Genomic DNA, 144179 nt, shown 5'->3' with positions numbered 1-144179 from the left:
ACCTGTGAAGTGGCTGGGGCTATACTTGGAATTTATAAATGTTAGTAATTCCTTATCTCTTCTCTTCTCCCCGGTCCTCCTTCTCATATGCCCTTAATTTACTCTAAGCATGTAAGGTCAGGTTTTTTCGGCATCTGCTGATAAATCCACTCTTTGTCCTGCTATGTACTACCTATCTGAGTTATTGCTCAGTGTCAGGTGTAACGCTGAATGAGGTACAGGTGTTTATCAGGCAGCTTTGAAGGGATGATTATCAAACAGTCCAGAGCACCAACCTAGCAATTTAGCCATAAATACACATGGGTTCACATGGGTCAGTTTCACCTCTTCGAACTCAATCAGAAGCTCCTTGAAGGCAGAAGCCAACTATTATCCTACATCTACAAAAATGCCTTGCACAATTATGAGCACATTTACCAATTCTTTGTTGGCCAACTGACTGGTCCAGGGGTAGCTGAGTCTCCTTAGGTGTGGACAAAGCAGCTTCCAAACTGGTTAACTGGGCTTGATAAGAAATAAAGCCCAAATCTGACTGTTGGAGCTTAATTACACTTTATAAGCAAACACATCTACACCTGCATCATTGCAAATTGGGGAAAATCTTCCATCTGTAGCTATTTTTCATTTTCTCATTGGCTTTGTAGCAGCTCATTAGTGTAATGGAGATGCCTTAAGGCAAGCTTCGATAGCCTTAGAACACAAGCAGACATTCCTGAGCTCAGGAAAGTACCTGGACAGGCCCTGAAAGCATGAGGGAAAGCTTTGGAAAAGGCAATTGAGAAACCTCCCGGCGAGACATTGTCTGCAGATCACTGGCCCGATATCACATAAAGGCCCCATCTGAGCCATTACAGCCTATTGTGTCAATGTGTTTTCTGGGAGGCTGTCATCCATAGATCACAGTCGGCAGTGAAGGTAATGCCTCCACGGGAACTGTTACTATTTCCCATCGGTGAATTCTATTAGAGGTCCGTGGGTTACTGCCACTGGAGTTCATATTAACTCGGTCAAAGGGATGGTGATTGATTCTGTGGAATTTTGTGAATACACACAAAATACATTTCATACTGTCATCTGGGTTTTGTATTGCACTTCCATGATCCTTGCTACATGGTAAATCCAATATCATCTACTCCAATTGCCACAGAGAAAAAAACAAATTTCCCATGCCATTTTAAAGCTAAAATACCTGCCCATTTCTTTTCTTCTCCAGTCAGAAAAGATTTAGACCTGGCTATAAACCACTGACTTCTCTTCTGACTTAACTACTTGATCTGATGGGAAGGGCATTTATAGAATGCCCACTGTGTACCAAGAAATAGCAGTGGTTACTACAGGATGATATCAGAAAAATGATACAGTAGGTTTGTGTCCCCAGGGAATGTACAATATAGTTAGACAGAAGGCACTTATAAAATGATTAAAGAATATAATTATGAAACAAATAACAGAAAGTACCAGATTAATACATACTGTATCACAAACATAGGGCAACAGCCATATTCTTGAAAAGATAAATTGTTACTGAATCTTGTGAAGCGCTGAAACAAAAAATAGCTATTTATAGGTGTCCTTTGTGGTAAACTGTGATTATGTTATAGCCTAATTTATTGATATTAAAATTTCTAAAGTTTGTGAAACTCCCTGTTCTTTGAAGTAGGTTATGTACTTTAGACTCCTGGGCCAGGAAAAACACCAAGTTTAGGAGTAACCTGAGAAAGTTTCCTAGATAAAGTGAATTTCAGTTGAGATGCTGAAAGTGAAGGACATGAACTGGTAGTGATTTGAGAGAGGATCCACCTTCTCATATGCTCAAAGCAGAAAAAAGCACGTCAGGTCTCCCTTTCCTTCCTGAATGGATGCTGCTCAACGTAGGAAAAGCTAGTGCTGAAATGCTCATGCTATGTGCAGTGGAGTTTTGTAACTGACGTATGAGTCCTTTTACGAGCCTTTCTGAACTGCGTTCTGACATATTCTATGTTCAGTGGCTTGACCACCTGAGACCTTACGTGTACCTCATGGATAGATAATTGGTGGTCCATTGACCCCATATCTGGACTCCTAAAGGAGAGGCAGTTACTCTCAGGGCATCCTGTGTTATTGTGGTCGGTGGCACACTGAATGGAAGGGCCCAAGGATCTCATTCATTACGGAAATTCTTTTGTTTGCATGATCCCTCTCTCTGAAGGTCTTCAAAAACAGCCGTACTGGTGGGAGCTTCATTAGATTGAGGTCTCCATTTGGAAAATGGAATGATGATCTGGGTGGATAAAGTTCCTTTTAATTCCTTCATAACAATTCCTACAATATCCCTTGAGTTTGTACCTCCTTTTAATTTTCAAACTCTTTGTTGTTTGGGCTTTCTTTGCCAGATAGATAGCCGATAGATAGCTGATAGATAGCTGATAGGTAGGTAAGTAGGTGATAAGACAAAGGTAGGTGAATAGATAGGTATATAGATAGATAGCAACAGCTCTTAGCTTATTCTAACATTCATCTCTCCTTTGTCCAACCCATTCTAAAGTCAGCTGAAATGCAACTGTCCTCAAGTTCAGAAACCACCATGTTACTCCACTGATCAAGAATTCCCTATTGCTTATATTGATGGGTCCAAGTTCTTCACTCAAACACCAAGGTCTCTCACAAACTCCCTCTCAGTGCAACTAAACCCCTCTCTCTATCCCTCTCTTTAATCACCATCATCTTTCCTTCCTTTGTACTCTCTGCTGTCTCCAAGTAAAGTTGGTTCCTTCCTCTTCTGTTGTTTTCTGGGAGGTATCCCACAGCTCAAAAGCCCCATTCACTTCTCCCTTCCAAGCCACATCCTTTGAAGCACAGGTTTGTTTTGTTTTGTTTTATTTTGTTTTGTTTTTTAATAAATTTAAAGAACTGCTTGGCAGGTAGCCTTATTTCCATGGCACCTTATTTCCATGGCACAATGGTTGTGCAGCCTGAAGAGACAGGATCATGGAGGACTGAGGAATGCTTCTGCAGCAGTCCCAGACTTGGGGAGCATGGGATCCAATCTCCAAACACCCGCTTTGAAGGGAGCCCGCATTGGCCAAATGCAGACATTAGTTCTGCAGAGCTAAGAAAGAATAGGGGATAGCTGCCTCAGGCAAGACCAAAAGCTGAGAGCAACGGACAGGGGAATGATTTAAGCTTGCAAATTACAGGAAAGCTGGGGTTCAAGCCCCAAACAAAATCCCAACAACCAGTTCTGCGGTCAGAGGGCAAGGTTCACACAGCTGAGAGTTCAGAGGCAAGAGGAAGTCAGCCACAGAGTCTGCAGGAGTTTATGGCATCTTTCAGTGGTAGTGGTGGGGCCAGGAGAACAAGGTGTTGGCAAGTGTGTGGTATGGGAGAACTCAACTTCTGTCTCCCAAGGGCAGTGGAAGCAAGGAACAGAGTAGTGGGAGGTTCCCTCTCTCTTGGCCTCTGGGGATTGGAGTGCTCCCCTGGCATAGACAACATTTGTTCAGGGCACGTAAGCATTCATCATAGGCATTATTACATCTACCTGCATATATCTAAGGGAGCTTAGCTCTATGAGAGTAAGGGCAGATCTGTTTTGTTCGCTATGTCTACATAGCTTAGCGGGCTGCCTGGAACCATTTCGAGGTAGGATATAGCTGCTGAATGGGTAAGTTTGTTGAGGAAATTAAATGAAGTAATATGTAGAAATTGGCTGAGTGTTTGTATTCCCTCAAAATTCATACACTGAAGCCCTAACCCCCAATGTGATGGTGTTTGGAGATGGGGCCTATAGGAGGTAGTTGGTTTGGATGACATCATGGAACCAGAGCTCTCACAAGAGGATTAGTACCCTTATAAAGGGAAGAAGACACTAGATCTCCCCTCCCCCCCACAATCTCTCTGTCGCTCTCTCTTCTCTCCCTCTCTCTCCCCTTCTCTTCCTCTGCCCTGTAAGGATACAGTAAGAAGGCAGCCGTCTATAAACCAGGAAGCAGTTTCTCACCAGATACCAGATCTGCTATTATTGTTATAGCAATGTGAATTGACTAAATCCAAAGGGCTTAGCCAAAAGTGAATCATATATTGCAAGGCTGATTTAATTATACTAATTAATTGGTGAAAAGATCTAACCTGAAATCCTGCATCCATATCATAATAAGGGGTAAAACACTTTTGCTGTAACATGATATGCATATGCCTGAAAAAACAACAAAAAAGCTTGTGTTCTGCAAAAGCCCACACTGAAAACAGCAGCATATTTGGTAAAAATAATATTGAGGCAGACCAACTAACACTGAGACAATATTGTAAACAGAGTACCAAAGAAACAACAATTTCAATTAAATTCTCATATTTTTAGGGGCTCCTGGGGGGCTCAGTTGGTTGAGTGTCTGACTTTGGCTCAGGTCATGATCTCACAGTTCATGAGTTCAAGCCCTGCGTCAGGCTCTGTGTTGAGAGCTCGGGGTCTGGAGCCTGCTTCGGATTCTGTGTCTCCTCTCTCTCTGTCCTTCCCCCATTTGCGCGTGTGCGCTCTCTCTCTCTCAAAAATAAATTAACATTAAAAACTGTTTTTAAAATTCTCATACTTTAAAAAATCAAATCACGTCAATTTCTTAATAAATACATACTATGGTATTATATATAAGACTTTAAAAATAAGGTGGCTTGATAAAAGGGATATTAAAGGAAACATTGAGTCTGCAGATGATGGAGACAAGGCCAAGCAAGATACAAAAAGATTGGGGGAAACTGTGTAAATGATCACTTCTAAGACAGAGAGGGGTGAACAGAACAATGTTGTATTCCTCTGTGATTTGCTGCACTGAGCTAGGCTGATGTGCTTTGTATCCAACTGCCATTGCTTTATGACACAAAGCATTCACGCACTGGCAGAAAACTCTGTGTGAACCAACGTGTCGTTTATGTTAACACAGTTCTTTTATTTTCCAATCATAGATTAGGTCTGTTACATTCTGGAAACATGTTTAGAAGTAAAACAGACAAGGTTTCACATTCTGAATAAAGATGATCTAGAGAATTATTCCTTTTGAATATCCTGAGTTCCTCCACTGAAGAAGGTTCATGACGATTATAGAAGTCTTCCGTGTGGCTTATGCAGTCTGTTTAAGAATTTTGAATTCGTGTGTTCAAATTCAAATATTCAGAGGTTTTTTTTTTAAATAAAAATGTGGTTTTATGCTTCTTATTCCCACATGGCAATAATTTGGTGGCCTGGCTAGTGGCTTTCTCCATTTAGAGACTGGTTGTATTCATTTATGTTACCTGCATGTTCCTATAGGTATTGGGGTTAGCAAGACTGGTTGCCGGGGCTCTGCTCTTATGTGTGTGTATTCATAAGTTGGATATTTGTAATTTAGGGAATGCCTGCATTTTATTTATATCCACAGTCCTTTTGTGGACTTCTCATTACCCTAAAATGCATCCTCTTCAATTTAAAAGTGACCTAGATCCATACTAAACAGGTCACAGGTAAGAGAGATAAATGAATCCCAGAAATAGAATAAGAAATAATGAGTTTTATGGGCAAATCAAACATTACCCTCCTAATTATCACAGTTAGCTGCTTAAGGAAGATCTGTTGATCACCTTTGAATAGTGAGTATTTTAGTACCTTCTTCTAAATTTAATTTGATTTGATTGCTGTGGTTCTTCTGGAAAGACAAGTATATATAATGTCAATGTAATTTTATTAGCTACCTCCCACATAATTGCTTTAAAATAAGATAATTTTTCATTGCTACACCTTGAGGTTCTATTATTATTATTATAAACATAAACAGAACATAAAACCTTTAATTTTTGTGTGAAACTCTCTATTAGTTTTACTATTGATCTTGTTATTGAGGTGAAATCAATACACATTTACATATTAGGTCTTTGTCTTTTCAAAGAAGATGATGAATATTTCTTTATATTGATCTAGAAAATAGGACTGGTACCAGGCTACTCCGCAATGTAATTTTTATGTTTAGAATGTTTTGCTTTGGAATTTGGCATTTCTTTACATCTGAGTCCCATGGTATGTAATCACTCCCCCACATACACTCTAATGAAGTGAATAATTAAGAGCTTTGTTCCTGTGTTTGACCATGGAAGGGTTTCTGTTATGCATAAGCTTCATTTAAAACAGTTCATATTCCTTGACATGGCGTTTAATGGATGTGTGCTCACTGCCTCAAATTCACCCTGTCCTGTTCCAACAATGATTGACAGCCTTGATTTAAGACCAGTGAGTTAAAGGCAGATTGTTCAAAGGACGGCTACCATTCCCTATCAGGATGTGAATGGTCTGCAGACAATACACAGTCTACAAACTTAGAGCTTTTCAAACAAAGAGCGGGAAATAGAAATGTATGAAACTATTAACGTAATAGGTTCTCTTCTCCTTATGATTTTACTTGGTTAAAAGATTATCGACACTAGGGGCACCTGGGTGGCTCAGTGGGTTAAGCGTCTGACTTCAGCTCAGGTCATGATCTCACAGGTTTGTGATTTCGAGCCAGGCATCAGGTTCTGTGCTAACAGCTCAGAGCCTGGAGACTGCTTCGGATTCTGTGTCTCCCTGTCTCTCTGCCCCTCCCTTACTCTTGCTCTGTCTCTCTGTTTCTCTCTCTCTCTCTCTCTGTCTCAAAAAAAAAAAAAAAAAGATTATTTACACCAATCATGAGCAGTCATCTAGCATGAGATAATTAAGTGAACTATAACTGAATTGTTAGAAGTCATCGTTAATTTCACACCCTACCAGACCTGGAAGCTCAACTTACTGTTCCTTTTGGTGTTATTGCTAATTAATTATGTTTTCACGGTCAGAAATATTCAGTGTATTTTTTCCTGTCCTTCTACTGCTCAAGTGTTACATAGATAAATATTTTTATGGGGTTTAGTTATTCATTCTCTAGTCAGTCAAAGACCTTGTGATGTTCTACCTCCCTGTCTCTCTGACAGAGTGGTGTATTTTCATGGAAAGCTATAGAAGATCAAGAAATAGAAGGTTCTTTTCACGTCCCAGAAAATGATCTCGCTTACCTCCTCTGCCTCACCTACTGTATCTACTGCTGTTGTTGTCTCAGACAATCTTTACGAATGTTTATTTTTTATTTTTTATTAAAAATTTTTCAATGTTTATTTACTTTTGACAGAGAGAGAGAGACAGAGCATGAGCGGGGGAGGGGCAGAGAGAGAAGGAGACACAGAATCTGAAGCAGGCTCCAGGCTCTGAACTGTCAGCACAGAGCCCAACGCGGGGCTCGAACCCATAGACCGCGAGATCATGACCTGAGCTGAAGTCGGATGCTCAACCGACTGAGCCACCCAGGCGCCCCCGAATGTTTCTTTTTTAGCTTTTATCTCTGAGTTCCTAAGTCAACACAAAACTACTTCACACAAATCCCCCTGCCCCCAAATAGGTGCTTATTTTTCATTCTCCAAAGCTTCAAATTATCATGGTACCTACCAAGGATTTCTACTCTCACCTTTGGTAATTTTTATTCATGATTATTAAATAAGTTACTGAATAGACACATGAATTGCCTCGGTTTTTACCTGCAGAAACATTTTAAAAATTCATTTTCAAGGAGTTTCCAGTTAGGAAGGAAGCCTGTAAGCGTGCACAGCATGCTGCCCCACTACTGCCAGTGTTCGTGGCCCTGGGGACCCGGCAGACGTTGTCAATGACCGTGAAGGAACAGTGAGCCTCAGGCTTCTGACATGCTACCTTCTTTGGAAGGAGCACTTGGATTGGGGGTTAGGAGAGCTGTCCCAACCTTTACAGTATAAATATTTAGCCCCCCACCTCTTACTACAAATGGTTTAAGACTACTTATAACAATATCGCAAGATTAGTGAAGCCATGAATGGAAGTAATAAGGCAGGATAAACGCGAAGAGAACCAGAAATATGCTAAGCCTACAGTCACGAGGGTTGCTGTTGAGCTTGCGGCCAGGGCAAGGTTACAGTCCAGGGTCTATCTCTAACATCCTGGTGACCTTGAGCAAGATGCTGCATCTCTCTGGAAAGTACAGGGATTACATTATAGGATGATTTCTGAAATATCCTCCATCTTTAAAATTCCAGATTTCTACAGTTTGGGGCTTTCACGAATCAGTCATCTGAATATAAAGAAAAAATGGTTTTAGGGCCGATGAAGGGTCTAGTAAGTCTAGCTAGTTATCTTGGAGATGGGGTTTCTCTTGCTGTTGGTGTAGACAGTGCAAGAAAATGCAGAAAACAACAGCCTGTCTCCACTGAGGGGTTGGAGGGTGAGCCTCAAAGCTGACCATGTTTTTATTTTCATAGGGATAGTCTATGCAGTTAACCCCCAAAGTACAGTATCTTCTACTGTCCTCTTCTCTGCAAAGTGTCCCTTCAGCTTTAGACACAACCAATTTTTCAGATTTATTCATTCATTCACTTATATATGAATCTGACATTTCTTTTAAAGGAAAATTACTTTATAGTTTTCATACAATATATCTTTTTACAGCACAAAGAGATTTTAAACAATCAGGAGAGTAAAAGCAGAAGGCTGAAACAGAGCCACACAGCAAAGAAAAACCATATTAAATCCTACAACCCAGAAATCATCATCACTGATTGTTCAAATGAAGCTACTTTGAGAGAATAGGTAAATAGAAATGTTTTTATAAAACTGGGTAATATTACACTTACTGTTTTAAACCCCTTGAATTGATTTTAGGGGCACCTGGGTAGCTCAGTCGGTTAAGTGTCTGACTTTTGATTTCAGCTCAGGTCATGATCTCATGGTCGTGAGATCGAGTCCCATGTCGGCTCTGCACTGGGCGTGAACCCTGCTTAACATTCTCCCTCTCCCTCTGCCCCTCCTCTGCTTGAGCATGTGTGCTCTCTCTCAAAAGAAAGTTGATTTTAATTTAATTTCAAATGCAATATAAATAAATGTAAACTGAAGTGAAACTAAAGGAATTACCTAGTTTAAAATAAACACTTGCTCCCCATCTGTTGTGGCAAGATGACTTTTATCGCATACATTTATCCCACACATTTATGTTCACTTACAAGGGGGTACGGAGACCAAAACATTTAATGCCGAGCTCATTCTCATAACTTTATCATTTTCTTCTACTGTGATAGTTAAGTGCAACATATGTCTCTACCTCAGAGTGTAATTCCAGTTAAACTTGAGTATTAGGACCAATGGTTCCATGGGGATAGGTACTGCTTAGCCAAAAGAAAAGAAAAAAGTCCACATGTTTGTGTTTAATGGCTAATCCGCAGGGAGTTTCTAGAGAGATGATGCTGTGGCCCTGAGTATAAGCAGTGCATGGCATGAGCTCCTTTGCACCCTCAGAAGTGCATACTTCTTAAAACTGGAGAGAGGCAGGATGACCATATAGATGTGTGGAAGGCAGCCCAAGGATCTGGCCCCCACTCCCGCACCGCCGTCAATCCAGTGGTTTCCAAAGCAGAGAGAACGCAGCCTAATCCATGAGAAGAGAACAAATTTTAAACTCGTCCTTTCCCAATGTCTATTTTTGGTGTATGCTTTACAATGTACCTCATGCATTACTGCAGTAGTACAAGTATATCACTTACAAAGAAATGAATACAAAGGTATACTTTGAGGGCACGTGCTTAAAATTTGCTTAGCGACAGGAGTGCCCAGTCACGACTTAGAGATCCTGCATTAAATGGAAGTCTCCATTCATAGGTTGCCGTTCCTCTCCCCTCTGTTCCTGCCACCTCCTTTTCAGAGAAGTTGGGAGGTCCAGAGAGAACTCTGTTGCCCTAAAGAGCAAAAATGCCATAAACATTCTGCATGCACTGGGGTAATTTAATTCAGATTTAAAAAATTGTTTTATAGGACTTATTTTAGATCGTATGTTAATGGTTTTCACTTCCTATGTTTAATTCATGCTTGTGGGCATTCTCCCAAACATATATTCTGAATTAAATTAAGAAGCCAAAAAAAGAAAAATGTCTGGAAGAAGCTTTTGACTATACCTGACAGATTCAAACTGAATCCCCGTGCCTTAATATACAACTGAGGGGTATAACGTAAGCGGACTCGGAATTTCTCCCATGTAGCTCATTTACGAGAGTACCTCGGCTGCTGAGAATCTGCCTCTTGTTGGCCATCAGAACACTTACTGGAATATTTATTAGTTATTAACACGGAAAGTGTGTTTGCATGTGTGTGTGCACATGCTGAAAGAAATGTCGCTCTCCAGTTGCTTATTGTTCGGGCTAGTTTAGATTATAATATGTTATATGTTGGGGGGGGGGTGGAAACAACAACTAGATCCAAGAGTGAATGGAGCTGAGACTCAGGAGGACAGGGTGATGGGCTGATGGGGGCAAAAGCAGAGCGACCCTCTCTGTATTTCTGGGATTCAGAGGCGCAGTCCCCTGTAAATCTAGCTGCAGAGCTCTCTCTGCCTAACACTGTGGCTGTACCAGTCTGCTTGGGCTACTTTGCAAAGCACCATGGGCTGGGTGGCTTCCATGTCAGAAATTTATTTTCTCACAGTTCTCTGGAGGCTGGAGGGCTGAGACCAAGCTGTCAGTAGGGTTTTTTTCTTCCGAAGCCTCTCTCCTAAACCTGTAGACGGCTACCTTCCTCCTATGTCTGTACATAGTCTTTACTCTGTGTGTACCTGTGTCCTAATCCCCTCTTCTTATGAGGGCATATATAAGGACATACCAGACATATGGAAGTAAGGTCCACCCTAGCGGTCTCATTTTATCTCTCCTTTCACCTGTTTAAAAGCCTCATCTCCAAATACAGTCATTATGAGATACTCAGAGTGAAGACTTCAACATACGAACTTCAGGGGTCACAATTCAACCCACAAATAGTGACATTCCCCAAGGCGATGGCCGGACAGTCATCCTAACATGCCAGGTAAGTTACAGCTAAATGCACACTGGACAGTAGCTTTCCCTGGCTTGGACTATCTTTACTTACTATTGTGAAATGCTTTATTGTGTAGCTGTTAAATAAAGTTTGTTGCTTTCCATGCCAGAAGTGGCTATATTCCAGATATGAATGAAATGTTTCCTGTGCTTTTTCTGTAATGAGAGATGGTGAGAAGAGAAAATTGGGGACATTAGTACTGTCAATTATTTCCATAAGTGTTCAGGAGTGCATGTTTTAATCTTATTTGTAGGTTTCATTTTCATGGAAACAATTTGATTTATAAATCAACATAAATTTGGTTTATTTTCCTCCTGATTCAATTCCGCTTGAAGAGACCTGAACTTGAATTCTTCAGAAGAGAGAAGAGGGTCAAAATGCAATTGGTTTGCTAAGCTGCCACACAAGATTCTCTTGTTAACATTGGCAGTATTTTCCTTGGCTGACCAAGCACTTTTCTCCCTGGAAAGTAAACAGCAAACAGCTATTTATGAAACAGGTCAGAGCAAATATATTTGGTCAGGTGCAGGATAAATAGATCATAGATTGACTAAAATAGTCCTAAACAAAACAGAACAAAACAAATCTCTAAGCCACACAGATCCAACCTGAAGCTTTCAAAGTTAAAATAGGCAAACAAAACATCTAATATATTCACGATCAGTTCATATTACTATTAAAGGTATGTTTCCTAAAGCTTTATTCTGTTAACTATAGATGACCAGAGTACCAATGAACCAACCAAAAACCATGAGCTTAACAGAATTTTTAGTCTATGGTATCTCATGATGTGGTAGACCAGAGAGGTGGTCTAAAGATTCTGGAACTTTCAAAATCATAGAGAATGGAATGATTGCTGCCTCAAAAGAGAGGAGAATATAAGAAGTTATAATGAAGCTGGATATTCCGGATAATGGTGAGTATTCCTTTAATCCCCAGGAGAGCCTATGAGGAGCTATATGGACAGAATTTATAGGGAAAAAAAATACTCAACTGGTAAAACAAAATAAACACAATCTATCACCTCCACCAAAAATAATTCAGACAATGAGACATTTAACTAATCTGTGAGATATTGACTTTCAAAGACTTTTGGATTTTTCCTGTTCTATGTCAATCACATCAGTCCCTTAGCAAAACCCAATATCATTACAACTGTCAATGGGAATCACAGAATTCTAGATTTCAGTGGGAAATTAGAGATATTCCTTCCTTAAAACTCCCTTGGTTTTGACAATATTGCTCTAACTTGGCTTTTCTTCCACATTTCTAGTTGATTTTTCTTAGTCTTCTGTGCAACCTCTTCATGCTCTGTCTATCCTCAGGTTTTGGTGGTTTAGTCCTTTGTGTTTTTCTCATTCCATCTGGGTGATCTTAATCACTCCCGTGTTTTCAGCTGCCATCTTTGTGCTGATGACCACAGGGCACATCTCTCTTCTGAATCACAGTTCACAAATCTAGCTCTCTGCTGTGCATCTCCACCCACCTTGACACTACATAAGTACTTTATGTTCAAACCTGAACACCCCAGATTGAAACCTTCACTGTCCCCAGTTGAGATAGCCAGCTGACAGAATGACCTCCCTATGATCCCTGCCTCTTGTTTTTTATGCCTTGTTGTATCCCTTCTCACATTAGATAGGGCTGACCTGTGTAACCAAGAGAAAATTGTGGAAATGATGAAGTGTGGATTTCAAGGCTTAGTCATAAAACTGTGGCTTCTTTATTGCTCTCTCTTGGATTGTATGCTCAAGGGAAAGCCTGCTGCTATGTCATGAGGACACTGAACAACCCTAGGAAGAAGACCATGTGGCATGGAAGATGCCTCCTACCAACGACCAGCACTAACTTGTTAAGCCTCTGAGTGAGCCAAACTAGGAGCAAATCTCCAGCCCCAGTCAAGCCTTCAGATGACTGCAGCCCCACCCAACATTTTGACAGACACTTCTTGAGAGACCCTGAAGCAGAACCATCTAGCTAAGTTACTCTCGAACACTGAACCATAGAAATGGTGTGAAAAAAATAAATGTTTACTGTCATTTTGGACCACTAAGTTTGGCGGTCATGCAGCAAATATATAACCAATATTCCAACCAAACCTAAAACTCCTCCCGTGTTTCCCTCTTCAGACATGTATGCCAGCGTATAATTTCAACACATCACGCAAGGAATAATGAGGACCTGGTTTAACGTAGTGATAATGGATATGGCAAGAAGTGAATGGACTATGTAGACATAAAGGAAGCATCGGTAACAGGAGGTGGGGGGTAAGAGAGTGATAGGCATTTATTCACTTGGTTTTATGTTTTGCTGAATTCAGTTCCAAAGGAATGAAAGAAGAATTAAGCCAAATAACCTTTAATGAGTTAAGTCTTCTTTCATAAATCAGTTTGCCCAATTTCTTCACAGGAATCAGATTTTAAATATCATGACTGAAAAGAGAAAATGGCAAGAGGAGGGTACCTTTATGGTCAGCCAACAATGATCTTCTAGGGGCACCTGGGTGGCTCAGTTGGTTAAGCATCTGACCTCGGCTCAGGTCATGATCTCACGGTCTGTGAGTTCGAGCCCCGTGTTGGGCTCTGTGTTGACAGCTCAGAGCCTGGAGCCTGTTTCCGATTCTGTGTCTCCCTCTCTCTCTCTGCCCCTTTCCTACTCATGCTCTGTCTCTCTCTCTCTCTCAAAAGTAAATAAACATTGAACAATGATCTTTTATGCTTTCATATTTCTGTTTATACTCTTGAAATTTCCTTTATATGCATTAGCTCATTTGCTGTTTACAACAATATTATGTATTAGCTCACTCAGTGTTTATGCAAATAGAAGCAGTGAGAAAAAAATGAGGTAATGTGCCAGTTAGTGCATTTTTTATTGAAATTATGGCACAAGACTCAACTCAAACTGGCTTAAGCTAAAAAGAGAGTTTATTACTAAATTTGTAGGAATAGATACAGCTTCAGATCAGTGTGAGTCATTCCTCAATGAGGCCACCAGCATCCGTTTCTTGGCTCTGCTTTATTTCTTCCTCTGGGATTGCTCCTTCTTAGGCTCTGTGTAGTGTGGCTCAGTGACATAGGCTCCCAACAGTCAGACTGATAGAGCTAGAACAAGTCTCTTCAGGTCACTTCTGGTAAAGTCCCAAGATTCACTTTGATTGGCTGTTTACCTCTGAATCATCCACATAATCCAAGGAAATATGAAATGCTGACGGGGCAGGCTTAATGCACATGCTTTACTCCTAGACCTGAGAAGGGATTTACTCCATCCTGAAGCTCAGAAGAAAACCAGAGTGGGGTTAGCAAAGCAAGCGACTCAGGATGCTGGAACAGAAACCAGTAACTGCCCAATAGTAATATTATATGGAAAAGCCGGGAACATGTACCCAATGCATAGTCATTATCAAGAAAAAAAGTTGTTAAGTCTAAATGTGGAAATTGAAGCGAAGGATGCACCTAAGTAAAACTAGAAACCGGAGAGCCTGAGTGTTAGATTGATTTGAGCTACTCGCACCCGGCCACTGCTGAGATGAGTGTTAGCTGTCGCCCAGGTTGCACATAGTGGATGGTTGCTCTCGTAATGCCAGCACCCCGCCTCCCACCTTCTCATTTCTTAGCTGGGCTGAGTTATCCCATATTCTTAATGCTGACAGTGGAGGTCACGGCCATGCCCATATATTGTCTGAGCCTCCTGTGACTGCAAAGATCCCTGAGACTCGCAGAACAGAACCAAAGCTGGGGCGGGGGGGGGGGGGGAGGGCGGAGGGTGGCACCAATGAATCAAGCAGCAAACTGCAGAGAAGGGACACCTCTACCCAAAGCAGGAAATCAGGCCAGATAGCAGAGCAATAGACATATTGCGCATCCTTCATTGGCGTGGAGACCACTTCCGGCTTGGAGTCTTGTGGGAGGGAAGCTTTCCCTCTAGCCCCACAGCGGGGACGCGGTGTCAAGTGGGGACACTGCAGCAGAGTTGCAGCAAAACCTCTCAAGTACTGTGGGCAAGTATGTTTCCAAGGAGGGGCCAAAGTGAGTCTTCATAAACAAAGTGCTGAGAAAATGTAAGAGGCAGATGAAGCAGTCAAGGCATGATCACTTAGTCATGGCATCATAAGAATTCTACTCAAGAGTCCTTAAAAGGTTGTCCACTAAATTCCCTGACTCAGGTAGGTCAGCTTTGAAATCATCCAAATAGCCGATCTTCTGTGTTATGTTTAAAGGCATTTGGAAAGGAAGATCCCTAGTTTGGAAACGTGTTCTTACACTGAAGCACCGTCTCAACCAAAAATTCCTCCTTACATATTACTATATTCCATTTCTGGTCTCTAAAGAGAGCTAAATAATTTGAATCTGGGAAGTGAGTTGAAGGACCAGTTTTTCACGACTATTTGACCTCACATTTTGTCCTCTTGCTTTCCATTGCCATAATTTTTACATCTCTAAATCAGAAATGATAAATAACCTCCTTTGTAGGAACATAATGAAGATGAGAAGATACAATATGAAAAGTATATTGAGCCAGAAATACAAAAAGCTCTATTTAAACAAGTGTATTATTCTAACCTGAATTACTACTAACAATGATAGTTGTAGTAATATGCCTCTGTGCAGAAAAAAGAGAATTGAGTAATTTCTAGTTTGGTAAACACGTGCCCTTGAATTAAGAAAAGAGGAGCAGTAATATTTAACTATCACTTGATTTTCCATTTGTTGTAAGAAAACAATTGAGAATTTCTCTGAGAGAGAGAGAGAGAGAGAGAGAGAACCATACAAAGAATAAGCAATATTTTGCATTGGAGGCCGAAATTGGAAATCAGTATGGCTTCAAGTTTTGTTCATTAATTTTCATACCTTTCTACAATAGCCCCCAGGTATGTTAAAACCAACCTTTTCCTTTCTAATCTGGGGGCATTTTTGGGTGCAGATGGTCATAAATCTCGAAAGGAGTCCTGCTCACTTCTTGTAAGAATTACTGGCGATTTCTAGGTGGGAGCACACAGTCATGTATCATGCCCATGAGCATTCAGATTTTCCCAGCAGAGATGCTCAGGAGAAGTCTGGCAGGTTTCGTAGCTCCCAGCAATTTCACAGTTACTGTCCGAAGCAGAAAGGGCACATCATCAAATTCTTCCTTCTAATGCAATCTTGTCTTCCTGGAATTTGTAATATTTTTCTAATATGAATAGGGAATATTTTTTTGAGAGTGCACAGTCATGTTAAAGTAAATACCCCGGAGAAATACTTTCAATTAAAATTCAGAAGGTTTAAGAATCCAGGCTAGAAAGGATTTCCCTGACCTACAAAACCTAATAAGATTTTTCCTTTCCATTTTCTCCCGCCCCGTCCCCTCTAAGTGTGTGGAGCCGTCCTGCTTTTTTACCTGGTGGCCCCATTTAGCTCTGCCCTCTAGACATTTAAGTCAGAATATGGCTTTAAAGAATGTTTTGAGAAAACTTGACATACTGATCTACTCTCAAACTCAATGAGTTTTTTTTTTTTTTTTTTGAAGCTGGAAAAGAGAAAGAAACCGCAAAAGCAAAGCAACAATAATATCTTTTAGTTAAGTAAGAAAAATCTGACCAGGAGACGAAGAGGTAGAATTTGTGGTGATTGAGGGAATTAAAGTAAGAGAAACAGAGAGGGGAGATTTTTTTAGGCCTGAAGGGAGGGCAGGATGCAGGCAGTGAACGTAGGAGTGGAACAAGGTGGGGGGCCAGGCGTCGGTCATTTCATCTGTCTTGGTCTCAGCTGCAGAGTGGGACCCGGATGGTGCCTGCGTTGCAGAATTTCTTAGTATTACAGATAGTACATGCACAATACCTATACAGTTTGAGTACATAGGTACTTGCTTGTTTGAGGTATCACTGTAAGAAATGAAATGCCTGGCTATGAGGGGGAGAAAATCTCGTTTTCTGTGAATGTGTTCTTATTAGGAGTATAGCTATTCAACTGAAAGTAATAACAGATCATAGTGTCCATTGAAGATCATTCTTAGCCAAAGGCAGGGCGAACACAGGAGAAATGCCCAGGGTGAAACTTACGAGGTGCTGGCCCTGTACTGCACCGCGCAGAGAGTGAGCGCCTCCTTCAGTTTCACTCCCGAGGAGACTCTCCTGCTTTCCCCGAGTCCCCGTCCTGTTCAGAGGACATCCTCCCTGGTTCATCGGCAACTGCCTTACTTTCCTCCCCGGCACTTTCCTTCCTACTTACAATATCTGGAGTCACAATAGCCACTTGTTGTCAGACTCCTTTGGCTCCCCAAAGAGCCCCAAAGAGATCATTACAAGGCACAGCACGTGAAAGGGAACCTAGGTGCATTTAAGACTATAAATTTTAACTGCAGAGAGGATCCCACGTTCAGTCGTCAAAGAAGTACATGGAGGGACTTACTAAAATTTCCACTGTTGAGGGCAACAAGTCATGACCTCATTCTCTCACGCCAGGACCTTGCTATAAATGCTAGGAATAGCAAGCAGGATCTTTTTTATTGGCTTGTCCAGAACAGCATTGGAGGGTGGGAGACGCCCGTCTCCTTCGAGAACTAGAGACAGAGGGGAGCTTGAAGGCCGTTGGTGGACAGCCTCCAACACACATATTCTTCTTAGACGTTGTTTGCAAAATATCTAAAAAGGCACGATAACTTCCACTATTCAATTCCTTCAACCTCCTTCTCCATGTAAATCATTTATAAGCATAGCCTGTAATAATTAGCTCTTTTACTCTGGCTTATTGTATAATTTGATAAAATCATGTAACGCCAGTTATTGGAGAGTGGTAAAGTATATTAAGAACGTGTTTGGCTATAAGCCAGGGAAAGCCCCACTACAAGGACTTTTAGCAAAAGGGTTAATTTTCCTCCTGTAACAGATATGAAGAGTCAGGCAACTGCTTAGTTCTCTTGGTCTTTCTCTCCTAATCCCAATAAGGCAGAGCAGCTCCAGCTATGGAGGCAGAATATAAAGCAGAAAGGCCACTGGAAAGAGAGCACCCCGTGGCTGTCCCCTTTTGTGAGAGAAGCCAAAGTGCCCCAAGAACACCATACTCCTCCCGTGTGCTGGGGTTGAATTGTGTTTTTCCTCCCAACCCCCCCCAAGAATATGTTGGAATATTAACCCCCTAGCACCTCAGAGTGTGATCTTATTTGGAGATAGGGGCTTTACAGAGGTAGTCAAGTGCAAACGGGGTCACTGGTGTGGGCCCTAGTCCAATATGACCGGTGTCTTTATAAGAAGGTGAAATTTGGATACAGAAACGTGCACACAGGGGGAATGCCATGTGAACGGGGCACAGCCATCGACAAGTCAAGGAGAGATGCGGGGAACAGACCTTTCCTTCGGGAAAGGAACTGACCTTGCATCCACCTTGATCTCAGACTTCAGCCACCAGAGCTGTGAGACAATACATGTCTGTTGTTTACAAGTTATCGCTTGTGGCACTTTGTTACCACAGCCCCAGCAAGCTCATACCTCCCACACACTTCCATTTACAGCTCACTGACCAGAATTGCCATGGGCCACCCCTAGCTACAAGGAGCAAGTATGTATAGAGCTGAACATATTCTAACGGAAACATGAGGTTTCTGGTAGCAAATTTAAAAAGGAGTTGGCTGGGCAACTAAGAGCATTTTCCACAGAGGAGCAAGTGTTTGTGCTTGGTAAATGGTGCTAGGATGGGTCGCTCTCCCTCCAGCACTGCTCAGAAATTTGGAGCAATACATTGGAGATAGAGTTGTGCGGTGGAAAGAAAGCCAAGGGTCTGGATGCTACCACGGATATTGCCACTAGTTACTATACGATTTCACCAAGGTTGCTTTAAGCTGTAAGCCTCAGCTCTCTCACCCGACAAATGGGAATAATAAGCTATGCTCTGATAGGAATACAAATTTATATAAATATAAGTGTAGGAAGCCATTTACAACAAGTTCAGAAACAGGTCACGAGCCCTTGGCCTATGACAATGCTTCTCAAGCTTTGTATGCACATAGATCCCATGGGCATTTTGTTAAAATGCATATTGGAGTTCAGCAGGTCTGGGGTGTGGTTCGCCAATGTGCAATTCTAACAAGCCTCAGCTATATCAAGATAGCTGGTCCAAGGAGCACACTTTTAATAGCAAGGTCTGTATCACTGAAAGAGAAACTGAACCCAAGAGTAGGAACCTTTCAGAACTGAAACTCTCACAATGCATTGGTGAATGACTCTACTGAGGAAAATATGTAAAGTATCTAAAAACTCTGCCCTGTTTGGGGGTATCTTCAATAAACTTAGCTTCTAGAAGAACGTATAAAAGTTGGAAGCAGAGACATAAGACCAGGGGCAATTACAAACAGTATAGACTTGTCTAGAAGGTATTAGAACAAAGTAAGCTATGTTATCTATAAATTACTTAAATTTATATATATATATATATTTTAATTTTTTTTTCAACGTTTATTTATTTTTGGGACAGAGAGAGACAGAGCATGAACGGGGGAGGGGCAGAGAGAGAGGGAGACACAGAATCGGAAACAGGCTCCAGGCTCCGAGCCATCAGCCCAGAGCCTGACGTGGGGCTCGAACTCCCGGACCGCGAGATCGTGACCTGGCTGAAGTCGGACGCCTAACCGACTGCGCCACCCAGGCGCCCCGAAATTACTTAAATTTATAAAGCAATGGGAGGGATGCCCAGGAGGTGGGCCTGTGGCTAAGAATCCTATTTTTCTTATAGTAACATCTTGTTATCCTTATAACAATCTATTTGGGGGCCCACCAAAATCCCCTCCTGGGTCAGGTTGTATTTTGATTCTTGACATCATTTCTTAGTCAAATCCCAGACTTAATTATTAAACTGATGACTTCCACGGTCCCCAAAAGGGAAGCCACCGTCCCCAGGATCCAGCATCCATGCCACAAGATGGAGTCAGGCCAAGCCAGACCAAACAATATCCCTGTTTGGGGGATGACCTGGCCGGAGGCAAAGGGCTCGTGGACATGGTTCATCTAAGCAAAGCAGCCAGCGAGAACTTTCATGGTATCCTCGTGGACAAGCTGACAAGATATAGAATGTGTAGAATGTGCGACAAGTAGTCCATTGACTTCATGGTCCCCTCCCCCCAATAAAGACTCAACTTGGAAGGTAGTCTTTAGAAGGGTTCGGCATTTTAGTCTCATCTATATAAATTGCCCTTAGAAATCTGAAAGGACAAAGCATGAAAGTTAAGCTGAAAGTTAAGCATGCAGGCTTTGTATTTGATTACTTGGCCCGTCACCTAGAAGCTGTGCAGCCCACAGCTTCACCTCTCTATGCCTCAGTTTTTAAGTATGTATAATGGGTATATGATTAGTCCCTCACTCAGAGGGTGGTCATGAGTATGAAATAATGCATGCAGACACTCAGAATGGGGCCCGGTATATAGGAAGGTTTACACACATAAGCGGTTATTATTAGGCCTATCCAATTTGTAGGTGACATGTAATTGAGAGGGAAGGAAGCGTGTTACACGGCAAAATCAGGAGCCTAAAAAGATTTTTGACACAAAGGAAATCTGAGCTGAAAGTAACAAAATTTTCCAGTGAATAACCGTATACTCACTGTCTGTATTCCACCATTAGCATTTTACTATGCTTGCTTACATATCTGTCTACATACCATGTTTAAGTAGTTCAAAATATATTCAATTTTTTCCTGTGATATTCTCTTTAACTTACAGGCTATGTAGTAGTATATTTCTTCATTTCTGAATGCATGGGAACTTTACACTTATCTTTTTGTTAGTGATTTCTGGCTTAATTCCCACGACAGTGAAATCATCTGTTTTGTCTAGTTTTCACTCTTTAGCATTTGCTGAGACTTGCGTATGGCACAATATATGATCCGTTTGGGTCAATTTTCTGCATGAAGTTGAAAATGCGTTTTCTATGAGCATTGTGTCAGGTTCTATATTTGATAATTAGGTAGACATCTTTGTGCTCAAATCTTTTATATCATTACTGATTTTTGTCTGTTTGTTCTGTCAGTTACAAAAAAAAGAGTTAAACTCTACCAGTATGATGGTAGATTTTTCTAGTTCTCTCCTACTTCTTCCAGCTTACTTCACCATTTTGAGTCTATATCAATAGATCTAGAAGTGCTGTATCTTTTCGTGTACTCTACTGTATTATAAAATACCTCACTATCTGTACTGCGTTTACTAACCCAAATCTCATTTGTTGAGCATTCTTAGAGCTAAGCCAACTTTGTTTTAGTTATATTTGCATAATTTATCTTTTTTCTTCCTTTCATTCTCTCTATGTTTAATAAGTATCTGTTCTAAATAGCATTCATTTCTGATAAAAGTACTTCAAGCTGCCAGTATTAGACCATTTCCAATCTATAAAAATGGGAACTTCATGATACTTGAGTTTTGTTTTTTATTTAGTTATACACTGTCTTTTAATTGGACATTTTAGTCCGTTTGCAAAACTGAAATAACTGAAAATTTTGGGTTTAAATATGCCATCTTACTATTTATTCTCTATTTTTACATCTTATTTCTTTTGCTATCCTTTCCTAGATTAATAATTTTATTTCTCCCCCTTTACTAGCTTGTTATTTAAGATTCTTAAATTATTTTCTTTAGGTTGCCTTAGAAATGACAACATTTTTCTGATTTGTTAAAGCCTAATACATATTACCACTTTTCCATGTCTTGGGACAATGCAAGGGTATTAGACTATTTTAGCTCTATTTCCCTATTTTTGTGTTATTTTATATTTCACATCATTTAAGACCTCATAGATCTTCTTATTATTGTATTATACAATCAAGATTTATATTCCTTTCTCCCACCCATCACCATACCTTCTTCTGGTACCATTATCTTTCTGGTGAACATCCGTGCTTAGTATTACTTTAGAGTAGATCTGCCCCCAACAATTTTTGGAGGATATTTTCACTGGGTATAGAAATCTAAATTGGCACTTATTTTCTTATGGCACTTTGAATATGTCATTCCATTGTCTTTTGCTTCCAATGTTTCTGATAAGAATGAAGCACTATGTCTTATCCAGGCTTGGTGAGTTTTTGTTGCATTGCTACTTCTCCAATACCCTCATCATGTAATTTTAATATTTTTTCTAGATTTCCTAGTTGTTCTGGGGATGGGGGGCACTCATCCAATACAGCTAGTCTACACTTGCTGGAAGCCATATCACTCGATGGTATTTTTTAAACTCTTTCTAATATACAGCCAGTGCTTGGAATATTGAGTTTAACAGTGCTCTGTGCCAGAAGTGATGTTGAATCTCACTGTCACTTAGATTTTAGCCCAATGATTCCTTATTATCTTGTCCGCTCATCAGTGCTTAGGTCCCAGAATTTTGGCCATTTTTTACAAGGAGGAAGTATGTCTCAATAATCTAGTATGCCATATTATCCATATTATTTTTTATTTGTATCTCTCCTCATTTAACATATCAGATGTAGAAGTGTAAGAATCATCTCATTAGCCTTATAGTCCCAGCCCCCAGCCTCCTGTTTGACAGAATAGGTGCTCAATAAATTTAAGTAAACGAAATTATGTGGCTTTAAATAAGACTACCTGGGCATCTTAGTGGAGCCACCAGAACTGAAAAATATGAAGCTCAGTGTTGCCAGTTCATAAACCAAATAACTCGTGCTCTGGGGGAATTGGTTCACACAAGGCAAGTTTACAAGGAAATAATATCTAAGTAACAACATAGCTGGATCAGTGTTGACTAGGAGACACAGCTGGAATGATAATGGATCCTTATTACATTTCTTCTTCCCTCACCCTTGAGCACTTGACTTCTGTCTTTCAGTTAATGCTAATAGTTTTCTGTATTGTCGTTCTCATATTTTATTGTCTTTATTCATACTTCCTCTCTGAACCTAGATGAAATAATAAAGGATGCAAATAAATAAAAAGAGACGCTACATGTTTACAAAAGGCAATATAAGTGAGTCCACTCAGAAGACCAAATTACAGGTGAGAAAGTTGCTATGGTAAAGGTAAGACAGAAAGAGGAAATTCAAGGTTACTGAACACTTACTTTCAAGTTGCTAACATAGATCTCTATTCTGTCTAAGTGATCTTTAAAGCCCTTTTAGCATCAGGACATCCTTTCGTCCAGGTCGGTGTGAAAGAAACTTAAATTTAACAAATTCTTGTTCTCCAGCTTTCCTTTTGCTAAAGTTGTTACTAGTTCCCAGAAAAGTCTGTTATTACACCACTCTGTGAAATATTACAATATTCAGGATTACAGTCTCTCTTACAATGTAACAAATGTAACAGCCTCTGTTTCCTGATAGACTGGGAAGTACCTTATTTTAAAATATTTTTATGATCTCCAAATCAGTCTGGGAAGTGGGTTCCTTGACAACGCATCTCATGTACTTTACGTAGATGTTGGTAATTTTAATTACAGACATTTTTGCTAAGTGCCTTAGATCTTCATTTTCTTTTAACCACATTTGACATCATTTGAGGTAATGCCATTTCCTCCTATTTAGGCCAGTCTCACAGAAACCTGCACAAATAATACAGTGTCCAAACAGTACTGGAGAATACTCTTTTTAAATTTTACTAAAAATATTTTGTCTGATCTCTCCTAATTTGGGTTTAAAAAACTTTATGTATACTATAACAGATCTTGGATTCTCTATAGGGTGATCAGACAAACGTTCCCCAGAAATTTATCATCTCAAAAGGGCAACGATGCACATCGAACACGTGGAAAGGACAAAAATACTCGGGATCGGTTTAACATCGACATCCCTCGAAACTCAAGGATCGATATTGCAGAAAAGCAAAGGGTAGATTAATGGGGGAGGCCAAGAGAACTGGGTTAGAACTTCACGTTTGGACATGTCGCGGGGAGGGAGTGAGCCCCTTTCATTCCGCCCCCTTTTGGCCTTCGTCAGTGGCATTTCCCTACCTTCCCAAATAATGACCAGCACTGAAGCAAAACAGAAGAGTGTGTTGTATGTGGGACCCAGTCTGGGAGAGGCCCAAATGAAACGGCTCTCTGTAAAGCCTGACCACATTGGCATAGAATGGTCTACGAGCATTGCAAAACAGTGGGGAGAGTGGAGAGAGGGTTGTGAGGCTGTGGTGGATCCTGAGGCATCCTCCCCGCACACCCATTTAGAAGGCATAAATGGAAGGCTAGGGCATTGCCTTGCTTACTCCGGAGGAGAGCGGTAACCAAGATTCGAAACTGACTCAGCTGAGTCTTCTAACCATGCAAACGAGCATGCTTCCGGGAAAGAGAATTCAGTGAAATTCAAATGAGCAACCAGTCAGCAAAAAACTGCTGCTGACATTATTAATCTTCCAAACTACCCAGATCTATCATACACAGAAAAACTCATCATTGGGCACTTGTGGAATAGGTATCCCTCACTTAAAGGAATGGTCACTGTCAGCAAAGTTTGCAGCACAGAGACTTTCTATCAAATCAATCTGTTCTCCCATTGATTTCCATTACAAAATCTGAGATGCATTCTGCTGTTAAATCCCATGAAGCATGTACCAAACGCTTTGCAAATGGCATGTTTAAAAGAAAAATGATAATATTCACATAAAACATTGACAGTGATGTTTAATATATTAATAGCAATGCTGGGCTACATTCAACATGTCACTGCAAACAAATACTCAGGATGAAACATAACACAATTTTCCAAACTGTGCCTCACAGGCTGTAAGGGGTAATAATCCCTAAAACATCAGCAACTTGATTTCACACAGGCTTCAAACTGTCTTGGCATTCCTATCATTACATAGCCAAAGGAATTCTTTTATTATTGAAAAATCTTTCCTCGTTTTCTGCTGGCCTCTTTCCCAAAATCTTTGTCCAGAACCCCCAGAATAGCTTCTGATGCTATTCTTAGGTGGGGAAGGGAAAATGAGCCTGCTAGGTTCCATCACAGTGGTTTATCCCACTGCCTGCTGGGGTTTCCCCATCACTGAAGCAACTGGGCCTCTCCTGGAAGGAATGTTGCAGAAGGAAGCAGTGGGTCTGTGAAGGTTGGACCAGACACTTCAATGCCTTTTCAAACTTCTAAGATATAATACTACCAACATTGGTAATGTGGCTGTTTGCAATTCTATTTTCAACCTATGCACTCTGCTTAATATATGTTAAATGACGAAACGCTTTGCCTACTGTACGACAAATGACTGAATGTTTTGCATCATATATTTTTTTAAATTTTTTAATGTTTATTTATTTTTGAGAGAGAGAGAGAGAGACAGACAGACAGACAGAGCATGAGTAGGGGAGGGGCAGAGAGGGAAACACAATCTGAAACAGGCTCCAGGCTCTGAGCTGTCAGCACAGAGCCCAACGCGGAGCTTGAACTCACACACTGTGAGATCGTGACCTGAGCCGAAGTCGGTCGCTTGACCCACTGAGCCACTCAGGCGCCACGCATCATATTTGTTGAATAACTAATTGAATTTATGTGATGGTTTTGTTCTGCATTAGAGGATACTGACGCTTGTAAGTGCTGGTAGCTTAAGCTGGAAAAGTGACTACAAGGGTGCCTGGGTGGCTCAGTCAGTTAAGCATTTGACTTTGGCTCGGGTCATGATCTCGCGGTCCCTGAGTTCGAGCCCCGCGGTGGGCTCTGTGTTGACAGCTCAGAGCCTGGAGCCCGCTTCAGATTCTGTGTCTCTGGCTCCCTCTGCCCCTCCCCCACTTGCACTCTGTCTCTCTGTCTCTCTCAAAAATAAACATTAGGGGCGCCTGGGTGGCACAGTCGGTTAAGCGTCCGACTTCAGCCAGGTCACGATCTCGAGGTCCGGGAGTTCGAGCCCCGCGTCAGGCTCTGGGCTGATGGCTCAGAGCCTGGAGCCTGTTTCCTATTCTGTGTCTCCCTCTCTCTCTGCCCCTCCCCCGTTCATGCTCTGTCTCTCTCTGTCCCAAAAATAAATAAACGTTGAAAAAAAAAATAAACATTAAAAAAAAGTGACTGCAGATATTAATCACCACAGGAATAATGCACTACAGGTCATAATAACATTAAATGTTCAATTCTAAGGTCTGGGTAGGACATTCCTGACAGTAAACTTTTAAAGAAATTTTTGAATGCCTTACCTTTATCACTCCGGTAGGTCAATTTTTGTTAAGCAAAAGACTACTTGAGTCAGAGCAACATGCCCATCACCAGCAATGCGCCTTTATCCTGTTTGTATGACCCAATACAATGAAGAATTCAACATTCAGGGTTGGCTTTAACATTTCGTGAAAAAAAAAAAAAACATTTTGTTTTTTATTAAACTATAACATACCCGAAGAATTCTGACAAGCAATAGCAATATTGGCATGTTTTCTGGAGATCAGCAAACTATCTGCCAAGAGTTTTTGGTTAATTCGTTAAGACCAAGATTTCTTTCCTTCCTTCCTCCCTCCCTTCCTCCCTCTCTCCTTTCCCTCCCTCTCTCTCTCCCTCCCTTCCTTCCTTCCTTCCTTCCTTCCTTCCTTCCTTTTTTAGCTCATCCTGTCCAGAAACCTCAACATGTCAGAGTGTCAAAACTGAACACATCCAGGGAGCCAAGCCCATGCTAACTATACTCCCAGAAAACACAATTATAACTAAAATGTCTTCGTATTGACAAAACAACCAAAACTGTCACGATGAGCACCGGGCTCCTGTGGTTGTAGCCAGTACATTCTTTCCCTGCAGGCAGAACAAGGGGGAAACCAAATTATGAGCAGATAGCAAGTACAGAATGAAAACAGAAGGTGATGTCTATCCTTGAGGAGTATTTTTTCCAGGACATGAGAGCCTGATTAAGGTGCCATTTTTTTCAAGGATGAAACAACTCTTTGGTTATATGTATATACCTATGTCATTCACTCTATGACACATATGATCATACTTTTTCTTCCAGATTCAAACCGTGTCTCTCAGTCTTGTTCACTAACCTCCACCTCCTCTGACATGCTTATTTTCTGTGATATCATCAAAACATGCTCCCTAAGTTCACACGTTCTTTCATTGTAGTGAGACTGTGAAGGGAAGCAAAAATCCTAGGTATGTGGAAATATTTATTAATGACATGGCCACCTATAAATGAGTTCCCCATTCGAACATCTTTTGAACACAAGGCTCCCCTCCTCTGCTCCCCATGGTGGTAAACATTTGTAATCCAATGCAAATAAATTTAGTTCTATTGCGAAGTGAAATTGCAAATCTTGCGAAAGGTATAAGGTTTTGTGATGTCAGTGAAAGTGAAATTGGGAAAGCAAGTAGCAAGTGAGGGTCTGTAAAGTTAAACAGACAACTGAAGGTAAAATCAACAGGATGATGACTATGTTGATGCTTTGAAAGAAGAGAAGACGATACTTCGAATATCACAAAATTAATTGAGATCCCGGGGAAAACTGATGAAGCCCTCGAACATTTTAATAAAATGACCCTCCTTTTGATTATGGCATAAAAGTCAAAAATGAACTAAAGCATGTTGTAAGGCTCTTCACGTTTGGTCAAAACAAATGAAGCCAACGGTAATCTTGATTTATTGTTTATTCATTCTAAAATTAGCATAGTGGTACTTACAACATAAATTTTGTTCAATAAAAGATAGAGTCGGGGCGCCTGGGTGGCGCAATCGGTTAAGCGTCCGACATCAGCCAGGTCACGATCTCGCGGTCCGTGAGTTCGAGCCCCGCGTCAGGCTCTGGGCTGATGGCTCGGAGCCTGGAGCCTGTTTCCTATTCTGTGTCTCCCTCTCTTTCTGCCCCTCCCCCGTTCATGCTCTGTCTCTCTCTGTCCCAAAAATAAATAAAAAACGTTGAAAAAAAATTTTAAAGATAGAGTAAACGTATTCTAATAACGTCGAGTTTTATTTTCAGGTGAAGTCTACTTTTCACCAACTGCTCTGAGATTTGGCCCCTGCTTTAAGTAGATTTATTTTTAGGAGGCTTTACCAGCGCTAATCACACATGGCTAATAAGGACTTCCTATACTAACGAACGAGACTTTTCTAGTAGAAACAGTCTGATGTCTTGGTTGCGTCTATTTACATATCAAATTTTTACTATGCTGTTCACAAAACGTCCTCAATTCTTAGTTTTGTGGGGCGGGGGAGGCAAACATTATTTACTCTCAGGTGTTTCCTACGGGATAACTTCCAAAGGGTGATATTATTCAGAGTAGTATCAGTGTCTCCTAAGGCAACATGTGTAGAGGTCACAGACTCTGGAGTCATCTCGGAATCAGACCTATATTTGAATCGGCTTGTACCACCTAACAGACATATGGTGATGGGCAAATTACGTACCCTCTCTGAACTTGCATACCTTCATCTGTGAAAATGGAGCAGGGACAGCTCCCTCACAAGATCGTGGTGAAGATCGGATGAGAACATGTGTAAAATGCCTGATCCAGAGAGGGCATTCGATATATGGTGCTTAGAGTGGTGATGTTTATTTTTGGTTTGTTTGACCCCCAAAGTTCCCTTGTGATCTTAATTTGTTGATTATTCTGTACATTCAGATTCTTTGTATGCGTTTTGCAATGTGAAACTAGGGTCTCTAGGCGATAAAAAGTAGCTTTTTGAAATGTGACTTTAGGAGTGCCTTGTGGCATAAATCTCTTAGAATGAATTCTAAAATATTCCATAAAGCTTTGAAGAGAGTCATAATGAGGTCTTTCAGATTGACACTGTGAGATTTTGGTTGAGTTCTGTAAGTTGGACGGTTGATATTTACAAGGAGAAAAACCTCAAAGGAAGCCCCCCTTCTCCACACTGAAGCATTTTTGTAACAAATCTTGACTTAAAACAAGAAACTTAAGTCTTTCACAGCACACAGACTCCCAGGCAAAGCAAAGTCTTGAAAGTCAGATGCTCCTGGATTTGAACCTCTGCTCAGTTCCTTCTCAGTTGTGTGAACTTGACCAGCTATTTCTTTTTTTTTAATTTTTTTTTCAATGTTTATTTATTTTTGGGACAGAGAGAGACAGAGCATGAACGGGGGAGGGGCAGAGAGAGAGGGAGACACAGAATCGGAAACAGGCAGAGCCTGACGCGGGGCTCGAACCCACGGACCGCGAGATCGTGACCTGGCTGAAGTCGGACGCTTAACCGACTGCGCCACCCAGGCGCCCCTAATTTGACCAACTATTTCTAAGCCTGTGTATTTTCGTCTATAAAGTTGGAGATACAAAAATACTTCCGTCAGGTTGTCGTGAGGATGAAATGAAGAATTGCATATAAAAATCGTTTGTGTGCCCATACAGCCTGGCATACTGAAAGCGTTTAACTAGTTAACTATTATCTGTATAATCTTTGAACTCACAGGTTAACAAGAATGTCATATTTTGTTCAAAAATGGCAAGAGGGTAATGCACAAAACAGAAATGAAGTTCACTTGAGTTCAGACATCAAATTACATGCTTTGGCCTTGCCTTGCCTTTGGCTTCTTGAGTTTCCCTGGGTCTAAGTTCTTTTTCTTCCCCTATTTACTGGAGAACTTGTTTTCTGCCTCAGGGCTTTTCAATGGTCTCTTCCCCATCCCCCCACACAATAGGAACATTACATTCGTAATACTTATTACAAATTGGCAAGGGGCTTACACCGCTCCTCTTAGTCTCTAAGACTTTGGTATGTCCCTTCCCACCACCCCTCCATGGGTCTCATTAGTTCAGATATCTTATTTGGTCTACTTAGCCAAAGCCAGGAGATAATGACGGTTAACATTTAGCATCTACCTAATAGCACCAGATACTATGCTAGGTGAGTTGCAAACCTTACTTTGATTCTTCCCAACATCCAGGCGAGGCAGATACCATTATTTCTATTTCTGAGATGGGTAATCAGAGGGTCTGAGCTAGGAAGCTCAGTCACAGAGCCAGTAAGCAGCAGCACCAGTGACCATAAGGATCAAGTTAACGCATTAACTGGGATGTGATGGCTCTAAGTGGTTTTCTACTTCTGGGAAAGGCCCATCTGGCCTTTCAAAGAGAGGCCTTCATGAGAAGTATGCCCTGTGCTAACACATATGTGTGCTATCGTGACATCATCTTATTCATGTAGCCGTTTAACCTTTCTGTACCATCATTCCCCTAGCGCTACTAATGTGTACATACCTAATACCAAATGCACTAAGATCTTTGCACGTCTTATACACACTCCAGTAACTCTGCCAATTATTCTCCAACGGATGCTGTAGGTCTAACCAACAGAACTCCGGACATCACAAAGCAAAGAAATTAGACTTTCCTCAAGCCCAGTAATTTGTTTCATTTCCCCTGGCAAGAACTCTATTTCAAATTATGCTCGTTCTGTAAAGCAGAATCTTACAAATATTATGATATGGAGTCCCACAGAGTCAGAAGGAGAGAAGGGCGACTAAGGTGGATGGGTTTCTTTTCTTAGGAGTAAAATTAAGTTTCTCATCTGAAGAAGTACCGAATTCTGCAGTCCTTCCAAAGGTGTAGGCTTGGCTCATGGTACATTTCAGGGAAACGTGAATCACACTGACCACGGAAGGTCAAGCAAACAACTGGTCGACCCTAGAAACGTGCGTGTGCAGGGTTTGCATCTAAGAGAGGAGTATCTCTGGATATTTCTACGTGCCAGTTCCAGAGCCGGATCCGGTTCCGACTCTTCACCACCGCAGCTCGCTAGACACCTCTCTCCCTAAGCCACATGGGGAGACACGGAAGCTGCCTGCGCCCCGCGTCGGTCCGGGGGCCTTCCATTCTGACTCCCACTCCCGCGAAATGTCCCCTTTCGATCAACGCTAACTGGGCGTCTGCCTCCCGACGCGGACCCCGCGAGGGGAGGACGGCTGGCGGCGCGCACCGGGGCGGGGACTGCGTGCGGGGGGCGGGCGCCGGTCGTCGTCTCCGCGCCGCTCCCCTTTGTTCGGTTCCATTGTGTGCCACTTCCTCCTCGGGCGCTTCTTCCTGCGCCCTGGCAGCCTGTGGGCAATTTGTGAAAGGGCTTTGGGGACCTTTTTCTTTCTTTCTCGGTTTATTTTTTAGAGAGCCCTCCCTCCCCCCCCCTTTGCACGCCTCTCCCTCGCGGCTCTCCGCCCCCGGGTCCCGGAGCCGGGCGGAGTGGGAAGTGTCACTGCCTCCTCCCCCACCCCCCGACGGCAGCTCCGCCGGGCTCCCGCCCCGCTCCTCCTCCAGGAGGCATCCTAACCCCGCATTCTGGACTTTCACCTCCTGACCGGCCGCGTCACCGCCAGGAAGGCGACACGCGACCCCGCCCCTCCGAGGGGCGCAGGCTCCCGGCGCCCGGGGCTCCGCCAGGCACCGAAGCGAAGGTCGGAGGCCGGCGCGCGGCCCAAGCCCGGCCGCCTCGGCGTCCCGGGAGCCGGCGCGAGTGTCGCCGCGGCCCTCCCCGTCCCTCGCGCTCGCGCTCCCCGGCCGCCGCGCGGCCGCCTCAGCCCCCTTATATAGCCCTCTAAAAATAGCTCGCCTCGCACCGCCTTGTAAGGCAGCAGGGAGATCCGCAGCCCGCCAATCCGCGCTCGCCGCCAGAGCCGAGCCCCGCCCCGGACCCCGCTCCGCGCTCCCCATTGGTCCTCAGTGACTTCATGAGCCCCCTGTTTACCTTACATGGTCACACGCGGCCTAATGGACGCCCTCCTCCGAGATCCCACGGCTGCGCGGAGAGCCAGGCGGAGGGGGGGAGTTTGGGGAGGGGGAAGAGCAGGAGGAGGAGAAAAGGAGGGGGGAGAGACTACAAACTAGCAAGGATGGGGTGGGGGGTGGGGAGGGAAGGGACGGGGGGAGAGAAGCGATCGCGAGAAAAAAAAAATGCAACCTCCCAAAATAAAGAGCAAAGATTGCATTAGGAGCGAACAGCGCTGCAGAAATAGATGGCAGCTTCGTGTCAGTGAGTTTGCATCCCCCTTCCTGATCCACGAGCTGGAGTGATTAGAGCCCTGGAAGGGAATTGTTACTCCCGTGGAGAAGTCCCCTTTTCCTGGCAGCGGTCTGCACTTGTACACGCTGGATGCCTCTCTCCATCCACCCCACTCACTCTCTCCTCTCTCACCTCCTCTCTTCCTCTCTCCTGCATTGATTTTTTTTTCCTTTTTAGTTGACTGAAACAAAACAAAACAAAAGGGCCACTGGATGTCTGCCTTCTTGGGGGGTGAGCCAGACAGACTGACAAACAAACAGACCCAACTGTGTTCGGGGGAGGGTTTCTCCTCCCGTTTTGCCCGGCAGCAGCAGCATGGACGTGTTGGCTAGTTATAGTATATTCCAGGAGCTACAACTTGTCCACGACACCGGCTACTTCTCAGCTTTGCCATCCCTGGAGGAGACCTGGCAGCAGGTGAATGATTTAAATTACTTGTGTAAATCGTGTGGTGGCGGCGGAGGCGCAGGGGCTGCGTTGGTGTGGGCTCGGGGTTGAATTTTTTGTTTGTTTGTTTTATTCCCCCCACCCTTTTTTGGCTGTTTGTTGGTTAAAATGTTTTCGGAAACAGTCATCTGCGCTTACCTCTCCACCCACCCTCTAACCCCTTAGCGTGCTGAGCTGAGCAGCCGGTCTGAGCTGCCTGCGTTTCAGTCACCAACACACATCCTTGCGCACACGTTGTCGGGCTCACTGTCCCCAGCACAGACCTGCGTAACTTCTGGGGTTCGGAGGAACCGGGTGGAAAGGTGGTTTGGGGCTCGATGAGCCATTAATGCCAGGATACCGCGTCCCTACATGCTCGAGCTCTACCTGCTTGGTACCTTAAATCGGGTTCAGTTCTTTCAACTGGTGCTGACGACCGTCAGATGGGGGTCAGGAGGTAGGAGCATAGCGGAGTGTTTTCCCAGTAATTAACCAGTGTCAAGACAAGAGAGAAACTTGATTTTGAGATTGAGGAGGTGGGCAGAAGGGAGAGAGCCCAGTGACAAAAGATATTCCAGGATATCTAGGAGGAGCACGGGGAGATGTATCTACCTAATGCTGACCATGCATTGTAGGTTTCCCCAGTGCGATGCCTCTGTATGTGTCCCTGTTTCTCTTTTTTGTTTGGGGTCCCTCCCTAGTTAGACAGCACAACCTCTGACAAAGGGTGGTATGTGCTTCCGTGCCTCTGACTTTGTCTTAGAGGACTAGTTAAGAAACTCCTGTGATGCTGAAGGGCACCGATGCCAAGTTGGCTAGGCGTCCCACTGAGGGCAAAGTGGGTCTGGTGACAAGTTCACCGGGCTTTGTGAAGTGGAATAAAGAAAGTGCTGGTCAGTGGAAAGTGCTAGATCTGCTGCGGAAACAGTGGTTTTCTCAGCATGGATTAGGAGCTGCTGAAGGGACACTCTGCAGGAAAGATGGTGGGTGGGGGGCGGGGGGTTGGGGTATCCTTTAAAAATACTACACTGTGCCCCATGGAACGTCCAAGAACACAGGCTGGGTTTGCACATCGGAAGTGTGAACTCGCACAGTCCGTCCTGGAGAAACCAGCCTGCCCTTGGGGAAGACCGAGAGAGGCTCGGTGTGTGGCTGCTCATGTAACTTCGCTCCATGACAGCAGCTTGTTAAGGCTAATGAACGGCTGAATTTCTCCTGCCAGGATCCAAAGCGGGATTTGCCAGCTCGAGGCTGGGAAGTAACAGTTGCCGCTGTCGCGGGTGAGGTTTGGCTTTTGGTGTAGGGTGAAGAGGGGCAAAGCCCATCCTCTGACTGTACCTTTGTTACTAGTTACTGTTCTCCCCTGGTTAGAGGCTGTGAGTTTTCCTCCAGGTACCGGCCCCTGTGTCCACATGTATGTTGCTGCCCAAGGATGCTGGCAGATACACTCGACTTTGTCTCTCAGTGCGCACATAGTTCATACGTTTTTAGCGCAAGGCATTTCTTCAGTGCATCCTTCCTCCGCCCCCCCCCCCCATCCTTAATGAGACTGTCTCATGAAGGGTCTCGCTAGATCTTTTCCTCCTTTTATTTCACATGCTCATTAAGCCAAAATGTGGCCAGAATTTCATTTTCCGAAATAGCCTCCATTTCACATTGTCAGCCCACTGGTGTCAAACCGGTTGCGTATTAACGACTGTCTAGACAGGTTAGGGTAGGGAATCTGTTGACTTAGTCAGCCTGCCCAAGGCAGCCCTTGTTTGTGACTAACTGTTAAGCAGTGTTGGAGGGAAGAAAGTTGGCTTTATTTGTTACGGCGTTCCCTCCTGATGAATCACACAACTTTGTTTTGGTTCAAGTTTTCACAGTAGTAAAGCCTGCTTCGGGGGAAGGCCGCTCCAGAGGAAACCTGCTTTTCTAGATCTGGTTTAGAGCGTCCAGGAGAAAGTCTGGATATGTAAAGAAGCAGCACTGGTTTGATAATTCGGGGATGTGTTAGATCTATTGTTTCCTCAGAAGCCTTCTCTGCTTTCCTTCCCCCTCCTCTCTCTACCCGTCTCCACTCACCTCCTTCAAGGAACCTCTAGCTTAGTTTCTACCGCAGGCCAAGGAATATCAACCCCCTCCCCCCCCCCACACACACCTCCCTCCTTACTTCTTGCCTTAACCCTCTCCAACTGGCAGCTACTCTTACCTTAAGACCCTTTGCCAAGCTGTTTGAGAAGCATGCTCCTGGTCTATGCCGAAACATAACTTGTGGGGAAGCACTACTAAATAAGATATCACTCCAAGGACCTTTCTGCCCTGCTCTCTATAGTCACAACTGCTCTCTTTAAAGGTGACTATGACTCTTAAGTTCATGCTGATGACAAAACCTCCAACCTCCATCTCTTCCTTCCTCCCTCTCCTTGGCCCTCCCCTCCCCCACCCTTTGCTGCTTCTGTGTGTAAGGAGAGGGGAATGGTTATATGCAACTGCTGGGGCCAAATCAACCATCAGATGGTGAAATTTTGAGACTCCTTTGCTCAAAATGGCTTAAGAAGGTTGTTGCAAAGAACCCCAGGCAGGAGGAAGTTTCCTGATGCTCTGGGGTAATCAGATTTTGGAGGTCAAATGGGGAGCAATTATTAGATGTTCTCTGCAAGTGAACAGTGTACCTGGCCTTGAGATGAACGAAATACAGAGATTCTAATAATCTGATTTGGTTTGTAGAGAAAGAGTGGCTTGGATGATAAACCCAAGAACATCTGTGCCTTTGAAAATTAGAGATGGACTATTTGGGGATGTTATTTTAAACTGGGGTCTGGGATCATCGTCCTGCTTAACCGTCAGTGAGCTTGGGATGGTCCTGCTGTCACAGGGGTCGTCATTTTGACATTGGGCTTTCAGGCAGTGATGTCTATAGCAACATACAGCTCCAACTCTGAAAATCATTGCCGGTGTAATTTTAAAATCCAGATGGACATCCTACATTAACAGCTCTCCATTCCCCGGCTCTGACTGCATACTTAAGCACTTGGCCCAAGTAACATCATCTCTGCCTGTCATATAACTGTAAATTACACTGTGCTTCTGTGGTCTATTATTTTATGGAATTCAGCTGACGCACAACTCTTAAGGCTACTAGCCTTAAGTTCTTTGGAAACTTGCAGGAAATTTTCCAAGAGCTGTCTGAGCAAAAGTAGGAAAAAGTCAAAGGTAGGACAGAAGCTGGAGTAGCGTATAGGGTACCACTTGCTGATGGATACAGGGAAACACATTCATGAGTCTTGTTGCCAATAGAAATCATGATTTTTCTGGACCCGCTGTGGCCTTGGAAAATAAAAAGGATTTGATATGATACACTTGGTTATTTTTCTCCGAGAAGCTACAAAGACTTTTAGAATCTGGATATATTTTCCATACCTCGCCTGCTCTTTCAGGAGTGCGGGTCAAGCAACGAAGTTCTAAGTTGTTATTTGCACTTAGCTTTGCTTCATGTCATTGAGGAGCATGGTATGTTTGCTTGAAAACTCTTATGGAATTATGCTTGTCATTAATGCTGATTCATAATTGGCAGATGGGGTCAGTTTCAGGCCTCCTTTTTGCTCAGAGAAAATTTTCCACTGCTACTGGAAACAAATAAATAAATCATAGAACATTCCTCCCTCCTCCCCCCATTCCCCCATTGTTTTAAACTAATGGCACTTTAGTGAGAACTAAAGTGTCCCCATAACACTGCAATTTCATCTTGGTTTCAGGCACCCTGTAACGCTTGTTACAAGGGCTTTTGATACGAGGCATCTCTAGGGGACAACCTACAAAAATGGTTGCCTTCCAAGAACAGCCTCATGATACCAGGGATGGGATTTGTTCTCTGAGCTACATTGCTTCTTCCTCTTTTTGGTGCCCTGGCCTGTGCACTGCCTTCTACAGGCCTGAGCGGCCAGGTGCTGTCTCAGCCAGAAAGACAAAGCAAACTGTAGGGTCCCTGCATCTGTAGGTTTGCCTCTGTCCCCAATTTGCAGAAAACCTTGTCATGAATTAGAATTTCTTGGCAACAGCACCACCCAGGGAAATTTGTAGACACAAAGGAGCCTAGCTAACCACACTGAAAGGATAAACTAGCTGGCTTTTTTGCCTTTTTGTATGTTATGTGGGTGCTCTTTAGTTACATCAATCTATTTTTTTTTTAATTTGAAATAATGACTTGGGAGATGAAAAAAAAAAAAAAAAGGAAAAGAAAACTGTCCTGTAATTCAGATGTTCTTCATAAGGATGCAGTCACTAAGTAAATGTAGCTTTACAAATGAAAGCACATGTGTATGCAATCAGTCACACACTTAGCCTTTCTTTAATAGATTCTTTCCATGTTCTTTTTAATGGAGACATCTTTGTGTCGATTTAGGGGTCACGGACACGATCCTTCCATCTACCTGTTTGTAGTTTAGTATGTTAAAGGGAGTGGATGCTACACCGCAGATATTCTCATTACATCTGTCTTCCGTGGGGGGATAAAGGAAATGGTGACTTCTTTGTTCTCCATGCAACTCCCACCACCCCCCCCCCCTACCCTGAGGAGAATGGGATGTTGGGGTCCAATCCATTTAAAGGGCAGAGCAGAAGATGCACTGTGACAGCCTCACCCTGAAATGATTTATGTGTGGGTATGTCAGAGACCTTCAGTGTTCAGATGTGGGTTCTTCCTCTCTTCCAGCCCATTTTAAATATAAATGCCAGTGGGGGCTCTTTGCCTCTCCACTTAAATGGGACTAGTTTAGAGAGGGTCCTAATGGGGCTTTTAGTAGCCACTCTTATAAATCTTCAGATTCTTCTCCCTTCAGAGAATTCCTGTATTTTAACTTTTTGAGTCCAAGAAGGCATTGCAGTCTTCTTTAATCACTCTGTGCCCGTTGGGCAAAGGAAAATACAGTTTACTCTGGCCAGCCCCAACTGGCTCGTGTTGATCGAATGGCTGACGCCCCCTATCTCTGCAGTTTGTAGTAGTGGGCAAGGAGTTCTTTATCTCCTATGCTGGACCCTGTGACTGGTGAACGCAGACTACTCTGTGATTCTGTTCACTCAGTACGTCAGTTAGCATGTATGTTGGAATTAGGATTTGCTGAAAGTTTAGGACAGCTCCCCGATTTAACCTGAGTGGTGCCAGGAGAGTGAGGGGTGGAGATTTGGTCTCTGCAAAGAAATCCCTTTGTTTTCCTGAATCATCTGAATGCTTACTTAGCATAAACAAGTAGAAACATTTTAACCCAAACTGCTGAATCTTAACAAGTACAGAGATTAGGAAGCTCTACAACTACTAATAGCTTAAAATCCGTGGAACGATTTGCAGTACCTAATCATGAGCATTTCATGTAACGTGGGCAACTTAAGAAACACCCCTCTACCCTGTTACATCGTGTGCTCGCCCTAGAGCATCCACCTGAGAAGCTGTCCTTTCCCAATTTAGTGTAAGAGTTCCCCAAATAAATGAAGCATTGCCTTTACCAGGATATGCTTTCACTTAAACACGGTCACGATCGTGTTCCTTCCCCTTCCTTGCCTTTATCTGTTGCCGCTCATTTGGAGGGTCATTTCTACCATCTTGACTCCTTTTTGTTTTCCTCCCTTGGTACTTTGGCGTGCCGGAGAACTTGCTAAGCGTCGTGCTAAGGGTGTTGTGTCCATTTCTCCCTGCAATAGAGCAGCTTCTAGCTGTCCTCGCCATCACATGCGTCGTAACGTTGGTATCACAGCCAAGAGTCCACAGCAGTCTTGGTTAGGGGTCCAGTATCAGCCTGCTTGAGGTGTGGGTGACTTCTGACTTCATGGCGATACCGTTCCTGATTGAGCTGGTGAATGCAGTCGGTCACACCTTGTGAGATTCTCTTTGTTTATTTATATTAAAATATGGAAAATATGTCACAGTAAAGACTTAGTCCTTTCTTAATGCTGGTTAGGTGCAAAGAGACTCTTGGGGTGATGCAGAGTTGACTTGGATATAAGCTTGTGAGTGAAGGTTACACTGCAGGTACTTTTTACTACATATCTGCCCTCTAAGCTGGACTCCCAGTAGGGGAAAGTCAACATGTTCAAAATTCGGTAGTACAGAATCAGAACATAACTGCCAGAAAAAGAAATTGTAAGTCTTGTGAGTTTTTGAGTACTGCCCTATGCCTATCTGTGTTTCCCCACTTTGCTACAACCTTGTTCATAGCGTGTGCCTTAGATTTACTACTTCCTGTTGCTCTTTTAGCTAATGGCCTGTCGGGGCTGGTGGCCCTTGTAGGGCAGATGAGTATACAGTGTGAATACACATGTCCATAATGGCCAGGAAACAGCATCCATGTCTGTGTCATTCGGAAATGATTAGAGGTAATTAAAATAATTAATGTAGAGCCACATGCGATATCTATTTCTGAATTTGGGTTTATTGACATTCCCTGAGGGTCCATATTGAAAGTCAGGCCCCAGGCCTCGTACCAAACCTAGGAACATAGAATCTTGGAATTTCAAATCCTGAAAAGGGTCTTGGTTTCTTCAGTTCAAAGACTGTAGTGTTGGACCAAGTGGTTGTTAAAGCAGATGAGGCATTGAACCCTCCAAGGTCATACACCTGTGGTTAACAGCACTGGTGGTTCCAGGGCTCAGGACCCTTTTGGATGCCCACATCAGTTTGCTTGCTTTTTGTTACACTGTCTGAATATAATTTGAGTCACTTCTCATTTTTTTCTTCCTCTCTCTTGTCCTCTCTCCCCTTTAAGGGAACAAGAAAATGCCCTTTTTACTTAGAATAGTACTAGTACGTGGAATTTTGGAATTATCTGGGGCCTAAACCAAGCTCTTGGTTTTCTTGGCTAAGGTTTATGTGTATGATTTAATCCCTTTTCCACTTTTAATAATGTGTGCTAACCTGGAAAATGTACACTGTCCTGAAGAAAACGAACAAAAGCCCCCAATTATATGTGTAGGTTTGTTTACAAAAGGACTGTCACTTAAATGATAACACGTAGAGTGGGAGTAAGGAGGGTGTAGGATGTAGGCAGTAGGGGGTTTGGATGGACCATAGAACTGGGGTTTTATGTCAAAAGCATCGAATGTTCAATGGCTTTGTCGCTGACACCAGGCCAACAAAGGGACTGAACAAAACTGTAACAGCGATCATGTGCCAATTCAGGAAAAAAAAAATATGAAGTGTTTCTAAGTTTCTAGAGCAGGTTGGATGGGCAGTGAGGTTGTAATGTTCTACAAATTTGAACAACAACAACAGCAAAATACTCCATATTGGGATAAGCAGTTGGGAAGAAAGTCAACTTCTGTAACCTTTCAGAATGTCCTCTTGGGGCTAGTGGATGAAGCAGGCTTGATTCCACATGGCCATCCTGAGCAAAGGAAATGAAGGGTGCTCTTTGCCCCTGTGCCTGATGATTTCTTCCCTTCTCAACCCAATCTTGGGATCCTCTCTGTGGGAACGCATCTCACTGATGTTAGAAGTCGCAGTTTCCCCTCTAAAGGGGACTTCTTTATTTCCTCAAAGCTGTGACCTCCATCTCCAACTCCAGATATGCTCTTGAATTTCAGGCCCCACTTTTGGATTGAAAACATGGGACTGACAATAAAGCCCTTAGGGGTTGTCCCAGGATCATCCCGGTTGAATGTGTTCCAAAGCTTGAACTCAGCAACTTCTTTTCCCCTCTTCCTGGCTGCCCAGTTTCTTTTTTGAGATGACCTTCTTTTTGTGGTCTAGGTTTGAAAGCTCTAGTCATCTTTGGCTCCTCTCTTCCCTTGAATCCAATCAGGTGGAAAATCCCACTGATTTGGCCCCTGACATACTACACCGTGCTCTTCAACTTCCTGCTCCCTCTGCCTTTGCCCCAGAGCAGCCCCTTGCACTTCCCCTGGACTGACTTTCTATCTCCATCACCATGTTTTCAAGCTGTCGATGGCTCTTTCTCTCTTGCACATAGGATGAGGCCAAACTTTAAGGACTTAGGATATTCTAAGATGTTCCAGTTCCCGGCCTGGGTAATAGTCACATTTCCCCCTCTTGAGTGCAGTAAATGCCATCCAAACTGGATGACTGTGCCTTTCCTGCTTCTGTCGTTATTTCTGTCATTTCCTTTAGCCTTTTCCTTCTTCCTCCCTCTTCCCTTCTGATTCTGTTTGTCCAAATTCTACCCATCCTTTAAGTTTCAGATGGTTGCCACATCGTCCAGGACACTCCTTTCCCTTCCCTTGGCCGATAGTAATTGCTACTATTTGTACGCTCTTTGTAAGCTCTACTGTTTGTAGAGCTTTTTAATTTTTCATGATGCTTTTTAGTTTTGTCTTATAGTACAATTTTCCTTTCTTTTTCTTTTCTTTTTTCCCGCTGACTTAGTTTTCCAGTGAGGTGGTATATTTTAGAGCAGAGTTGATGCCTTGGTTATAATTTTGATAGTAAACTTTTTTTTAAGGTTTATTTATTTATTTTGAGAGAGAGAGAAAGAGAGAGGGAGAGGGAGAGAGAGAGAGAGAGAGAGAGAGAGAGAGAGAGAGAGAGAGAATCCCAAGCAGGCTCCCCACTGTCAGGGCAGAGCCCGATGTGGAGCTCGAACTCATGAAAAAGGAGATCATGACCTGAGCCAAAACCAAAAGTCAGATGCTTAACTGACTGAGTCACCCAGGTGCACTGCTAATAAACTTTTAATATGTAACCCTTCAGGTTCATAGAGAGCTTTGCACACAGTAGGCATTCAATACATATGTAGCGATTATGATATGACAGGAGTTAACATTTGACTATGTCTGCAGCAAATAGTTCTCAATCATGGGTACACCCCAGATGAATTAAGTCAGTATCCCTTTGAGCGGAAGCCAGGCATCGTTGTTTTTGTTGTTGTTGTTGCTGGTTTTTAAGCTTCCAGGTGATTCCAATAGGTAGCCAAGGCTTTGAGCCATTAAGCTTCAGAGAGTTAATATCAGGTGTATCAGAGTCGTCGGTGCCTGCTGCTTATATGGAAATACGTGATTTCTTGTGTAACTTGGAGTCCAAGTGTAACAGAGGTATAGAATAAAGCAGGACAGTGCCGGTGGATGCACTTCATCCAGCTCACTGGTTAATAGCGACTGCCCAAGCGTTGTTTCATCCTTCTTGTTTTGCTTTCCCTCACCTTAAAGTGTCAAGTGTGGTCCCATTTGGCTCACATTCCTGTGACCCTCTACAGGTTTACTTAACCTGGTCAAACTCCGTTTCTGGTACCTTTGTGGTGTTGGGCGTTCAACTGCCGCCATGCCGTGCTTCAAATAATTCATTCGCGGCAGGCCCTTGACCATGATTTTCCACTTACCTCAGCCTGCTCTGTGGTTTCACAGGGATGGATGCATGCATGAACATCTGTTGGATGATGCCAGATAGACGTTAGGAAGCAGCTCCCCATATTTCTTACTGACCTCACTGTTTGGAAGTAGATTCTGTTTATAAAGGATTTCAAAGGGCCCATGTCTCTAGTAAGAGGAGCAAAAATAAACTGTGGAAAAATTGCCACGGAGGACATCCAGGCAAGGAGGCTGCCTCCTTGTCCGTGGAAGGCTTAGCTCTTGTGGTAATGACCGTGGCATGTGGTGATCTTCACAAAGAAGCCTTAGAAGTGCCTCCATTTCACACTGTGATGTTTGCAAAAATGTATGTACTGTAGCTACATCCTTTTATCTATAAACTGCCTTTGATGGGGGTACGGGTTGGGGAGAAAGAACATCATGAGAGGAGCTCAGAGCTTAGGGTTGAAGGATGCCTTTTGGAAAGCTCAACCCAGCTGTGAAAACGGCAATTAGCTGTGGAGCAGTTGCTGTGCAAGGGAGTGCCTGCCTGTTCCTGACCCCGCTCCATGGGCTCATCTTCCGGAGCTCGGGTAGCAGGAATGCAACAGAGTGCTCACGGTGCTGGCTCTTATTTTTGGAGAGGCGGCACATTTGTCAGCGCGCAAAGGAGTGGAAATAGATTGCCCCCGTCCCATACCTTTTGAGCTTTTGATGTTTGTTCATATGGCCACCATAGATCCCAATAACAGAGCACAGTCCTGTGTATGGTGATAGAAGATGTCTTCTGGGAAGAGGCCCCGTGCGGAGCTGATTCTCCCGTAAGCCCCCGGGGATGCTGCTCCGTGTCAAATTGAGTCGTTGGGTTCACTTCTGTGTTCTTAAGATTGTTCAGCCCCCACCTGTGCATTTGCCTCTCTCACTCAGTGTTCAGTATGGACCAGGAGATAATTTCCTCTGTGGTGGGGATTTTCTCACTGCTTTTGAGTGTCTAACAAACATCTGTATTAAGCTTTTGTTCAGAAGGTATCAGGGTGTTTTGCTCATGGTCTCTTGGCGTTAGCATGTTCCTCCTGTGGCCAAGGAGCGGGCAGATATTACAGAATTTCCCGTTCAGAGGTGGGAAAATGGAAGCAGAGGAAGATTGAGCAAGTTGTCTTCTTGTGGCTGCGAAGTAAATGAGTTGCAAGACCAGTGGTGGAACACGTTTTCCTCCTCCCTCTTTCCACTTGGTGACTCTTCCTATCACCAAGTAAGCATTATAATAATATGTAATATATGTCTAACATCTTCATTCCTGCGGATGATCTCACTGGAGCACCTTATCTGCAGCATTTCATTTAGTCCTTCCAACCCTGTGAGATACAGATTCTGTGTATCTCCATTTTACGGAGGGAGACCTCGAGGTTGGAGGTATTAAGTGGCTTGGAAGCGATTGAGCCAGGATCCAAACTCAGGCAGTCTGCTCGACACTCTGAATTTTTAACATTTATGCAGACTCTTGATTAGATAGGAGACACAAGGGCAGAAGCTAAAGACGATGGCCTGGCAACCAATGGACCTGTATGGATTTGAACCGTTCTCTGGTATGGCTTCTTTCTGGGGCTTGGTTTTGTCATCTCTAAGAGGACTGGATTGTGCTACATCTCCTTGAGGTCACAGTGTTTGGTGGTAGCCAAATTACACTGAGGTGTTGGAATAAGGCAGAGCCGAAACCTTGAGACAGCGTCTCTGAGCCTCATTCTGGCGTCTGTGGAATGGAGTTAATAATGCCCATGTAAGGGCAGGCACGTTGGCTCTCTGGCCCACAGTCTGGCATGTAGCATCCACTTAACAAATTCCCGTTCCTTCTCCATTTTCAACCATCCTCCCTCTCCCCAGTTACAGTGCAAAGCAACACGATGCTCTTTTCTCTAAATGGTATCACCGGAATGGCTAGGGAAAGGTGAATGGTGGAAGGCAGGGCGTGAGTGAGGGCTGGGCATCGGGCATAGCATTCCTTCATCCATCCCACAGGGGAAGCTCTTGTGAAGTCTCTTATACTTAGACCTGGGGCAGGACTGGCCTGACCGGGGGCCTACATGACGGGCTGGCCCGCTCATGCATGTGTCGAAGCCATTCCCCTTTCTTTCTCTCCAGTCTGACTTAGGACTTACTTCTCTTAAGTTTTTCCAGCGTGTGGTTATGTTTTAAGAGCCAGAATTAGGCATATATAACATAATACAGTGCTGGTTACTACACCTGCCATTTCTGCCTTACCTGATGACTGAGCTTACAGCAGCTTACGAGAGTGAATCAGGTTTTATGAGATCTATAAATATCTCAGATAGGATTTTTATTTCATTTTCCTCCTTCAAATAAGACATAATGGAAGCACTCACATACACAAGGAATATTCTTTCTGTGATAAAGTAGGGCGTTTTTGAATTGGCCTCTGAAAAGCAATAATTTGATGTGGTTGTTCGTGTTGGGAGTTTTATGGGGGAGGGGGAAGAATCACGCACATGCTGCTATAAAACGCCAAGATTATTTCCTCATACTGAAGGTTTAGCCCAGCACCTATGGAGAGATTCATTTCAGGGATGCCAGCTCTGTGTGCAGACTGCCTTCCCTCCTTCTGTGGAGTGTGTACATTTGTGTTTTCTCAGATACGTAGAAGCCAGAGAAGGAAGGTCCCGTTGGTTGGCAGGAGGGGGGCTCCTTGAAAGAACATTTCCAGTTCTTTGTCTAGTCTGCTTCCGGCTGTCTCGAGAGAAAATGTTCTCATCCTTCTCCCCACTTCATAGATTTCCTGGGAAGGCTTCATACGACTTACTATATCCATGAGATCTTTTTCCTGGCATTTCACTTTTAAAAAAGTTCTCAAGTGGATCGCCTGGGTGGCTCAGTTGGTTAAGCGTCTGACTCTTGATTTTGGTTCAAGTCATGATCTCATGGTTGTAAGGTTCAGCTCCACGTGGGGCTCTGTGCTGACAGCGTGGAGCCTGCTTTGGGATTCTCTCTCTCCCTCTCTCTGCCCCTCTCCTTTCTCTCTCTCTCTCTCTCTCTCTCTCTCAAAATAAATGAACATTTTTAAAAGTCCCACATTTATCCAATCTTGTAAAAATATACATTAGCCAATACCAGGAATGGATAGGAATTTTCTTATATTGCTCTTTGAGATGTATTTCGAAGGAACCTTGAACATGTAACTTAGAAAAATATTTTTAAAAACAAGATGTAAGGATTCTAAGTACCCCACTTTTTCTGCCTGGAACATGGAAGTCAGAGCTCCATTTGCCACTAATCCAGGTCCATTGTGACAAATCTAACTACAGATTTAACTACCTGAGTCTCTGGTTACTTAGGTGTTGTTTCGTACAGCCTCTCTCTCTATACATCCTCCCCCGCTTCTCAGTAGCTTTGTGTTTAACGGATGGTAATTTGTTTTCATGTGAACTTAGTATATCCAAACCCAAGACATGCAGAAGATTTTTGCTTTAATATCATTTAGTTTTTTTCTATTTAATGTCATTTTAGTCTGCAACATAATCCTGCCATTTTGGCTCACATATACCCAGTGTTTTGCGCTTGTCATCAAATGTTGTGACCCCTCTGGTCCTTAGGTGTTAGTATGTTTCTTTGTGCGTTACACCATGGGGTAGAGCTAGGGAAAGTTAGATTATCAGTGATACAAGCAGGAAGCTTCTAGGTTGAACTGGCTTGAAGAGGTGTTTTATTTGACCAGCACACCTATTTCAATTTTCTTTTTAGTTTGAATCAGACAGATCAGGCACTCTTCAATTAACCTTGTACCGATTATTTCTACCTAGCTTCCTTTCTGATCTCTGACCTGGTGAGCATGCGTCTGGATTTGTGACCCTTAGACTGGCAGCTCTTGAAGGCACCTTCCCCTCCAAAATGCTATGACTGGGGGACAACCTTTATTCCCCCGCTCCACCCAGTGTCAAACCGGTTGGCTTTCTGCTCTTGCCCAGAAGCCATTTTCATTGCATCTTAGACTTCTTTGCCTTGTTGAGTGCCTTTGTTTAGGATTCTGTCTTATAAAGCAGCTTCCAAATTGCATCTGAATTTCTCCGAGTCATCCAGGTTCTGTTGTAGATCTTCAAAATCTGGGATGGAGAAGACCATCTGGTTTACCCCTCTCCCTGCCTGCACCGAGCAGTTGCTCCAGAGCATGTTCATTCCTTATTGGTATTTGCAACATTTTCCAATTTGGAAATGGAGCTTCCTGAGCGTGCCGCCTCCCCTTGGTCTAAGTGAGAGCAAAAGGGACAATCCGAACTAAACGTATTTTTTGGTCAGACGGCCCTCCTTACCAAATGACTGCTATTTGTCAGGGTTTCTTTTGTCACTCCCAGAGACCCGATGGGTCAGTGGTGGGAAAAACTCCTTTTGTGGAAGAAAAACATATAGCCAGTTCTGAGGTTTCTTAGTCTGACATAGAGACATGTTGTACAGAATCCTATTGACTGCCTTAACGGCTGATTTGTTGTTGTTGTTGTTGAGGTGGATTTTAGACGACTTGTTTCACTGAGGAAGTGATGCTTTTTGTGTGAAGAACCCCAGGGCATTATAATAAAGTACTTTCCTGAGAATCCAGTAATTTGCTTTCTTCCTACCTTTGGCACGCAAATACTGCCAGCAAGGCACTTGGCCTTCATTTTCTAATGCTTTCAGGATGCTGTTCTACATTAAAGGTATTTAAAAAAATATATTATGTTATAGTGGTTCCCTTATATTAGTAAGGATATCACTTAGGTTGACCAGATGGTGATTTTCAGGGTCATTCTTTTCCTGTTTAAAAAAGCCATTCCTTTCAATCACTTGATGCTGGGGGTTTCTCCTCCTTTTCTCCAATCTCCAGTTCCTTTTCCTTTTTAAAAATTTCTGAGTGCTAAGTAAAGGTCGAGGGTCATTATCTTGTTCCTATATATATTCATTACTTTTAACCTAATAACTCTTTACCTTCCTGTGCGAATTAGCTACCATTAAAACATTTCTGAAAAAATATTTCTAGGAAGGAAGGAAAGAGAGAGAGGAAGGAAGGAGGAAGGAAGGAAAGAAGGAAGGAAGGAAGGAAGGAAGCAAGGAAGGGAGGAAGGAAAGAAAGAAAGAAAGAGAGAGAGAAAGAAAGAAAGAAGGAAAGAAAGAAAAATGTAGACGTTATGTGAACTTAAAATGTTCTGACACAGCTTTCCATGAAAGAGAAGCAGGATGCAGAAAAACCTTTGTCTTTCTACCCAAGATGTGTCTGCCTACTTCTCCTCCTGCTTTTGCCCCCATGATCTCCTTTTTATGCTCCTTATTCATAGAGACTAGGATTTTACAAATATTAGAGTTTGAGGACCATGGGACACCTTATTGCATTTCCTCTCCCTCCTCCTCAATTTGCAGATAACCTGTCCGAGACTTAGAGATCATTAGTTAAGTCCAAGCCAGTATTGGGCCTTCAAGAATTGTGAGCCCCTTTTCAATATTTTAAGTGCATTCCCATGCTAACACAATGCATGGTGCAGCACAGCTGAAGGCCATGCCTCTTAAAGGGCTGGCTGCACTTCTTGAGCTTCAAGAACACTGTTAAATAACAAGGAATCACCACGGAAGGTAATCTTTTCCCCTTTTCAGTTTTTTTTTTTTCCTTCCAGTCCCACGACCAACTCAAGGAGAAAGACTCAGCTTTGTACTGGTATGTTTTTAACAACAAAGGCTTGATAATCTTTCCTTTTTTTCCTCCTCCATCTTCTCTTTTCCTCTTCTTGCATTCTCACTTTCTCTTTCTCTCTTTCCTGCCCTCCCCTCCCTCCTCCGTCTCCCTCCTTCTTCTCCTCCTTTTCTTCTCCTTCTCCTTCCCATCTCCGTCTCCTTCTTCTTCTCACAAAAAAGAGAACAGATCTCAGACCCAGAACTATTGGCAGGCGAACACCTAGCTAAAAGTTACTATCATTTTGGTTCTCTTGTTTTTAATTTTATGGTTAGCTTTTATGGACGGACATTTACAGGACAAGTATTTAAAAATACATGTAGCCTTGGGGCTCCTGGGCGCAGTCGGTTAAGCGTCCGACTTCAGCCAGGTCACGATCTCGCGGTCGATCTCGAGGTCCGGGAGTTCGAGCCCCGCATCAGGCTCTGGGCTGATGGCTCGGAGCCTGGAGCCTGTTTCTGATTCTGTGTCTCCCTCTCTCTCTGCCCCTCCCCCGTTCATGCTCTGTCTCTCTCTGTCCCAAAAATAAATAAACTTTGAAAAAAAAATTTTAAAATACATGTAGCCTTAATGCATGCATAATGCCTTAGTGAGGCAATGAAAAAAGAAAACGATAGGGAGATGGTTGTACAGATGGAACGCTGTTTTGGTAAAAAAACAGAAAGGTAGAATGCAAATGGAGTTTGAGAAATCCTAGTGTGGTAGGAAAGTCAAGGGATTTTGGAGTCAGAAAACCTGGAATTTTGTCCTGACTTTGTAAGTATAAACCAGGGCAAATTGCAAAGTTGCATTTTCCCATCTGCAATATGGGGATTATAATAATAGGATTGTTATAATCAAATGATACATGGATGTGAAAGTGACTTGTAAACTGTCACATGCCATACGGTGTTATTATTTTCTCTTCTTCGGGAGGGAAGGCTTTTGTTTCAAGCCTTGGACTAGCACTTCTTGTTCGCTTTCTTCCTCCTTAGGATTTCTGTTCAGTTTTCTGAGCAGGGATATAGTTGCTTCTTATTGGCTCAAATAGGGCTGTTATTTGTGCCTTACTCATGGCACTTTGAAAGAATTTTCCTACTGGCTGTCTAAAAGCAGGGACACAAAACTTTCTACTTTGTGTGTGTGTGTGTGTGTGTGTGTGTGTGTGTGTGTGTTGGCTTTTCACATAAATTTTGAAAAAGTAAACTTGATTTATAGTCGATAGTATGTCAAAACTTCTGGATAAAGATGACACATTTGACTTAATTTTTAAGATAAATTTTTAAAGATTAAAGTATTTTACCATTCACAAAACAGTTGTGTGCGTGTGTGTGTGTGTGTGTGTGTATGTGCGTTTGTACCCAGAGATGAAGGAAGTTCGGGGTTTGTGTAGAAGTAAGAATTCTGGGGACAATTTGCTTCTGAAAGTGGAAGTCTGTGTGACTCATTAACAATGTACTGTCACATGTTGATAGATGATAAGAGGATGGGGACTTACCTGGGTAGGAAGTCCTAGACTTACCGTGACCTCTTAGCTTGACTTCCAGGGAAACCCAGCTTACGTTACATAGGGATTGGAGTGACAGTATGCTCCTCATAGGAGGTAACTATAGATAAAAAGGGAGGTTGATCTCTACGACGTGAGGGCCACACCGACTCCACTAAGGATGCTCAGATCTCCATGCTACTTAAGACAGGTGCCATACTGATGAGGACTTAGGAGGCCAGTGTCAGGTCCAAAGGTCCAGTCGCAGACTGCCTCACCTGGAGCACTGGTGGAAATGGGAGCACACCTCCTCTGTCGATGAGGAGCCACCAGGGTTTTAGCCTCTCTCTCTTTCGGGGTTGAGTGGCTCTGTCTTTCTATATCCATTAGAAGCGGATGGAAGTTTGCACCTGGGATGGCCCTGGGGACCAGCCTGTGTGGTGGCTTGGCACGGGCCGCTCTTGCTCTGTCTGCTGGGTCCGATGGCAGATATGGTTCCTCCCTCGGTGTAGGTAGACTGGGATGGGGCCCCTGAAGCTCGCAGCTTCCAGTTTGCTCCAGCTCCAGACCTTCAACGTAAAGTGGAGATGAAGAGGGCCAGAATGTCAGCTTCTCAATCCACCTCTGTAGGTATTTGTCAGGACACCCCTTTGGCTCAACCTCCCGCATGAGAAATCTGATTCCGGGGTCAGGAATGTGGCAAAACACTTGACTATGCAGCTGGGTTTTAGCCATCAGTGTGATTTGCAGGGAAGTGGGGCCATAAAATGCTTGAGATCATGAATTGGACGGGCTCCCCATCTGGAGAACCATACCTTTCTCTACAAAATTAAATATTTATATACTTTTAGGGTTTAGTTTTGAGTTTTTAAAAGAGGATAGAAACACGCTCAACTATTAAAAAAAAAAAAACCCACAACATGCTCCAGATCTAGTGGTAACATTTCTAAGTTCACGACAAATAGCTTTATTGGAAAACATTGTTTTGTTTTTTTAAAGAAAATCAAACCAGTCCTAAGACATTTAAAGAGCTGGCTCATCTGCAGGCCCGGCCAGCAGGCACCACGTGGGCAGCAGGGGCTAAGGGCTGGTGTTGGCCTTCAGCACATTCTGTTAGCAGAGAGCTTGGCCATTGTCGCTTCCTCCTCTGCCTCCCCCTTGAGGGTTCCTCCACAGTAACTTTCCCCATCAGGCACTGACTTAGTTTCCCTTTTAAAAACATTTTTTATTTTCGAAATAATTGTAGACTCCGCAATGAGTTGCAAATCTAACAGAGTCCCTTGCGCCCTCCACCCAGCTTCCCCCAAAGGAGACGTCTTATTATATAGGTATCAGATGGCTTAGTTCCTTCTGAGGCACTTGCTCGGAGTTAGTGGGGTAGGTGTGGCAGAAAGAAACACCTAGAAAAGGAGGGGCAAATGTGGTTGTGGGCAGGGATAGAGCAGTGAGCTAGAAGGAATCAGGCCTCCCAACCCCAGCCTCTTTGCAACGGGGTTCTCTTGGCTGTTAAAACGAAAAGCCAATTGTCTTCTGTGTAAATGAGAAAAAAGAGTAAATACAAATGTCTATTATATATGCTGATATGCCTACCATTTCAAATAGAAGGATACGTGTAAGTACTTGTCGACAATTTGGGGGAGAAGGAGGAGAGAATGATGGGGGGTGAGGAAAAGGAAATTTTTACTTTCTATACCCTTTCTGTTCCATTTAAATGTTTTTTACTTGGGGCACCTGGGTGGCTCAGTCGGTTGAGCGTCAGACTTCGGCTCAGGTCACGATCTCAAGGGCCCATGAGTTTGAGCCCCGCCTCAGGCTGTGTTCTGACAGCTCAGAGCCTGGAGCCTGCTTCGGATTCTGTGTCTCCTTCTCTCTCTGCCCCTCCCCCGCTTACGCTTTGTCTCAGTCGGTTTCTCAAAAATAAATAAACGTAAAAAAAAAACAAATTAAAAAAAATGTTTTTACTTTCACATATGTTCATTACTTTAATTTTTTTTAAAGAGCAATCCAGGTGATGGAATAATGGGCCACTTGTGTTTTCCTCATTATTTGTTTTTTTTTTTTTAAGTCTTATATGTTAGTTTAAAAATTACCAAGCTTCTTGAGAGGATCAATAATTTGGACTGTTAATAGTGGTCTATAATTATAGCACAATTGCTGTTCTTTTAGTGCAGTCAGTAAATTAAGCCCACTTCTCCTGCCCTTAACGTATTTGAGAAAATAGAGTCAAGAATCAGCGAGACAGAGGTTGAGTATCAGGTTTATCATTGATAAAGCTGGAGTTAGATGCAGTTGGGAAGTACTGTTTCATTCTGGCTTCCCGGTGTTTACCTGTCCCCATCTCCTGCTAAGCTTCTGGGCTGGCCCATCTAGGTAAGTATCTGATCCACTAAAAAGCAGCTCACCAGGGATTCACCAGGCCAACCTGTCCCCAGGGTGCTTCCCTCATGGCAGGGGGTAGAGTCAAGCCCTCTAGGGAGGGGTCAGGGTAAAGAGAGATGATGTGAGCACTACACTGTTTTTCTTTCCTCTCCTCTCCTGTCCTCTCCTCTTCTCTCCCCTCCCCTCCCCTCCACTCCCTTCCCCTATCCACTTTTCCCTCTGTTATCACCAATTACTTTCTTTGCTGAGCAGGCATGAGTGAAGTAAGTAAAAGGAAGTTTGGAAGCTTTACTTTCAGGATCTTCTGGGAGGTATTTATTTCTGGGGGAGGAGGGCCCTCAGGGAAACAAAGAACAAGGGAAAGGCTTCCCTCTACCCAGAATGAAGTCTGAGGAAGAAGGAATACCTTGCCTCCAGAGGAGGGGAGGGGGAGCCCAACAAAGCAAGTGGGAGGCCTCAGGGTGGCAGGAAAGAAGACAGGAGTCAGCAGTGATGGTTTTACATTGGTCTGTCTGACTTGGGGGAAGGGGTCAAGGGTACACTATCCTTGGCCCTGGTACTTAAGGAACACTGGCCAGAGAGAGAATGTTCAGGGAGTAGGCAGGGAAGGGGAATGATGCAAGGTGTGTTTGGTTCCAGTGGATCTTGAATTCCCCAACCTCACCTGCAAGTAAAAATGGAAAAAATTTGAGGACTTTGGACCAGCAGCCTTAATGTAAGAGTGGTATAGGTGGAGAGAAGAGAACAGAAGAATCCCATGTCTCTATTAACTCTCTGGCTGTGGGGACTGCTTTGTCCTTTACCTGTCCACTCGTCCACCTACTTCTTCTTGGCCACTTCAGAGCAGAACTCACTCCTAGTCTCTGAAGTCAACTGGCCCTTGCTCATCAGAGTATGTCATTCATTAACAAGGGACGAAGACATTAGGACAAGGGATGAAGACTGGTCCGTAATAAACCATTGAGATTATCGAAAGGGAAGTAGAGAGTGCTTAATTTTGTAGCTGTGCTTCATTTCTCTTCTGTGATTTGTTGGGGGAGGGTTCTCTTTCTTGAGTTTCTCAGTGGTGCCTTGTTTATGAATCGTTGTTAGTGGCTCATCTTATGAGAGGAAGTGGAGTCAAGAATGAACCGTGTCGCCACCTTGGTGACATCACTCTCCTGGTTCTCTCTTTCATTCATTCATTTAAGTCCTCCCTCTCTTTGTCCTTCCCTTCCTCCTTTCTTCCTTTTGTTGAGGGTTTTCAATATGCTAAGCACTGAGCTAGCTGCTAAGGATGCAGTAGTGACCCAGGTGGGCATCGTCCCTGCTCTTATGGAGTTTAGAGTCTAGAAGTAGAACCCGAAGATAAATAAATACACACAGAAGTTTACATCATGACTGAGATATAAGGAAAAGGACAGGGTGCCAAGACAGAATATTTCTTCAGTGACTTGCCCAGTCCCATCTGAAATAGTCAAGGAATTTTCCTGTTCATCTGACAGCTCTTTGGTATACTTCCCCAACATGTTCCCAGAACTTTTTCCTGAAAGTTTACAGTTACCACTCAAAAGGAATCTAAAATGGAACAGATACTAGGGGTTGACAAAACTTAGAGCCTTTAGATACTTTTATTTCATGTATGACTAGCCTCTTGGGTTTATAACTTCCCTGCTATGTTTGTGGCCGGAGTTTTAGTCTTGCTAAGCAAAGAAGTCATCACATCCCATATTCCGTAGATATTGCTGGCATTGAGTACATGTATTACTGTTTAAAGATTTTGGTTTTAACCTTAACTTCTTTTCTTTTTTTTTTTTTTTTTTTTAATTTTTTTTAATGTTTATTTTTGAGAGAGAGAGAGACAGAGTGTGAGCAGGGGAGGGGCAGAGAGAGAGGGAGACACAGAATCAGAAACGGGCTCCAGGCTCCGAGCTGTCAGCACAGAGCCTGATGCGGGGCTCGAACTCACGGACCGCAAGATCATGACCTGAGCTGAAGTCGGCCGCTCAACCGACTGAGCCACCCAGGCGCCCCAACCTTAACTTATTTTCTAATAGATGCATAGTATTCCTTACATAGAAAAGAAAATGAGGGAAGTGAAGGAGAGGAAAAGTTAAAGGTCTTTCCGTGTTACGTAGCAAAGCGGAGCAGGTGAGAGATTTTGCCTCTGCGTGTCCGTGAAGGCCTTCCTTTGTAACAAAGTCTGTGCATGTAAAAGCAGGAGGTGTTTTATGGTCATCAGTGGTGCCGGTTTTTAAAAATATAGCTATGATGAGTATTCCTTTCCTTAAGTTCTGCTCCAGAACTGATTGGCAAGTTGCCATTGTCCCCTGTTGAGTGATGTGAACAGTGACAATGAGTGTATCAAGCTATATTTCTCCAAATTCTGCCTTGGTATGTAGTTAAAGGGAAAAACGTTTCTGGGAAGTGTGACACTTCTTTAACAGCAAATGGATTGAATTGATGTAGGTATGATTTGCGACGGGGGATGCTTAAGCTATTGTCTAGAGTTGGAGAAGCTGAAGGCATTAATGACTTTACAAAGATAAGACATTTGCTTAATCTGCAGGGTTGGAGGAAGGATTTGGGGATTAAGACGTATCTGAAAATTTACTTTGCTTACCTTTAATGTCTGCCAGTTTGCAGCCCTGCAATGCCAGTTACTGTCACTATTGAGGGTTGGGAGCAGGATAAAGGAGAGACCAAAGCATACTTCATATGAAAGGAAAGATGAAATGAACCCCTCTTTGGTCATTAGGTGTGCACAAGATTTGTTGGTGACACTGACTTGGTCCTAGAGACAGTGGGATTGGCTCCTTGGATCTGAGAATGGGAAGTGGTGAGCCAGCCCGATGGGAGTTCTAGGCAAATCGGAGAGGGCATAAGGATAGAGTTGGTGGTTTCCTTTCCATTCAGGTATAACGATAGCTCTGCACTTTCTTCTGGTGAAAACAAAGTATTTATTTTGATACTTGCAGGTAACCCAGGAAAAGTGAGTGAAAAATTAGCAACAGTGGGATGCTTTAAAATTCGACACTGCCATTGAACGAGTGTTACATTTGAATGATGTGTTTAAAATTTTGTTTTTGGCTAGCCCCCTGGCATGACCTTCTGGAAGTCTGTACCGTACAAAAACTCTTGGCCATTCAGACCTTGCTCCAGCTTTACTTTCTTCCACGTAACTCCTGGATTGAGGGCAAGACTTTTCTGGGAGGCTATCAACACCAGGTTCATCTGTTGAGCTTACGTGGCAGCTGCCTCCCTAGAGTTAAGACTTTAATGAAGCATCCTTTCCCTTGGAGCCAGCCTGCTTCTCCCAGTCTTTCCCCTCCACCCAGGCGGAGAGTGAAGCCTTCTCTTATGATATTGCAAAGTTAATAATGCTGCTCTATTGATTTTGTGAGCCTTTCAGTCACTGGGGAATGCGTGGGGGATGGGCCCAGCACTCACAGCGTGCTTCCTCCAACTCTTTTTCCAGCCCTGGAGCTTTTGTTTTGAATCTGGAAGCTTCCAACGAGGGCTGCATTTCCAAAGGTCAAATGTGCCTGCACATTTTGTCCTTAATGACTTAGCTCTGCCCTGAAGCCCTCACTGAACTCGCCAGCGTTCAACCTGAGCAGTAGGAGCAGTCGCTTCATAACCAGATCCAACTGCTGACACTCCACCCTTGAGAAGTGCCTCAAGGAGCCACGGAGGGTTATTGGCCAGGAGAATGTGGTCATAAATGCATGTCTACAGGAATGGGCGAGGTTTCCTCTTTGCTTAGAAAGCCAGAAAAACATCAACAGAGAGAGACTACAAAGGAGAAAAACATATCCAGGCACTAAACCTTTGGTCCCCTCACCAACAAAACATTTGATGGTTTTTAATGAGGGAATTTTGCCTTTATTTTTTTTTTTAAAGAGGGGGAGATATGTTTTTAAATCCTCTCTTTTCCTCCTTTGTTCTTTCGTCTCTTCCACATTTTCTTTTCCTCTTCTCCTCTTGGTAAACCTGGTGTGCACAGATCAACTATCTCTAAGGAACTGATGCTTCTTTTATTTGATGCTGAGAATTTCTTAACTCATTCTTGATCTTTTTGCCTTGCCTACCAGGCTACTCAGGGCTAAATTTAATTCTGCGCTTGACTCAGTAGCTTTCTTTTTTAAGCTAAGATTTTTTTGGTAATATTTATTCCTGCCTTCTTTTATTCTCATTTGAAGAAGTGTTACATGTGTGCTTTAAATTAGGAGTATAAATCTGTAAAGGAAATTCCTGAGATGATTGTCTAAAACATTTACATTCAGGAATATTAGTTGGCAACATTAATATGACCACTGAGCCTCACTACTGTCTTTTTAGCTCTTAGCTTTTCCCTGAGCTACCACTGAGCAGCTAGAGAAACAGCCACTGCTATTCATAAGTATAAAGGCTGAGGCCAGAGCAAATGGGGGTGTTGAGGAGGGAGGCCTGAGGCCAGAGCATTGTCAGACAAAAATATTTGGCATTTTCTAGGACCCAGGGATGCATTTCTTGCTACCCTATAACATGTACCCCATGCTCAGAACCCCTAGGCTGTTCCTCCCTTTCCAAATACACGGGGCGGGGGGTGGCTTTCATGTGTCTACACTATCTCTCATGTCATATGCTTTTTCTAGAATGTCATTGCTCCTTTTCTCTCACTGATTTTGCAAGGTCTAGCTCAAATGTGATTTCTTCACGTGGCCTTCACTGACCTCTCCAAGAGAGTGAATTGTTCCTTCTTTTTTGTTGCCATAACATTTTGTTCATTCTGTTTATTAGTCGCACGTACACCTTGTTATCTTTAAGTTGTATGCATTTCAGTCCCTCTTTCCCTACTATATGCCATGGGCAACTTGTAGGAGAATATTGAACCCTAGGATTCCCTGAAGTCTCTAGCAAAGCATCAGGTAGAAGGTAGAAGCTCAGTAAATACTGTTTAAGTAATTTAAAAGAGATATAAGATATAGTACCTTCCCCTGAAAGGCCAGCAAAATTCAAATGGGTGTAACCTGCTTATCCTAGCAGAGTTCTTGCTCTCTGGTCATTATCCTGTTGGATAAATCTATCAGTCTGACCCAGTCACCCCAGGGAAGAGCATGCAATGAGAAGTAATAGTGGCTCTTAATTAAGATTTTTTAAAAATCATTTAAGAAGTATTTATTGAGCAGTTGATTATGCCAAACACTGTGCTTTAGCCCAAGGGAAGTTTAAAACTTGGTGCCAGACCTCCAAGCTTTTGTAGATTTGTCACAGTTCTCACTGTCTTCTGTTTGACATTTCATGGTGCCGCCTCTGCAGCTTTCCATTCTGGTGACGAGATTCTTGTTGAGAGCAGGGGTTTAGGCTGAGTGGTGCTGGGCAAGAGTAGCTGAGCAGAAGACTATCAAAAGCTGAGTCCCTCCTTAAATAAGGAGTTTCATGGAAAATTGTGGGAACCGTTTATCATGGTCTCCACCAGGCCCTACAGTCACACTCCTTGACTATTTTACTAATGTATGTGATCCTCCGGGTCCCTGTAGGTATTTGAGTTTGTGAATCCCCACGTAGATTTATCAGGAATAGCGTTGTTAACTTCTGGAGTAAAGCATCGGTAGAAACAATACTTGTCTACTCCAGCGCCTCAAGGACGGCCATGTGGCCTTGTATGATGGGTCCTCATCTAAGAGATAGGATAGAAACTGCAGTCCAGAGTCTGAAATTGAGATACTTGGAGGCATGGTACTTCTTTAGGCAGGGGGATCAGGATAGTATATTCCATCTTCCTCATGCCTTGCTTCCCTTAGGCAAGCAAGATTTGATCATGAGAAGCCAAAGACCAGAGGGGAACTGACTTGAGGAAGGCCAAAGCTAATTACAGAGGAAGAGCTGGTAGAAGGCCTCCCGACTTTGGTCTGTAGTCTTTCCATGCCACTGCATTGCCTTTGACTTTATATATCCACAAAAAGTCCCAAAGTTGAAGGATTTTGATATCTAAGATTGGCTAGGCACAATATCCCAGTGCAACACCTGGTTTTTAAACAAAGAAGGTTTTCTACCACACATTTCTTAATCACGGTAATGTTATTCACCCACTGACCATCTTCCTCTCTAGTTTGTTGCTACCAGATGATTATAAACAAAACCACTTTAAAATTAATGTTTAGGCTTCATGTAGGGAGCAGGGCCAAGTGTCAGTTATGCCCTCGAGCTGCTCTGCTGCCCAGAGTCTGATGGATTCCCTTGGTTAGAGGTGCATAATCTGATAAGAGCTGTTGGCATCCAGGATTCATACACAGGAATGAGATGCTCACTGTTCATCTATTTTCCATTGCTGCTGTATTTCCCCCCTCTTCTTTTTGCTGCTTCTCTTCCTTCCATGTCCTTTTTAAAGCTGCATTTTCTATTTGACTCTTGAACAAAAGAAAAGAGTGATTGATAACACTGGTGTTGAAATGAGCCAATAGCCACGATTCTCAACAGCATTGGTTGGGGGAAATGTTGAATCTGGTTTACTTAAATATGAATTTTAATATTTATTACAACCGGGAAATTTTTTTTAATGTTGGATAGCAGGTTCAAGTTTCCCTTTAAAACTGTATTATTTCTAGTTTTCATATATTTGACATTAATCCAATAAACAAGTAAAATTAGGTTCTCAGTAACAGTTATGATAAGTTTTCTTAATGCAGATCTTAAAAAATGATACTAGCTTCATATCTTCCTATCTCAACAGTGACTCTTGATATGGACATGTTGGAATGATTAAAATCCTATTTACTTTTAACAGTCCAAGCAAGATATGGAGCAATCAGAGAAACCCCAGGAATCTCTCAGTAAAGGGTGGTGTCAAAACCAAGACTCTTCTTCCAGTCTCACCAGGAGAAATTACACAGAGATATGTAGTTGAAAAGCTTGTGAAGTTTGAGATAAGGTGTGGCGTTTCCAGTTTGGGAAGATCCTGAACTTTTGTTCGGAATCCTATTCCTTCATCCTGAGGGATGATGACTTGTTGAATTTTTAGAAGTCTTTTAATTTAAGTTTATTTGTTTATTTTGAGAGAGACAGAGACTGCAAGTGGGGGAGGGACAAAGAAAGAAAGAGTCAGAAATCCCAAGCAGGCTCTGTACCATCAGCACGGAGGAGCCCGACAACGGGGCTCGAACCCACAAAACTGTGAGATCGTGACCTGAGCCAAAACCAAGAGTTGGATGCTGAACCTACTGAGCCACCCAGGAACCCCTGTTGAATTTTTAGAATGTTTGAGATCCTGGTAGAAGATTTAGAGTCGGACCAAAAAAAGCCTAATAGCCAAGAAACTTTTAGCTCTGTTTCTGTATGGCTACAGAACTATGGAAAGCCCAGTTTTCTTTACCAGGTTGGGCTCCCCATAAATAGGATGGGGATTTTAATCCTTTGCTGCCTAGATAGTCTCATGGGGGAACTCCAAAGTCACATGATCAATATTGATAAGCATTTTCAGAAGCTGTACACAAAGGAATTCTCTGTAAAAAAGTATACATCATTTCGTGTGGATTGCATTTAAAAAGTCCCAGTTTCATCTGGCTGCTGTAGTTATGACTCTGTTCCTGATGCTGTTAGCCTGTTTTTGTGTGTGTGTGTGTGTGTGTGTGTGTGTGTGTGTGTGTGTTTTAGAGATAATGGCAGGTTTCTCTAGATCTCTGATTTAGTGGATCATAGGTTGAGAGCTCAGACTGCTTTTAAGAACAGCACAGATAAAGCACTCCTACCTTAGCAAAAGTGATCCTTTCATTCCCATAGTTGTTTGCACACCCTGATAGTGTGGATGACATTTCCATTTTCTTCTTCCGGAAAGCACATTCAAGAACTCACGTTACTGAAGATCAAGCCAAATATGACCAAATTTCATGGCAATCGCAGATAGAGACACGACATCAAAATATATCCTTCATTAAGGCAGTGGCACTGCTGGGGCCCACATTCCAGGATTCTGAGTAGAAAAAACATGTTTTCTTTATAGGGGAGTTTTATTAGCAGCAATGTTCCGGTATGTGGTTCAGGTTAATTAATGATGTAGTCACACTGCTGTCTTGCATGAGTTTATTCCAGCAAGTAGGGCACTAGGAAATTGTATTGGCATAGCCTGTCATGCCAAAAAGGAATCCTTAATTTGGACCATCTCAGTGTTGAGAATATGTCTTAGGAAGCTCTGTCAGCAAAGTAGTTTAAGAATTCTTAAGGTGGGTACTGCCTCACACTGAGAATTCATTCTCCATAACTACTAAGTAGCAAGTCCATTGGTTTCAATGAATACATACCGTTCTAAAATATTTTGTTGGCTGAGATGATTGAGACCTCAAAGACACAGACCACCCACAAGCTCCGGGTAGAGCTGACCCTCATCGTGTAAGGAGATTTGTACCAAGAACCACCTTTTTCCCATGAGAGTTTTTATTAATCGTGAATCGCGGTGGTGTTTTAAAACTTAATTTACGTTGTGCATATGTAGGAACCTTCCTTAGAGGTTGAAACAACAAAGCAACCGGATTGGAAATTAGATTTTCCCCCTTATGCTGCTAATGTAGTTCTTGTTCCATTGGGATTTCCCCTTTGCATGGGCTGATGATTTCTTTGAAACTGTATGGAAATTGGTTCAGACAGGAACAAAGGGGAGAGGGGATGGCAGTGATGATTCAAATTAGTGTCTCTTCTTCAGTGAGAGTCTGGTGTGCCTGCGAGTGCATGTCGTCCGATATCAGCTGAGCCACCTGAGGTTAAGCGAGGTCCCCGAGCTACTGGAATCCAAACTTCAGGGCCCCAGCACTAGATTCTTCCCTGTCAAGTTTGGTTGAATTGTTAATTTGAAATCTGTACGTCGTAATGTGGCTCAGAAATGGGCCAAGCACAATTTTACTTCTCTTTACATGATGGAAAACCTTCTCTTCATTTCTCCCTCGTCTTTGTGCAGCCAGCATGTGAAAGATTCCTACTGCCTGACCTAATGAACAAGAAAGGGAACAGCTTTGTGGCTCTGGAACAACGATAGGTTTAGAGAAAGGCATCGGAAATACATGAAAAGAATCTACATTTCATTGTCGGTGACACACGCGTGCGTGCGCACACACACACACACACACACACACACACACACACACAAACCCGGTACAGCTATATTCAACATTTCACCCTTAGCTCTTGCCTAGTTCAAACGCCATACCCTCTTAATTGGATTTTGGCTTACTTCCAGGTTCAGTGTTTGAGGGCTCTGTATCTGTGAAATAATGATCCCGAAATAAATAGCACCTCTCAGTAGAGATATCTTTTTATGTAAAATTCTTAAAGGGAATGGAGAGAAACGAAATTCTTCTGTGTTTAGGAATTTATGGGAAAGTCACCAGAATGGGCCCAAATAGGGATTTCTGGGGGCCTCGCCTATGTAAATGGAGTGTGGCACTGTTTAGGGTGACAAAAAACACAAGCCCTTGATGACTGCTAAAGTTGAATGAACTTTTTCATTTAAGAGCCTTTCATTTAAGGACTGATGATAGTAAGGATGCCAATGTTGGGGACCCAACTGATGTGACCCTCAAGAGCTTTGAAGACCAGTGGCTAGAATTACTTTTTTCAGGGAGGTCTTTCAAGGTGAAAGAAATGGGAATAAATGATATGATGTGGGTTGAGCCTCTACCTTTAATCTATTCCCTCAAGGCACCAGTTAATAAGCACCTGGTGCAGAGGCCTGGAGAGGGGTGGGTTTTGTTCATCTGAGCGACACTCAGAGCATATGATGCAATATACACTGCTGAGAAGAAATGCCCTTTTGGCATCTGTGTGAACTGGGCAGATCTGAGGAGCCAAGACTGATCTGTCTTGAGAAGAGGCTCCATTTTACTTCTGTTTGATGAATGTGCATCGAGTGTGCATCGAGGAGGAATGACAATGAAGCCTTAGACCTGATAAGGTAGACATTGTAGGCCAGCTTTAGGATAGACCAGTTATTCTTCCCTAGAATTCCAGGACTGATGAATGGCTTTGCTGATTCATTTGTTTATTCATTCAACTCGTATGTTTTGGATGCCTTTTCCAGGTGCTGCGCTAGGTCCCGGAGATTCATTGACTTATGAGACTAAGTCCTACTCTCTTGGAACTTCCAGCCTGGTAGAGAAAGATAGACCATAAGCATGAACACCAATAATTTAGATCTTTCCAGGACTTGGTAAATACTAAAAAGCAAATAAAATGAGGTATCCTGATGAAGAACAAATAGGGTGTTTGGGCTAGTTTATCTAAGCAGATCAAAGGACACTGAATAGGTGACAATTAAGCCCAATAGATTTAAAAGAGAGCAGGTGTGCAGTCTGCATCTGGGGTGTGGGAACAGTGGCGCTGTAGCTCTGAGACAAGGTACGAGCCTGGTGTGTTTGTGTGAATGGGACAGGGGTAAGAGAGGAGGGAAGCAAGGCTAGATCCTAGAGGAGCTGATGTGTTGCGGCAAGGAGGTCCACGTGATGGCAGGCCACGGAAGGATTGGCAGCAAGTATTTTGAGCTGGAAGGGGCTTATGAGAGTGTGGTTCACTCATTTTTATGGAGAAGGAAGTGGAATGCCTGCTCAGGTTCAGTAGCTTAGTGAGTGGGGAGGGGAGAGAGAGTGTGGGGAAAGCAGGGGATTGAATCTGATTCCTAGGTCAGCTTCTTCTCATCAGTAAAGAACAAGAGTTGAAAATAGCATCTTATCCACTTGTCTTTATTGCTTCTCTTTCTGGTGGCTTCTAGAGGTCAGAGGAGAAAAAAAAGCAAGTGGCAGAAGAGGGAGACACTGTCCCAGGTGAGAAAATGGTTTTTACTTCCTACCCAGGTACATATTCCCAGGGTTGTCCTGTGGCCTTTTGTGAACCTAAATGTGCCTCACAGTTGAGAATACTGGATGTAGCTCAGACAGGAAACATTGAACTATTTCTTTTTCAAATAAAAAACACTGTAGAGACAAGTAAATATCACCTATAGCTAGATCCTAAAATACTGACATATCCTGTAGGAAATGTTGGTAGTAAATGCATACACAGTGTTTCTGATGTTCTTTGTTCTAAGAAGGAAGAATTTTTGGCTTTCATCATACTGTTGTACTCCTGCCTGCTCAGGATTGTGATCACCATTGACTTTTGACTGGCTTGTTTGGGAGTTGCTTCATTCATTCATTCATTCATTCATCTGACAAATGCTCGAGATAGGCCATGATGATTCAGGGACTGCTCCAGGTGTCTTTGAGGAGCCTCCATTCTAGTGAAGTTTACATTTAGATGTGAGGCTGATACCCATGGTGAAGCAGAGAATTAGTTTCACGGCATCCTTTGCAGAACAGAGTCCAAGGACCATTTTCTTCCAGAGTCTCCAACCTCCTTCCTCTCACCTCCCCCCCCCCTCCCCCCCCCCCCCCCCCCCCGCGGGGCAGCAGAGCCATGGGTCAGTTCCTTCGAACCTGCTCTGAAGGAGCCATTCTCACGTTTCACCCTCTACCCTTCCACTATGATTTCACAGCATCATAGAACTCCAGACTAGTATGGTAGGTTCCTTATAAGTCCAACCCATTCACTTGGTAGAAGAGAAAACTGAGCCCCCAGGGAGGCAAGTTGCCCAGCTAGAGTCCCCTGCTTTGCTTAACCTTTTATACGCCACAGGTTTATTTTACTTTGATAATTATTTGGTGTTTTTTATTTTCCCTTTCTCTGCCATTGTTATATTTGTTTATATTTACCATCTTCTTGGAAGTGTAGTGAAAATAACACTAGTCAGAGAATAGCTACAACATACATAGTGTATGTTTCAGGCCCTGTTCTAAGCACTTGACATATGTCAAGTGATTGGGACTTTCACATACTCCTGTGTGGTGGTTGCTACTGTTAGCTATTTTACAGATGAGGAAACTGAGGCACAGAGGGGTTAAGTAACTTGCCCAACAATGATGCAAGCCAGTAAGTAGTTTAACCTGATTTTTGACTCAGGCAGTCTAGCTCCAGGGCCAATATTCTTAGTCCCTTGTCTTCTGCCCCTCAGTGTGCACAGGGCTGTCTATTTCCTTAACTGGGGTGGGCAGTACAGCGGCACATATATGCAGTCACCTTAAATATTTTGGGGAGTTGATTCTGTGTACCTCAACTTAAGTAAACGTACAACCATCCATGTCAGGAAAAGTGACTTAGGGCTTGTTTTTGTTATATTTTTGGCTGCCATTTTATACCATCTGAGGAGTAGAGTAAATACCCCTCCTAGTGCTCCCAGGTCATTCCACAATGGAAGTTCCTGAAAACTCTCTTGGATTTGAAAATATCCTCCATGATCACCAGCCACTAAATCGCGTCTGCCATAAGGGGGCCCTATGGGATTTGAACCTGTTGTTTTTGGGATTCAAGCTTTGTGTGTGTGTGTGTGTGTGTGTGTGTGTGTGTGTGTGTGAGAGAGAGAGAGAGAGAGAGAGAGAATGTGTGTACACACCCATGTTTTTGTACATTGTACATGTGTGCAACTGTGCTTTTTGGGTAAAAGAAACACTCATACATGGATTTTTCAAGGGGGATTAGGGGTAAGGTATATTTAATTAATCCAAATGAAAAGGATAAAGCAGTGTTCCAGAAGGGAGTCAATGAAATGAGTTTGCTTTAACAAAAAAAATCCCAGTAGCCTGAGTCAGCCTGTGCGAGTGATTTGGGAGAGGCAGGGGAGATGATGTAATGGGTTCGGCATGTTCCCATCTTGGCCACTCAGTGCAAAGGGGCCCCGGGAGTTTGGGGAGGGTGTGTGCATGTGAGTGCAAAGTTAACGGGAGCGGGCGGGGGTTGGGTAAGAGTGGGTTGTAAAACAGGATTAATAACCCCTTGTCAGACCTTTCCCTGTTACTGTGTTTTTCAGTAATTTTGGTTTGAATGAAGGCTCTCTAGCCAATTAATGTTTATTTGTTTCCTTTGGCAAGACCCGTTGGGGGAAGGGATGAGATTGGTGAGTTAAAAATTTTTTTTTGTTTGTTTTTGTGTTTTGGAAGAAGAGGCAAGTAATGTGAGTTTGGGTTTTCAATGAAGGCTCCCCTACCCCTCCACCCCACCCCCTTAAGAGGCAGGAGGCAAGACACGACCAGCTGGTGCCTTGAACTGACACAGGTGCAGAGGCTGTGGGGGGTGGGGAGCCAAGAATAATTACAGGTTTCTGAAGCATCAGGCCCTGCCTGACACAAGCGCTCATCGAGAAAACTGCTCTTTATGGAAAATTAATGGTGAAGCTGAAAAACTGTCAGGGCCATTGTTGTTCTTGGGAAGCCATCACTCCTCAGAGGGGAAGCCTTCTCCCAAGGCCTTGGGCTGTCATCAGCGGTGGGGATGGTGGGCCTCCCTTCCTGAGCAAGGCCTGGCTGGCACTCTTCTGTACAGTGATGGGTTTTTCCTTTAGGAGTGCCTCCTCTGCATTTTTCTTCTTTCTTAAACCTCACTGTCAGCCCAAATCTAGATCTTTGGCCCAGTGTAGGATGATTCTTCATTGACTGTTAAAGCACGAATTTCATTTCGTCCATGAAAGTGTAATGACCAAAGCAGGGGCGTCTAATGAAACTTGTTTTCAAGCTGTAAATGAACACATGGGGTTTCCTCCCGTGTATGTCGAACTGAGTACGGGCTTGGTTTGGTAGCATATGCACACATCTCATGGGATCCAGCTGTACGTGAGCCATGGTGTCTCTTGACCACTCATGAGTTTGAATTTAGTTCTAGCCCAGCAGCCAAGTAATAGCAAGTGACTCTTCTTAAGGGCTGGTGGAGGGTAGGTGCAGCAATTGTGGGTAGAGGCCAGTGTGACGGACTTTGGATCAGTATGTTGAAACAGGTGACGTCTGGAGAAACAACTCTGAACCAAGGTAGGAAGCCTTTTCAGGGCATGGGCCATCCTGTCCCTTGTGGACACTTATTTCTGAGGATCATAGACATTCTGAAGGAGGGAGTCCTTTTCCAAGTTGTTGGAGGTGTGGGGGACTCCAGTGCCTTCCTTCAAGGAGCGTAAGACCTGGGCCCCCGCTCTGCGCAGGTTATGTGATTTTACAACTCACCTTAACATTTAATTTGGCTTTGAGTTGTTTTGGGGATTTCTTTTATGCGCTGCAACTAAGGAATCCTTGGAAGATGAAAGGGGTATTGGAGGCGGCCTATTTCAAAGACAGCACCCTCTCCCCAGGCCTTTAATCTTCTCTCTTTCCTCCCCCACCTCCCCAAGGAAGAATATAGAAACAAATATTTTCTTTGTATGTTTAAAATAATTTTTTTTGGTTATTTATTTTGAGAGAGAGAGAGAGAGAGGAAGAGAGAGAGAGAGAGAGAGCAAGTGGGGAAGAAAGAGAGGGAGAGACAGATTCTGAAGCAAGCTCTACACTGTCAGTGTGGAGCCCGATGTGGGGCTAGAACTCATGAACGATGTGATCATGACCGGAGCTGAAATCAAGAGTCAGCCGCTTCACCCACCGAGCCACCCAGGCAGCCCTGTATGTGGAAAATAGTTTGGGAGAGGAGAGATGCTGAAGAAGTTTTGGTACACATTTCCTAACTCTCATGTTGGTTTAGAATTCAATTAATTTTCACTGCATTGTCTGTCCGAATTTACACATTACCAGAGGGAAATACTTAATTTGGTTTCATCTCCAGCAACCGGTTGATGTAAGAAACAGAGGGAAGGAATGCGATCTGACATTGTAGTCCCATGGTTGTTTCGTGGAATTCAGCAGTTCTGACAGTGATGTGCAATGCTGTTGCACCTCTGGGGTGTGCTATTGATGTGGTTTTGGGGTGGTTGTTTTTTTTTTTAGCCTAATAGCTAAAAAATTCAGGAGGAGATTTTTACTTATACTGTATATTTACTTACCTTTATTTTCTAGACAAAATCGTTCTCTCCTAGCCTTCCACCTTAATATTTCCTGGCAATGAAAGTCAACAAAGAGTGAATATTTGTTTAAAAGGAATCATTTTTGGGGTCTTATGTGGTTGATTCTTGTCACTGGCTCATACACAGTCTCTACCATGGGTTAAACTTAATATTACATTCTCCTCCTCAAACCCGCTTTAAAATGTTGAAACCCAGGAAGATGTGCAATAAAGTCCAACTACTTGGTGTCTGAGGTTCTCCAGTGGGCTTAAATGAACTTATTAATCATAATCATGGTGCTTCTTATCTCTCCACTCACTCCCAAGAAAAATGGTACCAGAACTCTCTGACGGTGCTGTCCACTTCCTTTCCCATCTGTCAACTCTGACTTAATTTTTAAAAACTTGAAACATGTCAGAACCATTACATCATATCATCCTTTAAAGGGGAAAAAAAAATCACAAAATTCCCATGCATATCAAGCTTTGCAGTCCTACAGAGTTGGTTTCAAGAGTCAGAGGAATACAGATTTTGCTAAAAAGTATAAAGTATAAAAAGTATAAAGTATACATAAAGCATAAAGTATATCTAAGAAGGAATTAGGAAAAAAAAGAGTATTTTAGAAGATAATTTTTAAAAAGAAGCTCAAATTACCCCACTATCACTGGCTTATCTTGTGTCACTTTTATTTCCATCCTGGGATGTGTGTGAAGATTTTAAAGTGCAAAAAAGTAATTAAGCTTTGGGACAATCCCAGGAGAAAGGTAAGGGATTCATCTCCCTGTTTCTGCACTTCACGCTCTTTGGGGATGGTGGTACCATGGTTAATAGCACGTGACAAAACCACACATAATAAATATCGGAAGGGGCTCCCATGGGTAGCCGGATGCAGTTACTTGCATGTGCAATTACCTGGGTGAGCATTCTTTCTGGGAACAGAGTTCACCTCTTCCTTGCTAGAAGCATCGTCACCATTTATATCATCACCATCACCATCATCATCATCATCATCATCAATATCATCATCATCAGGTCCAGGTCTGATCTCAGAAGAACATGACTTTGCAAGTTTCCATGAAATAGAAAACGATATATCCTTATATTTTTGCATCTATATTCTTTCCCCAGTTTGCTTGATCTCTTTGCCCTTTTAACTCTTGGATCTTTTAGGTGAATGAAATAGGTAGAATGATTGGGATTAAGGGTAGCTGGCTAAAGGGACCACAAATGACTGACAATTAATTATAAACATAGGTAGTCGTAGGTGGCATTTTATTTAATTGACTCTATACTATTCCAGAAAAAAATAATTCACAAAATGCGATTTCTTTTCTTTTCTATCTTGTGTTTGATTCACCAACTTGAGTATTCATGGATACAAAGACTCCAAATAATTAATCATAAGGACACAGTAATGAGTGATGGCAAAAATATTGGACCAATGGCTTTATCTTATGTTCACATTAAAAGACACAGAAATGAAAACAAGAACTTTTTATGTTCTAAACACTTGGTTTGTAAAGGAGGAGACATTGAGGAGACTGGACTAGAGTGTGCCCAACTGACTATGGATGTAGTTATGGTGGTGGTTATGGATGGGGGTTGTAAGGAGATTTTAGCTCATTCTTTTAGAAAGTTCTAACTCTTACAACTTTACACCACTTCGAACACTTAGATATCTTTGCCACCTGAGATAATAAGGGAGAAGTTTATTTCTGAAATATTACTGTTATTGTTTGAGTACTCATGTAACTTAAGGAGTATGATCATTGCTTTTAAGAAGGTTGTAATTTTTAAAAATTAATTTATTAAATTTTCTTTCTTATTGAGAAATGATCGACATGCATTACTGTGGAAGTTCAAGGTGCACAGCATGATGGTTTGACCTACATATATTATTACCACAGTAGGTTCACCCATTATCCATCTTCTCATATAGATACAATAAAAAGAAAGAAATGAGAAGGAGAACACTTGTGATGAGAACACTTAGGATTTACTCTCTTAAAAACTTTTCTGTATATCACACACCAGCGTTAGCTGTAGTCATCATGTTTTACATTACATCTCTAGTTCTTATATATCTCATATACCTTTTGACCACCTTTTCTAGTATCCTCTCCCCCGACCCTCTGCCTTCAGTAACCACAAGTCTGATCTCTTTTTCTATGAGTTTTGTTGTTGTTTTGTTTGTTTTCAGATTCCATATATGAGATCATACAGCATATTTCTTTCTCTGTCTGACTTATTTCACTTAGCATAATTTTTGCAAGGGCCACCCATTTGCCACAAATGGTAGGATTTCCTTGTTTTTAGTTAATGTTTACCTATTTATTTTGAGAGAGAGAGAGAGAGAGAGAGAGAGAGAGAGAGAGAATCCCAAGCAGGCTCTGCGCTGTAAGCCCAGAGTCCAACACACGACTCATTAGCACATACCGTGAGATCATATCCTGAACCAAACTAAGAGTCAGACACCTGACCAACTGAGCCACCCAGGCACCCCGTATTTCCTTGTTTTTTAACAGCTGAATAATATTCCGTTGTATATATACTCTACAACTCCTTTATCCATTCATCCAGTAATGGACACTTAGGTTGTTTCCTTATCTCAGCTATTAAAAATAATGCTGCTATCAACACGGGGGTGCAGATATCTTTTTGACTTAGTGCTTTTGTTTCCTTTGGATATAGTCCCAGAAGTGGAATTGCTGGATCATATGGTAGTTCTATTTTTAATTCTTTTGAGGCTCCTCCATACTGGTTTTTTTATAGTGGCTGCACCAATTTATGATCCACCGACAGTGTACAAGGGTTCCCTTTCCTTTGCACCCATGTCATGCTGGCATGGGTGTAAAGAAAACATTCAAGAATGAAGCATAGGAATAAAGCTCTTTGACGTGGGCTTTGGTAATGATTTTTTGGATATGACACCTAAAGCAGAAGCAACAAAATGAAAAATGAAGAAGTGGGACTACCTCAAACTAAAAGCCTCCTGCACAGCAAAAGAAATCATCCATAAAGTAAAAATAAAACCTGTGGAGTGGGGGAAAAATACTTGCAAACCTTGTACTCAAGGAGTTAATACCCAAAATATATGAAGAACTCGTACAACTCAATAGCGTGAAAACAAATAATCCAGTTTAAAAATGGGCAGAGGACCTTAATAGGTGAACAGGTACATGAAAAGATGCTCAACATCACTAGTCATTAGGAAAATGCAAACTAAAATCACAAGGAGATTATGATCTTAATAAACCAGGCATACCATCAGTCTATGGACTCATAGATTCATTTTGGAGATACTGTTTATTTGTCCAGGATTGAGGAGGTGTGTATTTCAACACTTGGCAGTCAGCATATTTTCTTAACTCTATTTTTTTTTTCTAGACCAAGGTTCCTGAAGAAGATAGACTATGTTGAACTTTGAATGAAAGAATGATTAGTGGGAGGGAAGTTGAAAGATTATGTCAAGCATATGAATACGAGGGAAAGTAAAGAGTGGAAAAATAGGTAAAGAGAATCTTTAGGGGAGGGTTGTAGGGGAAATGGCAAAAGTGACTGGAGATGTTTGCAGTCCTGAATGACAAATTTCATACAATTGATGATGAGAGAAGGACAGGTTTAATGAAAACCATTTGGTAACCTTGGCATCATCATGCCCATATATGGCCAAGTTTCTTACATATTTCTTGATCCCATTAAAGTAACTACCTCTTGCCAACATTGGGAGATTTGGGGGAACTTAATTTGTGCTACAAGACTTGGGTTATTCTGTTCTCTGTCAATTTCTGCCTCCAGAACCTGTCACAGAAGTTGTAGGCATGGCAGTAATAGGTTTGAATTTTTTTCTTTTTAAACTAAGGCTTGGGTTATCACTTTTAATAAGCATGTTTCAGTAAGTACTATGAACAAAATGGAGAGAGTATTAAAAAAGATTTCAGGATGATCAAATTTTAAGATGACTTCAAAACCAATTTCAGTTGATCTTATGAAACTAGGAGAAGAAACCACACATTTTGAAGTTGAGATGTTGGAGTGTCTTCACAAAGCTCATTTGGACCTCATAAATAATAAGAAAATCACTTGGTACTTGGGTACATTTCCTTCCCGTTGCTGACTGTAATGGATTTTTGAAGGAGTGGAAGTTGATCCAGCGGCTCAAGTCTTAAGTTGTATTGTTAGGTCAGGTTGAGGGAAGTCTCATATCTCCCACATGAAGTATTGGAAAGGCGTAATTTATGTAATTCAATTGACATCTGCTGTCTCAGAGTTGGGGTTTGCTAGCTACAGTGTCATTGGGACAGAGTAAATCTCTGGTTCTGGTAGATAAACAAATATTTGAACTTTACATCCAAATTTGCAATCTGGAGACACTCCTAGTTTGCTAATGGTCGTTTCTTTTTTTTTTCTCTTTCTCTTTTGAAATTATTTGAACGTACAGAAAAGTTGCAAAAATTGTGCATGAGTTCCTGTATACATTTGCCCAGCTTCCCCTAATGTTTCATGACCGTAGTACAATGATCAGAACCAGGAAATTAACATTGATACAATGCCATTAACTAATCTGTTTACTTTATTTGAATTAAATGATTTTTCCCATCCATGTCTTTTTCCTATCCAAAGTCCATTGCATTTAGTTATCATATCTTCTTAGTCCCCTCATCAGGGACAGCTTCTCAGTCTCCTTTGTTCTTCATGATCTTGATATATTTTTTAAAGTTTTTATTTATTTATTTTGAGAGAGACAAAGACAGTGCAAGTGGGGGAGGGGCCGAGAGAGAGGGAGAGAGAGAATCCCAGGCAGGCTCTGCATTGTCAGTGCAGAGCCTGATGGGGGCTCAAACTCACAAAACCATGAGACCATGATCAGAGCAGAAACCAAGAGTCAGATGCTTAACTGACTAAGCCACCCAGGCACCCCTGATCTTGATATGGTTTAAAGAATACTAGCCAGTTATTTTGTAGCATGGCCCTCTGTTTGGGTTGTTCTGATGTTTTCTCATGATTACACCGAGGTTATATGTTTTTGGCAGGAATGGAATAGAATAATTTTGTGCCCTTTGCAGCCTGTCATACCAGGGTACAAAATATGATTATGTTTTATTACTGGTGCTGCTGACTTTGATCGTATATTTAAAGTGGTGCATGCCAGGCTTCCTTACTGTTAAATTATTATTTTTGTTTATGTAGTTAAAATATATCCACCTTGTTGGGGGGGGGATACTTTGAGATAGGCAAATATCTTGCTTCTCATTATAGTTTCATGTACTAATTTTATCATCCTTTGGTGATTCTTGCCTGTAGTCATTGTTACTTTTTTGTTTGCTTAATGGTGATTTTCTATTTCCATCATCACTTCTATGTTTATTAATTATAGTTTTATTAAAAGGAGAAGCTAACCCTTTCCATTTGTTTATTGATTCAACTATTTATTTCTATCACTATGGATTCATAGATATTAATTTTATTCCATGTGTTAAAAATACATTATCACGATTCATTGCTATTGCTCATATTGTCCAGATTTGGCCACTGAGAGCTCCTTCAAATTGGCTCCTGAGTCTTTCTGACATATCTCTACCACTTTATGAACACTTCCTTACCTTCCAGTACCACAAGATAGTCTAGGCTCATCTTGTATTTACTTTGCCCCACACTTTGAATCAACTGTTTCTCCAATATGCCCTGGTTCCCTTTATTGGATGATGATATTTAGAAACCAAGATCTGTATAGTAGGTGCGCTCACTGCTACCAAGGTGTCTTTGCTTGTAGACTCTTCCTATAGACAGAGCTAGGAAATATGTATGTAAACCCCCACACACATATACATGTTTATTTCTATATAAACCTCTCTCTCTGTATATATGTATTAACATCTATGAGTAAATTCCAATTAAACATCAGAGTCATTTCTTAAGGGAGTCCTTGTAATCATTAAAGAAAAACATTGGAGATAAACTTTCTCTTTGGCTTATAAATAATCTAACATTAAAATTCTCATTCTTGACATTTTATTTCCCAGCACTTCTGATGAGTTTCTGATTAACAAAATCTTCTCTTCTCTCTAAGTAGAATATTATAAGAAGTGGATTTCTCAAGACAAAAATCATTACAAAATGATTTCATAGGGTTATCCAGCACATCCTGATGGGTACTCCTGCTTTTCTGATTCTCAGATGGAATAAGAATGCCCTGCATTAGAGTTGCAGATGATAGCTGCTCTTAAGTGGTCCAGCATTTCCCACATTTTAGTAGATGTATCTCTATCTTTAGATCATTAGTGTGACCTGTGTGCCCCTGGGATTTAAACTAGGGCATACTGGGTAGATTTTTTTTTAACTTCCCAGAAAAGTATGTAAATGTGTTTAGAATCTCTCAGTTGCCCACAACTCTGAATATGAAGACATCTGAGCTTCCTAACGATCACAACAATTTCTTAGTGGCTTTCAAATCTTCGAGCTAGAAAGTATGTAAGAAGACATGACATACAGAAACTCTATCAAAAGACAGAGGTGACTATGTTGTGAAATAATCTTTGTGTGTGAAGCAAAAAACTGCCTCAAGGACGGACAACTTATCATCCATGATTCAGCTGATTTTTACCCAGAACATATCTGTGTCTCAAAGATCTGGTTCATCAGTTTTGGGCAAAGCTGAAGAAGCATTACAGTTACGTTCCAGAAGACATGTATCAGTGTTCATTTCTAAGATTGCTGGCCTCAGCATGGTCCAGGATAGGGTGTCAGGAGATGACTTCTGTGGAGTGGAGGAGATAGAATAATCAAAGTAAGAGTATAAAGTTGATTTTGTCCTTGTTTGATAGATATTATATACCTTCTGGGTGCCAGGCACTGTGCTTGGTAGGTAAGGGTTTTAAAAGAGAAGAGGAGCTTAAAGGGAGGCTTTAGGAGTAAGATTCAGAAGTGAATTCATTGCATCTAAGCCTGAGGGTTTCATTATTGGAGAGAGATAAATGGCAATTTCTAGCAATGAGATGGACAAAGGGCAAAGACATTTTTGAGACCTGGAATTCAGAAAAGGGGCAACTGAAGATAATGCAGATTTCTAGACCTGAGAAGGTGGCAGTGTTGGTTTCAAATATGAAGTGATGGGAAGCTAGCTACTCAACCAGAGCTATTATTTAATCAATAAGTAAAACAGAATCAAAACTTACTTTTCCCACAAGCTTTTCTTGATTAATACCATTATATTATAGAATGTAAAATTCATTGTCCACTCATCCCCTAAGAACTCATCAATATACTTTATGTTATGTTATTTGGTATCACTTTGCTTTGTAAATTCATGTCATTTTTAGCTTGTAATTTCTTTTTTTTTTTTAATTTTTTTTTCAACGTTTATTTATTTTTGGGACAGAGAGAGACAGAGCATGAACGGGGGAGGGGCAGAGAGAGAGGGAGACACAGAATCGGAAACAGGCTCCAGGCTCTGAGCCATCAGCCCAGAGCCTGACGCGGGGCTGGAACTCACAGACCGCGAGATCGTGACCTGACTGAAGTCGGACGTTTAACTGACTGCGCCACCCAGGCGCCCCTAGCTTGTAATTTCTTATTCCGCACCTACCTCACGTGGCTCTAATAATATCTGCTTCCAACACACAGAAAGCCTTGTACCTTGCTGTGAACACAGTAGTTGAGTGAAAACTTGTGACATGAGTGTTGAATGAAGATTAGACTCGTTCATTAGTTTATACTATTAAAAGTCAACAGTGAAAGCCAAAGTTAATTCATAGTTAACAATCTTATTTTGTCTTATTCGCTAATGCAGAGTTTTACCATAAGGCTGATTAAAAACCAATCTTTTTGGTAACCAGACTTACTGTGGTGATCATTTTGCAGTGTATACAAGTATGGAATCATTATGTTATACACCTGAAAATGATACAATGTTATAGGTCAACTATACCGCAATAAAAAACACTAACAAAAAATAAACAGAAGACACAAGACAAATAAGTGTATAACCAGTGAGAGACCATAAGTAGTGATTCAAAGATTTTGAAGTTTAAAGTTTATACAGTGGTATTAGATACTTTGGCAAATAGGAAAGAAAACTTCACAGGTAGAGCTTGGGTTATTCAGAGAGGAGGAGTGGAGTGAGACGAGCAAGGAGGAGAAGTCGGGCATGAGATGTCATGAGGATACAGATGGGGACTGGAAGCCCCGAAGGGCAGGCTGGCAGAGAATATACCAAAGGCAGTGACCATCAATGGATTCTGATTTAGAGGTTAAGTACTAAGCCTAGTGCAAATGCAGCTAGAACCTTGTCAAAATAGGGAAGCAATGGCAATGGCTATTGCATGCAGTCTAAGAAAAAACAGGTAAAATGCTGACATATGCACATGGTAAAGAAGCACAGTCTATATAAAATCCAGACAAAGAGCTCTGAAACTGCATGGTTCTATGATTCTATATCCGGGGAAAGGTAAACGCCACTGATAGTGCATCACTGTTACAAATATATGGGAGAATAAATGGGATAAGAGAAAAACAAAGACAAAAACAAAAACAACCTTTTGAAGTGTCACCAAAATAAAATCCTTAACATACACAGCACCATGAGGCATATCATTAAAATCTATTCTTAACAGAATAAAAGCCTAGATTCTGAACACTGGTTGAAATCGAAGATGCTCTACGGAGGCAGTAAATTAGGAGCTAGTCTCATTTTAAATTGGTCATCAGTGTTTCTTTGTCGGAGCCCAGAAACCAGAGCAAATTGAGCTGATGGTGCAAGTTAGTGGGATTTGAAAGTGAGGAGAGCTTTCTAGTACAAACTTAAATATCCACACTGTTGCCACAACAGCATTTCCACCACCTTACAAAGTCTGAGGAGCACCATGGGTGAAGATTTGTTGCAACTCTGAACTCTTCAGTTTGCTCTATTTCTTTACCAGGTGAAAGCTTTACGTTGAAATCTATTGGGTCCTATCTTTTAGCAAGTCAAATAGCTGTGATTGAACCTATTCTTATCACATAGTCAGAGGTACTAAACCATTGTAATGGGACTCATGCTTCTTGCCACAAAATAGGTAGCAATCGTATTTTGAATAACTTGCTGTACACAATGGGAGTTTTGTCTTATATATCAAAGATTCTGTGAGAGGCATTCTTGAGAACAGTGTCTGTTCCTGCCAGCTAGGGAATCCGGGACAGAGCTTGCTGTTGGCGCATCGTGGCCGAGGTCACCTGTTAGTTTGGGTGGGTATGGTTTGTTCTTCAGGGCAGGTTGGAAAATTGACTTATTTTTGTGGCTTGCCCCCGTCTATTTGAAAAACGAACGTGGAGTACGGGAAGTCTTGTTTTGGTATGAAAAACTTTGTGTGATTCTATTTGCCTCTTGCTTACGCGGGAACTCCTGGGGCTGCTTGGAGCATCTCACCTGCCGACTTGGGTGGTAGGGCAGGAGATGACTTTAACCCCGAATATTCTCTGGGATCCTGACCGGGCGAGACAGCCCTTCTGGGCCTCTAGCTCCCCTTCATTAAACTCACATGATGTGGCCCTTAGGAACCCTTCAGAAGCCTTCAGGGAGTAAATAACAGGGTCAGACCTTCCACCAAGAGAATTTCAGACTCCGGCCGCAAAACCATTCTCTGTGTCTCCCTGCTCTGCCTGTCAACATGTGGCCTCATGGTGTTCTTTGCCTCTGATGGCTGTTTCTCTCCCTCCCGCCTTCCCCCCCTGCAGACATGCCTTGAATTGGAACGCTACCTACAGACGGAGCCCAGGAGGATCTCGGAGACCTTCGGTGAGGACTTGGACTGTTTCCTCCATGCTTCTCCTCCCCCGTGCATTGAGGAGAGCTTCCGGCGCTTGGACCCGCTGCTGCTCCCCGTGGAAGCCACCATCTGCGAGAAGAGCTCGGCCGTGGACATTCTGCTCTCTCGGGACAAGTTGCTCTCTGAGACCTGCCTCAGCCTCCAGCCAACCAGCTCTTCTCTCGACAGCTACACGGCCGTCAACCAGGCCCAGCTCAACGCAGTGACCTCATTAACGCCCCCCTCGTCCCCTGAGCTCAGCCGCCATCTGGTCAAAACCTCACAGACTCTCTCAGCCGTGGATGGCACGGTGACGTTGAAACTGGTGGCCAAGAAGGCTGCGCTCGGCTCAGTAAAGGTGGGAGGGGTGGCGACGGCGGCGGCGGCCGTGGCGGCAGCGGGGACAGTTAAGAGCGGACAGAGCGACAGCGAGCAAGGAGGGGTTGGGGCCGAGGCGTGCCCCGAAAACAAGAAGAGGGTTCACCGCTGTCAGTTTAACGGGTGCCGGAAAGTTTATACAAAAAGCTCCCACCTAAAGGCCCACCAGAGGACTCACACAGGTAGTGGTACAAGTTGGCCGCACGTGGTTTCTTCTTCCTCCTCCTCTAGCCTCGCGGTGGGAAGGGCGTCGGGGCTCCGAGGAGCGGCCTCGTGCTGCCTCAGGGGGTGGGAGCCAGGCCCGAGGGCCGGGGGGCGGGGCAGCTGAGGGACACACGCGTGACCTTGAGCCCCCGCAGAGGCCCCGGGTGCAGGCCCCGGGCTGGCCGTGCCAACCCCGGCGTGGAACCAGGCGGTTCCAAGGATGCCCCAATGGGGGGGCTCCGGCCGTCGGGGCACTTGGCACCTCCCGACACTCGTCGGTGTTTCAGGAGTGTAGTTCTGCAGCCTTGATCAACCGTGGAATCTGAGGAGGCCCATTTGAAAGAATTCACAGTTACGCAAGGTAGTCGGGGCGTCCCTGATTTTTCGTCAAAGTCACCAACAGCAGGAGGGTTTCAGAGTTCATTAGATGTGATCATTCTATAATTAATTGGCATCTCCTCTTTTGCATTGTTCTCTGGCGCGTGCTTTATGGGGAGATGGCAGAATTGCTTTTTAATGAGCTTGTTACCGAGAAGTTGCTAAAGTGATTACATCGCTATGTGTGTGGTAGGGGAGGGCGGGGACTGGCGGGGACTGTATATTTTTCTCAGGACTATCTGCGTGATTCCCAGGAATCGTAGTGATCTTTGGAGCAATGGGATAATTTGGAAGAGTGGGGTTTATAGCGAAAAGAGTGAGATTGGCATTTTCCTTGACACCTGGTCTTCGTCGTGTGCTTTGAGACGCACGCTTAGGGATGGTGTTTCTTCTTGGCGTTAGCATCCTAGGAGCAATTACTGTCATTGGTGGCTTTTAAATGAGTCCCGGCTGTATCGCCTGTGTGGTTGTGCATACTGCTTGTACACTGCAACTGAGTAGGGAAGAGCTCCAGAAGCAGAAGCAGCAGAGTGAGAGTGTAGCCAGAGAGAAATGCGTGATTGGATTTGAGCCAGGAGAAGTGGCTGGCGGGAGTTCTTTTTGGTCTTGTAGCTCGTCTTCCTGGTGCTCTGCGGTGGGTTTTGGTCTGTGCCACCAAGGACGTGTGCAGTGAAGAGTTCATTGGCTGGAAAATCAGAAAAACGAACTAGCTAGTTTTGGTTCTAACCCTGCCACTAACTAGCTCTGTGACCTTGAGAGTGTCCCTTTGCCTCACCGGGACCCGTTTGCCACGTCTGTCACGCAGACTGGCCTAAGGCCCCTTGCGGCTCCGGTGCGCTGGGGTGGGGGGGGCGTGAAATGCTTTTGTGCAGGACAGGAGTACTTCCCTGAAGTAAGATGCAGCATACATGTCCAGAAGAAATCACCATTTTGAACCTCAAAGCCATTCCCATGGGAGCATGAGAATACATTGCTTCCTTGCTATACAGGACTGAGGCACGTACTCCTCCAGTTCTGCACTTAACTGCCTATGTAGCTCCTGCTCGGTTCATGGGACGTGACTCCTAACGTGACTCTTGAACCCCACAGCTCAGGCCCACTTAGGGTTCCCCGTGAGGATTTGGGTCTGAGTTGTCCACTCCACAGACACCAAGGCTAACATCCCCTGCGAGAGTCAGCTTTCTTTCCCTCCCTGAGAGTGTCCCGAAGGTCATCATTATTTATATTTCTTTCTTCTCAAGTCAACGAGGAAAGTAATGGCAAGACCTTGCAGTGCTCCCCGGGCTTTCATTGGTGACTCACTTCCTGTTCTCCTCAGGAAACCCAAGAAAGCAGGATGAGGCAAGAATGCTGAGCTTCGTTGGGGGCGTGGAATTCATGAGTATGGACACATTGTTGAATTATTGACTTTGAGACGGGCTACATCCTGCCTAGTATGGAGGCCGGAAGGCTCTGGGGAAGCAGGATTCTTTTTTCCAAGGGGGAGTCCAGAGCATTTCCTCCTTTTTCCTATCCCCTTTGCCCAACGGACGTGTCAGAAGGAGACCTCTTAGGAGTGATCCCTTATTCGGTGCTTTGTTTTTTGGGCATCGTCTACTCGGAACGATTACCAAGGTGGAGCTCATTATGTTCCCCAGCACCTGCAACCAACCACTTGCCGTAGGGTGGACTTTAGTGGAAAGACTCCTCTCCGCGGGGGATTTATCCAAGGAGGCACCATGCATTACTGAAAGGCAGCACTGCAGAGTGGTGAAGAGCGGGGCTTTGTGGTTTGGTGCACTTCGGTCTGAATTCTGGCTCCTCTGCGCTTCTTAGATCTGTGACCTGGTTAAGTGCTTTGTCTTCCCTAAGTCTCAGTGTCGCCGTCTGTAAAGTACAGGGATGATTTTGTCTACATTCTGGATTGTTTTGAAGGCTCAATGAATAAACGTATGTAAAAGACGTGGCAGGCCGTGAGAGCTCATGAAAGATGGTAGTGGAGTTGGTTGTAGTTAGTAGGATTGCTGTTGCCATTGATTAGTGATGATCGTGTGAAAAAACAGCTCTATGTATACTGGAAATAAGGCCGTTGCCAAAGTTAAATACCATCGAAAAGCAAGAAGCCTTTTTCGTCACCCTGTGTAGGGGGTGACGATGCTCATGGACACCAGTTGAGGAAAGTGCATCTGGATGTGCAGCCGTCGGCTCATTGAAGGTGGAAGCACCGTAGAGCTCGGCTTTCCTAAGACAATGCAGAAAGCAATCACCTTGCATCCTCCGGAAGCCTTTTGCCTGTAAAACCTCCCTCCTAGATAAGCGTGGAAGGAAAAGTAGGTGCCACAAGAGAAATAGGAGGGGAGGTGGAGGTGGAGGATGGGGAGAGAGAGTGTGAATTAATTTGGATCAAATGGATGAGAATCAGAAGTATTTATTTGGAATTGGTGTGAATGGGGCACATGGGGAACTGAACACAGAGGTGATAATTTATGTGGTGTGGATGAACTAAGAATAATGAAAAAAGCATGAAGGATGGAATCAAATTAAGTGCAAACATATAAAAGCAATGGACTAGTACAAGCTTGAGGGCAAAGGTATATGGCGATGGGAATTCTGGTTGGAGGAGTCGCCAATATAAGCGAGTGAAAGGGCAGAACTGCCGACCCAATGTTGAAATGGAGTTTAAAAGAAACGGGCTCTGGTTGGATTCGGGCAAGCTCTTTTAACACAGGGCTCACTTTAATCCAGTGGAAACATTTCTTTATCTTTCAGATGGGTAAGTGTTTGGGGACAGAAAAAAAAAAAAAAAAGAAGAAGATGAGAAAACAATTGGTAAAAAGAGGGAAACCATTGGCCTCCTTTTCTCTAGAGTTCTGTATATGCTGTATCTCTTCTATACGGTAATATGTTGAAAAGGAGACACAGTTGGAAAAATGAAATAAAATAAAGTGTGTGGGTCTCCCTGTATGCATAAGAAAGACAATACATTGTTGGTAACATGGATTTGCTTGCACTGAAGAATTTTTAAAATGTTATTCATTTAGTCTTTATATAGATAGAATGTACTGAGCTGGAAAAGATATGCCTCCCCGCCCCCCTCCCCCTCCAGCCCCCCCTTCTGTGGCTGTTCTTTTGAGGATGCTGAATCCTTCAAACTTTTTGCCCTGGAGCATGTTAGGCAATGAGGTGATTTTTTTTTTTTTTTTTTTTTTTTAAGGTAGCAGATGTTCAAGTTGGTAGCTAGGGCACAAATATTGTTTGCCCAAGGAGGTGAAGTTAGGGATGGGGGAACCGAGGGAGGGGGAAGACAAGGCAGGGACTGGGACAAAGGGAATATTGTGAAGTCTCAGGATCTTAGTGAAAGGAAGCATATAAAAATGGACATATGGTTTATTCATCACGAAGAGCACTTAGTGCTGGCATGTGCGTAAAAATGTCCTTTAGCAGCCAACCATTACAGACCTTTCTCTCCCACTCTGTCTTCTGGTCTTTGTGTAACGGATTTTTCTTGCTCAATAATTCAATTATGATCATAGTTTTATTCATTTTCTTGGAGTCAGCTAAATTGTCCTTATATTTTGATGCAAAGGAAATCTTCACTTTCAGTTGAAAAAAATCACTTTATTATGCGCATGTTCCGCACAAGTCAGTTTGTTAAAATGTTAGTAGTTTCTATGCAAAAAGAGAAAGAATTGTTTTCCACGTTTCTTCTTGGTCACTTCTGAGAAGAAGGAAAAAAAAAAAAAAGCCTGGGATTGAAATGGCACTTTGTGGTAATTGATCAGACTTGCCTAATATGGAAATTCAAATAAAATTTTCTAATATGGAGATTCACGTACACTATGCAGAGTGAGTCATGTTGACAAAGTCAGGACAAAGGCCAGGAATGAAATCTTTGATTGCTGGTCACAGAGGAGGGTAAAAAAGAAGGCCATGTTCTCACATGTTCTACTTGGAGGATTCTTTCTATGGACAGGGGGTTGCTTTAGACTAATCAACGGGTGTTGATAAGGACATTCTGGATTTTGTGCCAAAGAACGTAAAGGGGTGCTTTTTAAAAGGTGGAAAGATAACACAAGTGTGCAATTTACTTAACTGTTTATGTCTGCTTTGGGACAGGTCTCACTGGATCACGGGGTGGCACCATTTCTAAGCTGAACTTGGATCTGGGGAAATAGTTTGTTTTCAAATGAAAAGGTAGCTAAAAATATTATAAGCGAAAAGACGAGCGTTGTGTTTAACAGGCGAATAAAAGTGCTTAATTTATATAATGAAAGTTCTTCAAAGTTTGAAATATGATTTATTTTGTTTATTCAACAAAGATAAAGCGGCTGTTACATCCTAGGCATTGTTCTAAGTGTTTTACACATTTAATCCGTTTAGTCCTCGTATTAATCTAATGACATAGGTGCTATTCTTATAATACAGAGGGAATGAGGCCCAGAGAGGTCAGGTAACTTGCCCAATGTCACACAGCTCCTAGGTGGTTGGGCCAGGATTCAAACCAAACAGTATTGCTCAAATCTGAGCTCTTAACTTCTATGCTAACTAACAAGAGGAAAAGGAATCAAGTAGATATTTTTTCTTAATAACTCATTATTAAGAGGAAATGAGAGACATAGTTTAAATACAAATTGACAATGAAAACTACTTTCAGTGTCTTCTAAATAGAATAAAGTTGGGAGGGTCCTTAAACATATTGCCTCATCAAGTGACTAAGTACCAGAACAAGGAAATTACAAAAGAATGGTCTTCCGTTTCTAGGCCCATTATTGTTACTGTTATAGTTACTATTATTATGGTCATTACTATTAAACCATTTTTTTTTTACCTTAGGATTAAAGAGAGACTTCTTCTAACAGTCCCAATGCACTCATTAAAATGACAAATGTTAATACTCTATCCCTATGAAATCAGGCAAGCATTATCACGTGTTGGGGGAAACTGAGCACCAACAGTGTAAAAATGCCCCAGCCCGGGGTTCTATGACCTGTCATTGGCAGAATTAAAACTTGACCCAGGGGGCGCCTGGGTGGCGCAGTCGGTTAAGCGTCCGACTTCAGCCAGGTCACGATCTCGCGGTCCGTGAGTTCGAGCCCCGCGTCGGGCTCTGGGCCGATGGCTCAGAGCCTGGAGCCTGTTTCCGATTCTGTGTCTCCCTCTCTCTCTGCCCCTCCCCCGTTCATGCTCTGTCTCTCTCTGTCCTAAAAATAAATAAACGTTGAAAAAAAAAATTAAAAAAACAAACAAACAAAAACAAACTTGACCCAGGCCTCCTGTCCCTTGGGCTTACGTGCTATTTAATGGATCATCCTCTTAGTCACTTTGTTTGTTCTACCAGTCATTCCTCGAATGGGGTAGTAAGTGCCCAGAGATGTCGGGCTCTGTGCCACTGAGTAAGCAGTGTTGGGGGCAACCCTTCCAAGAAAGAGTGCAAAGGGAGACATAGCATGGCATGAGAGTAGGGGTGCCTATCAGAGGTCAGAAGTAGCGAGCATGATTCAGAAAAAGTCGCCTTGCTCTTTCTGAACAGGGTGTTTATTAATGCTGTTCATCGTTTCAAATGATGCCAATGTGATAATACACCCATTTGTATAAATAGAAGCCCTAATTCAAGGTCAGGCGTATCAGCAGGATAAAATTAAATACCTCAGTCTGGAACTGTAGGGGGCCCATCGACCACTTTCAACCTCCTCAGCCCCATAGATAAGAATTCTTTGAATTTATACAATAGCAACTGAAATGGGGCAATTTTAAGACATTAAAGGGCCTTTAATATGCTGAGACACATGGCTGCTAATGAAGTTTATCCATGTGTTGAGGCAGAAACTCATTAAACCCCTATTATGGGATGGAAACTGGAATAAGGGTTAACTGTTCAGTTCACAAGGTGGAGAGAGTTTAATAGGAGGGTGTGATAGTTTGGGTTTAGCATATTCAAGAGCTTAAGAGAAAGTGTTTGAAAAGAACGGGTGTGAATGAGATGATGGAAAACAATTGATGGGAGAATTTTATGATTCAAGAAATTCTTGGAGCTTCACCACATGGTAATTTAGCAATATGCTGGCTGTTAACATTTATGAAGATAAATTTAGGTAAACATATACTGGCTGAAATGGCATAAACCTCGGCATATACACAGCAAGCACGTTTATTTTATTATTTTAATATGGTAATAAATGTAGGCTTCACGGGATGCCTATTCCAGATGTCCTTTTAATGGATAATTGGTAGTCGCAAAGTAAATAAGCATGTTAAAACAAGAATGGAAGGAAAAGAAAAAAGTATGAAATTAGTAAGTATTTCATCATAAACGATATTTCTTGAACACCCATTATACTAGACTCTGTTCCTTCCCCCAGCCCTGGGGACTTTGCTTTTGGATGCAAAAGCCTGAAATGTGGTTTTACAAAGTCACTATATTTGGAACCTGATCTCAAAAGAGAAGATGGCATGGATTGGGGGTGGGAGGTAGGAATGAGGGAAGAGAAAAGAGGAATCTCATTTCAGAAAAGGCAGTTGAAGTAATAGAATTTTATAAATTCTCAGACTTAAAGGTTGGGCCAGCTCTGTTTGGTAGAGAAGAGGAAAAGAAGGTCATGAGAAGTCTGTGCAAATGAAGGAATGACACTGGGAAGGCCAAATGTGAACTTCAAAAAAAAGTAACTGTTCTGTTTAATAAGTAGATAATGTACAGAGCTGTTTGTATTATAATAAGAATGTTAATGACTGTGAGGAGTGTGGTTGTCCTATACGTATTACATTGGGAGGTTTGAGGAGATTAAATGAAGCTTTGTAAAGAGTACAAGCTAAGTGATAGTATAAGAATTAGCTGGGGCACCTGGGTGGCGCAGTCGGTTAAGCGTCCGACTTTGGCCAGGTCACGATCTCGCGGTCCGTGAGTTCGAGCCCCGCGTCGGGCTCTGGGCTGATGGCTCGGAGCCTGGAGCCTGTTTCCGATTCTGTGTCTCCCTCTCTCTCTGCCCCTCCCCCGTTCATGCTCTGTCTCTCTCTATCCCAAAAATAAATAAACGTTGAAGAATTAGCTGGGGGTAGACAATACTTAATGTCTTATGTCTTCTGAAATTAAAACAAAAATGGAGTGATTCTGTTTGAATCAGACAAAAAAAAAAAGGAGTTGAAGAAGGTAGTGTGTAATAAAAAAAGCAAAACAAAACTTTTTTTTTTAAACTTTGGAATATCTTTTTTTAAAAAGTTAGAATATAAGGATAGACGAAAATGTATTTGTAAAATGATTGTCTTTCTTTGAAAGATACCTGGCTTGAATTTAGTAGAAATTATGGTGGAAGCCTTGAAAATGGATCAAGAGAAAACAAACATCTCGTGTAAGGAAGTTAGTTCTGGTAAGCAAATGGAAGTCTCTGGGGACCGAGCCTATGCTGGGCATACGTGCAGTGGGACTGAGAGCTCTGCCAGGTGACTCAGGTAGTAAAGGTGAGAGTCTGGCTCTTTCCAGCCAGGTGATTTCTGTCTGTCCCCACCCTAATGGAGGTGAACTGGATGGCCGTGGGCAAACCTGTTTCCTAAAATCTCAGTTCCTTCTTCAGGCCCCACCTAAGAACCTTACACCTGATGCTTTCTGGCACTGAGTCACTTCCTGCCTTTGAAGCCTTCCTTTATTACCCTTCTTTACGTCAGAATGACATGTCTTCTTGTTATTATTTTTCTAATCTTCGATTACGGGAGGCAGTTAGTGGAATTTCAGGAATCTTCAAGCAAGCAGGGAGACAAGATGGGGGCGTTTTGGAAGCTGGGACGGCATTTTCCACCTTCCGTCTTCTGCTCCTGGATGTTCTGCATTTTCTAAAAGTAACTTCTTTTCAACCGTTTTTAAAAGTCCTACTGACATGACAGTTATCGAGCTAAATGTTAGTAGAAGCAAGATTGTTCAAGGTAATCAAAAGTTAGTGACTTTTTAATGTGCTAGCTATTTGGCCAACCAATGACAAGAGTTACTCCTCATTCCTGCAGTGTCTCTATGTTTGGTAGCCAATGTTGGAATCTGACTAGCTTACATAATGGAGGTCAACCCACTTAAATTATTTAAGAGTGTCTGCAGTGAGAATAAGCTTTTCATGGTTTGTCCCATATTTCTGTTCACCTTTCTTTCTCCTTCACCATCCGTGCTTATTGAGGTGGAGAGTTAGGGACTGACCTGGGATTGGACCCCCTGAACTAGGCCTAGTTGGCAGACTGCCCCCGCCCCTTTTTTTTAGACCCTGAGTCTTTTGCCTTCTTCCCTTCAAAAGTTACCTGCATTCAGGTTAGACCCCTTTTATTTTGTTTGCAAAATAAAATGCATTTATAATTTAAAACCCATTTTATATTGCAAACCACTCATCCAGTATCATAAAACGTAGAGTTAGGCTTCTTTTGTTGTTTCTGCCTTTGGAATGTATCCTTTCTCTATTCATTACCATAATTGACACTTAACTTAGGGAGTTCAGTAAAGTAAAACAGTATTACACATACTGTTTTCAGGCAAACAACACAATTGTTCAAAATCCCAACTTTGGTGGGACAGAACAGTCTCAACTGTTTCACCAGGTTAAGCTAAAGTTGATAAAAGCAATCAATCCTTTTGCTTTAGGGAAGGAAGCCAGAAACCATCTTCAGCTGAGAAAAAAACTTTCCCTTCATGGTAGATTATTATCGCCCAGTTCAGTGTGTTATGGTATATAATGTCTTCCTTTGGAGCCCTTGCTATTTTCATATCAGGGAAATTTTGTAAAAAGGACTGTAAATTGTTCCAAAAGCGAAGGCACTGTTAAGTGAGGAAGGTCCTAGGCATCTAATGGATGCCCTAAAAAAATGTAAAATTATATAACCTATGCCCTGATGAATAGAACCCAAGAAAAAGCTTGACTGGTACATATTCTAGTATCCGAGGGCAGCACGATGCAGTAGGAGTAGCAGATAGCTGTGCGGCTGTCATTTTTAAACGTTTTCGGTCTTCATTTTGCGTGTTCACGTGGTGAATGTCACCTTACTGGGATTCATTACAGGGATTAGGAACTTACGGTGTCTGTATCTCCTTGCCGTGGGGAACGCACCCTCTTTACCCACACTCGAGTTCTCTTGTAGAAAGGAAATAATGACTGTTCATACTGAATTCTCCATTGGTCACGAGCTTGTTGAAACTAGTATTGGTATTTTAAGAAGAAAACAAAAGATACATCTCCCTTCTCTGATATAGGTAATAAGACATCTTACGTTCCTGGTGTTCAGGAGAGGGTGTCAGAAAATCAATATGAATAAATTCAAGTACACAGAGGATTCAGCCTGTTCGGAAGTGTAGCATATGGCAAAATGACATTATGCATTATTAAATATTTTTTGCTTCACCCACATGTAAATATTAGCATATAGAAAAGGTACCATAGGCTACTTACAAATTTAGGCAGAAGGCGATTTGCTGGCTTTTTTTTTTTTTTTCATTCTTTGTTGTTGTTGTTGTTTGGTGTCTCAAGGCTTACAGCTAATCTAAATTTGAAACTAAATACTGTCATTACAGAAGATTTTTTCCTGAGTTCTTCCAATTTCTCTGGGGACAAAATAATGGCCGCTCGAAGCAGTGGAGAAACAGTAATTAGGGCAAATAGTAATACTGTGCATGATTGAGGAAAATGTGAGGAAGGGAGGGAGAAAACGCAACAGACAGACTTGTACAGCCTGTTACTAGGAAACCACATCAGCATTAAATACAGTGTGCTAATTGGCTATCCTGTTTCTGCCTGGGTACCAGCCTGGGCCTGCTACACAGCTGTTTCTGCTCTTTCTGGTTGCTAGGTAACTGCATCATTTTTTTCCCCCCTCTTTGTATTCTGGAGGCTAATTGGCTACTTCTGCTCCTGGTGTTGCTGCTGGGTACCAGTCTGGGCCTGCTGCTCTGCTGTTCTCCAAAGGGATTTAGGGGGGGGGGGGGAGGGGAGGAAAAAGGAAAAGGAAGATATGCTGGCAATTAATGGAGCATAAGTGCAAATTCTACACAATGTCTGGCACCTGCGTCCCCTCATCCTGCTTTCTCAACTAGATCCTTTAGCTGTGAAAATAGATTCGAATCTTGGAGTCTTTCTTTTCTCTGCATACCTTTTGATTAGAACTTGAAAGAAATAAGACATTTGACGACGACTACTTAAATGGGGGATTTGGTCTTCTTTAGAAAGAACTGGCAGATTATTACACATTTACACTTGATATGGGCACTAAGAGCATTTGCACGAACGTTCAAATCACTAACTTAATAACAAAGCAGGATCTTTAACATCTTAAAGGTAGTGGCTCTTTATCCCTTAAATGGACCAGAGTCTTTTGTAGCCGTTCTTCTGGGTATCCTACAGAGTATAAAGTAAGAAATAAAACGGACTAAAGGCAATCATCGGATTTTCCCAACTGTTTTATTCATTAAGGAGTAAAAGGAGACTTCTAGACACACGACTTCACGTTATGGATTTCATTCCTCTGATAAGCATAGCGAAGGTCTCAAATGCTTTTTGGTGGGACATTGCTTTCCACAGAAGGAATGCATGTTTCACACACCTTATTTTCTTTCCTTATAGCAAATGAACAAATGGGGTGCGAGAGAAACCTAAAATTGGTTCTGTGATGTACAAAAAAGTCTAATCGCTTTCCATATGGTTGCATCTCCTATTGAAGTAGAGGTTTCCATTTCCTCATTATCGAAATCCTCCTTGGAAGTATGGGGACGAAGGTTCTTCAGAAGTGAAGTGATGTTTCAAGGGGGTTCCACTGTAAATGGTTGAGAAGGTGTATGCAAATTGAGGCCCCTTGAAGAGGCAGCTTCATTGCTCTAGAAAGGAGCTGTTTTAGTGAGAAGACTCGGCCCACCGTTGTGTGACCGTGCTCAGAAATAGTTAGCAAAGGCAACTCTTATTCGACGTGAATAGCGGACACTGGTTCTCCATACTAATGAGATGTACCACTCCCTCTCGAAAGTGAAAAAGGAGAAGTTCTATTCAAAGCAACAAGCCACTTATAAGACCAGATCAGGCTCTGTGGAATCTTTTCTGCTTAAAGTATCCTTAAAATAGGTGGGAGACCTCAAACTAGTCTAGGATGACGGAGAGAATATTATAATGTTCCATAGGCCTTAAACCCGCTAACCATTAGTAGCATTCAAACTGCAAAAGAAAACCTCATCATCAGAGGATAACTACAGAGCGGGCAAAATATTATTCCTGCCCTTTCTGTTCAAAGGACCGGTTGTTAATCACTCAGGAGTATTCCCCCATGGAAGGACTTGGCCGTTTGGTTATGGGGAGTCATCAGGTGTCGGAACATTCCTTCATCGCTCGACAGGTTTTATATTCTGACTTTGGGAGGGAGCGGTTTTGACTGCTTGAGTGTTTAGTCTTTGTTGAGGGAGATCGTCAGAATAACAACTTTCCATGTGTATGACGGATCGCCCCTAGTCAACCGAAGCAGGATCTGGAGTGAACCGTCCAAAGATGGCCTGGTGTCTGTCTTTTCCACCGTTCCTTCACCCGTCCATTGGGTGCAGTTACATGTCTACACTCGGGCTCTGGTAAGATCTGTGAAACAGGGGGTTTCGAAAACTGGCATAGTCATGGGTAGCCTCAGCCCCGAGTGAACACCAGTTCCCAATTCTGAGCTTCCTATCTTCATGCTCTTGTGGGTGGGCAATCTTTATTCTTTGGATGAAAGCAGTCGGGGGCATGCAGGCACGCTTGGGGGGTTGAGGAAAGGAGGCAGTCCTCAACCTCACTGCTTCAACCTTTCCATTCTCCTCAGTCACCTGCTTTGCTCATTCTCATCTGCATGCAGTACTACTGCTCCTTATATGAGGTAAATCAGTTGACAAACCTAGCAAAGAGGAATCTGAGGGGGCGGGGCTGCCCAGCAGGGCTGCTGCTAACCCATATTCTGCCTGTGTGGGAATCAGAAAAAAAGTGCCCCTTTTAGGGGGCAGATAGCAGCCCCGTGCTGGAGAAGAGCTGGAGGCAGTCCTCAGCCCTTCAGCTGCATGCTCTGTGCTCACGTCACATGGCCGCCTGCTCACCACAGGTGCTGATCCACTCCAGTGGGCCTTCCCTGACCCTTCAAGAACTTGTGAGGCTAATGAGGTTCCAGCAGGAACGGGAAAGTCGTGACTGTTGAAGGCGGGTGGGGACGGGGGGGGGGTGGTGGTGGTGGTGGTTCTGGGGCCTGCTCTCAATGGCTAAAGAGGCCATTATACATGAGAGCAAACCTTTTAGCCCAGACGTTCTCCCAAATGTGAGGTCATTAGTTGACTAATGCGGTGATTCTCAACTTGGACTGATTTTGCCCCTCAGGGGACGTTTGGCCATGTCTGGAGACATTTTTGGTTGTCCATCTTGGAAGGGGGGGGTGTTGCTCCTGGCATCTGGTAAAGGGAGGTCAGGGATGCTGCTAAGCATCCTGTAGTGTGTAGGATGGCCCGCAACAAAGAATCATCGCCCCCTGAAGGTCCGCGGTGCCAAGGTTGAGAAACCCTGGCCCAGTGCAACCTCAGCTATCCTTTTCTTCTCTTTGTGTTACTCTTCACCACTTGCAAAGTATTTCCTCATCCTCTTAAGACTACGCCCCAGGTCTTGGTTCCCTTTTATGATCTTTAAAAATCGACTAAGTATAAATATTGTATGATTTATTATTTCTGTCAGGACTTAGATGTGCTGGTTCCCCCCCCCCCCCCCGCCCTTCCTTATAACATGAGAGAACTCTCTCCACCTCCGCGAGACGCTCAGCTTTCTAGATTTAACGTTTGTGATTGGGACTCTTCGCAAGTGACATCCCCTCCCCGCTTGCTGACGGCTCCTGACCTGTAATAATTTGAGGTTTTGCTGAGGCAGGGATTTGAATCACATGAGCTGCCAGGCTGGTGTGTGGGAGGGAGGCTTTTAGCCAAGTGGGCCTCGCCGACTGGGCACTGACGATCATCTTCTACCTGTCCTCTGGTATCCGGCAGCCTCACTGGATAATAACAATTGTTTCCTTGTTATTAAAAAGAAGTTCGAGGGGCCCCTGGGTGGCTCAGTCGGTTAAGCGTCCGACTTCAGCTCAGGTTACGATCTCGCGGTCCGTGAGTTCGAGCCCCGCGTCGGGCTCTGGGTTGGCGGCTCGGAGCCTGGAGCCTGCTTCCGATTCTGTGTCTCCCTCTCTCTCTGCCCCTCCCCCGTTCATGCTCTGTCTCTCTCTGTCTCAAAAATAAATAAACGTTTAAAAAAAAAAACATTTTAAAAAGAAGTTCGACTGTTGGTGCAGAAAGAGGTGTCTGAGTCAGAAAATAGAAACCTCTGTTAGGAAAACCGTATTGCATTTCTATGTGCCACTGCAGCGCCTTTCCCGTCCCTCACGATTCCATTTTGCACCAACACCGCGTGGAAAGTACTGTGAAGCAGTTTGCGTTCTCAGGGAGAAAGGTGCCATCGAAGGTAAAAAGATTTAAGTGGCAGTATCTAACGGACACACACTTTATGCTTGCATTTTTGTCGGGAGATGTGAGTCATGCATCGGCCCTTTCAGCTACGCTCGCACGCATAGAAAATAACATTGTCAGAAGTGTCGTCCCCCGATACAATGGACAATATGCTATTAGAATTGTATGGCATTGTCCTTGCTGTTTGGAGATAATACCGCTGACATTATTCCCCTCATACATGTGAATGTGGCTGTAGGGAATACGTGACATCTGTGTCTTTCACACAGATTAGCTTATCCCTTGCCTCTTGGAGGGATCGCGATTAGTGGGCCGGCCTCCTGGGGTCACGGCAAGTGCCATGTTTTGGATCACAGTTGTTATCGGACCTTAGTTTTAGGCACAATAGGGAATTAGTAATATTTAGCTCCGTGACCTGAAGAGGCAGTGGTTATTTAGACAGCTCCCCGGCGCAGATGGGCTAAAGAAAGGGTAGGCTGAGGCATTCCTACTCAGATTGGCTTTGGGCAGGAGAAGGCAATTGGGTCCCGAGCCTGGGAATGGCTGCCTCCACATTATTGCTTTTTCCGAGTAAACAGGCAATAATATAACTTGCCTTAGCCGTTAGAGGAGTTTACCAAGTGCTTTCACACACCTCATTTCATTTCACCTTCGCTTACCGACGGGGCAGATATTCTCATTGTTCCCACTTAACAGATGAGGAAACTGAGGCTCAGAGGGTGATTTGTCACAGGTTTCTCTGCTGGGCTGTCGAGCCTGCCTTATGCTGTTTTTCCTGTAGAAATCAGGCGTGGTTTTTTTTGTTTGTTTGTTTGTTTTGTTTTTGTTTTGCAAGAGTGCCTGAACTAAAACAGGATACAAATGAATGCAGGGTATATTGTTATAGTTGAGCAACATAAACGGCCTACTGTTTGCCACTCTACTTCTTTCACACGTACGCTAAGTGACACGAGTTATTATCGTACTTGTCCAACAGGACAGCAAATTCAGAAGAGCTCAGAGGACAGAATGATATAATGGATAGGAATATTGTATGTTCCTATATCCTGTCTAGTTTGATTGAATTTAAAAATCCTTGATCTTAGGGTTGTTTTTTTTTTTTTTTCCATTTTAAGAAAGCTGGTTTCGAAGATGCAAACACATGCAAGGGATCGATTCTCAAAACGTTATCTCCGTACTGGTGCATTGGCACGTTGTAGAGAATTTGTGGAGAGAAAATCGTGAACAGAGACACTTCTCCCTGACCCCTTACAAGAATGCACCTTAACAGCCCTCATTTATTACTAAATGGGCAAATCCAAACGGAGGTGCCTTCGGGAAGTCGGAAGAAGCTAGGGGTGGATGGATCTTGCTGCCCAAGTTGCACATTGCTGTCTTAGGTACACCGGAGCTTTGCTAGGGGAGTGCGAACAAACAATTTGCGCTTTTATTTTTATTTGTACGATAAATGTCGACTCAGGATAATCCTGCGTTAGCCCCCTGTCCCCCCACTTTTTGGAGGATTTTTGTGGATGTATTCAATGTCTTATGGAGAAGAATCCTCGTGCGATACAGGGATTCTCGATCCCCTAATGGGCAGCGATCCCAAGCTCAGGTTAAGATTCTGCTGCTGTGTGCAGTAGTCTCTCCTCCGTATTCACAAAAGCACACGGTGAGGAAGAATAGCTGGTGTCTAACATTCTGCCCAAAGGATCTACGGGAACCGCCAAGCGACAGGCACTTGCATTGTCTTCCAGAGATCTGCAGAAAGGAAAGGTTTTCACGCCAAGAGACAAATCCCTGGAAGGTGCTAGGAACAGCGCGCATGACCCGTGTGGGTTCCTGAGGATTGTTTGCCTACATATATATTTTTTTTTTATCTGATCCTACGTTCCTGTCTATTTTTGTATTTTCAAATCTACTTTCCCCTTTTGTTTATTCTACCTGCTAGAGAAATAACCTTCATGAATCGTTGTATTCGGCAGGGCCCCCGTCCGCTTTGATACTCGCCTTTTGCTTGCGACTGAGTTCACTGCCAAGCGTGTAGAACGCTTCCCACCCACCTGTGAGTCTTCCCCTCACCACAGTCAGGTCTTGAAGTTTTCCTGTGGTTTTCTTTGGTATCCGTCTTCTCCACAAAGCATGTTTAATAAGCAAAGGCAGAGACTGGAAACAATCCTTTCATACCTCCTTCCCTCTACTGCCCTTCCCGGAGCTAGAAGGACCCTGGGCACAAAGCTTATGGGATCAATTACCACGAGCTCCCTGTTAACCTTTTTTTTTTTTTTTTTTTTTTTACTCTGTTGTGGGAAGAATAAAGCAATAATTAAAATTAACTGAACAGCTTTTGCTCTATTGAGGCGTTAAATCTTTGTGTAAACACAATCACATTGTGCAAACATAGGTCCTTTCAGCGGGCTGATTCAGACAGCGAAACCGCCGAAGTTTTGAGGTCTCTGGGTCAAGGGCCCGTTTTGACACGGTTGGAAAGGTCACCTGCTCATTTGTGTCTCTGCCGCGCTGCACCGAGTGCCGTGAGCGGGTGGGCTCCCTTGCCCGCCGCCGCAGCACAAAGAGGAGCCGGCTGGCATTCGGCAGATAGCGGGCCGAGCCGAGGGGGCAGGCAATCTGCGCACAAAGCAGGACTGCGGGCGCGCACCGGGCGGGTGGGGAGCGCTTGCGAGCCCCTGGGGCCCAGGCAGTGAGACGGCTCGAATGCGGAGAAAACAGCGGTTATAAAATATAAATGTGTTTCTTATTACACTGGGCCCATGCTATATAATTTTACACACGCTCATATCCGTGATTTATGGCCGCAGCTCCCTACGGAGGAGAAGCGTGCTAATTTACCCAAATTGATAGGGAGACCTCTGAAATGATCAGAATTGAAGAAGCAGTAACTGAGGGGGGGAAAAAGATCTCCTAAAACCACAGCAACAACAAAAAGTGGCTGCTGTGTCAGAGGCACCCTTTGTTCATTCAGTTAGATAAGCAGAGCTTCGCTTTAATTATTCATGATAATGCCTGCCCTGCAAGGAGCGTGCCTCCCTCGGCACCGCGTCCGGTCCGGTCCGGTCCGGTCCTCGGTGCGGTGAACACCCAACCAGCCTGCCCGGCTTTTCGGGGAGCTGTGTTGTGCTGTCGCCCGCGACAGGTGAGCCGGCTAAAGGTTGGGGGGTTCGGGCACGCCTGCCGCCCCTTTCTGGGGGGTGGGTGCTGAGCGCACTGCAGCGAAGGAGAAAGGCCTAGTGGTCCCAGCCCGGGGTTCCGGGCAGTCCCTCACTTAGCAGGAAGCGCGCTGGTGCTGTGCTTGCGTCCTTGTCCTGAGTCCTGCAGGTGGGGCTTTGCCCACGGAGGCAGGAGGAGATGTAACCCTGCAAGCGGCCCAGGGGTACCCAGAGAGTAAGGGGCGGACCTGACTTATGAGTCCGGTCTGACTCCAAAGCCCGTTCTCCGGCAGCATTCTCCTGGAATTTCCTAGGAAAGAAGCCAGGAAGAGGCCTGGGAGCAAAGACCCCACCCCGCCCATCCCATGTGTTGTGCTTTCGGCTCATTTCCTGGTCTCAGCGGCAATCACCCTCATCGTTTCCGACAGCTTTCCAGGGTGTTTTTGTCTGAGCAGGATCTTGGGTTACTTGTTCTGGAGTTCTTCAGAAGGAAAGCACTTTGGGGCAGCATGTGCTGGTTCCAGAGTCCGGGAACACCCATGATTCATACCCCTTGCAGGGGAACTTCAGGTAGACAGCCTGCTGCAATCCCGGGATAACCTGATGGGCCATTTTTACCCGGATGCATGCTTGCTAGGGTGTGGAAGCTGAATGGCCACCCAGTCTTCATAGCAAACCCCCCCGGGGGGCATCCCGGATACACATCCTTGCCTTTTCCCCTTGTTCAGTCAACATCCGCATCGGGCTGGCACTACTTTCTAAGCATGTTTTGTATTTGTCCACTTCTCTCCATCTCTGCTGCTAGGGGTGATGACATCTGTGTTTCAGCCACTATCTTCTGTCTCTCGGAAGTCCTCTCACATCAGCTCATTTCCCTCAGCAGCCCGTTCTCCATTTTATAGCCAGAATGATACTGTGAGAATTCACATCTGATCATGTTATGGCTCTGCTTAAAAGTTCACAATGGCCACCATTGTGTTAAGGTCCAGATTCTTAAATGTGGCCGCTAAGATCACTGTCCCATAGAAATAAATAAATTATGTGAGCCATGTGTACACTTACATATACATCTTCTGGCAGCTTTGTTTATTTTCATTGGTTTGTTTACTTTATTAATTATTCATTTATTAATTAGTTGTACTAATTAATGACTTTAATACTAGACTTTAACTCAATATCGCCAAGCTTTATTTCAACATGTAATCAATATAAACAATTGTTAATGAGCAGTTTTACGTCCTTTTTTTTTTTCCCCATACTAAGTCTTTGAAATTCAGTGTATATTTTACATTCAAAACACATGTCAATGCAGACCGCCCACATTTCAAGTGCTCAGGAACCCCATGTGGCTGGTGGCCACCAGATCAGACAGAGCTCATCTTTAAGCCCTGTGGTCTAGCCCTGCCTGATTCTCCAGCCACATTGAGACTCTCTATCCCTGTGGGACATCTGGGCATCTGGGGTCGGTGTGGGACAGGATGTGGCAGAGGACCGGAGAAACTCACCCCTGCTAAGGAGTAGAAGACATAGCCCAGTACTGGGCCATCTTCACTTTACAGTTCTACTCTGCGGGGCTGTCAGGCAGCTGGAGGTGTGGGTTAAGGATGAAGCCTTGGCTTTGCTTTTGGCCTTGGGGGGGTTTCCATTTTTGGTTTATCTAAGGCGGTGTCAGGCTAAACAGATGTTTTTTGAGAAAGTGAAGGGAATTAAATGGAAAAACACTGGTAAAGTTGATATGTGGTATTCCTTTCTGAGGAAAATCAACTGCCTGTCCCACACAGAGGTCCTTTGGTGGGTAGCACTGTTCTGGGAGCTCAAGGTGGACCTAGGGGGAGGAGGAGTGAATTGTAGTCCACACCCTTGGCTTCAGAATATCAGATTACATTCCTTCACTTACTCGGTTTTAAAAAGGTACAACAGCTCTTATATGGGTGCATCTAAATATTTTTGACATTCTTTCCAGTTGAAAGATTCACTTTATCAGAAAATATTTTCAAGGGGAATGTAAACATTTATTCTATTTTAATTGCTGGCATTTCGGTAAGAGTCAGAGTGACGTAGTGGTTAATTAAGCCTGTGGACTGAAGGCGCAGCTGCCTGAATTTAAATCTTGACTGGACCGCTTATAAGCTGGAGAACTTGGTGAGTGGTTTTATCCTCTGACCCTCAGTTTTCTCGTCTGTGGAATGGGAATGATGTGTCTCATAGGGCTATTGAGAGGATTAAAGGAGAGAATATACATAAAGCCCTTAGTTTCCTGTAGTGCCCAGCATATAAGGAGAGCTCGCTAAATATTGCCTAATAGTCCATTGCCTCAGGACTTGTAAAACACTATCATTATTTGAGGATGGCTGGATTGGGCCACAGTCTTGGCTCAGGATGGTCATTCAAGGTGCTTTCTCTGAACAGATACATTCATTGTCTAGTTTGTGTATAACATTTTGTGTCTTTCTCTCACATTTAGTTTTCTACACTATGTATATATCTGTGAGGAAGGAAAATATAGACATCTCATCATGGTTTGATTCTGTCATCTATGTCTCCACTAGAAAAAGCCAAATATATTTTAGTGCATGATACATAAGGCATGGTGAGATATATACCATATTTTATTGGTACACAGGCTTTGGGCTCCCTTTCTATATGTGGTGTTGGGTTTGTGCAGTTGGGTCTAAATTCTTTGGCTTTCTAATCAATGACATGTTGCCGGTTGAGGCACTGAGGCCTGGAGCATTGAATTCAATAAAAGGCCAGCCCCAGGAGGCGTCTGCTCCTGAGACTGGCACACAGATCTCTACTCATCCTGACTGAAAACAGTGACGGCAGGCCCTTTATTCACTAGGAAAGTATGTTCAGGCACTAGGTGTTTTTATGAGCCACCTTGCATAAAGAAGGATTTTTGTTTGGAATATTTTAATAATCACCATGCCTATAACTGCTTTACAATATGCAAAGCATTAACACAGATATTATCTCTCGTCATACTTCACAATGGTCCTGTAAGGCCAACATCAAAGAAGCGGTCAGCCCCACTTTGCAGAGGAAGAAAGTGACACTCAAAGAGTTTGTCACTTTCCTAAGATCATATACTAAGTAGTGAGAATGGGGACTAGAACCCAGGTCCCCTGATTGTGAGCCATGTGTGTGCGTGTGTACGTGTGTGTGTTCTACTAAATTGTACTTGCACACATGAGACACCATTTACAGGAGCTCAGGCAACCTTTCTGAGTAAAAGAAGTGATTGAGATATGAAATAATGTTTACACTGCAAGTATGGGCCATTTAGGCATGTATTGTTTTCATTCATCAGTTTCCGTTACCCTTTGAATTATTAAGAACATAAATGAAGCTATTTGTAATAGGGACACAGGCTAGCAGGGGCTTAAAAAGATATCAGATTTTTTTGCTCTTTCACATAAAAATCCAGAATCTCAGACGGCTGTACTCTGAGAAGTTGTCAGCAGCCCAAACTCCTTCTGTCCTGTTTGTCCCCCATCCCTAGGGTTTCTGCCCTTCAGGAATTGCCTGTGTCCACACAATTCAAGATGGCTGCCACCAGGCTTGCTTTCCAGGAACCTAGTTTTCATACAGCTATTTTGAAAATGGGAAGGGGAGAGGATGTCCCAACCTTTGAAAGTACAGCTTGAAATTGCACTTGTCACTTGCACTCACATCTCATCAGCCAGAACTTAGTCATATGTCAACAAGTCACTGCAAAGGAGCTGAGAAATAGTCTTTATTCTGGGTAGCAGTGAGCCCAACTAAAATTTGGGGGTTCTCTTATAGAGAAAGGGAAAATGAATATGGAAAGTCACCTGGCCATTGTGCTATGCTCTTTGTCTTAAGAATAGTTCCATTTTAGCTTGTAATGCAGGCATTTGAACATGAAACACTTGAGTTCTGAAAGTCTAAATGTATAATACAGTAAGGGAAAAATTTTAGTATATTCTAGTTCACGGCACATTGCAAAATCAAAATAACTTCCTGAGAACTAGGTGTCTGTGGAATGCCAAAAGTTTTGAATGGAAACTTAATTTACATTTTGCATTTTATGAGGATAGTCCATTACTGGAATAATATGAAGTGAATGGGAAATTAATAACTTGGGAGAGCAAGCTTAAAGTGTCAGAATAACCACATCTTAATATTTCTTGCATCCCCCCCCCCCAAAAGGTAAAGGGGAAAGTCACATCGCCTTGACATTTTCCCAGGATGAAAATTAAGTAGAAGAATAAAGAGAAAGTATTTTGTGGCTGTGAGTTTAGCACAGACAAAATCAAGGCTGTTTCAGGTTAGAGGTATGTAGGCTGACAGATTGTGTGGGGGTGTTTCTATATATGTGGGTGTCAATATGTTTGTGCTGAATTGTTTGCAGATTTGGGGGGGGGAATGTCGTGTGTGTGTGCGTGTGTGTGTGTGTGTGTGTATGTGTATGTGTGAATATAGATTCCATGGGTGGCTTCAATCATTGTGTTTTCTTCCTAATTATTCGTATTACAGAGCAGCAGAAAGAGGTTGTAGGAGAATCTAGGTTGCGGTGTTTCAAGTAGTTTTGAAGAAGGACTAATAATCTATGCGCATGTTCATTCAGTCAAGTTAGTCGAGGGTCTTTGACCTGTCTTCAGCGTTCTGAGTGTTGGAAACTAGCTAAAGTGAATAAACCTGGTCTCTGTCCATGACGGAACCATTTGGTTTTGTGAGGCCACAGCATGTAAAAAATTATTCAAGCAACATGATAAGGCTCTTTGAAAGGAAGTTATGGGACCAAAGAGGAAGGAGCACCCAACTCTATCAGAGTTGGTCTAGAACCACTTCGCACAGGATATGTGCTTTAAAGTACTAATGCCACGTGTTGGGGGAGGCTCTGAGGCATCAGATAGGCAGAGGCATGGGTTCTGACCTCAAGGCAGTCAGTCTCCTGGGGGGATAGCATGTCATCAAGACCCCACAAGGGTCTTGCCATCTCTTCAGCCATTCTTGAAATTCCTCCTTATAAACTCGTCTTTGGCCTCAGCTATGACAAACCACTGTCTCTCATTTCTAGCCTTTGCACATGCTGTCCCTTCCCCCTGAGATGCCTGCCATAATGTTCTTACAGAGTGTTAGGGCTTCCCTCCACATGTCCATGCACACACACTTACCAGATATATCAGGCCTCGTGTTGTTGTATGCATCCACGGAGCCTCCCCACCCGGGAACTCCTCTAATGCAGGGACCCTTTGCTTTTACCTTTAATCTCCAGCACTGTCATGGCTCAGTACATAAGAGACCAATAATTAATGCAGATTGAATCCACCTTGTCACATTAAAGAGGCTGTATTTTCACCCTCAGTGAATGAGACCAGAAGTCTAGACATTTGACTTTGCCTGCTCACCCGTGGACAGAGATGAGGTATTTCAGAGATAATGTGTGTTAGGGGTTTTGAATCTGGAAGGCAAGGTGGTAACAACTTTTGGGGCTGTTAATTTTTGACGGATCACCAATCTGTTAATTCGCAAGCCTTGTATTGATTCCGTATGACGTGCCTGAGCCTGTGCTAGACGCTGCGGATGATGACACAGAAGCAAGTGAGAATCACCTTGCCCCTTTCCTGGACACACATTGGATTCTTAATCCCATGTATTGAATTGGAGGCGTAAGGCATTCCAATGTTAAAAGCACTGTCTATGTAATGTGGGGAGGGAAAGCAGGGCAAGGAATCAAGATGTAAGAAATTAAATATCTCACAGGACATAGTAAATAAATAAGTGGCCAAAGAGTGAAAACTCTGACAAGATTTCAGCTCTCTAAGCGGGAGAAATCCATTAGGCTGCGGTGACATGTGGAAGACAGATTAAATTCTGAGTACAGGACATTCTGGTAAGTGGGACAGGCTGGGGAGGGCTACTCAAGGATGATGGAGAGGGAGGGGTTTATATAAGGAGCAACGGGTAGATTAGGGTAGAAAAATAAGTGAGACGGTTTTGTGGACGTCTCTTTTGAGTACATAGGCAGTGGTATGTGAAGAGCATCTCTGTCTTAGGTTGTTATTTGTCAAAACAAGACGCTGAGCTTTCCCTTTTGAGTTACCCTTTCCTTATATTTCATATTCAGGTAAGGTACATATTTGGGTTGCCTTAGCTAATGAGGAAATTCAGGCTCTGAAAAACAGTGTTTGATCATCTTGGAAAAGAGTTACGCAGACAAATGGATGTTTTAAAGCTTGGCTGCTTTAATATTTACTTCTAAAAATCTCTGGAGAATTAGATCCATGCTTGAATAGTAGCTGGTCCAGGGGAGGGCCCATCTCTTTATCATTTCTATGTAAATTATCCGATTTGTGCTTCTTGAGGACTGATAAACTTACCTGTTTTTTTTTTTTTCTTTTTAATTTTAGGGCAAATTGCCATATAAAATAATCATATGCTTGGGTCACTTCTCCACCATCTGCATTTATATAATTAGGGAATAACAATTAATATTAACTTTATCTTAATCAGAACAAATTCAGGATGCTGAAACCAATCATTTGCTAGCTTCTCAAATCATATCTGAGGTGGGTTTTGGATTGTCTACTCCCATGGGTTTTCTAGACCATCGATGTATTTCTTTTTTTTTTAATGTTTTTATTTATTTTTGAGACAGAGAGAGAGCATGAGCAGGGGAGGGGCAGAGAGAGAGGGAGACACAGAATCCGAAGCAGGCTCCAGGCTCTCAGCAGTCAGCACAGAGCCTGATGCGGGGCTCGAACTCACGGACTGTGGGATCGTGACCTGAGCCGAAGTCGGACGCTTAACCGACTGAGCAACCCAGGCACCCCGATGTATTTCTTTTCATATTTATCAAATATGTAGCAGAAAGTTAACTTTCATCCTGATAGTAAACGCTTTGGGCTTGTATTTTCCAATTTTTATTTAGTAAAAAATTCAGTGTGCTCAGGGATAATAGATGAGGTATCTTCAACTACTGTGTATGTGCCATTGATGGCTACCATGGGTCCTGGGTCTGATGAGACTTGTTTCAGCCTTCCCCCCCCCCCCCACCTATACTGGACCTCCACGCACCCCCTGTTTCCATCACTCCCAGGTATAGTCCTCTCACAATGACCTCAGGCCCCCTCAAATCCTCCCCAGGAAGTGTCCAGTAAGCCTACCTTTCCTCAAAGCTGTGCGCTCCACATTTGTCCTTTTCCTTACTACTACCCTCCGCGCAGAAGAATCAGTTTCTTGCAGTGCTCGCTGGGAGTTGTACACCTGAGTTGCCCACCTCTGCAATGAACTGTACCTTCGGGGGAAGCGTTCCCACCTGGGACTGGCTTGCTTCTGAGGGCGCCCGTCTGCATTTGGAGATGTCACTTTCTGAGTGGCTTGTTGATAACTTTGGATATTAACTAAACTTGGAACATGTGTGGAGCTAAAGTAACATTTCTTTCTCTTCATTCTTAAAATTACCTTTTTAGAAGTGATTCAGAAACTAGTAGTTTGGTCACGTGGTGGTCTTAGGCTGTGCCTGCATACATCCTCTGCAATATGACATTTGATATGCACAATCTTCACATTTGAATGCAAAAACGAAAGATTGGCCATGAGCTTAAAATTCATATTTTTAGGCAATCATGTTCCTATCTAAATACATCAAATCGAATTGTGGGAAATTGGCTTACAGAATAGTACCTTTACTACTAAGTGGAAGAAGTCTCCTATAAATTCATTTTCAGTAAATTTACATGGTGTCATCATCTTCACAGGAAAAAAGATAAATGTTTTAACTTTCGTCTTCAAATTCAGTTTCTGTCTAGCTCTTAACTTTTTGTAACTTTGGCAATCACCAAAATATACTTAAGTTTCCAAATTGACATTAAACTTTCTTTGGCTTTATCTCTAAAAAAGCTGATACAAATAATTTTAAAAAATTAAAGCAACAAAGACAAAAAAGAATAAAGCCAAATAAGAAAAAATGCAAAAAAAAAAAAAAAAATTAACCTCAACGCCAGAAAAGCATGGAGTTTACCTACATCGTCATGCTTATCTGTGTCATGACTTGAGAACATATAACTTTAGGTATGAGTGTTGAAATCTAAATTTTTAAGTGAGTTTACAGTCTTTTGAGAATTACAATAATTCCTATCTTAAGCCTTGTGGGATTTTGTTTTGTTTTGGGGGGGAAGGGTATTAGCCCACTAAAAATATTAGAACACTGCATACATTTCTAATTAAATAAAGATTCAGTTTGACTTTGAGAATATTATGATACCCCTTGGCCTAGGAGAAACACACTATGGTTTCTGAAACACGCGTATTGGAATCATGGGTTGCACATTGAAAAAACTCCAATTGCCAACAGCTATAGTTATTCCAGCCTCTGGGATAGTTGCCAGTTTTCATGACCAACATTTCAAACATTCCTCAAACATTCCTCCAACATTTCAAACCAATTCACCAAGAACCTAACACATCCCTCCCAAAGAAACTTTCTGGTCAAAGTTGAGTCATTAAAAATGGAAGCTGGCCCCCAAAGATTTGTTTGATACTGTGTATTTCCTGGCTGTGCTTCGCAAGGTAAAGTGGGTCTGAGAAGTGATGCTTGGGCTCTAGTTTAAATCTCACGGAGAAGCCCTTGCGCCCATCGCCTTCTCTGGCCTCCACGCACCTGCACACTCCCTTCTGATATCCCCATCATCGTGAGAACATCTTTCACGCGTTTGGGACTTTGTAATCGACCAATCACTTTTATATGGCAAATGCCATCGCATCTTGATAACTAGAAGAGAAGTAGGACAGATTTTTTTTTTTTTCTGTTCCTTCCCTATACAGTTAAAAACAAGTCCCAAAGAAGTTTACTGACTCTACAAGGCCACACTGCTATTAGGCAGCAAAGGTGGTTTTGATGGCTAGTCCTTGTTCCTGTAACAAGTCCATTTTTCTCCAATAGAGCAATGATTCAAGTCTCATCAAGGCATCAAGGCATGGCTACCCTAATGTTTCTACAGAGCCTTAGGGATCCCCTCCTCCACATGTCATTCACACGCATTTATCAAACACATGGGCCTTGTGTTGTTTGTATGCATGCGTGGGACTTCCCCACGTGGGAGTCACCTACTACAGAGACCCTGTGCTTTTCTTTAATCTCCAGCAGTGTCATTGCTCAGTACAGATTTGAGCCAACAATTAATGTAGCTTGAATCCAACTTGTCACACGGAAGAGGCTGTATTTTCATCATCCATGAATGAGGCTTTGGTCTAGGTATTTGACCTTGCCTGCTCAGCTGTGGACAGAGATGAGGTGTTTTGGAGATAACGCATGCTAGGGTTCATGGATCTGGAAGGCAAGGTGGTAACAAGCTTTTTTGGACTGAGCGTGGGGAAAAGTTTAGGAAGGCTGAATCCTTACGCTTGAGGTGATGGTGGAGTTTCCACATAGAAAATGTATTTTAAACCAGTGCTGTCTAAAATAGAAAGCAAGCCATATATATATAATTTAAACTTTTCCAGTAGCCACCTTTTTTAAAAAGTGAAAAGGAATAGGTAAAATTAATTTTAATAATAATATTTTACCCCAAGCCAATAGATCCAAAATACGATCATTTCAACATAAAGTCAATATGGGAAAAATTAATAAGACATATTTTGCATTCTTTTCTAAAACTAAGCCTTTGAAATCCAGTGTGTATTATATATACTTACAGCATATTTAAATCCATATGCTAAATTTTCCACGGTTAAAGCTAAATGTAGTTAGCCCTACCAAAACAAGAGTATATAAATTATGCTTTATCATGGTTCAGTCTTTAACTTTTAATTAAAATTAAATTAGAAGTCCGATTCTTTAAGTCGCCTTAGCCACATTTCAAGGGCTCGTAGCCACATGGGGCTAGTGGCTGGACACCAAGACGTCAGTATTTGTGGGGTTATGTCAGAATTCTTTCTTGCTCCTCTCCACATGCTGAAGTAGGAACCCTGCCTTACGGAGGGTATGGTTTAAATTTTAGGTTATACATTTTAAACAGCCATTTTAAGGTGGCGATCCAGGCTGTAAGGACTTATCCAGACCTCAGCCAGTTATTGTTTTATTAGTTGTTTCATGAACAAAAGAAAAAAAGAGGAAACGTGTGCTCCGTGCAGTGACCGCTGCTTTATGCAAATTGAACCACTCAGGTCCTAGCGCCTTATAGCTCCTGGGTGAGCAAGTAATGGATGAATGAAAAAACCAACATGGAACATGAACAAATGAGTACACATTTTCTTTTATGGTGTGGTTACAAATGCTTTTCAAGTTCTGCAAAAGAAAGCCTTGGTCTCGTTTTCCAACAATCACCTGACTAAAATTCCTTGGAAAAAGAAAATATTGAAGATTCAGCTGGAATCTAAGAGGAACTCTGAGCCCGTTCTCCAAAGCCGAGTTAATAACGGGGTTTTTCTACTTGCTGCTCATATACCCTGAGAAGGGATTGCCAAGCTGGGGAGTGATGTTTACTGCTTACTCTTTTTCCAGTGTTAAGAAAGCTTAGTGACATTTTCTCTCTCGGTGTCTTTATTCCCCAGGTGGCTTAAATTCTCTGGTGCCGCTGAGTGTGATGTGAAAGCAATCGATGGGTCTTTGCTGATTTCCTCTTCATGTACTCAGTGGCAATACAAACCCATTACGAAGTATTCTTCCTCCTTTCCATTTTACTTTTTCATTTCCCGATCTGCAAAATTTCAAGTTCCTAATCCAAATTCTAAGGAGCCTAGGACCTTGACATGCCCAGATAACAGAAATCTAGTAACACTTTTTAAAAAGTAAAAAGCGGTAGATAAAATTAGTTTTAACAGAAATCTGGGCGTGTCAAGGTCTTAGTCCCTCTAGGAATTGGATTAGGGACTTGAAAATTTGCCGATCGGGAAATGAATGCAGAAAATTTGCATTAACGATGTTTATTTTCAAGGGACTTTTAACCTGGTATGCAAGATTCTGACATGTTCATATTTTATTCTACAATCTATATCTTAAAGGCAAATTTATGGCGCAATACATTTGACATATCACTTATGCTCTCCCAAACACATATTCAGTGAGAACCTTTACAAATGAGTTCCATAAAATGACGCACTTGGCTTCCCAGAGGGGATGTTGCCCAGGAGACTGTGGTCCCAGGTGTGAGCTGAATATTACAGGGAGATTTTCAGGATAGGCCTTTCTTTAGGCTCAGGCAGATAGAGAAGAAGAGTGACCTTTGATGGTGAAGGAATACTTATTCTATTGTAGCTCCATACTTTAGTCCCTGGGGTAGAGGATTAGCCAGCAAACAAACATCTTCTACTCTTAGGCCAGTTCAATGTATAGAAAGACAGGGACTGAAATCACACGGGCTGCCCTGCTCCTCTGGGTGCACTCGGTTCTTTGTTGTAGATCAGGATGTCGTATTCGAATATTCACTGTATTCTACAGGATTGAGCCAGGCCCTGCCTTAGTGCTGTCGGTGTCACAGTGAACGAAACAGGTGCCCGCCCCAAACTTACGTTCCAGGAGGGGAAGCAGGCAGTAAAACACACAAACAATATGCAATCTAATCTCAAAGCGATTGAGTGGAGAAGGTGACAGAACCTGTTGTTTTATGGAGGACGATGAGGGTAGGTCTCTCTGAGGAGGAGACATTGGAGCAGGGACCTGAATGGCATGAGGGAGCATGTATTCCAGGCAGAGGGTTTAGTAAGTGCAAAGGCCCTGAGATGGGGGTAGGAGATGAGATTAAAAAGGGGCCAGATCACGTGGCGTCTATACGGCCGGGCTGCACAGGCTTTTGACTTGGATTCTGAGAATGACAGGAAGCCAGTGCAGCATTTATACTTTAATTTCTTCTTAACCTTGTTTGGGTCAGGAACTTCTTTGGCAGTCTGGTGAAATCTGTAGAAGGTTTCATAGAATGTTTTCAAATGCACAAAGTAAAATCCAGGGATGTCAGAGAAACCAATTTATGGCAATATAAAGACCAAAATCCCCTATAAACAACCCACCTGCTCTGATTTATATTTTCAAAGGGTTTGTCTGAGTGTTGTAGGGAGAGTGGACTGCAGAGACCGAGTATGGAAGCACCAGGACCAATGGGCTGGGAGCCAAGCTGCTTCCATTTATTCTATGGGGCACTGGTCTCTAAAGTAGGGTGTGCAACATAGTCTTTTTGAGCACGGGAAGAAAAATGCGTACCTCCCATTTATATTTAATCTCCTCTCATTCTTTTTAGTTTCTATAGTGAATGCATATTTTATAATATCCTAATGTATTAGGACATCAGTAAACTTATATAATTCATGAATAAACCTACTTATATCGGAGATGCATGTTCAAAAGTATTTACGTGCATTGGACCAATCACATTTGATGATCGTGATGTAGAGAGAGTTACTCTGTAAGAAACTAAAAGAAAAAAAAAAAGCCATACTGGTTTAGCCCACATTCCATCTCAGAGGCCATTCTGTGGGAGAGCATGAATTCTTGCCATGATTCAACCTTGCTAAATGTCAAGTCCTGTTTCTCAAGCATCCTTAGCTCTCCTTAAGAGCCCTTGTATGGCTATAAATCCATTTACACCTGATTAGACCTACTATCACCTCTGAGGGAAGCACGTCTCCTGGGGCTAATTTCCAGATAGGAAAAGTAGATCTTGATATTCCCCCTGCAATTCAGGGGGTTCTGACCGAGTCCTCACTTGTGGCCCTGTGAGCTGTGCAGGCCCTGACACGCTCCCTCGTCCATCCGGTTTGTAGGCCGCCTTCATCCACATACTCCTTCCAGACCTGGGTCCTCGTGTTTTAAGCCTCTCTCCATCTTCCTGTCTCATAGAGACCCCTCCCGAACATTTGTGATCGCTATTGAGTTGCAGTGAGCTGAGTGGTGGGCATTAGTGCAGGTGCCATACCAGATAGCGTTGGCAAGGGCGTGCCATTTTCTGCTTTCTGCCCCGAACTAGTACCTGGAGTGGAGCAGGGGGAGAAAGAGAGTGAAAGAGAGGGCAGGATGAAGGAGATAAGCTGATTTTGCATGAGGTCTGCTCCAGTTACAACTGAACGACCCTTTTTTCTTTTTTCCTTCCCTCCTTACTTTCTTTCTCCTTTCCTCCTTCCCTCTGGCCCCTTTCTCTTCCTTTCTGCCTGTCTTTTAGAAAGAAAGCTATTCCTTTCCAAAGAAAGAAAGCCAAGCTTTTTATGAAATGCACAGAAATCTTTAGGTAGGCTGTTCGGATGAAAACTAATGCATCGTGGATTATATAGATGGTTTTCTCCCTCCCCCGCCGCCCCAACCCCGAGATCAAGCAGTGGGTGCTGGTGTCCAGGGAGGTGTAATCTTGACCATGCAAAGTACTGACAGAGGGTTTTCACGGCTGTCTTTCAAGTAGACATTGGTTTACAGAAGCCGATATGGAACCCAGAAATGAGGCCAGCCTAACCCCGCTATTTCTGAGCCCTAAATAAAGAAGTCTTGAAACGTTTTTTTTGCTCCTCTGATTTCTGAACTCTGCCCTGTATCAGGCACTGCTCCTTCACTTGGTTGAGTTCTTTCTTGGTTATTTTTAAATTTCGCATTATTGAGCATTTGCAGAAATGGCAGCTTGTAGGTAAATGAATCAGACGCTGGAAAAATAGCTTGATGAGACACAATAAAATAACTTGGGTAAACTATCAGGGCACAAAGGGACTTGTTCTGGGTGCAAGCAGGAAACTGTGTGAGGTGATACAATTCAAAGCCAAGTCAAACTATCTGCAGTTTCTGTCTGAACACGGGTAAAAGGGACACTGAAAAGCTACTGGATAGGATAGTTGGTTTGTGCCAGAATTAATTAAAAGTCGACATTATTTTCTAGGAAGTGAATAGATCCTTCATATCATTTGTCAAAATAAAAGGAAACCAAACTATTTTTAAAAATTCACCAAGAGGAAAACCAAACAGTTTGAAATAATAATTTTTTTTAAAAAAATACCCAAAGACATCCATTTGAACCTCCATTTTCTCTCTGTCCTTCCTGTGTCCTTCAAAATGTGGTTACTTATGATGGATGGGTCAGTTCGATTGTGGGATTGATTTTGGGGACTGGAAGTCTCTGCTTGGTGCTGTAGAATGTCATGGGATTTCCAGATGCCTTGTTGCATTTGGGGTGTGTTTGTTTCCCCTGGGTGCCAGGAAACCCCAATTTTACTTGCATTTGAGGGTCTTGGGGGTGGAGGGCATTGTGAATCTCTAACACCTTTGGTGCCTCGTTCTGTTTGTTTGTTTCTGCCAGATTTCCTTGAAGTAACAGAGCCTGGTTGGTAATCAATCACATTAAGTGAATGATGCCAACACACCTCTCAAAGAGGGCACACCTCTCCCCAGCTAAGGTCTCCAATTTCCCCTTCAGCATTTCACTCGTTCAGGGTAGATCTAGAGAACACGCCACTTTTCTGGTGAATTTTCCATCGATATACAGAGAAAATATTTAGAACTGAAATACACACTTTCCAATATTTCTTTCCAATATTTAGGTTGCCCAGAGTGATTCCAGGCTCAGCTGTCTGGAGCCTGAGCTCTGAAAGTTTTGGGTGACAGCCGTTAGACAGCTTCTGAGAACACAGGTAAACGTGGGAGGAAGAGAAGTTGAAATTGATTGAATACTTACCTCGTGTCAGGCTTCAGGATATGTGTCTTATATTTGACAACATATTTAAACCTCACAACAAACATGGGAAGCTCAGCCCCATTTGACAGAGAAGGACACTGAGGCATAGGGTCTGTAATTAACTCAGCTTCCAGGTGTGTTAACCCCAAAGTTGACTTGATAGCCCCATTCTGCTACCTTCTCTTCAGCAGGTGCAATTTTCTAAAATTTCGGCTTTAAGGATTCAGAAGGTGAACTTTTAACACTGCTCAGTGATTCTTTTTTTTTTTTTTTCTGGTTTCCAAAACCGAATGGGTTTCCTCCTGTGCTTCTAGCCCTCCTTCATGTCCTCTTGGTTCCCTTTAAAAGAAATACCTGTGTTTCTCATTCCTCTTCTCTATGGGTCTTATAGAGCAGTGGCTCACTGGGGCATCGATTTAATGAAATAAAATTTTCAATCATGTTTGGTTCAATTCTAGGTGATACAAATAAAGAATCGTGAACACTTTGTAGTCCGGTATAAAGGGAAGGAGAAAGGTGAAAGAAGAAAAGTGGGTCAAGTATAGTACCTGGGCAATGTCTCCTTAAGCGCTGCCTAGTGAAGGTCTAGCTGTTAAAAATAGAGATATAATGGAGCAGCCATAGGACTACTTGGGCACCCGTGTGTGTATCCTGAAGTTGTGGGTTTGGCAATTTGTAATATTTACCAGTGACGTCAACATCGAGTGTGCTGGGCGCTGTTCTAATTAACATATAATACATATGTGTATTAAGTTATGCTCTTCAAACACTTTGAGGTCCGTGCTGTTATTATCTCTAGAAAGACAGAGGCGCAGGCAAGTTTCTTAACTTGCCCCAAGTTAGACAGTTAGGGGCCGCATTGAAAGCTGAACCCTGGAAGGTTGACCTCAGAGCTCATGACCACTGTGCTAACCTACCTGTCAGTTATGAGGGCTCGGTAACTCTCATGATTTCATCGTGTGGTAAAGATTATTTCTTCTTCTTCTTCTTCTTCTTCTTCTTCTTCTTTTTAATGTTTTATTTATTTTTGAAAGAGAGAGAGAGCATGAGCAGGGGAGGGGCAGAGAGAGAGAGGGAGAGGGAGAGGGAGAGGGAGACACAGAATCCAAAGCAGGCTCCAGGCTCTGAGCTGTCAGCACAGAGCCCGATGCAGGGCTCGAACCCACGGACTGTGAGATCATGACCTGAGCCGAAGTCAGACGCTTCACCGACTGAGCCACCCAGGTCCCCAAGATTATTTTTCTTCGTAATCAGAACCAGCCCACCATACAGTTGGAAGGGTAAATATTTGCCATGTTTGGTGACAGACGTTGATGGGTTAAAAGAAAAGGTCTAGGGAAAAATCGTGTCTTTCTCTTGCATATCCCTCCATCTGTATTTACTGTGCGGAAAGGTCACTTGAGCACAAGAGCTCGAATTTCGTACTTATAAGCAGCTTCACTGTGGCTAAAACCTTGCTCTACAAATTGGCTTTAAAAATATTTTGTAATACTCTGTATCTCTCTCTACTATGAAAGCTCTGGAACCATTAAGTTATGGCCTTCTTAAATAGGACTTTGTGACTGTGTTTTACATAAATGGCAGGAATCGTCAAGGGATTTCTGTTTTACTCTCAAACTGTAGCCCTTTCTCCTGACTGTCCATCCACTCCCATTTACTGGAAGGCACAGTGGTTCTGGGAGACCTGAGCTGTTTGCCTTGTCAGTCAGGTCCCTGGCTCCAGTTTGTGGTAGGAGGGAAGAGGAGGGAGAAAGCTAAAAAGGCTGAAATGGTAAATTACTGTAGGTACTGGAGAAAAATAGAATTAGAAGCATTTGCGGTTTGGACGAAAATAGCGCATTTCCTTTCTGCTTGGACAGTGGGGGTCAAAGTGCTCCAGGGAATAGAAAATAAATAAAAATTGATCCCTCACCAGTTGAAGGAAATGCTCTGACTCTGTGAACTGAAATGACAGCTCCAGATTAGAGGATCCTGTGAGACCACTTTTGAAGGTTAAAAACAACAACAGCAACAGCAACAACACCACACCAGGAGACTAAAGAAAACGTGACACAGCGCATTAGGCAATGTAGTCTTTCGAGAATGATTTCTACGGTCCTTCCTCAAGACGGTGGCTAGAGAGCAGAACCTGATCAGGTATGTGGCCATTTTGTTCCCGTTGTTGACCATGGTCGTTCCGTCTCTTCTTGCAGGTGAGAAGCCTTATAAGTGCTCATGGGAAGGGTGTGAATGGCGTTTTGCACGAAGCGATGAGCTCACGAGGCACTACAGGAAACACACAGGTGCAAAGCCCTTTAAATGCAACCACTGCGACAGGTAAAGAAACGAGGAAGCTTCCGGGATGGGGAGGGGAGAAGGTGAGGCGGGTTGGGGGTGGACTGCCCATATGCTTCTGGGGTTATCCCAAGCCTCTGTCCCAGAGACTCAGGCCTGGGAATGCCTTTTACTTGGCCACTGAGAAAACCGAGGAGATAAGGGTGCCTTTCAGGGTAAAATCAAGAGATGATATGGACTCGTGGTCCGGTAACATGGGTAATTAGCGAATGCCAGCTTTGGGCCAGGAATCATGTTCGTCACTGAATGGCAATAAGACACAGTTCCTACCCTCAAGGAGATGATGTGGCAGATGATTTTACTGTAATATGAAAAGTAATAAGCTAGAGAATGGTCACCTGTAGCTGCTCCTTCTGATCTTTTTATTAGCATCAATACCAGTTTTCCTCATGCTTAATAACATGAAAGAATAGAAAGCCTGCTGAACGGAAGGAAGGCTACTCATAAGGCTCTCCTCTGAAGCGTTAGTAGACATGAATTTACCGGAGAGAGTCCCCATTCTTTGGGGGCCTGAATCACTCATTCTCCTTTGAAAATAGGGACTAAAGTCTAAAAGATGGCGAGGCTTTGAGAACTTATCCTATAATTCAGTTTCAAACCTTCAGCATTTGATAGTGGAAGAAAGAGCACGTAGCAACAGATACTTCACAAGTAATAGTATCTGACAGCCTTGGCATTATCAACCAATAAACCCCAAAATGGAGACTCTGCAGGCCAAGGTGAAGGCAGGATTAGGTTTAGACATAATCAAATAATGGGCTTGCATCTGAGCATGTTATCCTTCTAATCCTATTTCTGTGTTTAAAAGGAAGCTTAAGAAAATTAACCATCTTTTTAATGCAATACTAAAGGTCTCAGTTATGATGAGAAAAATGCTCCTAATACGATAAAAGCCCTGAAAGCCTCAGGGTTCCCCAGCCCGCAGGATGTCCGTAGAGGCCTGGCTCTCCGTGGGAGGAAATGCGATCGCTTTCACATCCTGCCTCCCCGCGCCTGTGCTGGCACCTCCCCGCACCAGGCCTTCCTCTGGAGTCGTGTGTGTGTGTGTGTGTGTGTGTGTGTGTGTGCGCGTGCGCGTGTTTTTGGAGAGCAGAGCAGTAGCAGCCAGGTCTCATGGGTGGCCGGTTGGCTTGGTGCTCCTTTAAGATGCTTGTAAAGGAGCATTCATGTTTTTCCTCCTTTTTTTCCTTCTTCCTGAAGAGGCTATTTTCCTCTTATCTTCATTCTTTAAGCACTAACTAAAGCCCCCATGCCTCCTGGAGCCCAGAGATAACCTCCCACCCCACGGCCGGCCGAGGAAGTCCACTTTACGAAGCTATTGTCCTTCATTCCCTTGGAGTTCTTTTCTGCTCCCCAAGAACAGAACCTGATTTTTAATTTCTATCCCTTACCGCCAAGGCCTCCTGAATTTATGTGCATCGGCTGCTTTTCTACAGATTATACTTCAGTAATGTTTCTCACTTGACATCTTCCCTCAACTGCCATCTCGAGTTCATTTCTCTCTAGTCCTGGCTGCTAATAAAGAAGCTGCATAGCGTGTGGCTCTTTGCCCACAGTTCTCTGAGGGAGAGGATTATATCAACTGGGATGAAGATGAATCCTCTGTGAGCTGTCCAAGTGTGGTGGTAGCAGGCATACACAAAAGACGCCCATCCCTGAAGAGTGGTGTGGCCATGGCTCAGATTGTGCACTGTGGACTGCATTCATCCTTAGAAATGGATGAACAATTCTTATTGGGAAATGGCCAGAGTTAGTATTCCTCTCTTCAGATCAACTGACTTCTTAAGAAATTTACAACTGTCCAGCAGTCGACATGCTAGGACTAACTCTGACCGTTTGTATGATTTCTGTGGAGAGATAACTTCAAGCCCACTGGGTATTTCAGTGAAGGAGATGTCAGAGATGGGTAATTTGGTTAGTCTTTTGCTTTATTTTCTTCTCCAAAATATATGCTTTCTGGAGCTAGAAATTCACTGGGCAGATGGTACAAGTTCTGTGACACAGTATTTGGGGGAGATTGCGATTTGGGAGAGGTCTGGGTCAAAGTCCCGTGGCATTGGCCAATAGTGCATTCTCAACAATGTCCGGAATAAGGGGTTGGATTCTCATTTAGTGTCTCACAACAGGCAGCACCTTATGTGTCAATGGTGGCGATTGTGCTAAGAATAGAGCAGGTCTGGGAGGTGGCATTGGGGGATTGGAGTGGTCCCAAAGCAGATGAAAGGCAAGCCTGGTATGACTGGGGAGCAGGCATTCCTAAAGGACTTTTACCTTCAGAAAAGAGGGCATCTGTAGCCCTTAGCAGGACTGTGAGTCCCGCTGGTACCACAGCGTGGATAAATGTAAGAAACCTCCCTCTTGCTTCTTGTAATTTGAGAAAGCAGACCACTCCATAGGCTAAGCTTGGAATGGGGCTTCCTGTCTGCAAAGCGTGTACCAAGTCTAATTTAGACTTTTATTTTGCCGATTGGGGAAGTTGAAAAAATAAATGAGTTTTTCTTTGTGTATTTGCTTTGCTTACATTTAAAATTACCAGATGCCACAAAAATGTCTGCATCTCTGGCTTTGTCCGGAAAAATCAGAAGATCCGGTCACGCTGGGCTCGCATTCCCGTGTGGCCAGAATTCTCTGGAGCTAAACAGTCGTCACTACGCATCCTTGGTGGCCATGTGCTCACTACTCTCTCACCGTTCCCACCACACCCCGTGTCTCCCAGTGTGAAGCCAGACCACCAGTTGCCATGCATTCTCGCTTGCTCCGTTGTCTCCTCTTAGAGGAGAGCGGGATTGCTTCATAGCCATGCCTTATCACAAGTACAATCAGATAGTCAGTCCTTGTTCCATTGCACCTGTTCACTTTATCTGCCAGGCCCCTGAAGACTTGGGGTTTTGTGACCTCTGGCTTTAGGTGTGGGTTGGGGGAGAAAGCCGTGAGCCTCTGCCACTTCCTTGCCATCAGACTGAGGAGGATAGCCCGTGGAGTGACCACTTGCTAGAGGGATGAGTCTTGTGTCTCAGTCCATGCGGCATGAGGCCGCTGGTGCTGGTAAACAGGGCTCTGTTTCCATGAGCCGTGATATATAGGCCATTGTTCTGCCAAGTCAGCATGGTTATAACTCGGGGAGACTGCTATCAGGACAGTACCTTCGAGATCCTGGGCAGTGGAGAGGAAACATTGTGATCTTTGCGTCAGCCCACTTATAGGTGGTAACAAATACCAACCCATCTCTAGCCCCTTTGGTGCCTTAGAGGGTTGCCATTGACTTCATGCCCTCATGACTTTACTGTGCCTTTTTCATAAGCAGGCAAAATGACAATAGTGGTTTGACTAATCCTCTGTAATGAACAAATTTCAATCATTAAGGACCTTCTTATTTAAGGTCATCTGACTGCTGTATAGTCATAAATACCCTCTGGGGGTATATTACCCTTAGAATCATTTGATTCTGCATTTCTAGATGGTGAGTTTATGCATTACCTTTTTCTATTCCTATGTGGCTCTCCGTAAGTATAAATTAATAAATATAAATTAATCACGACTAAGTATCTTGCTGGTATATTGAATTTAAATACAACCCCAATGGTGAGGGACCTCGTCTGAATTCTAAGCACCATACACTTACAAGAATTTGCACAAATAATGAGGCTGGTTCGATTCAGGAAGAGTGCAGTTACATTTCATATCATGTGAAAGACTTGGTCTGTTTTTTCACTTTTCTTTTTCCCTGAAAGATCTCGAAGCGTAAAGATAGATGCTTACGCATATATCGCTGGATGCCCAGCACATAGTGGTAGGCAGTTGGTAAAGGCAGGATAAAAATCTGAACGTGTGCATCACCAAGGGGTTTCTTCAGATGAAGCTCTGTATCAAGATTACCATTTTCCCTTAGGTTCTCAGGATATAGAAAGGAAAGAGGTTCCGTCCACAGGCCAAGACCTGTCTTTTACCGCCACCATCTCCAATCCCCGTGTTCCTCTTTCAGACAGCCAGCGTTTTCCTGGTGCCTGCTTTACTGCTTTCTCACAGGTGCTCACCACTCAGGCCTGACCGCATGCGCTTCTGGATTCATTTTCTAGTTGCTGCCATTGCCAATTGCCACAAATTTAGTATCATCTTTATTTAACTTTATAAGTGCATTTTCTCATAGGCACCCTCTTATGGGTAACCTTCCGTGGGTTAGAAGGTGACACTGGGCTACAACCAAGCTGTCAGCAGGGCTGCATTTTTTTGCTAGAAGCTCTGGGGAGACTTCATCTCCTCATCTTTTCCAGCTTCTGGGGGTGGCCCATATTTCTTCCCTACTCACTCGTCCCCTCCTCATCCAAGCTGTTGAGTTCTTGTCCGCTGCCATCTCTCTGTCTTCTCTTTCAATTCCCTCTTGCATTTTTGAAGATATCCGGGATGGCATTGGCCCTACCCAGATAATCCGGAATAATCTCCCTATTTTAGAATCAGCTGATCAGCAAATTAATTCCATCCACAATCTCAATTCCCCTTTGCCACATAACCTACCATGTTTACAGTTTCTAGGGATTCAGTGTAGACATTTGGTGGGGGGCAAACCCATTCCTCTTCTTGCTACAAACTCCTCAAATTGACAGCTCAGCTTTCCCTTCTTCTCAGTCTAAACAGCAGGTGTGGCTAGAGCACGGGCTCTGGAGTCACACTACTTGGGTTCAAATTTTGGCTTTGCCTCCTTCTGATGACTGTCTCAGCTGGTGGAGGAGATAAGAATGGCGTCTTCTTTATAGAGTCCTTATTGAGGATGTTAACTTTTTAAAAAATGCCTACAAAAAGAACTTCCCAACTTAGATCCTCTTTCCCTAGGCTGTTGGGATGAAAGAAGGAAGGAAGGAGGGAGGGAAGAAGGGAGGACGGGAGGGAGGGAGGAAGGGAGGGAGGGAGGGAAGAAAGAGAACAGGCAGGCAGTGGTCAACACTGAGTATGCCCTCAGGATAAGACAAAGTCATGGAAGTTAACTGCTGAATTCCCTGTAGGCTGTATTGCTAATCTGTATACCAGTAACATCAAGCACTTACTTTTAAAGAATATTTATCCCTATTTTATAGTAAGTTAAATCCCCTTTAGATGGCACTCTAAGGGATTATCCAAATATCTCGCTCATATTAAATTAGGGCTTGACATATGTGGGTGTGATTAGGATTAGAATTAGAATTATTATTATTCAATACATTATTGGATTCGATTATTTTCTACTGCACTTTTCCCAGTTTTACATGTTTTCCATTTTGGCCTTTGTTCTGTTTTGCTTCATTTCCTTGGGGTTATATCCTGCATGTGTACCTATTTAAGAAATCAACACAGAGTGGGTAGAGTGGGTTCACTCAACACAGGAGGTAGGGTGGGTTTTTTGTTTGTTTGTTTGTTTGTTTGTTCGAAGAATGAACAAACACTGGGAAATCCTGCCCCAAACAGGAAATCTTGCTAACCTGATCAGGGCAGCTTGCTAACATCCTAACAAGAATGTTGGACTGTGAGCATGTTTTGGGCCTCAGGAGAGCCTGGGAATATTCTCACAGGTAAGAGAGTGGCCAGTTTCAAGAGAAGAATCCAGAGGGAGAGCACACACTCAGAACTCAGAATGATTGCTGTCTTGGGTGCTGACTGTACTGAGATTCTAGCCAGAACCTTAGATTGATCGTAGGCTGCAGGCATATGGAAATGCCCACTCTGTTAGGTAGATGATACAGAAACCTGACTCAGACTGGTGTTAGCTTCTAAGGGGATTTTGTAGCCCAACTGACTAAGAAGACAAAAGTTAGATTGGTCTTTAGGTTTGGCTGGATCCAGGGTCTCAGATGTGGTCATCAGGACTCTTTCTCTCTCTTTCTCTTCTCCTGCCCATTTTTCCCCGTTGACTTCATTCTTAAGCAGGCTGTTTCCCACGTGGCCAAATGGACACCAGCAGCTCCAGCTTCAATCTTAGTAGCTCAGCAGCCCGAGTGGGAAAAGAGCTTCTGTCTTCCAATTGTTTCAGCAAGCGTTCCAGGACTGGCTCTCATGACTCTTCGTGGGTCACGTGACTGTCGGCCCACTGTGGCTGTAGCTTTAGCCTTAGGAGGAGGGTCAGCCCCGTACTCCTGGGAGTGCAGAAGCGTGGCTAGCCAAGAGAAGATAAAGTTGCTGGGACCAGAGGAAAGGGGGAGGAGTGAAGATGACCACGGTGCCGGATCTGAGCCTGAGGAGGGCACTCAGTGGTGGACCTCAGGCAACAAGAAACCGGGCATTCGAAAGAGTGGGCATTTGAAAGAGTGGGCTTGCCGATCTACCTAGGTTCTAATCCCAAGTCTGCCGCTCGCTAGCTACAGGACCCTTGCCTCAGTTTCCTTACCACACACACACACACACAAGAGGTGTGAACACTTACCATGGAAGGTTGCTGAGAATGTTACTGGATAATACTGGGGAAATACCAAGCACATGCCTGCGTGTTTTCTCATTCTCAATAAATGTGAGCTCACTTCTCCGTTCTTGTTCTTGACTTACTATGTAATAGAGTGTCTGTACAGACCCGTAGGTATCACAGGCAGCATTTCTGTGCTTTCGCTGTAAAGCTCAAGACTAAAATCTGGGCGTCGAACTGTTAGAGTTCCACCATTCAATGACACAAGCTAATCACTTTCTGCCGTACTACGGGCAGCATACGGGCATGTCCCATGTTTCCGAAGCGCTTTCTCGTTAGTTTCTTCTTTAATAATGACAACTATGATAATAGTTAACATTCATTGACATCTTCCTATGTGCCAGTTAATATTCTAAGCACTTTACGTAGATCATCTCATTTAATCCCCCAAACCAACCTGTGAGGTAAGTACTATAATTATCGCCATTTTACTGAGGAAGAATTAGGGCCCAGAGAGGTTAACATGCTCAGAGTCACTCACACAAAGAGTAGAAGAGCTGGGATTTGAACCCACGCAGTCTGACCTCGAGCTCACCTTCCCTACACACTGCCTTATTTCTCGATACGTATGTACCGCGTCCCTTTAAGGTAGGGCTAATCGTTTTCTAAGGGGTGCTGGAAGTTGGGTTTGTTACCTGGACCCCTCTTATATCCTTGTTGTTGTTTGTATTTCCTAGGTGTTTTTCCAGGTCTGACCATCTTGCCCTCCATATGAAGAGACATATCTAAAAACCCTAAAGGCCAGAGTTGCCATGGCGTCGGCCGTCGTCTAAAGGAAATGCCGTGAGGCAGGGGGCTGGACTTCAGGCGGGGAGCCATTGCCTCGCAGAAGAAAGTTCTCACGTATAAACCTCTGTGTACACACGCACACACACACACACACACACACACACACGCAGACACGCACTCACATAGACCCACACACACGCACTGTCATGCACTCAGCTATATTTAAAATATATACGTCTATTCTTTATGCCTTGCCCTTGCCAGATGGTGGAAGACGAAGAAGAAGGAAACCAGGTGAACTCAGCAAGGCAGACTGGCTGCTTACTTCAGCACTATTGGAATTATTTCCCGCTGTTGCCAATGGAAATCAAAGAAAATGGATGTGACGTCTCTGCAGGTGGACGGCAGTAAGAGGGGCTTATTTAACTTGCTTCTCAGTGCAACTTGATAGGAGAACACAACGTCTTAAAGTTGCATATGTGTAGCACTGATGTTTCTTTTTAAATAGTTGGGGGAAAATGACCTAGAAAACCAAATTGCAGTTTGGTAGCCAAAATTAACTCTTGGTTTATTTGTCCTTTGTGTGTGAAAAGTCCTACTATTCCGTGCGTCCGACTTCCTCACAGAACTGTTGATCGGTTTTGGTTCTTCTTAGTACTATTGAGATCTTTCGAGTCAATACCAACGGCCTTAGCGGCGGCAGACTCTGGAATAACACCTTACACCTTTCTGGCCTGCATTTCTCTAGACTTCACTCTCAAGGGAGGAGTTTTCTTTTCTTACTTTTTGACTCTTGCACACCATATGCACTAGGGATTCTGGAAACTTCTAGCATGACTGCAAAGTGGCCAAGAGAATAAAGTCCTTGATGATAAATCACAGTATATCCCTTGAGCCTCACCTTATTGCCAGTGCTAGATTTTTTCTTTTTAATCTCTCTGTTTTTGCTAACGAAAACTTGAAAAAGCTTATTTGGAAGCTTAAATGTTTTATCTTTTCTCCATGGACTAAACCTCTCCAGGACTCTCTCGGCACCTGGATGTCCAGCTCTCGAAGCAGCCAATCAGATGGGACATCACAGTTCTCTCATCCCCCTTGAGGCATCATGACCTCAGCTCATAGTGACCAAGCCCGTGCTGTGTGTCATTGCCACCTTAGAACCACTTTCAGCATAGATGTCGCTAGTCTCAAAGGGCAGCTGCATATTTAACCTAACTCTGGGTTCTGACCTGACAAAAAGCCAAAAATATCACTCTTTCCAGGAGTGGGGAGAACTGAGGATGCCTCCCGAGTCTAGTGGCTTCAGAAAACATCATCCTATCTTCCTCTCTCATACCCACTGAGCTCATATTCCCCCACTTGTTAAAACACACAATTCGAAATGCCATTGTGGGAACGAAGGGTGGACATTTAAGGAAAGGGTTGAGAAGTTTCTCTCATGGTCTGTCTGAAAGGAGAGACATATTTCTAATTCTTTTTGGCTAGACCCCCCCCATGACTCGTGACCTAGAGCACCCAGGATCAACAGAGGCCTCACACGTACTCTGCAAGCTGACTCCAAGGGGGCATACATTCCTCATTTTCAGCCCACACACATCCAATATCGGTCTCTATCTACCCGCATTCTTAGCTAGCTGGCCCTGGCCTCAACTCCAAAGACTGCCTTTAGGACCATTAAATGGCCTATGCAAGCAAGCGGGGTGGTTATTAGGACAGATTGTATATTTTGTATATTCTGGGACCATCCCTTCAAGACACGTCTAAAAAAAACAAAACAAAAATGGCGTTTGGTCCGCACATGGTTGCTGCTCCCTCATACCAGCTGGCTCCCCTTCTGCCCTCCTTTGACTGTTTGACTCATTGACTGTTAAAATGCCGCCCCATATCTATTTGGGATGCAACACTGAAGTCTTTAAAAGGAAATAATAATCTAAGCAACACAAATACATTTCTGACAGCAACCTTCAAGATCCTTGGCATTTGGTTTCTCAGCTTTCTGCAACCTTTGATTTCACTGAGATGTTGAAACTATTCGTCTAAGGGTAAAGGAGCCTCCTTATCACAAATGCTATAACTGCCAGTTGGACACTTGGGCGTTCTGAGGTCTGGCCCTTAAAGTTTTCTTTCTCTTTTTCATTTTTTTCCGATGTAGACCAAAAACAAAACAACAGCAACAACAGCAACAACAACAAAAACCAACAACAGCAACAACAACAACAACAAAGAAAAGAAAAAGAAAAACCACCCTAAAACACACACACACACACATAAAATAAAATCTGCCCATTTGCCGGAGGCAATTCTGTATATGTTAGTTGGAGGGTATTTAAAAAAAAAAAAAATCAGTTTTATTCCAAAGATTTAAAACTAGACATGACTTAGAAACATTTTCTGGAGCACTGCTTGCTGACAATCTTCTAGTTCTCTACTGCATTTGAGTGCATTTTGTGGCCAGTCCATCAGGGCGTATCATGGGATTCTATTTGAATGTGTGGTGCATCCTTTCTGGATGAAGGATGTGTGAGGGACCCTTAAACCTCAGCTGTATTAAACTGTAGCGCCTCCAGTCAGTGCACTAGATGAAACTTTAGACACCCCAGATTTTGTTGGTTCGTTGATTTCCCTTTCTATAGCAGCCTCCAGCATGAATGCACGCACAGACCAGTGATGGCATTAGCCGTGGCTGCCACGATTTACAAATGTTCTCTCCCCTGCTGGAGCTGCTCTTGCCTCTCGAAATGCTATTATTAAGGGTTTATAATACTGAATTTAATTTTTGAACTGACCAATGCAAGGCTCTATTAAAAAGAAAGTTTAAAAAAAAAAGAACGCAAAAGAGTAATCATTGCTTGTTTGCTCCCTGTTGTCATCTGTGGTCTTGAAAAGTTCTCATTTGAATGTGGCGGAACAAAGGCCCTTTTGGTCCTCATCAGTGTCTGAAATGTTCAGTAATTCCTCTCTCTTTTGTATCAGTGAGGTCCTTTGTAATCTGCTCCTGACCTTGGTCGGAGCAGGGCGCGCTGAACCACGATGGTGAGGCTTACTTGCTTCAGAGTCCTTTGTGGGCTGTGAGAATTGGCCTGAAATTCGGTGGGTGCTAAGTGTATGGCTTTGACACTGTTCTTCTCTAGCCTGGTTGACACCTGTGATCGGTGACCTAGCCACAAAAGCGAGGGTAACACCCCATCATTTTGGAAACGGCTTCGTGATAAAATGTCCATCGTCTCTGAAAGGGCAGAGATGGTTGGTAAGAGCCTGTGAGCGGGAGCAGGCTTTCCAGGAAATAACCATCCGAAGATGCTTTGCCCCCCAAGAGGACAGGTTATTTAAAACCGTGCTTTAATGGACATTTAAAACACATTACACCGCTTTCTCATTTAAATCGTTACCTCCTGACATTCCCGGGGATCCCAAATTTGGAAGGAAAAACCTGGCATGGTGTTTCCTGCGGTTGTCCTCTCGAGCACATTTTATCCAGGGTTCAGAGCTTGATGTTCAGAGGAAGAGTGTTTCTAAGCCATTGACCATTTCCTTTCTTTCAAGTTGTGCTTCTGAATCCTCCTGCCGCATGGCTGTGAGTCAAAGATGTGGAAACGTGAAATTACCATGCTTCTCCTAGCTACTGGCCTCCTGCCCCACTAACAGTTAATTGGCCCAGCCTAAAGCCTGGTGGTGATGAGTCCTATGTCCAGAAAAAGAAATGTTCAGATTCCATGACAAAGCTGCATTTTATAAAAATATCGGAAACCCCAAAATGAACTCATGCTGGCCATTTCCTCCTCCTCTCTGTGTGCTTTCCCTTGCAAAGCCCTTCAGACACCCCATCTCCTCCCTTCCTGCACCTCTTGTGCCCTTTTTACATCTTCGATTGCCTGATTATAACAGGGTAAAAAGACAGCCAACCTCACGCATGATTAGCAGAACTGATTCCTATCTTAAAAAAAAAAAAAAAATCTTCTTTGAATCCAGAAGCCCGAGAAGATTTTTTTAAGGACTTTCCTTTGGGATAAGCTTCCAGATTAGCCATGTCTATTTGCATCAAAAGGGGAAATAAATGGGACTTTCAGGGCAGCTCACCTAGTGCATTCAGAACATTCCGCCCATAGCCCCCATGCCTGAATTGTATGGCAAAGTCAAAAGGAATGAACTCAAATGGCAAGAACAACCACCTCTAGTGATCAGTTTCATTGGTTCAAAATGATTTCCGCCATGGAAGTCGCTTCATAAAATATAAACTACAGTGCAGAGTACTTTTGTCTTCTCTTTTGCACAAGTTGGTTTTAGGAGAAGGAAGAAGGTAGGGAAAGTCAGAGAGATGCGACGTTATTTAACTGCAAAAATCAGGTTTGTCGTTTCTTTCTTTTTAAAAGATCTCATGAGGGCCAGCGTTTCTGGCCATAATTTTGCACCCAGATCTTTGCCAAAGTGAAAATTCGTCAAGCAGAGCCTGTTTGAAATGTACATGTGGAAGCTTTCCCTGGCATCTTCCGGAAGTGGCCACCTGCCAAGTGTTGGGGGCGGGGGGTGGTCGTGGGAGGGTAGGGGCTGGAGGAGAGAATTCGAATTCTGAGTTTGGGTTAAATTTCGGTAAACATGGTGATCTCTCAGTTTGGAAACTAGAGGGGCTGGCCTGAGCATACACCAATGCCTCTTTGACGGCCTCCTTTCCTCAGTGAGGATCTTCGGGAATACTTGAGACGGAATAACAAAAATGCGTCCAAGGAAACAAAAACTGCTTGTAACCATGAGATCCCCTGACTAATGGCCTGAGGCTTCAGGGTTTTCTCTTGCTTTTAACACTCTTAACCCCCCCTCTGTTGGTTCCTGATAAATAGATCCCGGAAAAGGGGGGGAAGAATAAAGCTGCAATTCACTTTTCTTCTGTGCGCCCTTCCAATATAGTACTGTATTCTTCAGGTGTTTTGCATTTACGTTTTTAAGTCCTCGGGAAACAGGTATCAAAAATGGAGAGCGAAATCCTAGGCGGTCACTTCACTAATATCCCCAACCAGATACTCTTTTCAAACAGGGCTCCCCCTCTCAGCGGTCATGAGGGAAGGGTGATACGTTCTTTGTTGGGGACTGTTTATACAATTTTTTTCAACTGTAAGCTTTGGAATCGTAAACTGCTTTGACTCCAGCTTCTGTCTACTGCCATAAAACGGACCCCACGTCAGAATAATGAGGGTGGTATGTGTGCCCACGCCTAGACAGGCGTGCAGATGTACCTATTGTACCTTCGCAGAAGGAAAACAGGCTACTGACGTTTAAGAGGAGTAGCCACCAGTGCCTAATATCTTTTGGGGGGGACGGATGCTTATAATGCCAGTATATTGAAACCACACTGGGAGCTCCACGTGGAGGGGAGGGGCGGCGGGTGGGGAGAGGGGACATTTTAATCCTAGGCCTTGGGACCGGAGGCAGAATGATTTCTGCAAATCCAGGTTCCGAAAGGCTTTGGGGCTCATTGGCTGGTTCTCAACCGTTTTCTTTCCTTTCCTTTTCCTTTTTCTTTCTTTCTTTCTTTCTTTCTTTCTTGCTTTCTTTTTTTTCCAGCATGCATTTCCTATCTAAACCCAGACCTGATTTAATTTCCTTATCTTTCACTTCTGCTTCATTCCAGGGAGGAAAAATACACCTATTATGGCCAAGATCTCCTTGCTAACACAGAGGCAAAAATAAATGTTGAATGTTTTTGCAGCCTGCCCTTCCTTTCCATGAATCGCCCCAAACTCCTTCTCTCTCATCACCCTGTCCCCATACCCAGCACACAACTTCCCGACCACCACCACTTTTCTTTCAAATCTCTATTATCCTCTTAACAGTTGCTTGAAGAAATTTATTTTTGCACTATACATTTTCTTTTTGCCAGATGTGTCTAACAAGTGTGTTAGGAGAGACCTACTCCCAGCCCCCTCCCCTCCCCCGCCTCCCCCCAGGTCACATTCTCTCAGGCCTTCTCTGGTATTTATAATATATCACAGAAGTACCCAGTCTTATAGCCCTCGGTTATGCCTTTTTTTGACATTTTATTTTTTTTAAGCTTTTTATATATATATATAAATATATTACTTTGTCAAGTTTTTTTGCTGTACAAAAGTCTTAAGATTTAAAACTATTATTTGTATTATATGATGGTGGTATGTTAATGTTACAAAATTATTAATGAAGAAAAAATTTATTTTTGTTACTGGTCTGTTTCATAATTCTTTTTTAAATTGGTATATTGTAAGATATCTATGCAAAAAATGTTATGTGACGCATTTTTATTTAAGAATGTAATATGTGTAATAAACAGTAGAATGTGTTTGGCCTTGGAATGCCTTACTGTAGTTCTCCTTAGCTCATTTCGTCGGGAAGAAGGAAATCCTCAAAGGGACCCAAATGGGCCCTTATACACCTCACGAGAGTTTTCTTTCTCAGAGAGAGAAAGGGAAGGCGAGATTATATTAGGTCATTTGTCTTTGTTTGGGAGGCTGTTGGTCGTGTGTGTGTGTGTGTGTGCGTGTGTGTGTGTGTGTTTTATGGTTTCACCGAGGTAGCTCAGTGCCCAATAAGAAGGAACTCTGAAAACTGTTTCTCTGAGAGGAGGGGAACAAACGGTTGGAGGTTATGAAAAGCAATATCTCAGAACGAGGTGGGTTACGGGATGTTATTTGTTTGGGGGGGGGCGGGTGGGAGAGGCTTATTGAAAGCAGTTTGTTTGGTGACAGAAGGCGAGACTTTATTCCGGGACAGCGTGAAATAGGAGCCTATTTGGAAAGGCTACCCGGAAGCAGTTTGTGGAGGAGGGAAAAGAGGCAGAGGTCGGAGGGAATAACTGAGGTGAGGGTTGGGGGGAGTCCACGCCCAGGAGAGAGTTGGGAACAAAGTGGGGAACAGGTGGCTAGCCAGAGGTGGAGACCTTCAGGTGGCCAGACATAGGGCGGGGAGGGAGATGCAAATATAAGCAGCCTCAAACATGGAGGAGAGGGGGGGTGGGGGGGGGTGAAAGACCTCGGGAAATTCTTCAGAGCTGAAAAGAACACTCACTAAAATCTTGTCTCCCACGCCCGACCTCCAGGAAAGAACAACCGAGTGAGGAGGAAGGTAGGGAATCGAACCCGTGTTGTTATCCCAGCATCCCCTGCAGGGCGTTTCCCCCAGAGAAGTGGTATCGTTAACTGGAACCGACAGTATGCACCTTTCTCACTTACGGGGGACGTGTCACTACTCAAGCTTTCTTTTCACGCTTTGGATTTGGAACCGGCTAGAGCGGTGAGTAACCTCAGTTCCTCATCAAATGAATCCAGCAAGAAACTCTTCAAATTTGCACAGAGGAAAAAGAGAAAAACTGTGGTGCGGTGACCGAACTTAGTCCATTGGCACAGACATGTTCCAGTCTCTGAAGAGGAGAGCAGGAGAAAGGATGATGGCGGTGGGTTGGGAAGGGAAGCTGAGTGATTGTGTCCTCACCCTGATAAAATTTAGGCTACCAGGAAAAGGAGGAGCTGCGGGGGCCAGAAAAGGGTCTTGAAAATTGTCTCAGCTGCCACATCTCCGGAGCAGACAAATGAGCTGGGCAACAGGGCAACCCAATGTTGACTGGGGAGAAACCTCGAGATCTGGCGGGGGGCGGGGAATCACTGGCCCAGAGGCCACGGACCTGTCTCCTGGTTCCCGGTCCTTCAGTAGCTCTGTAACCAGATGAGTGATTTAATTCTCATAACCAAAGTCATTTGCAGGAGGAAGGATAAGATAGCTTTGCAGTATGACTGAGAACAAAGGTTATTTTTCTGTACCAAGAAGCTGACTGATAAAAAAGAGATCGAATTGGATCTTTTAGGTGGGGGACGACCAGCATTGTGCTGAGAGGAGGAGCGGGTAGTAAGTCTGATCGTTTCACATAAGGAGACAAGATGGTTTACATAAGGGGATATTCTAGACAACTGAAGCTTCCACATTTAGAGACTTAACTTCTGCTTAAAATATGGCTAAAAATACATTACCCACTTTACAACCTTTTTGAGCATCCATTTTTGCAATATAATACAAGTTCAGGGAGGACTCCAGACTTTGGGATTCCCGAGCTCACCCTAAATGACTCCTGACTTTATACTGGGTGACTCTCCCTTCTCTGCTGTGTCCTCCCTATTACGCCATCTTTGTGTCAGCTTCCAGCAATATTTCTCTCCTCGTCCACTAGCAGACTGGAGAAGCAAGCTTGGTAACTAGCGAGTGCAAAAGTAAGGATAATTGTCACTCAACAGGCTGTCGTCTGAAAGCGTAACCTGGCTCTCCTAGGGGAGAGAAGTGCATAAGCCTCGGGACAGTTGTAATCTGAGGTTGCCTACCCAGTGGGGTACTCTGTGCTAATGGAAAGGAGCCTCATAAAAAGCAGAGCTCAGGGCAATTGATAAATAATTTAGTCAATTATCAAATAATGTAGCTCGTCTTCCGCTTACGAGTAGAGGCTTAAAAGAGGAGATGGTTAAAACTTTTAACTGAAACAAGATTTCGAGGTGACGGCTACATGACGGTTTGCGGGGTTATCCACGAGGAGCCAATTCGTGATTCCTTCTCCAACATTAAACGTTTTATCTGCGCTATCAAAGACAATCAATATTTTGCCTGCTTGAACTTGACCTAGTTCTTTTTAAGAAATTCTGTCTTATAATATAGTTATACATACCACCATACTGTTTAAAAGTGACAGAAAGAAACAGACAGGTACAAAAGGGTGGTAGAACAAGACGTATGTCTGTATAGAATTTTCTCCTCAACAGGCGCTGCATTTAAGCCGTCCAGCAAGACTGCATGGTAATGGAATAGGTATCATTCATTGCCATGACCCTTTGCCCTCACAAATAGAGAACCCGGGGCTCAAAGAGGGCAAGCGAATTGTGAAGGCCCAGGGGGCAGAGTAAGTGACAGAGCTGGCTCCTACGTCCCCTGATTCTCAATCCAGTGGACAATTAGCCAGAAAGAGGTAACTCTAGAATGTACTGCTTCTGGATAATCCAGGAGCTAACTTGATGCTTGTGTGTGTGGCTTAGCCACGGCATCACCGCTGACAACGCTGACTTTATTTCCATTTCCTCCCCGATTCGTTACAAAAGGTACTTTTGAATATGAGTAAGTCATCACATGCTAGAATTGAAACGGAAGTTGGAGATCTCTTTCAAGGCCACCGTTGTACTTGAGTAAACTGTGGCTCAGAGAGGTTGCAGCTTGCCCACGGCGATACGGCACATCCTTTTGCAGAACAGGAGTCAACCCAGGGTTGTTGACATGCAGTAATGCTCAACTAAGATCGGCAGTGTTTCTCCAGATTTAGTCACTTGCGTACGAACTTCAAGATTCTTGCGATATCCTTGCGCTATTTCCTTAATATGTATTTTTTTAGAGACACTGTTCTGTGCCATAGTCTGAGATCTATTCTGTTCCATTTCTCTTTAGCTAATTATTTAGTCCATATGATGCTCCTTGGAGCACATTTCAAATTGAATCTAAAACTAAGTGCATGTGAAAATTTAATAAAGACTGATTTGATGACTGGGAAGTTACTTAAGGACCCAGAGGTCTCTTAGGAGGAAGCAGATAATGTGACCGTGAGTGAAGTGTGCGTGCATTCTCTGCCTTGTTTTCCCATCCTTGGAACACCCATCTTCCCTCAGGGAGAAGCGCTCTCAGTGGATGGGCTCATGGCCAGGTCATACCATTATCTTGGAAATGGTGCCCTGGACATTAGGCATTGACTGAATCCAGGAAATCACCTTTTCCTTGTGTCCCCCGTCAATAGTCAATGCCTAGAAATAAATGTGTATGCTGTAAGATACAACTGCAAAAAAATGTGCTCACCTCCGCGGCATGTTTTCTGAAATTCTCAGACCACCATCTGTACGTGTACACATATACACAATGTGACCCTCCAAATATTTTTCCAACCAGTTTCCAGGCACTTGATAGTCTACTCCTAAATATTTATTTTTTGCCTAGTGGCTTTCCTGTATTTAAACTACAGCTAGGCAGAAAGAGGTGACTCTTTATGCCTTATCCATCATGTGTACCTTAATGTGCCCAAGTTTATTCTATCCTTTCAAAGGAAAGGCTTCAAGTGCAAGGTGGATGGGAGATATGGGGATCATGGATAGAAAAAAAAAATCACAGATACAGGTGGCTAACTTTGGGACTCGGGAGATAGAGAGAGGTTAGCACTCAGGCAGGCACTTCTTTGCCCATCACTACAGAACCACGGGAGAGTCAAACGAGTTCATAAAGGGACTTAAACAATATTTTGTTGCTGGCAAAGTCTGCTACATGATCAAAATAAGGGTTTCCAGGAAGCTGGCCCGCGGAGCTTATCACAGGAAACAGCTACCAGCAAATGGGTGGCTTCTAGTTAGATAATAATGGCAATGACAGACCCTCAGTTGCCAGGCTGGGTTCTGTTCCTTGAAGCAACAACTTCCTGGGTCCTGGTCTTATGAGAGGAAGGTCAGGTTCCCTCGGTAAAAATGGGAATGTGCTTGAGTGTTTGGGGGAATATTTAAAGGGTCATCACCGAAAGACTCTAAATAATATCAAAACCAAAGCAAGAGGATATATTTCCTGCAGCATCACTGGGGGGTTAAGTTCGCAGACTGTTCTCAGAAGCACATGACCCAGGATCATGGGATTGCCAGTCAAAGAACCCAGGCTGTAAGAAATAAACACCCTGATCTTATTTACATGCTCTGGAGGACTCACGGAAACGAAAACAGAAAGACTTGTCACTTGAAACCTTACCTGAATGGATTCAGTGTCGAATTTGTCACAAAATCATTTTCCATCCCTGCTTGGAAATGGCTAATCCCACCCTAATGTATATAGTGTGCAATGACAATATTAATGAACGACTATAATTTGAATCTTCTCTTTGGCCCTGGGGACTCTTAACACCTTTCTGTTCCCAATCTTGATTTTTTTTTTCCCACTTGTGGTCCCATTTATTCTCTTTTCCTCTTTTCTCCCTCCCTGCTCTCTGCCTCCTGGTGTCTTCAGAAAATCACTGTGAGGAACTCGCCCCAAAGCCCACATTGGGCCCCCTTCTCTGGTATTGTCCCAGTGAGCTGGCCTCATCTTCCCAGGTGCCTTTTCTTCCTCTTCTGTCTCGTTATAGCATCGCTATTTCCCTGTGGGAGGGTGTGTGCGCTTTTCAGCATAACTTAAAAAGATGCCACCAAGACAATGCTTTGAGTTGTTCTCCTGGTTTCCCTAGGCACAGTTAGAAATCTGCGGGACGACACAGAGGATTCGAACGCATCTTTGTTTGCTAAACACCGATCTCCAGGCAGGAGGGCCGTCTGGATATGTGTGTTGTAGAAGATTTGTCAGCTACACGCATACCTGTTTGAACGTTTCTCAAGACACATAAGCAGTCATAAAGTAATAACAATAAAATGAATCTTAGAGAGTCAGGATTGTAAAATGCCCAATGGCAATTTTCTCTCTTAGCTCACCGTCCTGTCCATTACAACATAGGTGGGTTTTGATTTATGTGACATATTTGACCCCCACATAGCAATTGATTTCGGTTTCAACGCATACAAAGGCCAGGTGTGTGCAGTGTTTTACAGAGGGCAGACCAATGACCACGTACATCAGAATCATCAAAGGTTCTTTTCAAAAATGCAGTTTCCTGAGTCTCATCCCAAATCTGAATCAGATTCTTTGGGGGTGGGACCTAGACCCACCTAGGTCCTAGGACCAAGCATGTTCTCTCGGGGTCATTTTCAGAGCATCTCAGAGCCTGAGAAACACTCACATGTAAAGCAAAGCAACATTTTAAAATTTCATGTAAGTGTTTTCTAGTTTTTATTCGGTGGAAATATGGATTTTCATGTGCACCTGTGATTTGCTGAGAGGACAGTGTGTCTGTTCATCAGACCGTATTGTTTAGGATCTGGCACTATGAGAGTTGCCTTTCCACCAGTGACTACTGGGGGACCTCCAACAGGGCAGTTGATCAGGTGAAGTCCCGGGGACCTTCCCCTGAATGTATGCTGAAACAGATGGCCTCTGGGTCTTTTCTTAGAAAAGAACTCTGGTGGTAACTCCTTGGGGATAGTAAGGTTCATCTTTGTTGGTTTTGATTCAATCTTCTTATATGGCTCATGCCCTGTGCAGAGATGATCTCTGGCAGAGCCCTAACCTGGGCATAGAAATGCCAGCCTATTACCCGGCCTTAATGACCCATCCCCTCTGGGCATAAGACCAAAGTCTGGACCCTGTCCTTGGCTTCTGAGATGCCAACAACAACGTCTCTGTGTCAAGTCCTATTTGTTTTTTATACCTTTGCCTCCTTCATCACTGCCCCCTGATTCCCCTGAAGTTCATCTTTTAAGCAGAAGTCCCCCGGCCCTAAGAGCTTGAGGACCCCAGAGGAGTCCGCTGTCTGTCAAGCAGCCCTTGAGCTAAGCCTGGTTTTACCTCCAGGTTTTACCAACTAAACTAGAGGACGAAATCCATGCCACAGTTGGAGAATGTGGGTTTTTCTATATTCTGCGAAAGCCATTCCCAAAATAGGCCCGTGGAAGACCGAACAGGGAAAACTAGGAGGAAAGGGGAATTTTCAAAATGATTGCAAAAGCTCTCCTTGAAAATGTGGACACAGCTTCCTGCTTATCTCCTTCCTCTGACCCGTACCGCCCCAGAGATGAGGTGATTGGCTCAGGGAACAGGAAGGGAATCGCCATAAATCTGAGCTAATTTGGAAAGGGAAGGATGAAGCAGATACTCAGCAATCAATAGAGCGTCGTCTTGTTTTGTGGTAAATGTTTACGGCTCTGTTGCTGGAATGTAATGCCGCTGCATCAGAACATGGGCCATTAGAGGTGAAATGAGTTCACCTAATGCCCCCCTGTGTAATTGGTACGCATCGCTCTTCCATGTACAGGAGCCAAAGTCCCTTGCTTCCACCTAGAGAAAAGGTTTTAGATGATTCTCCACGTCCTCTCTACGTTTTATGACTTCACGATTCCCAGGAAAAGGGGAAAATGACCCATTTCTCCCTTTCTCTGAGTTCCTCACGTTTGCGGGACCGGAGGTACACACACCACTCCATGTTCCCTTCCACTCCTGAAAGTGCTGTTGGGAGAGCAAGCAAGGAAACAGAGCCGCGAGAGAACAGGGACTAGATTGTTCCTTGGCTAAGCTTTGAGGAGTGATGCGCGGGCCCCCGGCCGCCCCAGCACGTGCTTCCTTGTCATGGAAAGGAGAGGGCATAAAAAAACGCTTTGACTGAAAAGCGAGTTCACTAATTGGTGGCTAATGACTAGGCAGCCCGAAATGTCTGGAATTTGGTTTCGATTCAATGTAATTTGACATTTGCCAACCATTATTAAATCCCTTTGATGCTCTCCCTGCGCAGCGGCGAGGAGCAGCTGATTGGCTCTTGGGGATGCAAAGTGAGTCTGGCTGGGCACCGAGTCCGTGGGGGATCTGGAAGGCAGCCATCGTCACCCCTCTCCCCTCGGCTCCGCCAGGCCTTGGTCTTGCCCGTCCCCGTCCCTGTGTCCGTCTGCTCTCTGCCCTTCGGCCTCATTCTCTGAGTGCTATTCCCCTTCCAGCACCGGCTCACCTGCCCCTCTCCTCTCCTGGCTCTTCTCAGAAGTCACCCTCTCTTTGCAAAGGACACAACTTCACAATTGTCTCAAGATGAATTTCAAGGAAATTTGGGTCAGCTGTCCCTGAGGGAATTTGAGAGTCATCGGGTCCCCCACTCCCACCGCCATATTGATTTCCATTTTCCCTGACCTGTTGCTCTGCCCTTCCTCCCACAAATAAGCTTCTTCGCTTTCTCACTACTCGCAGTCCGGATACCTTCCCTTCAGCGGCCCCCAAATAACTCCTCTAGTTCCAGCCTCTGCAGGGCCTGTCGCCTGGTTACCCTCAGGAACGGACACAGTCTCTGGGCCCCAGATGTCAAAACACCAGCAGCTCTGATGATCTTCCTTGGGACAATGTAAAAGGCCTTGTCCTCTGTCAGGCGTCTTAGAATATCCAACACGGCCTTGCAAATAGTTTTGGTTTTCTTTCCGGTTCCTCATTTATCGTCTACTCCAACACTTGCACTGATACACTCACTCTGTTAGAACCTCCAGCTCCTCCCCATTCACATTTCTGCTACATCTTTCAAGAGATTGAGTGAGGAGGGAAAAAAAAAAAAATCAGAGCATCAGGAGAACCAAGAGAGACACTGCAACAATGGGGAAAAACATAGAATTCTATTAAGGACAAAGACGAGTTTCCCTATCACTTCACGTGTGAGTCAGTGAAGGCAGGAAAAAAAAAAACAAAAACCAAAAACCCCAAAACAGTGGGTAAGGAGTTGGGAACTACTTTCCTAGCTCTAACGATGCCTCTGGTGAGCTGTGGGACCTGAGGCAAAGCACTGAGCCTTTCTGGGCCTCATTTTCTCTTCCTCAGTAGAGAACAGATTAGATGTATCGGCAAGTCCTTCCTTATTCTTAAGTTCTGTGATAATACAATTTCGAGAAATGTACGATACAAAATTTATAGGACAGCAGGTGTAGAGTGGTCGCCAAGATTGGTTCCTCTTTTCATCCACTCTTTTCATTCCTTAAACAAAACTTTATCGAGAGCGTTTGAGTGCTAGCTCATCTCTGCCCCATCTCTGTCTTCCTAACGAAGCTTCATTTTCAGGTTTGGAATAAGTTCTGAAAACACCAGAAGCCTTTATATCCAAAGACAAATGTAAAAGGATTGTGAAACACGATCACACGTTGATTATGAATTGCCCCCCCTCGTTGACTGGCTGAGCCTCTGTTAGCAACTTGAAGGTGGCCTTAAGAATTATGAGTTAAGGGGCACTGGGGTGGCTGGGTCGGTTGAGGGTTTGGCTTCAGCTCAGGTCATGATCTCATGGTTCATGGGTTCGAGCCCCACACCCGGCTCTGGGCTGACAGCTCAGAGCCCAGAGCCAGCTTCGGATTCTGTGTCCCCCCCTCTCTCTCTGCCCCTCCCCTGCTCTCACTTTGTCCCACTCTGTCTCTCAAAGGTAAATAAATGTAAAAAAAAATTTTTTTTTAATTAAGAAAAGAATCATGAGTTACTACATGGAAATGATGAGACTGGCGCATGTCACACGCTCAGCCAAGTACTTACGTGTTGCGTGCTACATGTTACACATTAATACATGGAAATGATGGGACTGGCGTATGTCACATGCTCAGTAAGTTCTGGCTGTCATTATTATTACTAATAGCAAGCTTAAACATTTCAGAGAAGAGTTTCCTGGATCTGAATCTAATCATTGGACGTGCTGATTACAGAAATTGGACGTGCTGCTCACATGCACCCCAAGTCTTAGACTGGCAGCCTCTGCTTTGGGCTCAGAGAAGGAGAGACCACAAGAGGATCTCCATTCATAGCACACAGCCTCTCTTTTCCCTCCTCTCCTGCAGCCACCCCAACTGCTGTGCCCACCCCCCGGCCCCCACCTCTCCTCACCCGTCTCAGATTCTCCTTGACTTTGAAATCGCCAGAGAAGAAGCTAGGGGGAATGGCAGGCGGGGCTTGGGGTGGGGTGGGGGGGGGGGTGGTGGGGAAGGTTGAGTGTTTTCCAAGTTCAATCCTTCTGTTTCTCCAGAGACTTCAGCCCCGAAAAGCCAATCGGTGTGTTCTCACAAAACACTACCCCGGTGGAAATGTTTGCCATTTTCTTCGCTAAGTGTTATTTTTTCCATATTAGAGGTCCGATTTCCTGCAATTCTTGGAGAGTACCAGGAGGAAGAGGGGTCAGGAAACTCAGCACAGAGGGGAGCGGTGATTAAGGGCCCACTCATTTCCATCCTTTCCCTTCACGACGGCAGGAAAGGGTTTTGAGATGTTCTTGTATTGGTTATTTTTGTATAGAAAGAACAGGGCCTTTGTTTAACGGACCCCAGATGATATGAGCAGAAGATTCAGCATTTTCCCTTCAGTTTTGTCACTCACCAGCAGTGGCTTTCCAAGAGCCGTGTCTCATTGGGCCAGTTTCTTCAGCCCCTAAACAGAGACAATATGTGCTTGAGAAATGATTTGGATTTCCCTCCAGATAAGATGGCAGGCAAGTCTAGCTTAATATTATTGTTGTAAAAGGCTTCTGTCTTGGGAGGTAGCCCTCAGTGAGAGGTGAAGAAAGGACATCTTCAAAAGGGAAAGGCACCAAAGAGAGTTACAGAAAAATACGTTGAGATATTCTCTACATGCCCCACCCCCCCACCGCCTCTCTTTAAAAATAACTTTGTAGAGGTTCTCACCAGCTAATCACAGGCCACAGTGCTTATACTACAGCAGTCGTAGGATTGTGGGATTGATTGATTTGACTTGATTATTTAGATTTTTGATGTCAGCTCTCCATAAGCACAGAAAGAAGGAAAACGACTTATCCAAGTATTCGCTAGTGACATACTAGGATAAGAGCAAAAGTTATCTTCCACTGCAGCTATTATTTAAATAGCTTGCCCATAGCTTGAATATACTAATCACTTAATATTCACAACACCAGTTGTGCAGTCAAGAGGGTAGATATTATGTAAGCCTAACTCCCTGCCCCTTCTTCGCTTTCGAATGAGGAATGTAAAGCCCGGGGGGGGTGGGTGGCTTGTCCGAGGTCACAAAAGTGCTAAGCTCTAGAGCTGACATGATAACATCTCTCTTCTCTTAATTCTCTCTCTCATCTACCATGGGCCCATCAGCACTTCATGAAGCAAATGTTACCCAAAGATTTGGTTCATTTAATAGATACTTATGCTTATAATTAAGTTATCCTAATATTTTGGAAGTTTATTCAAAAATGAGTTTTGCTATATTTTTATTAAGTAACTGGTCCATATTTAAAGATTAAAAACACAGCTGCATTATTACATTTGGTTATTTATAAGATCGGGCATTTTTACTTAGGATTGTGAAAATGGTATGACACAGGAATTCAAACAAGGATTATTGACTAGCTCATCTGATGGGTACAATAAGCTAAAGACTGTGTTCAACACTGAAGATTCAACCGTGCCCAGGCAAATATTTTAGAATTGTGTTTTTATGTTTACTTATTTATGTTAGGTAGTGACAGAAATTCAACCTGAAATGGTCTATGCCCAAAAGGGAATACATTATAAGGATTGGGGTATAATTCACTATAGGGATCTTAGAGTATATTTGTGGAAACCCTAGGTGTAGAATATGGCTTCTAAAACAACTAGAAATGGTAATTCCAACACTCAGGACCCTCTGTCTCAGCTCTATTCCTCTCGGCCCATTTATTTCATTCTTGTCTTTCTAAACATTCTCCTTCTTTTGCCCTCATGTCAGATAACATGGCTGCTGATAACTCTGGAGTTTATTGCTTTCAAACCAAGAGACTGGGCTCCTTTCCTTAGTTCCAATCCCCAAATTGGACCAGAAGCTCACCCTAGGTCATATGACTCTGCCCCTTAGAGTAGGATACTCTGCTTTGGTCAGGTACTCACTCCTAACCAATTGGTTGGGGGTAGGGATGATATTACACTGGACCAGCAGGAGGGGTCATATGATAACCACGTGGGTGAAGGTGAAAATGAGCTGCCACTAGAGGAGGGGTGTGAAGAAGACAATCCTCTGAAGAATGGACAATCCCAACTCTCATGAAACTCCCAATGTCATGACATATAAACAAATAATGGCACTATAGTTACATGAACTCAAGAAAAGAAATCTATCAGATCACTCTAAAAACACACAAGGAGGAATGACTCTGCCAAAGAGGAAATCAGGAACAAAGAAAGTAAGACTCCAGATGGGTTTCGAAATATGACACAAAAGAATGATCAGTGAGGAAAGGACGTTCCAGGCAGAGGGAAGCAGCATAGAACCATAACGTATAGGAGTGAAAAATGAGGCTGGAGAGGGGAGTGGCACTCTATGTCCCTTTGTGCGTAGATGTATGACCCATCCACCTTCCCCATCCTCTGAGGAGCAGATAAGGTCCGGAAGTGATAGGAAGCACATCGTATAGCACTACTGGCTTCTCTGAGAACTTTTTTTGTAAGCTCATTAATTTATTTTGAGAGAGAGAGGGAGAGAGCGAGCACGAGTGCGGGCGGGGCAGAGAGAGAGGGAGAGAGAATCCCAAGGAGGCTCCATCCAGACTGTCAGCTCAGAGAGGCTCCATCTCACAAACCGTGAGATCATGACCCAAGCCAAAATCAAGAATCAGACGCGCTCAGCCGACTGAGCCACTCAGGCGGCCCCTCAGGGCACTTTTACATAAACTCTTTCATTGGATTCACACAATTTTGGCGTGATATAAACAGGACAGGCCTATCCCCCGCCTCCCCATTTTATTGATGAAGAGAGAAATATTTAGTGGACTGTGATTTGGCTAAGGTTAGTTTAGGGGAAGAAGTGCGAATAGAACTTGGGTTTTCAGTTCCCAACGGAGTGTTCTTTCTGCCCCTCCTTGGGTTTTACTTTAATGTCAACATAAGGGATCACATCTGTGTCACTAATAATTCAGTCTCTTGTGACAAGCCACTTGGATGGTGCCAAATGAGCTCTGTATATTTTGTTTCGGTCAGTTATTAAAATATCTTGTGGGGTGCCTGGGTGGCTCAGTTGGTGAAGCATCCAACTCTTGATTTCAGCTCAGGTCATGATCTCACGGTTCATGAGTTCAAGCCCCACATCGGGCTCTGTGCTGGCAGCATGGTGGCTGCTTGGGATTCTCCTGTCCCCCCTCTCTCTCTCACAATAAATAAATACACTTAAAAAAGAAATATCTTGTAGGGCTGCCTGGGTGGCTCAGTCGGTTAAGTGTCTGACTTCAACTCAGGTCGTGATCTCACAGCTTGTGAGTTCGAGCCCCGCATCAGGCTCTGTGCTGACAACTCAGAGCCTGGAGCCTGCTTCAGATTCTGTGTCTCCCTCTCTCTCTGCCCCTCCCCTGCTCATGCTCTGTCTCTGTCTCTGTCTCTCTCTCTCTCTCAATAAATAAATAAATATTTAAAATTTTTTAATTAAAAAACCTATCTTGCAAAATCTTCATTCCAGAAAATTACCTGAAAGAAAAGATTCATCCCACCTGGAAGGGGAGGTGAGAGGGACAAAGAAATAACCTCTCAGGAACTGGCTTATTTCTACGATTCTTTTGTTATAATCAATACATGCAGATTTAAGCACATCAGGTAAATATGTAAAATAAACTGGTGATTACTTTTCACCTCACAAAAGAATTGCCTGCTAGATTTTAAGCTACATGAAGACACATTTTTGAAGAGCCAGAATTTGCTCAGAGTATCCTGCTGTGATACTTTGTAAATGCTCAATAAATGTTTGATGAATGATGAATGAATCAACCAACACAGGGAACTTCAAAAATAAAGGCACAACACCGACCTTTGATTAAGAGCCTTGGTGTCAGATGTCTTTGGGATCAGTTGTGGGCTGAACCGCCTACTAAATGTGAAACAATCAGTGAATTATTATCTAAGCCTTCACCTCCTTAGTTGTAAAATGAAAATAATAATGGAACTTACTCCCAAGGTTGTTTATTTACTGCATAAAAATTTATTGAGGATCCACTAGGAGCCAGGCACTGCTCGAGGTTCAGGAAGGTATTTCAGAAAACACAGGTGACAGGGTCCCTAGGCAATAAACACGAAAATAAATAAGTAAGTGAATTAATTAAAAACGTGATGCAGCGCTACGAAGGAAGTAAACAGAGTGATGTGGACTCAATCATGACCATGCGGGTGACTTTAGACAATGTGGTAAGAAGAGGCTTCTCTATGGGGTGCCTGGGTGGCTCAGTTGGCTAAGCGTCCGACTCTTGATTTCAGCTCAGGTCATGATCTCATGGTTCATGAGTTCAAGCCCCACATCGGGCTCTGTGCTGGCAGTGCAGAGCCTGCTTGGGACACTCTCTCTCTCTCTCTCTCTCTCTCTCTCTCCCCCTCCCTCCCTCTGCCCCACCCCCTCTCACACTATCTCTGTCTCTCTGAACATAAATAAATAAACTTAAAAAAACGTTTTAAAAAAAGAAAGGAAGAGGCTTCTCTAAGGAGGCGACATTTGAGCTAAGAGCTTGGAAGGGGAGAGTGTGAGCATCCTTGTGTAGAGCTAAGGAAGAGCTTTCTGGGCAGAGGAAGCAAGGGCAAAGCCCAGGGAGAGGCCAGGATTGCAGGGCTGAAAGAACAGAAAAAAGGCCCTGGGGCCAGAGCTTAGGAAGCAAACTAAGTACGAGGCAGAAGAGAGGCTGGACATTGGCAAAGTCATGAAGTGCTCTGTGGGGCAAGGTCAGGAACTGGGGCTTTGCTCTAAAAGCAGTGGGGATTTGGGGCGCCTGGGTGGCGCAGTTGGTTAAGCGTCCGACTTCAGCCAGGTCATGATCTCGCGGTCCGTGAGTTCGAGCCCCGCGTCAGGCTCTGGGCTGATGGCTCAGAGACTGGAGCCTGTTTCCGATTCTGTGTCTCCCTCTCTCTCTGCCCCTCCCCCGTTCATGCTCTGTCTCTCTCTGTCCCAAAAATAAATAAACGTTGAAAAAAAAAATTAAAAAAAAAAAAAAGCAGTGGGGATTCAACTGAGGAATTTAAACAGAGGGGTGTCCTTACCTAATTTACATTTTTTAACGAGCAGTCTGCCTCAGTAAAGAGCACCAGCATTTATCTAATCGCTCATGTGAAGAACCTAGGTCCTTGGTTGCTCAGTTTCCCTCTCCTGCTCCATCAACGAATTCAGTGAACTTGCTCCCTGAAATATATCCCAAGCATCTCAGTGTCTCTCCACTTCCACTAAAACTACCTCGGGCTTAGTTCTTTTGTCTTGTCTAGGCTATTGCAACGCCATTTTAGACACTGTCAGTTAGGGAACTTAGTGGATTTTCAAGGGGAGACGTCAAGTAGGTGGTTGGACCTTTAAGACTAAAGGTCAGGCTGGGGTTACATGAGATAATGCACATAAACACTTGACAGAGCACCTGGCTTCTTGAATGTTCTTAATACACGATTTTTTTTTTTTTTTTTTGTAGTAGCATCTGTCCTCCTTGTGCTTTTCAACATGATGAAAAGATCAAGGGATTTGGAGCAGGGGGCTTGGGTTTACATCCTGGTTTTCCAGGAGTGTGGCTCTGGACAAGGTCTCATGTCTCTGAACTGCTGTTTCCCCTTCTCGGAAGTGAAGATGTAAACACCTGTCTTTTCCGTCACACAGGACTGCTGTGAGCTTCAAACGTGATGACGGATGTGAACGCGCTTTGTAAGCTGAAGCGCCTCTCTTCATGAGCGATCAACTATATGAAATTATATTTAATTTAGTTTCCCTTTGTATGCGACCTCTCGGGTTCCTATATTGTAAGGCAGCATTACAAAATAAATTTTATTATAGGGCACTGGGGTCTTCAGCTTAGAACAAGACCGAGTCCCGGATTCTTCAACCTCTGCCTGGTATAGTTCTAAGCCAGTGCCGTCAATTGATTGCCGAGTGAAACGCAATCCTGGAAGATGAACTACTTTAGAAACACGTTCTCCCGGGAGTTGTATTTTGGTATGAAGTAGACTACTTGTTCCAAAGTTAGCGTTCCCCATTTCTCATTAAGAAAAGTCACTAGGAAAAAAAAATATATTTGGAATTGAATAAATAAACGGATGGCTGCAGTCGAGATTGTTTATGTGAAGCTGACAGTTGTGAGGTCATCAGGGGTTTCCATGATGAAGCTGGCACTAATTCTGTCTCTACACACAAGGACTGTGTTTCCAATACTGAATATTTAGAACATGAGGTGAAATATCGGGAGAAATGGACAGGACAGGTAGGTGACGTGACTGAGGTGTTTCAGGCAAAAGTGAGAGCTCAGCAGAAAAGAAACCCAAGACAAGAGAAAGGACTAGAGACAGGGGATGGCAAGAAGTGAGAAAAGCTTTTGAAGCAGAGAAATGAATATGGAACTGAAATCAAGAAGACAGAGAGGGAACAGATGGGGGTAGGCGGGGTGAGGATCAGAGAAGAAATTCCAGATCCATTTGTGAACGACACCAGGAGCTGTCTGTGGGGGGAGAAAAATAAGGAGCAAAAATGAGGAAGACCAAAAAAAAAAAAATTACTTTGGAAAGAAAGAGAGTGACAAGGTAGCGAGGACAAGGAGGGACAGCTGTCATCTCATTTAATTAAGAAATTATTAATGGAACAGACGGGACAACCACACTGAGCCTTTACTGATGAGATGCTACTAAAATTCCAGATAATAGCAGCTGAAAGTTATTGAGAGCAAAAGTGGGGACGATGCTAATTTAGTTGATAATAACACACTTAGCACAGTGCTTAAGAATTTACACATCACACAGCAAATAAATTTAAATGATTCTGGTTATCATCTAATTATGGTTGTTTAAATAATGTAATACAATTAACTGTTAAAAAAAATTAAAAAGCCCTAATAATTTTAAGTGAGCACGCTTGTATTCTGAGTCCTCCGTTTAGGCAGTTTCTGTTCCACCCTGCAGTCCTGGTGGAGGGAATATTATCCTGATGGCCACACTTCTGCCAAACGTAGGTAGCTGTTGGGGCAGAAGAAGACAGATGGCAAATAGGTTCTAAATGCCTTATTATTTTTTTCCTCCTCTGTCCCTTACTTTTTCCATTATCAACATAGACAGCTTCTCTCCTGAAACAACTACTTTTTCTTTCTCCTCCCTCCCCTTGCTAGGCAGGTTCCCTGACAACACCTCCCTGCCTTCATCAGAAGAAAATATGGCATCAGTGCCGTTGGGATCAATGTAATCCCGCCCCGGAAGGAGTTCTGTCACACAAGTTCACTCCACAAAAGAAAAAAAACCACTGTCTGGATCGCATAATTGGGGCCGAGAACTGTAGACTCGTGGCCATGACCATGTGGTTGACTGAGGCTGGAGGAGGGAAAGACCACATTGGCTCACCTGGCTCCTTTAGGGGAACGAGTCCAGAACTTCTCACTCCGAGTAATAGCCTCATAGTGGGTAGAAAGGAGAAATCAAAGCAACTGATTCATTTGAAAATAATCTTTCTTTTTTCTTTTTTTCTTTTTTTCTTTAATTTTTTTTTAACGTTTATTTATTTTTGAGACAGGGAGAGACAGCATGAACGGGGGAGGGTCAGAGAGAGAGGGAGACACAGAATCTGAAACAGGCTCCAGGCTCTGAGCTGTCAGCACAGAGCCTGACACGGGGCTCGAACTCATGGACTGCAAGATCAGGACCTGAGCCGAAGTCGGACGCTTAACCGACTGAGCCACCCAGGTGCCCCTATTTTTTCTTAATAATAAAGAAGTGTAAATTATTAAAAAAAAAAAAAAAGTTAAAGCCTATCCAGATAATCTTATAACCCTACCCAGATAATCACCGTCAAGAATTTGATGCATGTTTCCAGAAATCAACACATATATAGCATCTCGGAATCTTCTCTATGCAGTGTTCTGTAGGAGCTTTTTTTAGCTTCACGTATGATGGCCATATTTCCATGTCAATATGCCATGCTTCAATGAGTGAAAGGCACTTCTGATTGTAAGGTTAGTATCTGTAAGAAAAAAAAAAATGCTGCAGATTATAACCGTCAGGTCCCGTAGATGCTAAGACATATTGTAATTTCAGACACGTTAAAATATTTAAAAGGCATCTTATAAATGATGAAACAGAGATTTAAAAATCACCTTAACTTTTTGACGGCTGCAGAGTATTGCACTGTGCAGCCATATCATAAATTACTTAACAAATCCTTCATGAGTAGACGTGTGTGGTTACCAATATTTTCAAATTTCTGTGAACTTCCTTAATGTATATCTCTGCACACTCGTCGTATTGCTTAAGTCAAGGTGAATTCTTACAAGTAGGATTGGTGGATTAAATAAGAGTGTTAAAAAAAAAAAAGAGTGCTGAACCTGTTTACACCACGTGATATGGATCTGTACTCTTCTCAATTGTGTCTCCCAGAATGCTCACTTCTGTAATTGATATATCATCTACTAAAACCTAGCCTGGACTTCAGGTAAAAAAAATCCAAACTATACACTTCATTTGCCATCCGCTGTCACTCTGATCTTTCTTCTTGGTGTTTCCAGTATTTTAAAAACTTCAGGAACTTGAAATGGCGATGTCCGTCGATGATTCCCCAATAAGGGACAAAGCCCGGATCTACTTCGCTGCGGAGAGCCACCCGTAACAACAGGAGTGTATTCAATGATCAATTTGATTGCTTTTCATCTTTCTGCCAGTTAGGGACAAGGCCTAAGGCTCCTAGCTTTGGATATGACTTTGTATTAATAGCACCAGTAACTAGGAATTATACTGGGGCTACTTTCCTGAATTCTTTTGTTCATTTGATCTGAAATCCGTGAACCCACACTGTGCCCTAGGCAGTGGCGACACAAAGATGAACAGCTTACAGTTCCTGCCCAAAGAACCTACCGTCTGATGGGGGACATAGGACACACTCACATAAAGTTATAGAACAACAGAAGACAAGATCATCCATTTTATGAGCCAGGCTACGATTTCGCGTCAAATGTGCAGACGTTAAGTCCAGAATTTGAATGAAATCGGGAGACAATGCTCTGTCCCTCTGCGAGGCGCCAAGACCAATGCTAATGTGCCGTGACCCTCTGGAAGCACAGAGATGACACATGGTCGATCCTTTTCTAGGCAGCATCTGTGTCCTGTACCGTCCCCCAGGAGTCTAAGGCACATCAACAAATGCTCAGTCTTTTCCTGGAGCACCAGAGGCCAGCTGTCCCAGTGTCCTGTGTGTCCTGCAGGGGAGGAGCTGAACCATTTGACTTCAGCCCCTCTTCAGGAGGAGTGCCCCAAGGGCAAGACACAGAGTTCCAGGATCCTAAGAGCGTAAGACTCAGGCTGCTATGCTAGAAAGGGAAAATACACCAATCGCATTTCCATGCCCAGGGGCACAGGGACTAAAGTCCCATTCATAAAGCAAGCTTCTTAGTTAATCAGTAATTCCAGTTGAGGGACATATGCCTCCCAAACCAAATTTCATGAGGGTAAAAGGGGAGGAGGGCTCTCTTCTTTCATTGTTTCTGAAGCCAGATACACATGACTTTTAAGAGGCACCACATCGTGTCCTGCTTCGGGGCGCTGATTTAACAAGAATGGCAAGAAACAAACGACTCAAACGGACTCACTTGCTAATATTCAAAAGAGGGCAAAATGCACCTGCCCCAGGCCCTCCAGGTCAGGACATATGTTTATAAATGACATGCAGGCTGTGAACTGGTGGGAGGAGCCCCGGATGGGGAGTCGGGAGAGGCAACTGGGCCCCATCAGTGGATCTTAATCAGAACCGTAGGACAGAATACCCGAGACTGTTTCAGAATAGATGCGAGTCTGGACACATCCGGACCCACCTGAAGCAGACTCTTGGGCTGGGTGGGGCATTGTCTTTCAAGAAGTACCATCCGGGACTCAGATGTGCTCCTCTGGTTAAAAATCACTAAGTTAGGTCATCTCTAGCCAGGAATTATCCGAACTCATATCTGACTTTTGGGCGTTTCTATGTAATCAAAAAATCAAAATGAAGCTTAAAAAATATTTGAATAGCATATTTTGAACGCATAATTTATGTTTACATTTAAACTAATATCATTTAATATAAGACTGCAATGCAATTTAATCTTGCAAGATAATTAAAGATTTATGAAAAATAGTTATTCTTAGGGAACCATAGGCAGTCTGATCCAAAAATGGAACACAAGTTTAAGGTTGGATGATGAATAGCTTCTTTCAGTCCTGTCAGAGTAACTCTGAAACTGAAGACACCACCTCATTTGGTGAAATGATTAAAGTATAAATTTGACCCTCTTCATTAGTGGGAAGCCCAGGCCCACAGTTGTCTTGCCTCCACTTCCTCCCTCCCCCACCAATGAAAGTCCTGCCATGAAAACCCTAGGCTTCAGCTATAATGATCAACGACCCCTTGGTCTAATGTTGGTCATAACGCTCTAGGCTGACTACTTTACCCCCCAGGGGAGAGTGGTTAATGATGATATTAATAAGAGCAGCTAACATCTGCTGAGCTCTTACTATGTTTCGGGCTCTATGCTAGGGGCAGAAAATAGATTTTCTTTTCTATCCCAGGAATCTAGGTCCCTGAGAGTTTATACAATTCAAGAGAAGCAGACTGTTTTCCAGAACAGGCTCCTTAATCGTATTACCGTTACAAGTGTGAGATATGGTTCTTTTCTACTCTTTCAGCCAGTGTATTGGCTTTCACATAATTATCATCTCTGTTTCGGAGGCTCGAGTACCATTCAGGGTCCAAGTCGTTGACATTGGACGCAATCCTGTGATTTAGCGATTAAGCAATACATTGAGCTGATGAGGCAAGACTAGATACGTGAACAGGAGCCTCCAAATGAAATGAGAATAAGAGAGTGATGGCAGAGGCCTCACAGGTATGCAGCCCACAGGGTCAATCTGGTCCTCATGGAGTCACATCTCTTTCCAACATCCTTTGGGACATTTTCAACTGAATACTTTTCTGAAACTTTATACTCCCCCTTATTTATTTATTTATTCATAATTTTTTTAAAGTCCATTTATTTTGAGAGAGAAAGAGAGAGAGCAGGGGTGGAACCGAGAGAGAGGGAGAGGGAAGATCCCAAGCAGGCTCCACACTGTCAGCACAGAGCCCAATGTGGGGACTGAACTCACCAAACCTGAGCTCATGACCTGGTCATGACCTCGGCTGAAACCAAGAGTTTGATGTGTAACCCAGTAAGCCACCTAGGCACCCCTGCACTCCACTTCCTAAAGTCAAATTTATCCGTGTTCTCCACGCCAAACCCATACCATCATTTTCCCCTAACTTACTTATTTCGGCTCATTTCTTGATCTGAAGCCATTTCTTGATCTAGCAAGAGGTCAAGGCAGAAACATCCCTCCCATCCC

General features: G+C 43.4%; 1 protein-coding gene across 3 annotated transcripts; it reads left to right on the top strand.

The window, feature by feature from the left end:
- Nucleotides 1-31457: 31457 nt before the first annotated feature.
- On the top strand, nt 31458-123572 carry KLF7 (Kruppel like factor 7). 3 transcript variants are annotated; one of them, XM_043577625.1, is made up of 4 exons: nt 31458-32173; nt 75545-76175; nt 109958-110081; nt 117201-123572. In XM_043577625.1, exons 1-4 carry the CDS (start codon nt 32072-32074, stop codon nt 117250-117252), a joined length of 909 nt encoding a protein of 302 aa, XP_043433560.1. In that variant the 5' UTR covers nt 31458-32071; the 3' UTR covers nt 117253-123572. The 3 variants fall into 3 exon arrangements, with proteins under 3 accessions (XP_043433560.1, XP_043433561.1, XP_043433559.1); XM_043577626.1 differs by having other exon boundaries at nt 31598-32173; nt 75545-75973; XM_043577624.1 differs by having other exon boundaries at nt 31598-32173; nt 75545-76178.
- Nucleotides 123573-144179: the final 20607 nt, after the last annotated feature.

The sequence above is a fragment of the Prionailurus bengalensis genome, chromosome C1 (assembly GCF_016509475.1).
Source record: "Prionailurus bengalensis isolate Pbe53 chromosome C1, Fcat_Pben_1.1_paternal_pri, whole genome shotgun sequence".
In the NCBI taxonomy this organism is placed as follows: domain Eukaryota; kingdom Metazoa; phylum Chordata; class Mammalia; order Carnivora; family Felidae; genus Prionailurus; species Prionailurus bengalensis.
Note: the sequence above shows the minus strand (reverse complement) of the source record. Positions and strands in the feature narration are given on the sequence as shown.

Coding starts and splice junctions, on each gene's coding strand:
- KLF7 (XM_043577624.1), top strand. CDS start 32,072: ATGGACGTGTTGGCTAGTTATAGTATATTCCAGGAGCTACAACTTGTC. Junction 32,174..75,544: donor TGGAGGAGACCTGGCAGCAG/GTGAATGATTTA, acceptor CCCCCCCTGCAG/ACATGCCTTGAATTGGAACG. Junction 110,082..117,200: donor AAATGCAACCACTGCGACAG/GTAAAGAAACGA, acceptor TGTATTTCCTAG/GTGTTTTTCCAGGTCTGACC.